General features: G+C 40.1%; 3 protein-coding genes across 5 annotated transcripts; 1 reads left to right on the forward strand and 2 right to left on the reverse strand.

Moving 5' to 3' along the window:
* Positions 1-10619: 10619 nt before the first annotated feature.
* ALKBH1 (alkB homolog 1, histone H2A dioxygenase) lies at positions 10620-43145 on the reverse strand. Of its 2 annotated transcripts, none has more exons than XM_082617660.1 (6): positions 42932-43145; positions 40593-40701; positions 36544-36673; positions 23755-23845; positions 13515-13708; positions 10620-12666 (listed from the first exon to the last, which is right to left on the reverse strand). In XM_082617660.1, the coding sequence occupies exons 1-6, from the start codon at positions 43121-43123 to the stop codon at positions 12237-12239; spliced, it is 1146 nt and encodes a 381-aa protein (XP_082473786.1). In that variant the 5' UTR covers positions 43124-43145; the 3' UTR covers positions 10620-12236. The 2 variants fall into 2 exon arrangements, with proteins under 2 accessions (XP_082473786.1, XP_082473785.1); XM_082617659.1 differs by having other exon boundaries at positions 36544-36706.
* Positions 43146-43202: 57 nt separating this feature from the next.
* SLIRP (SRA stem-loop interacting RNA binding protein) lies at positions 43203-52385 on the forward strand. Of its 2 annotated transcripts, none has more exons than XM_082617661.1 (4): positions 43203-43327; positions 48434-48510; positions 51732-51839; positions 52272-52385. In XM_082617661.1, exons 1-4 carry the CDS (start codon positions 43231-43233, stop codon positions 52344-52346), a joined length of 357 nt encoding a protein of 118 aa, XP_082473787.1. In that variant the 5' UTR covers positions 43203-43230; the 3' UTR covers positions 52347-52385. The 2 variants fall into 2 exon arrangements, with proteins under 2 accessions (XP_082473787.1, XP_082473788.1); XM_082617662.1 differs by having other exon boundaries at positions 43206-43327; positions 48452-48510.
* SNW1 (SNW domain containing 1) lies at positions 52383-87561 on the reverse strand. Its single transcript, XM_082617658.1, has 14 exons — positions 87465-87561; positions 83653-83806; positions 79409-79570; positions 71804-71899; positions 71605-71711; positions 70563-70667; positions 68684-68753; positions 67930-67995; positions 66221-66337; positions 59868-60009; positions 56724-56820; positions 53621-53738; positions 53122-53285; positions 52383-53045 (listed from the first exon to the last, which is right to left on the reverse strand). Exons 1-14 carry the CDS (start codon positions 87476-87478, stop codon positions 52847-52849), a joined length of 1611 nt encoding a protein of 536 aa, XP_082473784.1. The 5' UTR covers positions 87479-87561; the 3' UTR covers positions 52383-52846.
* Positions 87562-110662: the final 23101 nt, after the last annotated feature.

The raw sequence follows: 110662 nt of genomic DNA on the forward strand, positions 1-110662 counted from the left end.
TCTGTTGGGCCTTGAGGAGAGGATTGTGGCCAAAGCAGGGAGCAAAGGATGTGTCCTGTTTCACCCAGATCCTGAGTGAAGGATTTTGTGTTATTTCTGTCTTTCCACGTGATATCCAGCTTGAAGCCCAGAAGCTAGTGGGCAGTGAAAGCTGTTTGAACGAATTGCTTCTCCTTCTCCAGCTCTTGACTGGCCTCTTGTGTGAGAGAGCAGAGTCACTTTTCCGTTGTCGAGGACTCTGTGGTTTTAAGAAAGATCTCGAGTTCTTTGACACTCTTCTGGAGAAATGGAGCTCCATTCCCCTTCTGGGCTGGACTCTTTTCTGAAGAATACAGAGAAAGTGATGGTGTTCGACTTTGGAAACTAGGTTATAAAGGCACTGTGACCTCCTCCTCTGTGTCAGTTCCATCACTGCTCTGGTGAAGCCCTCAGCTGTGTCAAGGGGGCCCTCAGGCAGTCCCGTGGAGAGGCTGCGTAGGGTGGAGCTGAGGCCTCCTGCCAACAGCCGTGCTGGAAGCTGATGCTCTAGCTCTGAACAAGCTTCAGACGAAGGCAGCCCGGACCTGCAGCCTCGTGGCCATTCAGCTAAGGTGCCCCTGGGACACGGTGTGAGCTAATACACATTGGTCATTGTAAGTTGCTAAGTCTGGTGGTAGTTCGTTATGCAGCAACGGATAACTACTGCAGGCTTCAAGGGGTTCCCCAAAGTTAGCATTCTTATTTCCTGCCTGGGTTTTGCATAAGACATAAAACAAATGAAACGTGCAAGATGAAATACCACCTTTATTGGTAGTAAGAGACCAGTCTTTAGCCAACCGAGTCTGCTAATACTGAGACCCAGAATTTAAGCAGACGTACCCACCCAATCCCCACACTGAGTGGAGACAGTCCTTCCCCTCGCAGAGGGGTCCTGCCCTGTAAGAGTAAAAGCAAGAAGGTGGGAAGAATGTTTACTCAACAGGTGGGCTCACACCCAAGAGAGACAAGATGTGGGCTGAGTCAAGGATGCCCAAGTATTCTTTCCAAAATTAACAGGCAGTCACTACTCACTCTTCACCACTCACTCACCAGGGCAGGAGGAGCAGTGGGGCAGAGAGAGTTCCAGAAGTTCCACTAATTAAGCTTCCTTCACCGGGAGGAAATGTCAGGAGTGAGGAAGAAGTTCCCTCCCTCATATCCTTCCTTTCTATCTGTCTGTGGTCCTATCCCATGCACGTGACCTGTGACCTCTTTCTTCCCTCTAGGGTTGGCACCCCTGGCATCTTTCTAATAGTGTTATTCTTTTTTTTTTTCTTTTTGCGGTATGCAGGCCTCTCACTGTTGTGGCCTCTCCCTCCCGTTGCGGAGCACGGGCTCCGGACGCGCAGGCTCAGCAGCCATGGCTCACAGGCCCAGCCGCTCCGCGGCATGTGGGATCTTCCCGGACCGGGGCACGAACCCGTGTCCCCTGCATCGGCAGGCGGACTCTCAACCACTGCGCCACCAGGGAAGCCCCTAGTAGTGTTACTCTTATGCCTGTTGTGTCCTGGGAACTTGATGCTTTGCACAGTGCTCTGCATAAAACAGGCCCTCATTCAGGACATACAGGGAATCACGATGCTTCAAACTTGCCATTTTGAGACTGAGGTTTTCTATTTTCTCTTTAGCTTGCCTTCTTGTTCCTAGCCTTGGGGGCACTGTTTTATTAAATCATCAGTGCCGATGGACCAAACCATCTTTGCAGGAATATTGTATAAGTGTGAAATCATCAATCTTCTTTTTTTTTTTTTTTTTTTACAAAGACCTCATCAAGGAGAATCATTACATTTTATGGGTGAAAATGTGGTTCTGAAAATTACTTAATGATCAGCAAGCGGTGGCAGAGATCCAGAAGAGAACAGAAAATCCTGTCAGCCATGTTGATAGCTCAGTAATAATATGCACATCTATTTCACATATACAGCTATTTCAAAGTCTGATTACATTTATTTCTTATCATTGGGAATCTAGTGAAATAGCTAGATTTTCTTTGCTCTTTCTCTAAGTTTATTTACCTGTTCCTTACTAATGGACATTTAGGTTATTTCTGATTGTTCACCACCACAAATATCATTGCTACGAACATCCTTGTGCTTTCAGGTCTCCCTGCCCTGATCCATCCTGTCCACTGCTGCCTGAGTTAAGGGAGGGGCAGGAACAGAACCTCAGTAGGTGCTTAGGGGCCTCTGGGTAAATACCTGCAAGGTTTTGGCCTAACCCCTTTCCTCTCTAGAAAACAAAGAAGCATTTGTGCACCGGGCCACCACTGTTCCTCTCTCTCTTTCTTATCTTCTTGGGCATCATGAAAGGGTTGGAGATGACGCACAAAGATTTATAAAGGAAGATGGAGATACAGCTCTGTGTTAGGAACATAGGAAAGCATATGGACCCTGGCAGGCTTCCATGTGGACCTGTACCGGGGTCTGCACTCATGTAGCCCTTTAAATTCCCCGGAGGGCTCTGTGCTGTCTGGGGGTGCTTTTGGAGTCCACATGATTGGCCGAGGTGTTGCAGGAAAGGGTATGAGCTTGGGTGTCTATGATGGGGAGGCAGGCGCAGGAATGGGCTTTGCTTCTGCAGAGGCATTTCTGCCAGAGGTGTGTGTGTGTGTGTGTGTGTGTGTGTGTGTATGTGTGTGCATCGCGGGGGCTGCTGCCAGGGAGCTACATGTGCCTGAGTGTGGATGTGACCAAACTCAGGGATATGCTGCTGTTAAATGAAGCGAGGCATTGCCATGGCAACACAGCTCTCTGTTCCCAGCCAGATGCCAAGCCCTTAAATTATATTTTTCTGGCTGAAAGCGCCTCAATCACCTCTGGTCTCCCAAGCAATGGGGGTGTGGGGGCAGCAGATGCCTCACCCTCATCTCCAACCTTTTCACAAAGCCCAAGAGGTGATAAGCAGGGGAGGTGTCATGGGGGCACTGATGAATCTTGTCTGGGGAAGGACCTAGGAGTAGCCTCTGGTGAAGGGGCTTGGGGACAGCCACGGATAGGCCCCCCTTCTACTATCTCTGGGTCCCGTGATCTGGGGTTAACATTCTCCAGCACTTCATTCTAGAAGAAAATGTGTACAATGAATGTCAGTAGAGATGCCAATCATTTCTTCCGCTAATCATTTCCTTTCCTTCCACCCATTATCCTTCCTTTGATTTTGATGAGCAAAGTATCCCTGTGTCCCTGGCCACAGCTGACCGGACAGGGGGAACATGAAGAATACCAAGCAGATTCTCCTCCAGCAGTCTGGATGGGGGTTAATTATCTACTTGCAAACAGCCTGGAAGGTTTAAGGTGCAACTTGGGGGCAGCTTTGTGTAAGTAAAGTCAGCAAAGAGGGTCTGCAGTCCCAGGAAGCAGACACAGGTAGAGGGAAGCAAAGACCAGAGAGGGTGGTGGAGGGAGGGAAATGTGGCAGTTACTCTGGTCCAGGGGTCTTTCCTGCTTCTGGTTCTCAGGGAGGCTCTGTGCATTTCCTGCCCTCAGATGTTTTTTGTAATTTGGTAAGTTTGTGTCTTGCAGTGGAATGGTCCCTGATCAAGGCATGAGGAGCACTTGGATAGGGTTTGGTTGATGATGTTGGAAGTGCCTTTCCAGCCACATTCCCACTCAGGATAAGCAGTAAACTCCTCAAAAAAGGTTGCCTGGAAAATTTTCAATTGTCCAACAGTATTTTACTGAGCAGCTATGTACCAAGCAGTATTCTAGATGTTAGGGAAATATCAGTGAACGAAACAGAAGAGAGCCTGCCCTTAGGGAGCTTGCTCTTTGGAGGACACAGATAATAGAGTGAACAAAGGACATGACAGCAGACATTGCTAAGGGCTATGAACAAAACAAATGAATCATACAGAATCATAAACTATTAAGGTTTGAAAAAGTCCTCAGAAGTTTCCAGATGCTTTTTTTCCCACAAGACCAAAGAAACAATAGAGATAATAAATGGCCTTTAGCCACACAGGAGGGTAGTGAAGCTACGTCCAGCTCATTCTTTGCCAGCTTTTATCTTCCTTCCTGTAGGAAGCCCTTCCCTTCCAGCTCTCTGTTATATGCCCCCCCCCCAACAAGTTGCACCTTGCACTTGGCTCATCACAGCATTTTTTTTTTTTTTTGGCGCGGGCCTCTCACCGCTGTGGCCTCTCCCCTTGCGGAGCACAGGCTCCGGATGCGCAGGCTCAGCGGCCATGGCTCACGGGCCCAGCCGCTCCGCGGCACGTGGGATCTTCCTGGACCGGGGCACGAACCCGTGTCCCGAGTCGGCAGGCGGACTCTCAACCACTGTGCCACCAGGGAAGCCCATCACAGCATATTTTATTGCCTGTTTACGGAGGTATTTTTCCCACTTACTGTAGGACCTGAGGGCAGGAACAATGCCCATCACATTCACATAACACAGTGACTCACACTGCATAGATGCTTAATAAAGTTGCTGGATTAATAAATAACAAGGGCTGCTGCCTGACAGACAGCAGCAACACTGATGTTTCTTCAACTCCTGTAGGCAATTCTTATACCATGTGACCCCTCCAAAGGCAGGAGTAGTTGGATAATGACACAGACATGGCATGGTTGTCTTCAGAGATAGGAGAAGACTCTTCCATGGCCAGAACACAGGCAAGGTGGTTTGTTGACTCTTTTACAGCTGTTGAGATCGGAGCCTTTGTGTTGAGCACCTCTTAAAAACGAAGGCAAAACGCTTAGGGCCTCTATATGGTGGCTCTCAGGAAGTGCTTGATTCCTGTTGATGGGGGCAAATGGGAGCAGCCGGCCATCAGTTGGGCACATTTTCAGGCCTAATCTCACTTTAGAGACAGGACAGTTAACATCTAACAAAAGGGAACACACACTGAACCCAGGAAAGGTACACGTGCACGAACACCCACCAGTGTGCCCCGAACAGCAGATTTTACCTCTCCTCCCTCTTTCCCTCACCTAATAAATAATAAATAATAAATCTTAGGGCCCTGTGGACTTCAATGCTATCTAGCCAGCCATGTCCCTAGAATACAGTAATCTTTTTCAGGGGAGGACTGTGGCCCTCGCCAACTGGTTCAACCTTAAGGCTGTTTACTGCCCTAGCAACCAAAGCCCACGCTGGTGTTTCCATGGCGGAAGGAGAACAAGGTTTCCAGGCGCGGCAAGCTACCTGAGCTTAGGACAGACACAGACGTGATGGAGGTTGATTCTCTTGCCTGGATGGATAGGATCATACATTCCCTCGTCAGCCCATGGAGAATCCCAACCCAGAAACCAGAACTAAAGCCTTTGTGGGAGCAGCTGAAACTGGTTGCTTTCTGCATCACTTAACACAGTACCCGATCTTATTTATAATAGGAAACTTCCAGAGAGTTTGGAGATTTATTTCCTCCATTTTTCATTACTGCATATAATTCTTTATAGGGTTTGCTATGCATAATTTTAAAAAATTATGAGTAATACATAAATATGTTCTTATAAAGAAATCAGACCACGCAAAAGCATATAGAGTAAAAAGTCCCTTCTACCACCTCCCAACCCCTCTCCTTCCCACTGTTATGTCTGGATGTATCTTTTCCCCCATCTTTACACACGTGTACGTGCATATACAGATAATAGTCTTGTTTAGTTTTTACATTTTAATTCATACACTGTACATAGAATTTTGCTATTTCATGTTTTTCACTAACCAATGTGTCTTGGAGCACTTTTTTTTTTTTGGCCACACTGTGCGGCATGCGGGATCTTAGTTCCTGGACCAGAGCCCCCTGCAGTGGAAGCGTGGAGTCTTAACCACTGGACTGCCAGCCAAGTCCCTTGGAGCACTTTTCATGTCAGTACATTATTGTGAAGGGCTCCACAGTATTAATATTCCATAGTGTGTATGAACCATAATTCAAATAACTCTTTCCCTACTGATTAACATTTGGGTTGTTTCTTGTTTTCCACTATTTTGAACACTGTAATGAACATCTTTTTACACATATCACTGTGTCCCTGATAGGCATTTCTATAGGGAAGATACATAGAAGTAGAATTGCTGGGTCAAAATTTAGCTAAACACTGATAATATAACAGCTTTATCAATGTAAATTTCATTTTCACACATCCCACCAACACTGGGCATCCATTCATTCAACAAATATATAGTGAGAAACTACGATGTGCCAGGCACTGTTCTAGAAAACTAGGGCACACCTCTGCCTCAGGGCACTTAAGAGTCTAGTGGTGGGAAACAATATTATTTCCTTATTTCTTAAAAATAAGGAAAAAAGAAATTACTATTAAAAAGAAATTATTATTTCCTTATTTCCTATAATGAAGTTTTATGTCATAAATGCTATGGAAAATAGTGTGGTAAAGAAAAGGAGGAATGGCAGTGCGGTTGAGATTTTGAATAGGATACTGAAGGCAGGACTCACCCCGGTGATTCTGAGCCTTCCTTGAAGGAAGTGAGTACAAATCTCAGAGAAGAGTGTTCTAGGCAAAGGCAAGTCCAGTTCAAAGGTCAGGTATGTGCTTGGTCTGTTCAGAGGGGCAGCAAGGAGGCCAGTGTGGCTTGAACAGAGTGGGCAGGAGGACCAAGAGAAAATGGGGGGCCAGAATGGGGAGGGACTGGTAGTCAACTAAAAGGGCTTTGGCTTTTACTCAGCGCAACAAGTGACATTAGAAAGTTTTGAGCACCAGAGTGACATGAGCTGCCTTAGGTGTTAACAGCCTCTCTCTGGCCATAGTTAAGAATAAACTATGAATAAACTATAGGAGTAGAAGGTGGGGACAAGCATGGAAGAAGTCAGAAGGCTATTGCAATAATAATCCAGTTGACGGATGATAGTGCCTTGGGTCAGGGCGCTACAGGCAAAAAGAAGGGATTAGACTCTGGATACTTTGAGAGCAGAGCCATATTTACCATTAAGAAATAGGGTGGAAGTAAAAAGAACAGTCAAGAGGTTAAAATCTCCTTAAATTTTCCAAATAGATGGGTACAAACATCTCATTTACTTACATCTCATTGCTTTAATTTGCATTTCCCTAACCCCTCCTTACCCTCCTCTTTCTCTTGGTTAACACTTGATTTCCTTACCAACAATCCTGCTTACTGGGTAGCCTTGCTGTTTAGCCAAACTCTGAGATTAATTTCTCATTTCAGAAGAACAGCATTGCAGAGCTGGTAGGCAACACAGGATTACTTGGTCAAACCTCCTTAAAGGTGAGAAAACTGGGTTGCTCAGAAAGGTTAACTGAAGCTCAGTGGAGTGACTTATTCAAGGTCACCCAGCTAAGTGTTGGAGCTTTATTAAAATTTAGCTTTCCTGATGACCACTCTATTTCACTTTCCATCGTCTATACCATCTTCTTAGAAATCTGTTTTTCCAATAAAACTAATTGAGAACCAACAAACTCATTTCCATGAGGGCTCAAATTTGGATAGGATAGTTGATCAAAAGGATTGTCAATAAAACTTTACTATGCAGGCTAGGAAACTAGATTTGCATTGCTTTTTCCCTGTAATCTTGGAAGCAGAAAACAGGTGAGGTGTCTTTCCTGCCTAGCTCTGCCAGCCCCTCATTCACACTGAGATCAATAATCATTCCTCGGGCCCCTTTCTGCCTCATTACCATTCTAATTTGCCTTAGTATAATCTACCTAGGGTATTAGGGTTTTATTTTTTTCCCCTACTCTAATAAACCAACCTTTTAGATTAAGGGAAAACAGAAAAGGGGTAAGACCAGCTTATCTTAGTAAAAAAGGAATTGGGAAAATTAGAACGTGGCAAGCCAAGTCTTGCTGAGTTTGTCCTGTTCAGCACATCTCTGTCTCACTGCGGGCCTGGGATGCTTTAGGAAAAATCTGATGTAGGGTGCTGGAAACAGGCAAGAGTCTCTACTGAAATAATAAGCAAGCAGTAGTGAGAAGATCCATCTTAGCCAGATGAAAGGGCCTCAGACTGGAATGGAGCTGATGAGGGCAGTTAAAAAGGTGAGTGGACACTCTACAAAGCTGCTGCTGCTGAGTGCAGTGTGTGCCTTACTTGCCCCTTCCAAAAAAGCATCACAAAGGCCTTCTTCAAAAGAGCAATTTGTGCTGGCGATAGAAAATTTGGGAGATGTAAGATTATAACCCTCCAGCCTTTTCTGTGCATACAAATTGTGCGTACAAAAAAGCACTGGTAAAATGCTTGTGCATTCTGTTGTTAAGCTGTTTTTCTCAGTTAACATATTGAGCTTTCTTCTGATTACTGAATATGTCTCTAAAACGTGATTGATAGTGGTTATATAGTATCTTATTACATAAAATAGTTTCCTCCAACAAGCTCTTCTTGTTAGACAATGTTGATGTTCCTAGATTTGCATTCTAATATATTTCACGTAGAGGCAGAATTACAAGGTTTTTTTTAAATTTAAAAAATTACTATTATTTTTTAATTGGAAAAAAAATTCAAGCATGTATTCTTTATTTAAAAAATGACTCAGGGACTTCCCTGGTGGTGCAGTGGTTAAGAATCCGCCTGCCAATGCAGGGGACACGGGTTCGAGCCCTGGTCCAAGAAGATCCCACATGCTGCGGAGCAACTAAGCCCATGCGCCACAACTACTGAGCCTGCGCTCTAGAGCCCGGGAGCCACAGCTACTGAACCCCGCGTGCCACAACTACTGAAGCCCGCGCGCCTAGTGCCCGTGCTCCGCAACAAGAGAAGCCACCGCAACGAGAAGCCTGCGCATCACAACAAAGAGTAGCCCCCACTCGCCACAACCAGAGAAAGCCTGCAAGCAGCAACGAAGCCAACGCAGCCATAAATAAATAAATAAATAAATAAATAAATAAATAAATAAATAAAAATTTTTAAAAAGGCAAAAAAATTTCAATGTAAAAAAATAGAAATACAGAAAAGCACAAATAGAAGAAACATCAACTATAATCCCACTATCATTCACACTTTGGTATATCTATCCTTCCAGTTTAAAAAATATATTTAAACAATCTATACAGAATTAGGTTACTACGCATGGTTTCATAACTGGATTTTCTCATTAAACACAAGTATTTCCTCATATCTTTACTTGTCCTTCCAAAACATGAATTTTAATGGCTATAGTTTTCCTCTGTATGGTTATGTCATTTCCACTAGGATATAAGCGCCACAAAAGCAGGTACTTTGTGCAAATCAAAGAACAGTGCTCAATAACCATTTATTGAACACATACATGAATTTAATCAACCAACTCCTTGTTGCTGGATATTGAGCTTATTTCAAACTGACTATTACATTCTTATACAAAAATCTTGCAGACAGCTCTAATTACTTCCTTAGACTCAACCAGAAGTGAAATTTATTGGGTCAAATGGTACACATTTTAGAACATAATTAGGATGACCATATAATTTATCATCAAACCAGAACCCTTCTGAGAGGAAAAGGGAACATCATTCAGGACTGCCCTGGCCCAACTGGGATGTACAACAGAATTATAGGTTACATGATGCCAAACTGAGCCTTAGAGGTTATAGCAAGTTACGCTGCCACTTGCAGAGCATGAGTGCCCGTCTCCCCAGACCTAACACTTGTGACTCCACTCTTGATACCACATACATCCTAGAGCAGAGTATCTACCCTGGCATGTTTGATATAAAATAATAAAGAAAACAAAGTATCTTCCCCTTGATGTCTTCTCTTGGTTTCAGGTTCCTTTCTAGGGGTCTGGTTTCCTTTCTAGGTGTTGGCAAACGTTTGCTGTAGAGCCTGGATCGTATCTTTTAGACTTTGTTGCAATTATTCAACTCTGTCATTTTAGCATGAAAGCAACCACAGATAATCCAGAAATGAATCAGTGTGGCTGTGTTCCAATAAAACTATTTATGGACACAGAAATTTGAATTTCATATAATTTTCATGTGTCACTAATATTATTCTTCTGAGTTTTTCCCCCCCACCATTTAAGAATGTACAAATGATAGTTAGTCCACGGGCAGTACAAAAACAGAGGGTAGCTCATAGTTTGCTGACACCTGACTTAGAAAACATCTGGTAGACAACTAAAACAAACTTGGTGGTGGGGGGGGATCATCCTCATTTAAATGTAGAAAAATCACCAATTTTTCCTTTTTCCTTGAGCTGTATAATTTCTGCTGTCAAAGTATAGTTGCATTGTATACATCTTCAACTATATGTGCCTCACAGAAATATACATAAAAACGAGAGAGAAATGAAGTGTGCGAACAATTCTGCTCAGGCTTCTCCACCCCCCAAATGAGTCCAGCAGCACATGCCTAGAGGAAGCGTGGGCTAGGAGAGAGGAGTCTTCCATCCTCTTGGCTGGCCTCAGTTTCCACATGCTTCTCACAGCATACATATCTTGCTTGATGGAGTGTGAATTTACAGTTTGAACATGTATTTTTTGTAAAATATTGACCCTGAACACAAGGCAATACCTTCACCTGATAATCAACTGATTAAAGAGCAATCTTCTAATGCTGAAAGATAAGCTGACTGCTGGATTTACTAAATGACATGTGTTGGTGTTCAGTGGGTCACATATTATGTACACAGTGTTCATATAATGTACATTATGAAAAATTTATGGGTTTTTTCCAGTGGTAATTTTAATTATATAAAATTATCCTATCACAAATGAATTTTAGAACCTATGTATGTACACATAAAGGATGAACCTGTTAATTTTTATTCCTTCAAACAAAAAAACCCCAAGGATTACAATATAAACTCAATATTCAACACTCAGAAGAAACAAAGGCAGGACAGAGGAGAAATGCAAATTTGGCAAGTCATGTTGCAAGCAGCAGGTATCAAAGCAGCTTCTGGTCAGTCGTCCACACAAACAAATAAGCCGGGATGTTTCTAAGAGTCTAGATAGTAATAAAATATTGGCAATATTATGTTTCTAGAAAGGAGCACTAAATTTCCATTATTGTTTGAAATAGCAATATCCATCTAGGAAGATGGTAATAAATATTTTCATTTTATGAGTGAGGAAACTGAGGCCCACCGAGACATAAGGTAACTTAAAGGCTCAGGGTATACCGAGGTGAGCTGGTGGGGGTACACAGATTAAACTCAGTGCTTCGTGCATTTTCCATACTGTCTACAATACAAAAAACAGCAGTGACTAGAGTATCAAGGAATATTCTCTCCTGTGAGACAGCCACAAAGAATACTTAGGGCAGAAACAGCTAGAAGGCTTCAATAGCATGAACAATACAGCAAGTGAAAATAGGAAAAAAATGAATCCCAGATACACTTACCCTCAAACATAGATACAGATCTTTAATTTAAAACTGAGTAAGTTTATTCATGGGGAAAACAGTTACAGAATACCCTCAGGACTTTTTTAGTCCAACAATTAAAACTGCATTTAAAAGCCAACGGGAAGAGTTCAGACCTGAAAGACATCTGGAGAAACTGTCCCTCTTTCCTTGTTTTTTTTTTTTTTTTTTTTTTTTCCGGTATGCGGGCCTCTCACTGTTGTGGCCTCTCCCGTTGCGGAGCACAGGCTCCGGACGCGCAGGCCCAGCGGCCATGGCTCACGGGCCCAGCCGCTCCGCGGCATATGGGATCCTCCCAGACCGGGGCACGAACCCGTATCCCCTGCATCTGCAGGCGGACTCTCAACCACTGCGCCACCAGGGAGGCCCCTTTCCTTGGGTTTATATATATATTTACCTTTTAGGCAAGAGAGATAGCTGTGATTGTCTTTTCTAGGAGATGTGATTTCCAGTTCCACTGTCTTAAGTGTATAGGATTTTTCTGTGAAGGCTAGAGAACATCAAAGAATTTGGTGTTGATTGGAAGAATTAAGAAGGTAAGACTAATGGTTGGTTCATAGAACCACAAATCATTAGATGGGGTGGTGGAAGGTGAATTATGTTTCCCATCAATAAAACCTGAGGTATTTAAAGATTCCACAGACATGGAAACTCACGTCTACCTCGCTCAGAGATAACGGCGAGGCTGAGAGGCTGTGTTGGGAGCTCTTACCTCCTTGGACTTCGCACATACGTTAGTGCCAAAACCTAACTGGGACTGGATCATGTCAAGCACTTCTCTGACCAAAGTGGTTAATCAGTTTTCTCTTCAGGATGGGTTCCAAGGCAACAGTGTGATCAATGACGAGTTTTTCCCTGTCTCTGCTTTTGGTCTGTCTTTGTGCTCAAGTCTGCGGCAATACAAAACAGCATGGTCATTTACTGTAAGACCTGCCTGAGTAAAAGAATGGGGCTCTCCAAGTCTCAGCAGTCAGGGTTTAACCTAGCTCGTTTTACTTGGCTATTCTCATCATCCAGATGGCAGGAACCCTCTGTGGTGACGTCTCTTTTATTCTCCTCCATGAGTTCCAAAGGGAAGTCCTGACCTATGGCCAGCACCTGCCGGACAGTCATGTTAACACGAGCAGTTTTCAAGTAGCTGGCGCACACCTGCCAGTCCTCCACAGAACAGGGCTCCACCACTGAGTCTCTGGGGAGGTCAGCTGGGAGAGGCGTCTCTAGGCAGCAAGGCAAGCTTTCCCCTTCCGGACTGGGAAGGACCCTCGGGACTGCATGGTTCAACAGGCGGCTGAAACCTGACATTACCATGATGTCACCACTGTGCATAAACATGGGGGTGGGCGCTTCATCTCTTTTGAGGCCACCCAGGAGAAAGATGGCAGACTGTCCGAAGCTATAAAAAAAAAAAAGTAAAACAATACACATAGTAAGTTTCTGTTACTATCCATGATTGGGAAAGTTACCGCCCACTGCTTTTTTTTTTTTTTTTTTTGGTTGCACTGTGCAGCTTGTGGGATCTTAGTTCCCTGACCAGGGATTGAACCTGGGTCCACAGCAGTGAAAGCATTAAGTCCTAACCACTGGACCACCAGGGAAGTCCCAATCCTCCTTTTTAAACCATGCTAAGATCCTTCTTTTCCGGCTTGTGTCTATGAGCGACCAGCCCGTGATCTGCTACTTAAACTTATTATAGCCCACAGAACTGCTGCAAAATAAAATCTGAAGCAATTACATAAGCAAATTAAAATTTATTTGGGTCCTTTACTATATATTTATCATTCCTGTTCACTTTAAAGATAAGGCAATTAATAAAATTCATGCACTTTCCTCATGAGATACAGGTGCAGTACTTTGCAAAAATATAAACTTACATTTAGGGAGACAAGGAGAGTAAACTTTTCGGGCTTCTATGCTTTCTCTCCTCTATTCCAAAATGGTTGCTCACTTTGCCTTATGGCCTCTACCACTTATCTATTCCACAGACACTGACAATACCTCTCATTATAAAAGATAGACTCCATGCATCTTGAACAGAAATATTCATTGTAATTTGGTCATTACTCTAAAAGGACTTGGCTAATTTTACTTATGATACATGGCTAAGATGCCCAGAAGTGAAAGATTATAGAGTCCAACCATTTAAAAAATCTAATGTTTTATTTATTTATTTAAGCTTAAAATTGCTTTGGAAAAAGGAATGAACTGATAATAAGTAATTCAAAATCCCTAGACCCAGCTTACCTGAACGAAAGCAGGGGTTTGGAGTGATCTAGTTCAGATTTGTCTACGTGGATTCCTAGTGTGGAGTCTAATCGGTAGTAATTCAGGATACCTGCTTCGGCTCGGAAACCCTGAAATCCACAGGCAGCAGCTACTTGCTCTGAGAGGAAAGCCAGGTCAGAAGGGAAAGGTGTATAATGATCTGCTGAGTATTTCTTTGATAAAAGTAGGGAGAATAAGAAAAATAAACAATGATCTCAGGAAAATAGGAAACTGTGGCATAAGATTAATTACCACTTTAAAATCATCTAATTTACATGTAATATACTGATTGATTGATTTACAATGTTGTGTCAGTTTCTGCTGTACAGCAAAGTGATTCAGTTATACCTATGTATACATTCTTTTTTTTTTTCTTTTTGAGGTATGCGGGCCTCTCACTGTTGTGGCCTCTCCCGCTGCGGAGCACAGGCTCCGGACGCGCAAGCTCAGCGGCCATGGCTCACAGGCCCAGCCGCTCCGCGGCATGTGGGATCTTCCCGGACCAGGGCACGAACCCATGGTCCCCTGCATCGGCAGGCGGAGTCTCAACCACTGTGCCACCAGGGAAGCCCTACATTCTTTTTAATATTCTTTTCCACTATGGTTTATCACAGGATACTGAATATAGTTCCCGGTGCTATACAGTAGGACCTTGTTGTTTATCCATTCTCTATATAATAGTCTGCATCTGCTGACCCTAAACTTCCAATCCCTCCCTCCCCCATGGCAACCACAAGTCTGTTCTCTATTACATGTAATATTAACACAGCATGATTTACTCATCCCTTAAAATTTCTTTTATTGAGGTATAGCTGATTTACGATATTACATTAGTTTCAGGTATACTACATCAATATTCAAAGTTTTTATAGATTATACTCTATTTATAGTTATTATAAAGTACTGGCTATGTTCCCTGTGCTGTACAATATATCCTTGTAGCTTATTTATTTTATACACAGTAGTTTGTACTACTTAGTAGCCATCCATTTTTGAGGCAACCAGTAATCTAATAATGGGTCAATTCAAAATACTGAGCACCTATTATATGGTAGGCACTGTGCTATGCAGTGATACATCAGACACAGTCACGCTGTACAAAGTCAACGTATGAAGCAGTTACACCTCTCTCTGGTATACTCTACTCCCAAACAGGATAGTTCTCTTAGGGTAAAAGGCAACTCAAAACTATCACTACCAAGAGGTGCCTAAGGAAACACGCTGACTAAATGTTATGTAACCTGGATGGGATCCTGGAACAGAAAGTACATCAGTTAAAAATTAAGGAAATATAGATGAAGTATGGACTTCACTATTATGATAATGTATTACTGGGACTTCCCTGGTAGTCCAGCGGTTTAGACTCCACGCTCCCACTGCAGGGGGCCTGGGTTTGATCCCTGGTCAGGGAACTAGATGCCACATGCTGCAACTAACAGCCTGCATGTTACAACTAAAAGATGCTACATGCAGCAACGAAGATCCTATGTGCCCCAACTAAGACCCAGCACAGCCAAATAAATAAATAAATAAATATCAATATTAAAAAAAAAGTATGGGCCTCCCTGGTGGCGCAGTGGTTGAGAGTCCGCCTGCCGATGCAGGGGATACGGGTTCGTGCCCCGGTCTGGGAGGATCCCATATGCCGCGGAGCGGCTGGGCCCGTGAGCCATGGCCGCTGGGCCTGCGCATCCGGAGCCTGTGCTCCGCAACGGGAGAGGCCACAACAGTGAGAGGCCCGCATACCGCAAAAAGAAAAAAAAAAAAAAAAAAAAAAAAGTATTACTATCGGTTCACTAATTGAGAAAAAGGTACCATACTAATATGACGTTAATAAAAGGGAAAACTGGGTGTGGGGTATTTGGGAACTCTGTACTACCTTTTCAACCTTTCTGTAAACCTAAAACTATACTAAAATACAAAGTTTATTTAAAAAAAAAAAAAGGCAACGCGGGGCTTCCCTGGTGGCGCAGTGGTTGAGAGTCCGCCTGCCGATGCAGGGGACATGGGTTCGTGCCCCAGTCCGGGAAGATCCCACATGCCGCAGAGCAGCTGGGCCCGTGAGCCATGGCCGCTGAGCCTGCGCATCCGGAGCCTGTGCTCCACAACGGGAGAGGCCACAACAGTGAGAGGCCCACGTACCACAAAAAAAAAAAAAAAAAAAGGGCAACTCAAATACTATAGCTAGTTTGATTTTGGACCCCTCAGCCTGCAACGTAGTTTCATGTGATTTCACTAGTCAATCTGATGGGATGACATGCTCAAAACATCTGAATATAAACTGACTTACACTGTGGTCAAGGCACAACCTTAAAATGGAAGTAATTTTCAGCACTTTACCCCCGAACTGCCTCTATTTTTTGTACCTAAGGATCATAAATATCCTTTTTCTTTTAAAAAACAAAAAACAAAGGCCAGAACACACTCTCTACAAAACATATACAATTTCTGAGAATGACAAGGCAGCAGCCTCCTACGCAGAGGAGGCTGAGGGCTAGTCTGGCTATGTAAGCCAGCAGCATCCTGATACTCTTCCTTGGGCTGATGCTCCTCTCTCATTCCTCCCATTACTCAGTCAACCTCAAATCTGATTAGAAAATCCACTTTTGTCTCACATCCCCACTAGTGTTGACTAGCTGAAGCAATGGTCATAGCTCTGGAGAGAACTGAGCTTTTTTTTTTTTTTTTTTTTTTTTGTCTTCAGTAAGTGATTATTACTGGGACAAAAGACAATTGGTACACACCTGCTCCAAAGCACAGAGGATTCAATACAGCAGAAACAGGAATCCATTAACAGGAATGCGAACAGTAACAACAACTAGAAACCTATCACACACACACTAATCTTTCATCCACATTTAAAAAAATGGGCTTCAGTATATTTTTGTTATTTCAGTATGTTAACAACATACTTATTTCCTGTTTCTCTTCCTCATTTTTCTTTTATTAGTCATCAATTTTATACATATTAGTGTATACATGTCAATCCCAATCTCCCAATTCATCACACCCCCACCCCCACCGCTTTCCCCCCTTGGTGTCTATACGTTTGTTCTCTACAGCTGTGTGTCAATTTCTGCCCTGTAAACCAATTCATCTGTACCATTTTTCTAGGTTCCACATATATGCGTTAATATACGATACTGGTTTTTCTCTTTCTCACTTACTTCACTCTGTATGACAGTCTACAGATCCATCCACATCTCAACAAATGACCCAATTTCGTTCCTTTTTATGCCTGAGTAATATTCCATTGTATATATGTACCACAACTTCTTTATCCATTCGTTTGTCGATGGGCATTTAGGTTGCTTCGATGACCTGGCTATTGTAAATAATGCTGCAATGAACACTGGGGTGCATTGAGTTATGGTTTTCCCTGGGTATATGCCCAGTAGTGGGATTGCTGGGACATATGGTAATTCTGTTTTTAGTTTTTGAAGGAACCTCCTACTGTTCTCTGTAGTGGCTGTATCAATTTACATTCCCACCAACAGTGCAAGAGAGCTCCCTTTTCTCCACACCCTCTCCAGCATTTGTTGTTTGTAGATTTTCTCATGATGCCCATTCTAAATGGTGTGAGGTGATACCTCATTGTAGTTTTGATTTGCTTTTCTCTAAAAATTAGTGATGTTGAGCAGCTTTTCATGTGCTTCTTGGCCATCTGTCTTCTTTGGAGAATGTCTATTTAGGTCTTCTGCCCATTTTTGGATTGGGTTGTTTGTTTTTTTAATATTGAGCTGCATGAGCTGTTTATATATTTTGGAGATTAATCCTTTTTCTGTTGATTCGTTTGCGAATATTTTCTCCCATTCTGAGGGTTGTCTTTTCGTCTTGTTTATGGTTTCCTTTGCTGTGCAAAAGCTTTGAAATTTCATTAGGTCCCATTTGTTTATTTTTGTTTTTATTTCCATTACTCTAGGAGGTGGATCAAAAAAGACCTTGCTGTGATTTATGTCAAGGAGTGTTCTTCCTATGTTTTCCTATAAGAGTTTTACAGTGTCCGGTCTTACATTTAGGTCTCTAATCCATTTTGAGTTTATTTTTCTGCATGGTGTTAGGGAGTGTTCTAATTTCATTCTTTTACATGTAGCTGTCCAGTTTCCCAGCACCATTTATTGAAGAGACTGTCTTTTCTTCATTGTATATCCTTGCTTCCTTTGTCATAGACTAGTTGAACATAGGTGCATGGGTTTATCTCTGGGCTTTCTATCTTGTTCCATTGATCTATGCTTCTGTTTCTGTGCCAGTACCATATTTTCTTGATTACTGAAGCTTTGTAGTATAGTCTGAAGTTGGGGAGTCTGATTCCTCCAGCTCTGTTTTTTCCCTCAACACTGCTTTGGCTATTCGGGGTCTTTTGTGTCACTATACAAATTTTAAGATTTTTTGTTCTAGTTCTGTAAAAATGCCATCGGTAATTTGATAGGGATTACATTGAATCTGGAGATTGCTTTGGGTAGTACAGTCATTTTCACAATATTGTTTCTTCCAATCCAAGAACATGGTATATCTCTCCATCTGTTGTTATCATCTTTAATTTCTTTCATCAGTGTCTTATAGTTTTCTGCATATAGGTCTTTTGTCTCACTAGTTAGGTTTATTCCTAGGTATTTAATTCTTTTTGTTGAAATGGTAAATGGGAGTGTTTCCTTAATTTCTCTTTCAGATTTTTCATCATTAGCGTATAGGAATGCAAGAGATTTCTGTGCATTAATTCTGTATCCTGCAACTTTACCAAATTCATTGATTAGCTGTAGTAGTTTTCTGGTGGCATCTTTAGGATTCTCCATGTATAGTACGATGTCGTCTGCAAACAGTGACAGTTTTACTTCTTCTTTTCCAATTTGTATTCCTTTAATTGCTTTTTCTTCTGATTGCCGTGGCTAGGACTTCCAAAACTAGGTTGAATGATAGTGGTGAGAGTGGACATCCTTGTCTTGTTCCTGATCTTAGAGGAAATGCTTTCAGTTTTTCACCACCAAGAATGATGTTTGCTGTGGGTTTGTCATATATGGCCTTTATTATGTTGAGGTAGGTTCCCTCTATGCCCACTTTCTGGAGAGTTTTTATCATAAATGGGTGTATTTTGTCAAAAGCTTTTTTTGCATCTCCTGAGATTATCATGTTTTTTTTTCTTCAATTTGTTAATATGGTGTACCACACTGATTGATTTGCATATATTGAAGAATCCTTGCATTCCTGGGATAAATCCCACTTGATCATGGTGTATGATCCTTTTAACGTGTTGCTGGATTCCATTTGCTAGTACTTTGTTCAGGAGTTTCACATCTATATTCATCAGTGATATTGGTCTGTAATTTTCTTTTTTTGTAGTGTCTTTGTCTGGTTTTGGTATCAGGGTGACGGTGGCCCCATAGAATGAGTTTGGGAGTATTCCTTCCTCCGCCATTTTTTGGAAGAGTTTGAGAAGGATGGGTGTTAGCTCTTCTCTGTATGTTTGACAGAATTCACCTGTGAAGCCATCTGGTCCTGGACCTTTGTTTGTTGAGAGATTTTTAAGCACAGTTTCAATTTCATTACTTGTGACTGGTCTGTTCATATTTTCTATTCCTTTTTCCTGGTTCAGTCTTGGAAGATTATACTTTTTTAAAAATTTGTCCATTTCTTCCAGGTTGTCCATTTTATTGGCATAGAGTTGCTTGTAGTAGTCTCTTAGGATGCTTTGTATTTCTGTGGTGACTGTTGTAACTTCTCCTTTTTCATTTCTAATTTTATTGATTTGAGTCCTCTCCCTGTTTTTCGTGATGAGTCTGGCTAATGGTTTATCAATTTTGTTTATCTTCTCAAAGAACCAGCTTTTAGTTTTATTGATCTTTGCTATTGTTTTCTTTGTTTCTATTTATTTCTGCTCTGATCTTTATGATTTCGTTCCTTCTACTAACTTTGGGTTTTTTCTTCTTTCTCTAGTTCCTTTAGGTGTAAGGTTAGATTGTTTATTTGAGATTCTTCTTGTTTCTTGAGGTAGGCTTGTATAGCTATAAACTTCCCTCTTAGAACTGCTTTTGCTGCATCCCATAGGTTTTGGATCGTCGTGTTTTCATTGTCATCTGTCTCTAGGTATTTTCTGATTTCCTCTTTGATTACTTCAGTGATCTCTTGGTTATTTAATAACATATTGTTTAGCCTCCATGTGTTTGTGTTTTTTACGTTTTTTCCCTGTAATGGATTTCTAATCTCATAGCATTGTGATCAGAAAAGATGCTTGATATGATTTCAATTTTCTTAAATTTACTGAGGCTGGATTTGTGACCCAAGATGTGATCTATACTGGAGAATGTTGTGTGTGCACTTGAGAAGAAAGTGTAATCTGTTGTTTTTGGATGTAATGTCCTATAAATATAAGTTAAATCTATCTGGTCTATTGTCTCATTTAAAGCTTCTGTTTCCTTATTTATTTTCATTTTGGATGATCTGTCCATTGGTGTGAGGTGTTAAAGTCCCCCACTATTATTGTGTTACTGTCAGTTTCCTCTTTTATAGCTGTTAGCAGCTGCGTTATGTATTGAGGTGCTCCTATGTTGGGTGCATATACAATTATAATTGTTATATCTTCTTCTTGGATTGATCCCTTGATCATTATGCAGCTTCATTCCTTGTCTCTTTTAACATTCTTTAAAGTCTATTTTATCTGATATGAGTATTGCTACTCCAGCTTTCTTTTGATTTCCATTTGCATGGAGTATCTTTTTCCATCCCCTCACTTTCAGTCTGTATGTGTCCTTAGGTCTCTTGTAGACAGCATATAGATAGGTCTTGTTTTTGTATCCATTCAGTGAGCCTCTGTCTTTTGGTTGGAGCATTTAATTCATTCACGTTTAAGGTAATTATTGACATGTATGTTCCTATGACCATTTTCTTTATTGTTTTGGGTTTGTTTTTGTATGTCCTTTTCTTCTTTTGTGTTTCTCACTTAGAGAAGTTCCTTTAGCATTTGTTGTAGAGCTGGTTTGGTGGTGCTGAATTCTCTTAGCTTTTGCTTGTCTGTAAAGCTTTTGATTTCTCCATCGAATCTGAATGAGATCCTTGCTGGGTAGAGTAATCTTGGTTGTAGGTTCTTCCCTTTCATCACTTTAATTATATCATGCCATACCCCTCTGGCTTGTAGAGTTTCTGCTGAGAAATCAGCTGTTAACCTTATGGGAGTTCCCTTGTATGTTATTTGTCATTTTACCCTTGCTGCTTTCAATAATTTTTCTTTATCTTTAATTTTTGCCAATTTGATTATTATGTGTCTCGATGTGTTTCTCCTTGGGTTTCTCCTGTATGGGACACTTTATGCTTCCTGGACTTGGGTGGCTATTTCCTTTCCCATGTTAGGGAAGTTTTTGACTCTAATCTCTTTAAAAATTTTCTCAGGTCCTTCCTCTCTCTCTTTTCCTTTTGGGACCCCTATAATGCGAATGTTGTTGTGTTTAATGTTGTCCCAGAGGTCTCCTAGGCTGTCTTCATTTCTTTTCATTTTTTTTTCTTTATTCTGTTCTGCAGCAGTGCATTCCACCATTCTATCTTCCAGGTCACTTATCCGTTCTTCTGCCTCAGTTATTCTGCTATTGATTCCTTCTAGTGTAGTTTGCATTTCAGTTATTGTATTGTTCATCTCTGTTTGCTCTTCAATTCTTCCAGGTCTTCGTTAAACATTTCTTGCATCTTCTCGATCTTTGTCTCCATTCTTTTTCCGAGGTCCTGGATCATCTTCACTATCATTATTCTGAATTCTTTTTCTGGAAGGTTGCCTATCTCCACTTCATTTAGTTGTTTTTCTGGGGTTTTATCTTGTTCCTTCATCTGGTACATAGCCCTCTGCCTTTTCATCTTATCTATCTTTCTGTGAATGTGGTTTTTGTTCCCCAGGCTACAGGACTGTAGTTCTTCTTGCTTCTGGTGTCTGCCCTCTGGTGGATGTGGCTATCTAAGAGGCTTGTGCAAGTTTCCTGGTGGCGGGTAGAGCTGTTGCTCTGGTGGGCAGAGCTCAGTAAAACTTTAATCCACTTGACTGCTGGTGGGTGGAGCTGGGTTCCCCGCCCCCCACCCCACTGGTTGTCTGGCCTGAGACAACCGAACACTGGAGACTACCTGGGTTCTTTGTTGGGGCTAATGGCGGACTCTGGGAGGGCTCACACCAAGGAGTACTTCCCAGAACTTCTGCTGGCAGTGTCCTTGTCCCCACGGTGAGCCACAGCCACCGCCCGCCTCTGCAGGAGACCCTCCAACAGTAGCAGGTACGTCTGGTTCAGTCTCCCCTGGGGTCACTGATCCTTCCCCTGGGTCCCGATGCGCACACTACTTTGTGTATGCCCTGCAAAAGTGCAGTCTCTGTTTCCCGCAGTCCTGTCAAAGTCCTGCAATCAAATCCCACTAGCCTTCAAAGTCTGATTCTCTAGGAATTCCTCCTCCCGTTGCCGGACCCCCAGGTTGGGAAGCCTGACGTGGGGCTCAGAACCTTCACTCCAGTGGGTGGACTTCTGTGGTATAAGTGTTCTCCAGTCTGTGAGTCACCCACCCAGCAGTTATGGGATTTGATTTTACTGTGAGTACACCCCTCCTACCATCTCATTGTGGCTTCTCCTTTGTCTTTGGATGTGGGGTATCTTTTTTTGGTGAGTTCCAGTGTCTTCCTGTTGATGTTTGTCCAGCAGCTAGCTGTGATTCTGGTGTTCTCACAAGAGGGAGTGAGAGCACGTCCTTCTACTCCGCCATCTTGGTTCGGGGCTGAGAAGTGAGCTTTAATTTCACGTTAAGAAAGACTTTTCTGAAAAGTCTTTGATGGATGGCCAAGCCTCTTCAGTTGGAATCTGTTTTACTTTTTTCTTCTTTTCCTGAATTGCAAGTAAGAGCTCCTATTTAATTTCTCAAAACTAAGGGTGTAGTTAGAGAACTTTAAGGTTTCTTCTACCATTTTGTTTTAGTCCTTCAGAAGACCAGCCACTTAGAGCTCCTATTCTAGCACTAGACTGCCTCTGCTATAATGAAAGAATTACCTTTTTGGGCTTTCATCCCTATCCAAACTATCTATGTACTACTCTTCTTTCTTAATTCTCTTTCTCTTTTTCTGATTACCCTTTCAGTGTTTTTGATAATTTTCACTCCATGTTTTTCTTAGTAAATGGGGCTAACTTATTCCTTGGAGAATAACAATATCTACAGTAAAATTAATATCATAAAAAACAATAAGCTAACATTTAATACATTTAACTGCTTAGAATAGCCAGGCACTGTTGTTATTACTACAAAGGAATTAATCATTTAATCCTCACAACCACCTTATGAGGGAGGCACTACCCATATTGAAGGCAAGATTCAAATCCAGGCTGTCTAACCCAAAGAAAACCACACGGCCATTTCCCCAAATACAGATGTCTAGTTTTCCATTAAATCTATATCACTAAAAATAAGAATTTTATCATGAATAGTTCTGAGCAACATTTACCATTATTTTGAGTAGTTACCATATTTATTAATGAGCTGGGTTGACTGAAACTATGGAGCTCTTAAAACGTAACTGATTAGTAGGAAGATGGTCTATACCAATTTGCTTTATTCAGTTTACTCTCAGAATTAGTCTTTCCACTTGGTGGCAAACATCTCATTGTGAAAAGAGGCACTGAGATGCCAGCGATAAAGGCGCCATTTTCTGAATCATAGGGTCAGGAAAGAAGAAATTGTACCTCAAGAAAACATGGAACTTTGTTAACTGTAGGACATTCTTTCCCATCTCTCCTGCTCAGACCTTATATAGCAGTCAGAGGTGTCTAGATCTTGAAAGTTCTTTTGTGAGTTGATAGAAGAGAATACCAGAAGTACATGGAGCTTCTTTTACTCCAGGCACATATTATGTAGAAAATAAATGATCAACAAACACTAAATAATAACGGAAATAAAGATTGTAATTGAGAACTGCTCTTTAATATAGTAAAGAAAAATCTGTATCCCTGAAACCTCCCCAGAAGCAGCACCAATGACTTCTGATAAAATAATATAACCTGAGAGCATATGAAAAAGTAATTTTCTCTTGATAAATTATTCATTCCTCTTGAGATACCATATCAAGAGGATTTTAGGAGGGAATAAATGAAAGAAATCCTTCCACATATGTATAATCTGGTACTTTAAGCTTGGCCAGGAAAAAGTCAAACTATGCGGGCCCAAAAAGAATAAAAATGGAAAAACAATGGAATTAGCAAGAAAATTTTAATACCTTATTGTCCCAGTTATAATGGTAGCCTAGGGTCACCCAGCGCAGTTTCTCTAGTAAACTTCGGGGTCTCCGTTTATTCACTTCTTTATACCTGCAAAGATTGGAGACAAAAGATGATTTATTCACTTCAAATGGTAGCAATAACCTGCTGTATGGATCCTGGAGTCTAAATTTGGTATTCTATATAAGCTGTTAGCCAAGACCTCCACAGGGGAAATTAGAACAGAAATGAGTTGACCAAGAATACAATACTACGGGGGCTTTCCTGGTGGCACAGTGGTTGAGAATCTGCCTGCCAATGCAGGGGACACGGGTTCGAGCCCTGGTCTGGGAGGATCCCACATGCCGCGGAGCAACTGGGCCCGTGAGCCACAACTACTGAGCCTGTGCGTCTGGAGTCTGTGCTCCGCAACAAGAGAGGCCGCGAGAGCGAGAGGCCCGCACACCGCGATGAAGAGTGGCCCCTGCTCGCTGCAACTAGAGAAAGGCCTCGCACAGAAACGAAGACCCAACAGAGCCAAAAATAAATAAATAAATAAATTTATAAAAAAAAGAATACAATACTACTAAAACACGTTAGCATTTCTAATTTCTAATCGTTGGTTCTAAATCCTCTGCTGAATGGGATCAATCTTAAATGTCGAGTCTCCAGCATCTCAATAATAATTAAACAAAATGACAACAGAAATGCCTTTACCCGTCCATGGGAAATGGGACAAAGAGCCCTACAGATAACTGAAAATTTGGCTAACAGAACATGTTCAATTTGGTTTGCTAAAAGCAGGACGCAATTAATTACAGCTATCAACTATGAGTAGAATAATGGCGGCTTCCCAGAATTTCAGTTTCGGGGAAAAAAACATTTGGCAAAATACAGTATACAATCAAAAATTACTGGTTTAACATGACTTCTTTAACCCCATATAACAACTTAAGATAACTGAGGCCCAGCTAACAATTAAGGGCCACTGTAATTGATTTGGTTTCTGACATTCCCTTATTCAAACCACAGGAGGTTTCTGTAAAATGGAGGTATCCTTTCTGTAATTATATCTTGTTTAATCACATCTATGGGATTAACTACTCTTTTTCTTTTTTCTTTTTTGGCCGCGCTGCGTGGCTTGCGGGATCTTAGTTCCCCGACCAGGGACTGAACCCAGGGCATTTGTCAGTGAAAGCACAGAGTCCTAACCACTGGACCATTAGGGAATTCCCTAACTACTCTCCTTCTGAAGAGGAAGCTTGTTTGTTTGATTTACCTCTAAATATCTAAAAATACAAGAATGCTAGGTCTAATCATTTTATTTAGTTTGTTTTTTCTATGTAATTTACATCATTAATCAATCAAGAAAATTTTGGGGGGGTCTAAGAACCACTGCTCTTTAAAACAGAAAAGATCAGGCTGCTTTAAGGAGTTTATATTTTGACAGGAGACGACAGATAAGTATATGAAATGAGGGGAAAATTTAAGGCAGTCTAAAATCTAGCACTAAACTGAGTAGCACAAGAGTTGGTGGGCCACTAGAGTTAAGAAAAAGGAGAGCTCAAAGTCAAGTGTCTAATCAGTTAAGGCTTCATGGCAGAGTTGGGGAGTTGAGTATGGCACTGAAGAATGGCCAGCATTTAAACAAGGAGTGATGCAACAGGCAGTATAGGCACAAAGCATGAACAGAAGCAAAGGATTTATTATAGGCTCACACTGTAAGTGGCACTCATCTTGAGGTCTGACAAAGTTTACAGAATAGATGCTATCTGTCCTCAAAGAGTTTACATTCTAAGGAAATTGCCACACAGACATACATCAAGACCAGTAACTCAATAAAAAGAATGGATCAAACACTGATATATTTAGGACAGCTGTGAAGAAAAGAAGCATAGCAGGTCCGACTGCTATCCTTTGAAAGCACTGCATATTAGGTTGGCCCTTGGCAAGCATCTGGAACTTGGATTCTGGGGAGGTTCACACCATTGCCAGAACTGACTGTGCCTACATTGTCTGTATAAACAATACAGTTTATGCTGAACACCTGCCTTCCTTCTGGGAGTCTGAATTCTGGTACCTGTCAGGCAGAGACTGCCTATGTGCCATCCCCTAGTAAAAATCTGGGCACTGAGCTTCTTTAAATCATGCTGATGCTGCTGGTCCAGGAACCACACTTTGAGAAACACCATTCTAGCCAAAATTAAAAAACAAAACACCTTCTATCTCTTTCTAGCTCAATAAAAGATCATATTATTCTTGATAAAGAACCCCAAATCAGATTGATCTGTACAAATAAAGATAACAAGGCAGCCCTGAAAACTTGATGGCATTTTAGACATTTGATATGGCACCAATAAGCTGCTTTTCATCAAAAGACTGGGTCTAATGTTCTTTAAGAACAGGGTATACATTATTATAATTAACACAGGTTTATAGTGTTAATAAAATTATCAAAATTATAGTAACAACCAAACATGAACATATAGCCTATAACGTACCCTTTAAAATTTAGTTTCTTTTTTAGGAAACCAAAAGAACATGTCTTTTCTACCTTAACTGTATCACTATAAAAAACGCTTTGGGTTTTGCCTTCTATTATAGAGGGGGATAGGTCCAGGATGCAAAAGAAGTCAGAGAAGAGCCATACTTTCACAAGCATTAAGCCCAGTCCTCATAACAAAAAGGAAAAAAAAAAGCTTAAAGACGCTTAGTGAAAGAAGAGTTGTGATCACCGAGTGTGCCATTTTGAGGTGAAAGTGTGTGTGTGTGTGTGTGTGTGTGTGTGTGTGTGTGTGTGTGTGTGTGTGTGTGTGTGTGTTTTCTGTGTTAGACCCAGGTAGGTATGAGATTCTATCCCTTATTTCATATCCTCTTCTGAGAACTTGACTTCCATTCTTGCCTTTGTATAGAATTTCTGGAAGGAAAAGTAGCAACAATTGTTTTAACACTTGCCTTCAAGATGTGAGAGAAGGACTGGCCAGTGCTAGACATTTCTTGTCTTAGTACCACTTAGGGGCCTTTCTGGTCCCCACGGGCCTCGTGGGTAACAAAGATTCCAAAAAATTCACCTGAACATTGTGAATAGTGTAAGGCCCAAAACAAGTTTCACATGCTCCCAGATCTTTTTCAAACAGAAAATACTGAGGGATTAATGAAAGGATGGGTGGGCTGTTCTTTGTTTGTACCTGATTTGTCCAAAAAAAGAAGCCAAGGCGGCTCAGTGCCAGTAGAGCCACTTATCCACCCTAACGAATGCAGGGAACATGTTGGCACCTAACCTAACTTTAAATCTTCACCCAATTATCCAAAAGAATGTTTTCAAGCAGGTGTGACTATTGGTTCTCACTGCAAACAGAAACATGCTGCCCCTCCAGGCACCAGCTGGAGGATGATGGATGGGTGGGCTGGCACCTTCTCCCCCTGGTGAATGTGCCCACCCAGCACTTTGCTCACTTTCTGTCAGGGGTAAAATCTTAATGTAAGCGTTGGCATTTCTTTCAGCAACCTCATCCTATAGCACTGCTTTCAACTGAACCCTAACTGGGTGGAAACGAACTCCTGTCCTGCTTGTCCACTCTCTATGCAGTGGGTAAGCATTGGTATTTTCTTTTCTTTCTTGCCTCAAGGGACAGTAGTGAACCATTGTGAAAGCAAAACTACTCACTCAGGACAGAAGTCTGAAGGTTGTTTATGACAGAAAACCTTCAAAATCCTATTGCAGGTATTGCTTTTTCAATCATTTTTAAAGATTTAGGGATTGAGTCTTTCACAACTCTGAATATTTCCCTCCACGACTACAGCTTTCTGTCCTTCTTCCTCTCCTAGTCTCTCACTTCCATTAAACCTAAAGTTCCATCTCCTGTCCCTAGAACTCCATTTTTTCAGTCTTTGAGTGCTTCCAGTTTTGTTTCCCTTCTCAACCTGAATCTCTCAGTCAGTCAGCGCAAATGGACATCCAACTCTACCTTAACACTCTTTTGCTATCTTGCAAATGTTAGCCTTATCTAATCTTCTACCTTCTGTTCTAAACTTTCACCATTTACCCCAAGTCCTCAGTCCTGCTCTTACTCCCTTCCAGGACAAGGAGACTACAGAGGCCTGATCAAGTGATCCAGTTACTGATTTCAACTTTCCTCCCCTACACCTCTAAACTTTTTGAAATCCTTACTCTGTCCTTCCTTCCTGGTTTCAGCAGTGGTCTTACTTCTTTTCATTAAGGCCAATTCTCCACCTATACTATCTCCCACTTCCCTGATGTGGCCTCTGAGGCCCTTCTCCATTATCATCTTTCTTCTCATATTTTCAACTCTTCCTGTGTACTTGTTTCTTCCTCTTCATCTACAAAAATGTTCAACATTTCCACATACTTGAGAAAACATCTTTTCAACTTGACCTCTTACTCGGGTACCCTATATGTCCTGCCTCCCTCTGCTCCACATCACTTCTTCTCTTCACAATTAAACGTTCCTAAAAGGACTCAATATTTGCCGCCCCCCTCCCTCCTCTGAGATCTGACTTTTGCTTACACCGCTCCACCAAAACTAGTTTAGTTTCAATTATACCATTTAATTGTCAAATCCCAGGCCTACAGACATGGTTGGTCCTTCTCTTATTTTGGAAACACTTCCCTGCCTTGGCTTCTAGTAGTACTTTTTTTTCCCACCCAGAGCTGATGCTTCCTAGGGCCAATCGCCTTCTTTTCTCTGTATGTTTTCCATAAACAAACAAAAAACCACATTATTCCCACTGTTTGCTTCACTATGGCCTTCATGTGTAACTCCCACATCTATCTATCTATTTCTCTCCCTCTCTATCATTATGCTCCTAAGTTCAGTTCCATATTTCCAAAGGCATACTAGACATTTCCATGTGGATACTCCACAGGCATTTAAAAAACAATAAGCCCCAAACTACACTAAGGATCACCTCTGCTCATTCTCCTCTTCCTCCAAACCTTATTTCCATTAAATCTTAGTATATAATGTTCCACTGAGGAACACGGAGGTGTAGGTATGTTTTTGAGATAATGATTTTGTTTTCTTTGGATACAGACTGAGAAGTGGAATTGCTGGATCATATGGTAGTTCTATTTTTAATTTTCTGAGAAACTTCCATACTGTTTTGCATAAATAAATAATTACAGCATTATTTACAACAGCCAAGACATGGAAACAACCTAAGTATCCAACGACAGATGAATAAAGGAAATGTGATACACACACAGTAGAATATTATTCAGCCATAAAAAAGGGAAATCCTGCCATTTGTGACAACTTGGATGAAACTTGATGGCATTATGCTAAATGGAATAAATCAGAGAAAGACAAATGATCACACTTTTATGTGAACTCTAAAAAATCTGAAATAGAACAGACTCGTGGTTGCCAGAGGCGGGGGTGGTGTGTTTGTGTGTGTGTGTGAGAGAGAAAGTGAGAGAGAGAGAGAAATGGGTAAAGGTGGTCAACAGATAAAAACTTGTCATTGTAAGAGAAGTAAGTTTTGGGGGTGTAAAGTACAGCATGGTGACTATAGTTAACACTGTATACTAGAAAGTTGCTAAGAGAGTAGATCTTAAAAGTTCTTATCACAAGAAAAATAATTTGTAATGATGTGAGGTGACTGACGTGAATGAAATTTATTGTGATAACCATCTGGAATATATACACGTATGAAATCATGCCGTACACCCTGGACTAACACACTGTTATGTGTCAATTACCTCAATAAACCTGGGGGAACCCCCACAACTGAAGTGTAAACCTGCCTGTCACTTAGAAATCTGTGCATAATCCTTAACTACTTCTCTGTCACTTTTCATAATCTCTTGGTTCCCAAGCCCTATATACAATGTCTTTTCCAGGCCTTTTATCATCTTTTGCGTGGGTTATTAAGCTAAATTCTTTCTTTTTTTGGCCGCACGGCGCAGCATGCAGGATCTTAGCTCTCCGACCAGGGACTGAACCCGCACCCCCTGCAGTGGAAGCGTGGAGTCTTAACCACTGGACCGCCAGGGAAGTCCCTTAAGCTAAATTCTTTTTTTTTTTTTTTTTTTTTTGCGGTACGCGGGCCTCTCACTGCTGTGGCCTCTCCTGTTGCGGAGCACAGGCTCCAGACGCGCAGGCTCAGTGGCCATGGCTCACGGACCCAGCCGCTCCGTGGCATGTGGGATCTTCCCGGACCGGGGCACAAACCCGTGTCCCCTGCATTGGCAGGCGGACCCTCAACCACTGCGCCACCAGGGAAGCCCAAGCTAAATTCTTAATTGTGCTTTTTGCAATGACTAAATTTTCAATCCATTTTCCTCACTGCCACAAGAATTATCTCTCTAAAGTGAAAAATCTATTACTAATCTTGATGAATTCTTCCTGTTTATAAGGACAAAGTCCACATTTTCCTATTGTGAAATAAAATTTGTTTTATGGCAAGACGAGATAAATTCATTCATTCATTCATTCATTCATTCATTCACTGCACCGCGCTTTTTGTGAGATCTTAGTTCCTTGACCAGGGGCTGAACCCGGGCCCTTGGCAGTGACAGTATGGAGTCTTAACCATTGGCCTGCCAGGGAACTCCCAAGACAAGAAAAATTTAAACATAAAAAAATCTTCTCTGCCCTTTGGCTCCCTCTCTTCCCCTTACTGTGCATTGTGTATCTGCATTATGCATCGAGCAAACCTCCCCCCATTGGCAGAAATACCTGCTCATGTAAAGAGCAACATTCTCTTAGCAACAAGACAACTACTTAAAAGATAATGTTCCTTCTTGATCTTGTAAAGGGATGCTTAGATCTGGATTGTGTAAACTGTCAATAATCCATCACTTAATATACAACTCTCTGTGTCAAAAAAATTATATAACTGTGCCTTGACTTCTAATGGCTGAACAGTTCTTGGAGCTTTCTGACATGCTGTTCCCAGGTAATAATCCTCAAATTTGGCTCAAATAAAATTTTTCCGTTTCTTTCTTAGATCGATTAATTAATTTTTTGTCCACACGATATGGCATGCAAACCCCCTTATAATCCGGCACGAACCTTTCTACTTTCATCTTCAAAGATTTCCTACAAGGTATCCTACCCTCCTTCTTTCATGGCTGTGTTTTCAACCATACAATTTTCTACTGAAATGCTCTCTCCTCTCCTACTCTACTCTCTGCATAGCAGATTTTTCTAACTTGCTTTTCCACACAGTTTAAACTTAAGGGAAATCTTTATCCTCGACCCAGTCTCTCCCTCTACTGTGCCCATACAGCACCCTGCAACTTCCTCTATTAAAGAATACAGCTTTAGTGCTGTAAATACCTTACGAAAGCACCTGAATTCCTCCTTTAATAGTCCCTTCCTCAAAGACATGTAATGAGTTTTATATCATGTTAGCACCAAATATTTCCTAAAGCACGAATGTACATTATTTAATTAATGAAAATAAGATGGAAAGGTATTGTACTGTACAGTTTTTAATCGATGATTCTCAAGTTCAGCATTATGCTTTTATTGGGCTAATAGAGAAGATATCAATTTAGTTAAAATTAGTATTTACTGAACACCTTCTAATATATACTAAGAATTGTGGTTGGCGCCAAGGCTACAAGAATTTCAAGGTCTGGGGGCAGGGATGGGGCGGGGCAGGTAGTAGGAAGGAGAAGGGGGCAGATGACAGGATTCACTACAATAAATGCTGTAACAGCATCATAAACAAAGTCTTAAAGAAACAGAAAGGGGAAGGAATTAATTCTGCTTCCACATTGAAAATATCAATGGAAAAAAGCATACATACAAAAATGGATACAAAGCACTTCATAAGCTAACTTATGGAATAAATAAAGCCAAGTTGCTTTATTTAAATGTATATTTTCCCTTGCCTTATTCTTTAAAGTTATTTTTGAATAGATAATACATTCACACAATTCAAAAGGAATAAAAAGTATCCATTAACTAAGTAATTCTACAAATATTTATTTAGTAACTACCATGCACTGAAGAATAAAAACACACGGCGAAGGGATAAAGAGGACGGGAAACAGGGGCTATTTTTAAATGAATAAAGGAATCAGCTCATAAAATGACATCAGAACAGCTTGTACAAAGAATCTGAGCATGCCTGATGTGTTTAAGGAACAGAATGGAAGCCAGTACTGCAGGAGAATAAATGAAAAGGAATAGGAGATGAGGTGGGAGAGCCAGATCATCTAGGCCTCATGGCCTTGATAAAGACGTTTGATTTTATTCTAAGTGTGATGGGGCTGTAAACAAAGAATCTGACTGGCCTTTGTCCTTGGTTCTTCACAGCAACGTTTTAAACCCTTGGAACTTCTGGGAGGGATAGGAGTATCTGTTATTCACTGTGGACCCTAAGACCACACCTGAGTTTATGCTAAAAAGATGACTCAGGATGTGGGTTTGTTAAGCTAGAAAGACCAATGTCAACTTACAGGGTTTAGGCTTTAAGTGATATTAGCATGACCTACTGGATAGGGGGAGGGCTAGAGACTGAGTTCAAGCATGCAGCCAATGAGTCAATCAGTCATGTTCAAGTAGTGAAATCCCGATAAAGCTGTGAACACTAGGCCTTGGGAGACCTTCCTGGGAGGGCTACATGCCCTGATTCCATGGGAAGAGGACATGGAAGCTCTGTATTCAGGACCCTCCTAGACATCACCCTACAGATCTCTTCATTGGATGGCCCTGATCTGTATCCTTTATAGTGAAATTATAATCATAAGTATAATGCTTTCTTGAGTTTTATGAGTTGTTCTAGTGAGTTAATGAACCTGAGGAGGTCATGGGAATTCCCCTGAATTTGTAACCAGTTGTTAAGAAGTGTGTACAGCCTGGGGCCCTCCCAAACTTGTAGGTGGTGTCTGAAGTGAGGGTAATTTGGTTAAGGACCACGCCCTTAACTTGTGATGTCTGTGCTGACTCTGGATGGTTTGCATTAGAATTGAACTGCAGTATTGCACATTAGAAACTATAAAAGAAATGACACAATTTCTATACTCTGTATAAAACAGACTGAAGAGGCACAAGAGCAGACACAGAGGGACTCGTTAGGAGGCTACTGCAGTAGAAGATGGTGGCTTAGACTACAGTGGTTGTGATGGAGATGCTGAGGAATGATTTTGTTTATTACAACTGTAGACCCTACTGTATTTGCTGGAGGGTTGAAGTTAGGATTTTTTTAATGGCTGTATAGTGGCTGCATTCTACTGCTGGGGTCTGTCATGCTTGATTTATCTGATCTTCTTCTGACAGACACCTGTTTCTCATTTTCCCCCCATTACAAACAATGCTGCAATAAAGATGCTTACACCTAACTATAGTACGCTTGTGCGAGAATCTCTAGCTACACTATTCACTGACAATAGACTTTGAACAAAACATAGAATTGAGGTGCCCTAATATTGTGAACAAACTATTTTTGCTAATATGTTCCAAATATTCCTGCATTTCCTACTTAAAAGTTTCTTCCTCCCTGACCACAGAAACCTAGAAAGTTAAAATTGAAAGGATTCTTAGAGGTCCTCTAGTTCAGTGGTTCTCAATGTGGATGTCATGGTAGATAATCAGAATCTCTAGGGAAATCTTTTGAACCACAGACCCTCTCCCTTTCTGATATGGTCTGGGACAGTGGGAGAACGGGCACGTACTGTCTAGGTGACTCTGACCGTGACTCAGCCACCTCGAATGGCTTATGCAGCCCAATCCCTTTGTTTCCCAGATGAGGAAACTGAAACACACATTCTATACACTGACAGAAGGAGAACTAGTCCTTCATCGATTTTCAGTGCTGCCAGCAATGTCTGAGCATATCAATTTCTTCCAACCCTTGACAACAGAAGGTATGACCAAAGCATTTTTCATTTTTGCTAATTTATTAGACCAAAAAAAAGGTATCTCACCATTGTTTACAGGATGATTTTTTTTTTTTTTTTTTTTCCCGTACGCGGGCCTCTCACTGCTGTGGCCTCTCCCGTTGCGGAGCACAGGCTCTGGACGTGCCGGCTCAGCGGCCATGTCTCACGGGCCCAGCCACTCCGTGGCATGTGGGATCTTCCTGGACCGGGGCACGAACCCGTGTCCCCTGCATCGGCAGGCGGACTCTCCACCACTGCGCCACCAGGGAAGCCCTACAGGATGATTTATTAAAGAGATTCATCTGAGCTATTATAGAAGATGACAACTGGGATTTCTACAGAGTCATTGTCAGAAACAAAAAAATCAATTACTTGAAAACACAGGCTGGCTTAGTAACAAACTCTAACCTCTCTGACTAATTTCACTCAGCCATGATCTTCCTTTACTTTGCTCTCAATTCTACAGAAGACATACTTGAGAACAGGATTTTCCTTACTGCTCTTGTCTATAACATAACCTACAGACCAAGAGGGTTTTAAAGAAAAACCAATGCATTTAATTTTCATTTTCCTTTCAACTTAAGAAAATCGTCTATTTCCCTGCTAGAATTAACATGACATAGTTTCTGAAAACTATACCATTAGAGCCACTTAAGTTCAAACAGACCACACAAAGCTGGTATAATGGTTTTAACAGGATGTTCTAAGGATTTCTCACTATTATCTTGTTTAATCCTCACACTATTAAATGAGGAAAAGACTACTCTGAGGTACAGAAAGGTTAAGAAATTGCTTAAGTTAACAAAGCTAGTAAGTGGCAGAGCTGGGATTTGAACCCAGGCAATCTGACTCTAGAACTAGTACTTCACATCACTGAACTCTTTACAATCTGGCCCTAACATACCTTTCCGGTGTCATCTCTTGCCAATTCTATTCATGACTTCCAGGAGGCATCTCCCATCATCTATCTTCAATCTAACCACACTCATAACCTTATAAACGCTATCCCTGTACCTGCCAAATTGTATTTAATTATGTTTACACGTCTCTGTTCTCGACTAACCTACAAACTGCTTGAAGGCAGGAAGTGTGTCTTTTTGGTCTTGAATCTCTAACACACAAGCACAGTTATCTGACACAGCAGAAACTCAACAGATGTTTGTTGACTGAACACATGAATGTACGTATTCTGTGCTCCTAACTCACAGAACAAGTTACTCTGTCTTGGGCTTCCCTGGTGGAGCAGTGGTTGAGTCCGCCTGCTGATGCAGGGGACACGGGTTCGTGCCCCGGTCCGGGAAGATCCCACATGCCATGGAGAGGCTAGGCCCGTGAGCCATGGCCGCTGAGCCTGCGCATCTGGAGCCTGTGCTCCACAATGGGAGAGGCCACAACAGTGAGAGGCCCGCGTACCGCAAAAAAAAAAAAAAAAAAAAAAAAAAAAAGTTACTCTGTCTTTGCTCAGGCTGCTTTCTCTACCGACAACAGCCTTCTTGCTTTTCTGACTGGCAAACTCCTAATCATTTTTGAAGACTCATTTCAAATGGACAGAGAAAAAAAAGGATAATGGGCCCAATTAAAAAATCATTTTTCCTTGACACCTCCTTCTTGCCTGGAAGAATTATTTCTTCCTCTGGCCCCCACTGCATTTTCCTAAACACCTATCATAGCAGTTTCTGAGCTCTATTATTTTATTCCTTTTGATACTGAGTTCCTGCTGTAGACTATGCACTCCTGAGTGCATGGACAATGCCCTGTTTATCTTTTTATCTCCAGTGCTTAGCATCACACCTGGTACATAACTGACCCTCAAAAAATATTTGTAGGGGCTTCCCTGGTGGCACGGTGGTTAAGAATCTGCCTGCCAATGCAAGGGACACAGGTTCAAGCCCTGGTCCGAGAAGATCCCACAGGCCACAGAGCAACTAAGCCTGTGCACCACAACTACTGAGCCTGTGCTCTAGAGCCTGCAAGCCACAACTACTGAGCCCATATGCCACAACTACTGAAGCCTGTGCGCCTGGAGCCCGTGCTCTGCAACAAGAGAAGTCACTGCAATGAGAAGCCCACGCGCCTCAACGAAGAGAAGCCCCTGCTCGCGACAACTGGAGAAAGCCTGTGCGCAGCAATGAAGACCCAACGAAGACAAAAAATAACTAAATAAATACAAACAATAGTAAAATAAAAATAAATAAATAAAATATATCTGTAGAATGAATGAAATGCTGAAACAACATTAAGGTATAAGGACTAGTTTCCATGAACAACAGCTGACCTACCGTAAAACAGGGAGTAACACTGACTTCATCTAGGAGAGTAGTGCTTTCAGCGTTACTTTCTTCAGGATACCGTAAGTCTTCAAAAAAGACTTTTGAAGTCTTTTCTACTTTAGGTAGAAAAAAGGGCTGAAGCCCAATGAAAATGGATCATCTGGGCTTCCCTGGTGGCACAGTGGTTGAGAGTCCGCCTGCCAATGCAGGGGACACGGGTTCGTGCCCCGGTCTGGGAAGATCCCACATGCCGCGGAGTGGCTGGGCCCGTGAGCCATGGCCGCTGAGCCTGCGCGTCCGGAGCCTGTGCTCCGCAATGGGAGAGGCCACAGCAGTGAGAGACCCGCATACCACAAAAAAAAAAAAAAAGAAAATGGATCATCCGATGATTAATGAGAATGAACTTGATATCTAAGATATGATAAGCAAATCTTTAAAGTGGACCTCAATTTAATGTAACTGTGAAGGTGTCTGTCCAAATGTTCCTGGGGGAAAGAATATAACTGTGCTGTATTTGAGTGGAAATGAGGAAAAATAAATATGTTAGTAACTTTCACTGAACTATTATATAAAGGAACTACTGTTTAAAGGAACTACTGTTAAAGGAACTACTACTGTTCCTTTAAAGATCTGTGATGACGTGAGCTGAATACGAATGCTTTATTGTGACTGGTAAGACTTACCTTAGAAACTCTTTGCTCTGTTCCCACAAATCTTGGGTCTCTTCTTTAGTCATATGTTTGTCCAGGTTACAAACATTAGGTTTCTGAGAATATAACTTAAGGCACTGCTTCACCCAGTGCCACTGGTAACCTGGGAGGAAGGGGTTTGGGATAAAAATAAATCCTATACAAAAGACGGATGAGAAAAAAAGAAGAGGAGGAAATCCTCCATCAGTTAATCAGATCATGTATTTTTGTTGACATCCTTATACCCATTACATTATTATTTGTTCCGTGTCTCCTTTTGCTAATGCTTCCAGTGGCTTCCACACATAAGCATATATTCTCATTCCTATTCTCTAATTTCAGAGGAAGAGGAGTTCCTTCAAGTTAATAAAAAGCTGTTTTGATGATGAATGTTAGACATCTACCACTATGCAATTATCTCTAGTTTTTTTGGTTATCCTCAAGAGAAACAAATATTACACAATTATCAATTGTGTTATTCCAAAGCAAACTTCAGAACTGAAACTGACAAGTCACCTCTCAAATTTCACCAGGTATCATTTAGAGGTGGAAACTGCTTCCTGCAGTTACTACTTTTGTGATATCTCAGTGTTGCCTTTTTTGTTTTCTAATATCTGGCTAATGATTTTTTTATATAAAATCATTTGTTAAAATAATTGGTGTGATTTCTGCTTCCTTTGAACTTTGACTACTGTAACAGGGAAGAAAGGTGGTATAGACTTCTGCTCAGTATGCAAATACCTAACCATTTCTCCTCTGTAAAAGACAAATAACAATACTTAACTGGAATCCTATGCATGGTTAAGGATTCAGTCATCAAACATTCAACAAACAGGGCCTCCCTGGTGGCTCAGTGGTTGAGAGTCCGCCTGCCGATGCAGGGGACACGGGTTCGTGCCCCGGTCCAGGAAGATCCCACATGTCGCGGAGCGGCTGGGCCCGTGAGCCATGGCCACTGACCCTGTGCGTCCGGAGCCTGTGCTCCGCAACAGGAGAGACCACAACAGTGAGAGGCCCACGTACCACAAAAAAAAAAAAAAAAAAAAAAAATCAACAAACATACACTATATCTACTTTCTTAAGAATTAGAGATAAAGAGATGAAAAACTTTGTCCTAAGTACCTGGAGATAGAACAGTAGAGATGGTTATACAGATAATGCCTTTAGAAGTCTGGCTGTGAAAGGAAACAAAGGCTGAGGAGTAGTCACAGAAGAATAAGGGGGGAGTATCGTTTTTAGGGTTTGGAAAGACCTAAGCATGCTTACATGAGCAAACAGCCAGCAGAAAGGAACTGGTTGAAAACAGAAGAGAAAAAAGGAACACAGCAAGGTCTTGAAAGCTGGAAGGGGTAAAAGAAGGTGGGATTAAAGGGTGAAGGGAGTGGTTTTGAACAGAAGCAATCCCTTTTCCTCTAAAATTGGAGGACAGGAATGGACATTCACTTATAAGTGTGGAGGCCACTTCTGCATGTCATGTATTAGTCAAATTCTCCAAGTAATTTTAGGAGTAACAGGACTGTCAATATTTTTAAAGAAAAAAAATATGAAAAAAATTTCCAATAACCTACTGTCTGCTATTACCACTTTTTCACAAAATAAGAGTATTATAATACCCACAAAGATATCACACTAAAGGAAGAATACTTCTGATCTAATTCAAGTTTGAACAGTGACAGGAAACTGAATACTTTTATAGGCAGTCCATTCCAGACAACTGTTGTCTTCCTTTTATGGAGTTAAAATTTGCCTCTTTTTAATTTTTCATGCATTGGTCTCAGGTCCTGACCCATACAGCAACCCCAAATCAGTTGTCAATTCTTCTTGATAAATGCCTCTAACTCTGTAGCTAACATTTACTGAGCATTTACTATGTGCAAGGCACTGACCTAAGTACTTTACATGTACACTCACATTTAATCCTAACCTTATGAAGTGGGTACTATCTTTAGACACATTTTACATACGTGGAGACTGAGGCCAAGAGAGATTAAGAAACTTGCCCAAGACCATACAGTAGGAAGTGACAGAACCAGGACATGCAGCCACGTAGTCTGGTGTCAGACCTTAATCACTAGTATGCATTGCTTCCCACCCCTTCTCGTGTACAACACATGTTCAAATGTTTGGTGCTGTCATGTTCCCACTCAAGTCTACTCTTCCCCAGGCTCAGCTTCTGGTCTTCAGACCCATCACCTTCCTGCTCACTCTTGTAAGGACAGCTTGTGGTATACTCAGGTTCCTTCAGAATAAGCAGGATCCGGAAGTAAACATAATCCTTCTGATCAGGTCAGAGTAAGAGGAGACTCCCTTCCCATGTTCTGGACATTGTACTTCAATTAAATGCAGCTTACAATGGCAGGAAACATAACATAATGAGGTACCAACTCAAATGATGTGGCTTAAGTGTGACGTCCTAGGAAACCTCAAATAGCAAGTACAATCATACCTCAGAGATACTGCGACTCTGGCTCTAGACCACGGCAATAAAGCGAATATTGCAAGTCACATGCATTTTCTGTTTCCCAGTGCATATAAAACTTATACTTATGCTCTACTGTACTCTATTAACTGTGCAATAGCATTATGTCCAGAAAAACAATGAACACACTTTAATTTAAAAATTTAACTTATTTATTTTAATTATATAAAATAATGCTGAAAATGCTAACCATCAGCTGAGCCTTTACTGAGTTGTAACTTTTTTGCTGGTGGAGGGTTTGAAATATTACGAGAATTATCAAAATGTGACAGAGACACAAAGTGAGCAAATGCTATTGGAAAAATGGCACTGACAGACTTGCTTAATGCAGCGTTGCCAAAAACCTTCAGTTTGTAAAAAAGAAAAACAAACAAAAAACAGTATCTGTGAAGCACAATAAAATGAGGTATACTCCAATCTGGACAACAGAAAACTCAAGTGGGATTGATAACTTTGTAGTCTGAACAATCTGTTAAGGGAGGAAGGCACAGCAACAGAAACATGGCCATGAAAACAGGAGCAAGGCCTGAAAGGTAAAGGGCAGCATTCAAGAACAAAAGGTGCACAAAACACTACTGGTGATGTATGCTCCTCATTCACTCAGACTCGTGAAGAGCAATGCTTTCATATATACAAGTCACCATTCAACTGTTTTCTTTGTGACTTCAGACACAAAACTGGTCTTCAGTTCTTTAATATAGAACTAAAGTGCACAAGGCCTTTTATAACAGTTTTAAAGCTGTTACCCCTTCCAACGTTATCAACATATACTTCAGTGCTGATAATGTACTCGTAACTGTAACACAGACCTGGCCCTTGGTACAACGAAAATTAATTTTTTTAAAGGAATTTTTCTTGGTTTTGACCCATATTTGAAATCACAAGTGCAGTGTTAACTTTATGTCTTCTAGAAACAGGATGCAAATATAAAATCGTTTGGCCAAACAAGGCATTTACAAATTTTCTAAATCATTCATGATAATCTATCAACACAATGGTCCCATGAGCCTAGAAAAAAGGTTAATAGCATTACCCACTCTTCATCATTAATTTCTCTATTTGTAAAATGAACTACCTGATATCACTAAAATTCAAAATTCTAGATTATTTAGTCTTTTAGGACTTTTGATCTCATTAACTTTAATTCTCTTTTCAAAAATTCAGCCTTGATGATAGCAACAATTTTTAAGTTGTTATGCCATTCGTGAATGTAGGGATTTTGTGACTTGAATGAACATTATGAGTTACTCTATCAATTCAAAGTGCTTCTTTTGCCAGAGTAGATGTTCAGAGCTGCAGCAGGGAGCCCAGAGTCAGTGTCCTATTTTTGATTCGTACCTGGTTTGTCACTTTCTGCACTATAAGGCAGGCATTACTAACTCCTGTTCTATCCTTTGGGAATGCCAAATAAATGGAAATCTTAGGCATGGCAGAATTCAGGAGGGGTTTGGGAGTGGAACATTTGTGTGTTTAGTTTTCTTCTTTGTCTATTTACTTGATTATAACTCCTCCTCCAAAATTAGACAAATGATTGATTTTGCCTTCTGAGCTCAGGTGCACTCACCAGGATAGCCTTGGAGACCGTAGGCTCTCCACTTGCTTACGGGCTGAAGTCCAGCTCTGTGCGCATCATGGTCACTGACTGAGGACACATTTAGGTGAGATTTGACCACCTGGCAGGAAGGAAACACAAGTCAGTGGGTTAAAGCTATTTTACACATTAACTGTGAGAATCTCAAACCTCTAAAGGCATTTCTGATATGGGGCAGTTAGGAGTCGTAAGTTTGGGGTACTAAACTTAGCTCAATCACTAACTTAATGCATGACTTAGATAAGTCACTTAACTTCTCAGAACCTCATTTTCCTCAGCCATGTACTAATAAACACAACAGAGCTATACAAAATTGAAGTAGTGATGAGAAGCAGACTGGCCTTTAAGACTATCTTTTCCTATGATACCACACCTTTGTGATTTCTTATAGGACTCTGAATTATGAAAGGTGTTTGGTATATGGAATACCCTAAGTCACAATGCTATTTACTTCGGTTAGGGCTAACAATAATGCTCCTGAGGAACTTGTACACAGATGGTGTTTAAACAGAGCTATGAGGAACACCAGGCTGGGGAGGCTGAGTGCTCAAACCACTCAGAAAAAATGGTTCAGCAAAACATTGGGAATCCTGTTTGCTAGAAGTACAATATTTGCTCTCCTAGATGGAACTTCAAAATGAAACTTGTAACTCTTTGTCTTTGTTAGTTACTTAAAAATTAAGCTTTTAAGGGGCCTATGAAGGTTTCTTTGCATTTAAGAGTATCTTATGGATGGCTCATTAAACTAGTTGAGAAATCCAATATTCAGTCACTAAAGTAACTAAGGATATTAAAAAAAAAACTATTCTTACATTAATAATAAACTTAGGATCTGGCTTGCCTTAGAATACCTCCAATGTTCTCTCCCCCAAAAATATGATCTATTAACTTTGCCAAGAGTGTAGATTTCCAGACAAACTACCAACAAGTGGCCGCTGTATATCCAGTCGCTATAATGAAATGGCTATCTGAAACTCTGAGAGTCCTGACCACCTAACTCTTTCAAGTACCCAGAGAACAGAATGTTTTTATTTCAAACATTTCATAATGATTTCTTAAATAGATCATATTTAACACTGCACTGTAATTCAGCAACACCCTCAAACTGGAAAGAAGTTTGTGGACCTAACCTATCACATTCTAAGCTGAATCAAACCTCTCAGCCTTTTAAAGTTTGTCTGCTTCCTCCCTTGTCAGACTGTTAGCCATCACTTTCTCCTCCGCTCTCATCTGATGTCTTATTAATAGCAACTTTCTTCTTCTCTAATTTGCTACTTTCAATCTGTTTTGAGCTGGAGAATGAAATACTACCCATATTTTTATGTACTCAATAGATAGTGCATTTACTGTGTACTTACCGTTTTAGGTACTGTGCCAGATACAATGTCCCCTTCTCAGGTGGCTTACATTTTAAAATTATGTAAGCATTACGGTAAAATATGGGCAAAAGGAGCTGAATGAAAGTCTGAGGGGTTCTCCCACGAGCCAAGTACACTATTCCTGGACTTTCTGTATGTTATTTTGAGAACCCTAAGACCATCTCTGCTAACAAATGAAGTTTCTAAGAAACTGAGTTCTAGACAAATATGACGTTACTATAGCATTCCAATTTTATTGAGATCTATTACTAAGCTTGAAAAGAATGCCTCATCCAGCCATCTGTGGAAAACACCAACGGCAAATTAGGGATCTATCTTCAGTGTTAAAGCGACTGAAAAGAAACATACGTTATAGTTGTGATTCTCCCTGCGTCCCCTCCCCCTCCCCCCGTGTTTTCTTCAATTTCCACGAGAAATAATGCAGAAATAAGGTAGAAATAATGTATAGTGCTTGGATTCAGTTGCCCTTTACTTTCAACCTGGAGGGATTATCTCAGAATCTTTCAATGCCCTCTTTCTAAAAGTCCCAGAGAAGACAGGGCCTTTTATGGACAACGGCTTCTGGGAACACTCGGGTAACTGGTTTAAAGCTGTAGAACGCTACCGTAACGTCTGCGAACCCGGTTTACGGGTTTTCACACAAATCTAGGTGCAAATTCAAACGGACAGTTAATGGAAGGAATAAACACCAATTCCCAGGCATTTTTTTGACCGAGGCCGCAGCCAGGAATAGCTGCGTGGAGAAACGGTCAGTAGAGCCCTTCATCGCCAAAGTGTGATACTTTCTGGGCAGTTCAACTGTGCACCCATGGAAGGCGGGGGTCGCTCAATAACGATCAGTCTGGAAGCGAAAAGAAGTTAGGAGAACACTGAAACCTTTCCAAGAAGCGAGGCGTGGCGACGGGGAGGTGCGCGCCGCTCCTCTCTCCGTACCTTGTGGGCACCAGGCCCTGTGCCGCGGGCTGCGTGGGCTACCGAGAAGTCTATGACCCCTCCCAGGTCTACGGTCCCGGGGCGGCTCTGCCGGTAGAAGCGGAAAAGCTTCCGAAAGGCGTCCTCCCCAGGCTCCGCCGCCAGCGTTGCCACAGACCCCGCGGCCGCCGCCATCTTCCCCATCTCCCCCATCTCGCTGCCTGGCCTCCTTTGACCCGGAAGCTGATTTCCGTGCTCCGGATCAGGCAGGCTCTTCCGGGGTCGTGACCCCAGGTCACTGGAGGTCTCTCATTCTGAAGATGGCGGCTTCGGCAGCGAGAACAGCAATGGCAGTGCGTACGAATATCCGCCGGCCGGTTGCGTTTGTCAGAAAAATTCCGTGGACCGCGGCCTCGAGTGAGTTGGAGATGTAGTAAGGGCGGAAGTTTTAGGTCCAAGCAATCCTGAAAAACCTTGCTTTCTGCGGAGCACTTAAATCAGCGTGGTTGTTGGATTAAGGCGGCTGTGTATGCTCCTGAGCAAGCCACTGAGTAGAAAGAAATTTTGTTTGCAATTAGCCGTTTAGGGATGCCCCTTGAGCTTTTGGGGCACGTATTCACAGTCTCTAGCCTTTCGGAGTTTAAAGGTTTAACTACTCGGAAATTTAAGACTAACGATTTAGAAGGGGTTATTTTGACTGCAGGGTGTATTCAAAGTGGCAAAAGTAGTTTCAGTGATTTAGTTCAAAAGTGAGGATTTCAGGGTAGTGATAGAAGGAAGAGTCAGATTCACGTATGTTAACCAAACAAAATCGACAGATGGCTTGAATGGGGGAAGAGTACGGATGGGGGAAAGGGTGGAATGACTTCCAGGTTTTTAGCGTTCGTGAATTTCGTGATTAGAATGTAGGAGAAGCAGATCGAAAGAAGATGAGGAGTAAAGTTTAAATGTGTTTAGTTTGAAAAAACCTGTGAGGTCTCCGTTAGTTGGACAGAGGACGGTGTGTATCGATGGAGAAGTGCACTCTGAAGCCGTACTCCTTGCGTTAGAATTCCAGCTTGGCCATTTGGTAGTTGTGTAACCTGACTAACGGAAGTAACTGGGGAAAAGGGCTCACTACCGTGCCTCAGTTTCATCATCTACAAAATGGAGTCAATAATAACTCCCTCCTAGGATTGTTGATTGGATTAAATGAATTTATATGTAGACTGCGTAGACTTGTGCTCAATACAGAGTAAGTACTCAATAAATGATAGTTGTTTTCATGATTACAAAAATTGAAGCTCATGGGAGAGGCCTAGGCTGGAGATAGAGGGCTGGGAGTCATCAGTACTGAAATCTCTCACCAACACTGATTTTTGTCAGCTGCAGTTTTGAGTTAAGGTTTTTACATATGCTTACAAAAATTTAAAAATCCATGGTCACTTTTGCAGATATTCATATATCAGGTCAGCTCCCTTAAACAAGGAGTGGAATGAGTGTGGGTAGTAGAATGGGAAATAGATCAGTTTGTGCCCCACCTTCTCAGACCACACCCAGCAGAATGTCTTGCTTTAGGCCCTGTGAAACTGGAAAGGCCGAGGGGTTTCTGCAAGCATCTTGCAGATGCGTTTCCAGACCATAATGGACTTGCTCAAGATCCTTAAAGAGTGTATAAAATACGACTTTGACTACAGTCTCTCTCTCAGTTCATTCATTCAGCAGATGTTTAAGGAGTATCTGTTATGTGGTGGCATTGTTCTTGGTGCTTGCAGCTGTTTTTCCATAAGAGTTGTAGGTAATTTGGGAAAAGGGTTACTTTCTAGAGCTAGTTTGTTTTGGAAGTGAATGTTTTCCAGAACTTTTAATACCTGGTTTAAAACTATTTTGTTTATCCTCCAGTAATATGTTCTGTGTGAGAGCCTGATCTTGCCAACTGGTTTGATCAACTATTAGAGCACTTCAGAAATTTAGCCCCTGTGGCTGGTTGAAGGATTACTGGACATTTATTTATTCATTCAGCAAATATTGCCCTGTTGTGTATCAGTCACTGTGGACATAGTGGACTCAACACTTGGCAAGCTTATGGTATAGTGGTGGGGGTGAGGAGACTTACAAACAACAAATATAGGCAGTTTTTGAACCAGTGGGGTTTAGATGAACTAGGGTGGTGAAACAGGTAACATGAAATGTAAATCAGTGAAAGTACAAGCACTGTAGTACAGAAGAGAAAGCGATCATGTAGGGTTTTTTTTTTTTCAAATTTAATGTGTGATTTTTAATAGATTCTGTGTTGAAGGGGGAAATTTTAAAAACACATTTAGGAAACAATTTGGAAGTTTAAAATATATACTGGTGTTACCAAGTCCAAGCTTGTGCTGCTCACTGCACGACAGCCCAGTAAATTGAGAGATGAGTTGTTGGGTGGGGCAAAGAATAGCAGCTTTATTCGGAAAGCCAGCAGACCAAGAAGACAGTGGACTAGTGTTCCAAAGAAACACCTTCCCTGAGTTAAAATTCAGGCTTCTTTTATGCTGAAAGGGAAGCGGGTAAACCCCTGGTTCCAGCCAGACTCCGGAGGGGTGGGCCTGGTCCGGACATTTCCTATGAGCTAAACAAAGGTATTTTAGCTTAACACTCATTACCAGGGAGGCAGGGTTCCCAGAGATGGGCCATTATGTATAATTTTTTTTTTTTTAAAGAAGATGTTAGGGGTAGGAGTTTATTAATTAATTAATTAATTATTATTATTTTTTTATTTTTTTGCTGTGTTGGGTCTTTGTTTCTGTGCGAGGGCTATCTCTAGTTGTGGCAAGCGGGGGCCACTCTTCATAGCGGTGCGTGGGCCTCTCACGATCGCAGCCTCTCTTGTTGCGGAGCACAGGCTCCAGACGCACAGGCTCAGTAGTTGTGGCTCACGGGCCTAGTTGCTCCACAGCTTGTGGGATCCTCCCAGACCAGGGCTCGAACCCGTGTCCACTGCATTAGCAGGCAGATTCTCAACCACTGGGCCACCAGGGAAGCCCCATTATGTATAATTTAAGCTTTATAGGCAGCATCCCTTTAGTGATTAACTTGTAATAGAATACAAAAGTTCTTCCCTATTACACTGGGAGTTAGATGAAATTAGGAAATGATCATTGACTTGTAAGTGTGATAATGATATTGTGGCTATAAATTATGTCTTTATTCCTAGGACAGGAGTGCTGAAGTATTGAGAGACGTAATGGCACTGATGTGTGTATCTTACTTAAAAATGTTTTTGAAAAACTACATATATATGCATGCATATAGATATGTGTATATGACAAAATGTTAAGAATGACTGAATTTAGATGGTGGGTGGATTTGTACATCTCTGCTTGCAGCCAATATGTGTAGATGTCACTACCTAATTCAGGAAGCAATTTTTTGAAGACTCCTCACTGTTTAACTGTTACACCTCAGGGAAGAGGATCTATGTGCATTTTGTGTGGTCTCTCCTCTGGCCATGCCCAATGATCACATCAATCTCCAGAGAACGGTTCAGCTTCCTATCTATGCTTCCCAGAGCTGTTAATCTGTTCTTGGTAGAGATGGACAAATTAATGTATTGTTTCTTCTTTTACTTCCTGTTCTTAGAGAATGAATTTAAATAAGTGACTTTTTGTCCTATATTGAGGTTAACATCCAGTTTCTCTATGGATCCACTGGTGTGTTGTAACATAGTATTGTGGGTCATCACCTTTACTACTCCCAACTTTAGCACAACTACTCACACTCTACACACTCACATCCCTGAAGGTCTGTGTGTGCCTCAGTTTGACTCCACTAGGTGAATGATGCTTATTTTGAACTCTTCTGCCTGCTAGCTAAAAGGTCTGCAGTATTTTCAGTGTTTCAGTATTTTAAGGTTAGGCTGCTGATGTGCGTCGACAACAGAGAACAGTAGTTAGGAGAAGCAGCAGCTGATGGGCTCAGCCAGAGTCGCAGGCCAGTAAAGGCTGCAACAGGGGCCAGGGAAGGGTCTCTTCACAGCACAGGTGGTCAGTCGGGCTGATGCAGTGAGGCTGCTCAGGAACTTACTGGGAAACCAGCGGCGGTGGGCACACACTTGAAGGCTGCAGGCACTTTGGGCAGAGTGAGGAGCAGCGTAAACGTTCAGCTTCGGGGCCCAAAGGAAACCGAGGATCCTGCCGCCATCTGTGCAGCCATCCAGTCAGGGACACTCAGTACCCACTTATCCAAGTCTGGGTGGGGAGCCACGTGGCGGGGAGGAGGCCAGCGGCGGCCAGGTGGGATCTGGTAAGGATTCAGCAGAAGCTCTGGGGAAGGCGGGCTCCAGAGGTGTGCAGCAAGCCCCGAAGCTGCCGGCGCCCTCCGTGTCCGCCTCAGCGAGATACACCTGGGCAAGGTGTATCCAGAGCGCTGGAGACATTGGGGAAGCCGTGAGGCCTCAGCTGCACGCATACGGCCAAGTTTGTTGGACACCTTCGAGTCCCCAGGCCTGGTGAACTACACACTGGGAGTAAACCACTGCTGCACGGTTAAATTTGAGCCTGGGCCCCTGCAAACCTGTGAGTTCTGGTTTGCAGCTGCAGGCTGTGCAGGAAAAAGTAGCACCCATACTTCCTCGTCCCAGTCTCGCGCTACACGCTCTTCCTGGGCACCGAGAGTATCATGACGTACGGATCCCACACCCTCCTGGCCCTGCACAGCTTCTGCAGTAGGTGCAGGGTGCAGAGTTTCCACACGTTAGTCTCTCACCCCAGCGTTTACAGCGTCACCCCGCACTTCCTGGACGCAGGCATGCTGATCGTGTAGTTTTTGATCTTTAAAATAATCTACTATTCATCTTTGAGGCCTCACGGGGCTAGTATGTTGTCTTGTTTTGCAGTAGGAGCCCAATAAAATCTGTGAATGTTTTTGGCCTGGGTCTTGGAGGATAGATACAATTTAGGCAAAAGGAGATTGGATTGCTGACATGTTAAAGGGAAAGAACAGTAGGCAAAGACAGGAATCCACAGGACAGATACACAGAGTTTCATTTGTTGTACTAGAAAGTAACTATGGGCATGCAGTGGGAAGTAAGGCAGGAAGGATAGGTAGGGTCGACTCAACAAACTATTAAGAGTAACAACGATTTAACCTAATGTAAGCTGTAAATCATGAAAGGCAAGTACGTTGAGATTTTATTTGGAAATCTCTAATATAGCTAACAACATGCTGTACTGTAATTGTTTTTCTGTCTTCTGTGTAATCTTCTCAGGGATTATAATCCACGCATTTAGCACAGTACCTGGTATGGTGAAGACACTCAGTATTTGCTGGGGATGAAGATTACACTCAACTCAGCAATTTATCTGTCCATGTTCCCACCTCATCACCTTCCCAAATCTAGTACATTACAATTTTATAATCAGTACCATAGCTATTTCCTAGATCTTAAGGCTTCAAGGGAATACAAAGTAACTCCTGTTCACAAGAAGTTTGGGAGCTTTAGGGGCCCTTTTGGTTTCTGTATCAATCTAGGATGGAGGATACAAAATTAACAACTCTTAATAGTTTTCTCTTCTTATACAGGTGAACTGAGAGAACACTTTTCACAATTTGGCCATGTACGAAAGTGTACTGTTCCTTTTGTGAGTATTATCTTTAAAAAAAAAGTAATAATGTTATCCTCTAATTCTTGATTTTTTTGTGTGAAAGCATTATCAATTTATAGAATTTGTAATGAAGTGAAGCTGTTCAGTCTTTGTTGATTAAATTATGGGTGATACTGCTTTAAAAAAATAAACCGTATCCTAGGTATTTGAGGTATTTGTGTTTTTTATTGTTGCATAAAATGATCACAAACTTAATGGCTCAAAACAACACAAATACATTATCTCACAGTTTGTACAGATCAGGAGTCCAGGCATAGCTTTGCTGGGTCCTCTATTCAGAGTTTCACGTAGCTGCAATCCAGGTGTCAGCTGGAGCTGCAGTCTCATCAGAGGCTCAACGGGGAAAGATTGATTTCCAAGCTCCCTTAGGTTGTTGGTAGAATTAGTCTTTCAGCTGTAGGACTGGGGTGTCTGCTATCTTGCTGGCTCTCAGCTGGAGGCTGCTCTCAGCTCCTAGGAACTGCCTGCAGTTCCTTGTTACCCGGCTTCTCTCCCATGTGGCAGCTTGCTTCAAAGTCAGCAAGGGAGTTTCTCCGGTCTGGTAAAACAGTTTTATAATGTAGTCTTTGGAGTGACACCCCATTATCCTTGCTGTATAACCTGATCAAGGGAGCAATATCCCATCACTTTTGCTATATTCTTATGGTTAGAAGCGTGTCTTAGGCCTTGCCCACATTCAAGGGGAGAGATTATACAGGGTCAACATGGTGGGACACATGGAGATCTTGGGGCTGTTTTGGAATTTTGTCTATTACAGTGTTGTAATAAGGACTTCAGAGAGTAGAGGATAATTTTATCGTAAAACTAACTGGTGGAGAATATTTTAACCTTTATCCTCATTGAGTTGAGTGCTTTTTGTGTGTGTTTATATTTGTTACATTTTCTTTGCCTCCTCATGAGGGTTTAGAAATCAATCTATAGGGAATTCCCTGGCGGTCCAGTGGTAAGAACTCTGCTCTCACTGTGGAGGGCGTGGGTTCAATCCCTGGTGGGGGTACTAAGATCCAACAAGCCTCGGGGTATGGCATAAATAAGTAAATAAGTTTAAAAAAGTGTAATGGAGTCCTTTAATTCCAAAAAAAAGTCTTAAAAAAATCAATCTACAGATTTGTTCTACTTTATCCTGGGCTATATTTTTCTGTGGACTCTCTAGATTACTGTTTTTTGGGGTGTGTGACGTGAGTACACAGAGTTTACACATGCTTCACTAAAACTTTTTTCCTCGTGGCGCTGAAAGGCTGTGGTAAAGTATCAACTTAAAGCAACTTAAATTCTTAATGCTTGGTTAAACAGTTACTTGCCTTACAAAGATCTAACAGATTATGCATATCCAGTGCTAGTAAAGGTATAGGGAAACTGCTACTGTAATTGTTGAGAAGTTAACTGATACCTTCACTGAAGGGTAATTTGGCAAAATCTATTAACAATAAGAATTTGCCTTTGCTTTGATCTAGCAGTTCCATTTCTAGGAATTTATTCTACAGAAATGTGAGGTCAAGAATGTTCAAAACAGCATTAATATCATAATTGGAGAGAACCTAAGTGTTCATCAGTGGGGTTGGTTAAATAGATACTAATTCATTGATACAATGGGATTTATAGTTGCTTAAAAAAATGAGGCATGTGTATTACAGACATGAAAATCTATAAGCATAAAAAATAGTTTAAAAAATGTACGAAATTGGGCTTCCCTGGTGGCGCAGTGGTTGAGAGTCTGCCTGCCGATGCAGGGGACACGGGTTCGTGCCCTGGTCCGTGAAGATCCCACATGCCGCGGAGCGGCTGGGCCCGTGAGCCATGGCCACTGAGCCTGTGCGTCCGGAGCCTGTGCTCCGCAACGGGAGAGGCCACAGCAGTGAGAGGCCCGCGTACCGCAAAAAAAAAAAAAAAAAAAAGTATTTAATTTATATGTTTTGAAGAGCATTTAAAAAAATGTTTCTCGGGAATTCCCTGGCCGTCCAGTGGTTAGGACTCCGTGCTTCTACTGCAAGGGGCAAGGGTTCCATCCCTAGTTGGGGAACCAAGATCCCGCATGCCACGCAGCCAATAAACAAATAAATAAAAATATTAAAAAATAAAAAAAGTTTCTCCAAAAGGTAACATTTTTCTTGGTTGCCATTTCCCTCTTAAAAGAATTTAGGACCCAGAGTTAACAGATTTTAGATTTAAACATGAGGTTTTGATTCTTGGGAAAATTAAGTAATGTGTAACAGGAAGAAAATTAGTTTCTTGTAACAAGTTCATTGTACTCAAGTTACAAATGCAGGTTCCAATTTTAGATACATAGTATCTAAATTTTAGCACAAAAATGTTAATGCCTTTACAAATGGAAATGGCCACCTGGAGTAGAGACCTATCTCTCTGAGGTAAGGAGTGAATCACTGGGACATTAACAGGAACTTTTCCTGTGTTCTAGGTTAATACTTATAAACTTACCTTCCAGGTATATGGGGGCAATTCCCAAGAATGTGTTTTTGGGGGCAGAGCACAACATTACTTTGTAACAAGACTGATGATGTACATTGAGTGAATAGACATCTTGGCATTTTTTACATAGAAGGGCTAGAGGGCTGGGCAGGGTACATCTAAGCACACTAGAATCTCTGATGTATAAGACATATACATCAGAATCTGATGTATAGGTTGAATGATAAGCACTCTGTCTTTTGCACAAAGGGAAGTAGCAGAACTGCTTAAATTAACCAGAAGTCTAGAACTAGGTAAATAAGGGTAACTTTTTTTTCCTTTTTCATTAGGAGCATGTGATGATAATGGTGGTAGTTGTGATGAGGGTGGTTAGTCTCAGAAATTACTAGAAATGCACCTAGGTTTTAAGGGTTAATTTTCTAGTTTCTAGAAGTTTAGAAGTTAGAAACAGGAAGAGTACTTCTTTATGTGATCAAAATTTTGCTTGACTATTGCGGTTAATGGTTTATATCTAGAATGACACAGAAAGCTCTTTACTCATATTTTATTTCTCCAGTGGAAGTAGAAAAGCAGAGAGAGTGTTATGATTAACAGAGATTAAGCTTTGGGTAAATAGGAGAGTATTTGTATTAAAGCAGGGTTTTTGATATTTATTAAAATGCCTTTTACTCCATTTTGGCAGATGAAAATGTTGGTAGTTTGATTTGGAACTCCTGGAAACTTTCTCAAGTTCATGATTATTCACCTCTTCCTAAATTTTGAATTTTTAGGACAGAGAGACTGGCTTTCACAGAGGTATGGGTTGGGTTCAATTTTCTTCAGAAGAAGAACTTCACAATGCACTACAACAGGAAAATCATGTTATTGATGGAGTAAAGGTAAATATTTTTCTATATCATGTCATGAGCTTTCTGTATATCAGTTAAATAGGTCAGAAGTGTGAAATGACAGGGACTTTGGAAGATGTGTAACTTAATGTTTGTTAAAGAATGGTGGTGGTGGGAGAGTGCCCAGTTCTAAAAGGTCTGGAAAGGGAAGTACAAGAAGACACTTTAATGGTTAGCAAGGTATATGCAACACAGAACAGTAGAAACAGCAGGGAGACCCTGGCTGAAATCCTGGCTTTTCCACTTACTTTGTGACCTTGGGCCAGACTGATGATTTACAATTTTTAACTGAAGTTCAGAGAGTCTTAAGTACAAGGAACAAATAACATCCTTTGACTTCCTGCTGCTGACTCCCTAATAAAACAAGTTTTCAGTTTTAATGTTTTTGCAGACATTGCTTATGTGATTTCTTTTTTTCCCCAGCTCCATGTTCAAGCTCAAAAACCCAAAGCTTCTTTGCAAGGGGACCAAACATCTGATGAAGACAAAGATTTTTGAGACCATCACTGCCTATTAAATAAACAAAACTGGAAATTTTGTCTAAATGTTTTTATTGGAAACCGATAGTTGCACCAAGCAAGAGTTTACTTTCCCCACTCCAAATTAAAACAGAGCACAACAGGGGCAAACATCATTTGGCAGGACAGTTCCAATACGTGAACATCCTTCTTTCTACGCACTGTGGTTGGGGTAACTTTATTTGTAAGCAGTCATTCTTAGACAAAATATTAACCCCGAAGTACTAATGTCACTCGTGTGGGGCAGTATGTTCTGTAAATGCCAAAAGGTGGGAGAAGCACAAACACAACCCACTCTTTAAAAAAACTAAATAATTCAAAGTAGAATTTTTCCACCCCCCCTTTCTCCTATAATAAAAAGTAGTGCTGGGCTCTGACACCCAGATGTAATTTTTATCCTGGCCATTTACAAAGTGTTCCCCCATATGACTTGCATCATTAGGGTTATGAATAATAGTTCATTCACTCTGAAGAAAGTATCTACTCCTTTCTCCTCTTCTTGCCTTCATGCTCATGTTCCTTGGGGCGGCTGCTATCTGAGGGTCTTTTAGAGCCACCGTGCTGTTTGGCTTCTTCCAAAAATTTGTCCAAACCAAAAGGATCCTCCTCAAACTGAACTGGTCCTTCTCGGCCTCTTTGTCTACGGTCTGAACCAGAAAACTCCTTATCGGGAACAAATCTAGGGAAAAAGAAACGACCATGAACTACTTTGTTTTCACTGGTGCAGACACAAACTAAACTGTCTGCCTTGGTACCTGTTAGTCTTTATTCTGGCTTCTAGGTCATCACCATACATGTCCTTGTCCAGATTTTTACTGGGCCTGTAAATATTCTGGGCCATATCTTTACCACCTCTCCAGGCTTGATCATAAACATTGTAAATTTCATCTTCTCCACCTGCGAAACCACTGTCCATACCCTGTGGAAAAATAGAGGATGTTAAAAATGTACATGTTATTATTTATTAAAAGTTGAATCTGATTACATTCTTGTGAAGAGTAAAAACCCTTGCTCATTTATAGTTCACATTTTCAATAATCTGAACTGCAAATAAAAAGGTCATTAAAGAACAGTCACAAAGTCCATTAACTTTTCATACCACCTTTGGGTTCTTAGATTAAATATGGTACTCATTAACGGCTGACTGCTTTAGCATAGTGGTCTTTAAAATTGGAGGATACTAGTATGTTAATTTCCCTGAGGATTGGTATTCATATCAACACTTAATATATGCTATTTCTAGATTCTTTGTACCTTGGATTGGTTGAAGAGCCTTTGGTCATACTGAACTTCATTGGAAGCCCGAGGATTGGGCACACCCAGAGCAATGACTTCACTGATATCTCGATTTTCATTTCTCTGCAGTTTCGACCTGTTTTGAAATACCATGTCACAGACTGAAAATTCTTCACAAACAAGTTGAATTTCCACTTAAATACAACCGATATCAGAAGCAGAGTAAATATGTACATTCACATCTTGTGAATATATATATTCCTTGATAATGCATAATCAGGATGGCAGCTCTTAAAGCATTTCAGATACATGATTATAAGAGATAGGGTTTTACAGTTAAGCCTTCCTGATAGCAGAAAAGAACTGCTAAGAGACTCTTTTCTTTCCTTGAGATAAAATTGGTATATAACATTATATAAATTTCTGGACTACAACATAATTCGGCATCTGTGTACCCCACACAAAGTGATCACCGAAAGTCTAGTTACTGTCCATCACCATACAACTGACCTTCAGCCATTTCACCAATCCCTCAACCCCCTTCCCCTCTGGTAACCACCAATCTGTTTTCTGTATCTATGAGTTTGTTTTTGTTTTGTTTGTTCATTTTGTTCTGTTTTTGTAGACTTCACATGAGTGAAGTCACACAGTATTTTCTTTCTCTGACTTGTTTCACTTGGCATAATACCCTCAAGGTTCATCCATGTCATGAATGGCAAGATTTCATTTTTATGCCTGAGTTGTATTCTAGTGTACACCACATGCCCCAGATCATCTTTATCCATTCATCTGTTGATGAGCACTTAGGTTGCTTTCATATCTTGGCTATTATAAATAATGCTGCAGTGAACCCAGGGATGCATATACTTTTTTGAATTCGTGTTTTTGTATTCTTCAGAAAAATGCCCAGAAGTGGAATAGCTGGATCATATGGTAGTTCTATTCTTAATTTTTTAAGGAATCTCCATAGTATTTTCCATACTGACTGCACCAATTTATAATCCCACAAACAGTGCATGAGGGTTCTCTTTTCTCCACATCCTCCCCAATGCTTGCTATTTCTTGTCTTTCTGATAAGAGCCATTCTAACAGGTGTGTGGTTTTAATTTGCATTTCCCTAATAATTAGTGACGTTGATTATCTTTTCATGTGCCTGTTGACCATCTGCATGTCTTCTTTGCAAAAATGTCTATCCAGATCCTCTGCCCATTTAATTGGGTTTGTTTTTTTGTTGTTGAGTTGTATGAGTTCTTTATATATTTTGGATATTAATCCCTTGTTGGATATATGATTTGCAAGTATCTTCTCCCATTCAGTAGGTTGCCTTTTCGTTTTGATGATGGTTTCCTTCACCATGCAGAAGTTTTTAATTTAATATAGTCCCATTTATTTTTCCTTTTGTTTCCTTTGCCTTTGGAGTCAGATTCACAAAAAACATTGCTAAGACCAATGTCAAAGCTTATTACTACTTGTGTTTTCTTCTAGGAATTTTATGGTTTAAGGTCTTACATTCAAATCCTTAATTCATTTCGAGTTAATTTTTGTGCATGGTATAAGAGAGTGGTCTAGTTTCATTCTTTTGCCTGTAGCTGTCCAGTTTTTCCAGTATCATTTCTTGAAGAGACTGTCCTTTCTCAAAAGAATCATTCTTGATATGGAAGTCTTTAACACAAGCAATCACCTTGTAATGCATGCTGAGATAGGAAACTGCTATGGTCTATATCTGCTATTATAAAGGGGGGGTAGATGCAAATCAGATGGATCACACGAATCCTTTTCAATGAGCTAGAATCGGTTCTTTTACCGAACCACACTTAGTAAGTTTATTCTAGTAGAATTCTGAGGTAAACATGTCAATGACTGGATTACTCAGTAAAATTTTTGACATTCAGATTAACTTAATTCCCCTGCTGTTTCAGTATATATGCAATCTACATTGTGGTGATACCATGGTAACCATCATCATTTATTCTACTAGAGGCTCAGGTCTTAAAATGATTTCTATAGACAATCTAATTTTCATACAATCACAAGTTTAAAGCTTTTCTATGTTATCAATTCTCATAGTCATGTTACTGGTTTTAAGGGCTCAATTTATCCGCAGAGCCATTTTGATTTTTGCAGCTTAGGAATTTCAGACTAAGAGTGTCATTAACTGTGCACTTGCGTACTTCGTTCCTCTCTCCTACACTGTACATTTAAACACGACTCTAAATTCAGATTTTCTGCTTCTCCATGACTTCACTCATTCAGGGAGATGAAATATGCCATTAAACAACAAAGACCACCACCAGCAGGAATCTGTTTAAGATATGACTTGAAAAAATAGATTGTATCAGCTCAGAGGAGGATGAGAGCATGGAAAACTGCTTATTTGGAAAGAAAATGTTTTACATTTGCATTTAACCCTTACTCGGAATTCCACCTCTGTGTTACAGCATGTCTTCAACTTTTCAGCAATTTCAGTCCTCGGCCTTTGGTGAACCACAAACTTCACTAATCCCTACTTTATTCCCAGTCTCCATACATGTATTTCCTTTGTTTTGTACAAGTCTGTACTTACCAAGAGCGCTCTGTCAATTTTCCTAAGTAATTTCAAATGACATCTCTGTCTTTCTGAATTTTAAGTGAAACTGCTCATGAAAAGAGGCCGACGTTCACTTCTTACAAAACCTGCTCTGCTTCCCCACTGTACTTGGTACAGTGCTCTGCACGTGAAAGGATCTCAATAAAGGTACAGAAGTTTATTTCCTGTCTAGAGGAATAGGCACATGATAAATTTGTCTCACCATTTGAAACAGGAAAAGAACAGACCAGACCAGGCATATCCACAACTTTCTATTCACAAACATGATCTCAATTCCCTTTTCTATATCCCCATCATTCTCAATTCTAGCTGACTCTACAAGGTAATGGAAGAAAAGATAACTTCCATGGATAGTTAGTTCTTCTGCTAAGACAGAGTAAGCAGTTAAGTGCAAGAAAATAAGTGATTTATTAAGTTATCAACCTGAAGAGGAAAGAGAGAGAAGCAAACTGGTCTTAGTGCACTAAACCTCCTCTCAAAAAGGTTCACAGAGGCCACTCTTCATAATTCGTATTTATCTCAAATAGTACCTACCTCTTATCTGGAGCTGCCCTAGAAAGATTCCGGTCATGCTGTCTCTCTTTTCGCCTGTCATGCCGGATTTCATCCCTCTCACGTGCCTCCCCATCCTCTGTGGACACAGTTGAAAATTACTTTATCACTATATTACCCATTAATATATTGAACAAGAGAATATTCTTTAACCTTAGACTGAAAAATCCAAGAATTTCTTTGTTCTCACATTCAGCCCTTTTAAACTTACCTGCAAGTAATTTAAATCCAACAGTATTGGTTTAATTTTTGAATGTGAATTCCAGAATCATGCATGCAGCTAAAGTGTTTAGGCATAAAGTGTACTGATATCTTTATGAAACACATCAAAGTAGTATGGTGGATTGACAGACGGAGAGAGAGCTGGGTAGGTATGTGATAAAGCAAATTTAGCAATGCTAACTGTTTTTAAATAAATGATAACTAGAATCTAGGTGGTGGAGATATGGGTGTTCATTGTACAATTCTTTCAACTTTTCTGTTTTAAAATTTTCATAATAAAATGTCAGGAAAAAATAATTATGCAAAGTTTATCCTTATATTTTCAAAGACTGACTTTGAATAAAGAACTGTTTGCTCATGGTACATTGGGGCTGGCTGCACCTTGATCTGTATCTATTGTGTTTATGTCTATCTTCATTTCTCTGCTCTCTCCAGGCTGAAGGGATATAATGTAGATATAGAAGGAATACAGTGTAGAGCATGAGCTTTGGAGCCAGACTGTCTGGATTCAAATCCTGTTTCTACAACAGATTAGCAAATGTGAAATTGTGCCGATGACTTAACCCCTGTGAGCCTTTGTCTCCTCCTCTGTAAAACAGTGATAATAACAGAACCACTGCATAGGGTTGCTGTAGGGATTATATAAGGTAATATATGTAAAGTGCTCGGAGTGGTGCCTGCCATAATAAATACTCAATAAGCATTAGCTTTTATTAATATTTGGCAAGATATTTTTAAAATTTTTAACTAATTTCTCAAGAACCATTCTGTTTTTTTGTTTTTGTTTTTTAAATCAGTTTAGAGAACTTAGATACAGGGAAGTTTTACTGTGAATTACCTTCAGAGGCTAGGTTACAACAGGTAGCTTTTTATATCTTGCCTCATTAAGACATTTATATATGATTCAAGGAAGTGGATTACTACTTATAACCTTAGTTACTTCCCTATAGTTGAACTCGAGACTCCTATACCGATTGCCTGCTTGACCCCTCCATTTTAAACTTAACATGTCCACAACTAAACTCTCTCTCTTTTTTTTTTTTTTTTTGCGGTACCCGGGCCTCTCACTGTTGTGGCCTCTCCTGCTGTGGACCACAGGCTCTGGACTTGCAGGCTCAGCGGCCACGGCTCACGGGCCTAGCCGTTCCGTGGCATGTGGAATCTTCCCGGACCGGGGCATGAACCCGTGATCCCTGCATCGGCAGGCGGACTCTCAACCACTGCGCCACCAGGGAAGTCCCACAACTAAACTCTTAATATTTCCCTCGCAGTCTTCTCAATATTAGTAAATGGCAACTCAATCCTTCTCAAATATTTAGATCAAAAGTTCTAGAGTCATCCTTGACTCCCTTTCTGTCATTCCTCTACAAAATCCATAAGCAAATTTTGTCAGCTCTACTTCCAAAATACTTCCAGTAACTGACCATGTTTTCACTACCTCTCATTATTATCTCTCATCTGGATTATTGCAATAGCTTTCCAAATGGTTTCCCTGCTTCTCCAAATGACTATTCCATAGCCTTCTAACGTATGCAAAATCATGTCACTCTGCTCAAAACTCTTCAAATTGCTTCCCTTGTTACTTGAAGTAAAAGCTATGTTCTTACAATGACTAAAAGGCATACATGACCTGGCCACTTTGCCCTAACTACTCTGACACCTCATCTCCTACTGCTTAGCTTTCTCAGTCTAATCCACCCATTACTGGCCTCCTGCTTTTCCTTGAACACAACAGTTATACTCCCAACTCAGGGCCTTTGCACTTGCTGTTCCTTCTATCTGGGATGCTCTTCCCTCAGATATCCACATGCCTCACTTCCTTACTTCCTTCAAGTGTTTGTGCTAATGTTACTATCTCAGAAGTGAGGCCTATTCCAACCACTCTCTCCTTCTGGCACTTTTATACTCCTTCTCTGTTTTATTTTTCTCCATAGCTACTATCACCTTCTAATATACTATATGACTAACTTTTTTTGGTCCGTCTACATTCACTAAAATGCTCACTGCTATACCCCCTACCTGTCTAGTAGAAAACTCTGTGTCTAGAAGAGAGCCTTGCACACAGTAGGTGCTCAATATGAACTGAATGAATAATTACACTAGTCAAGGATTTATTAATGAAAGAAAAACCACCCTCATAATTTTCTTGAATTAGAATTAGTCTTCTCACTCTACCTGAATTAATATACCAATGGAGGGGCTTCCCTGGTGGCGCAGTGGTTGAGAGTCTGCCTGCCGATGCAGGGGACACGGGTTTGTGCCCCGGTCCGGGAGGATCCCACATGCTGCGGAGCAGCTGGGCCCGTGAGCCGTGGCCACTGAGCCTGTGCATCCGGAGCCTGTGCTCCGCAGCAGGAGAGGCCACGGCAGTGAGAGGCCCACGTACCACAAAAAAAAAAAAAAAAAAAAAAAAAAATATATATATATATACATATATATATACTAACATAGAACATTAGATAAAGCCAGAGAGAAAATACTGGCAGATTTAATGATCAAAGGCCTACAAGATAGAAAAACTCTGGATTAATTTACCATGTGGGGGACATGAATTATTCAGTTGGAGATCAGATTTCTCTAAGTTTCAAGAAAATTAAAATAAGAGAAAATTAAGCCTATCATGTGAGTAATATGTGATTTTTAAAAGTATACTGCTCAGAACTTTAAAAACTTCTAGTGTTCTTGCATATTAGAGGCCCACATTTAAATACACATTCTTTATTTTCTACTGCTTCAGCTTATTAATAAGGCAGAAATTACTGTTTCACTTCTAAATTATTTCCGAAATATTTTCTTTATATGTATGTAGTGCTTCTGTATGCAATAAAAAACAATAGAGATTTTCTAAAATGAGATAGATATTATTAACAATGCAAATTCAGTTTAGTAATGAGTATGTCATACCTTTTTCCACATGGGTTTTGATCCCAGCTCTTCTCTCCCTGGCTTTCTGGGCCATTTCTCTAAGTTTCTCTTCATGTTTCTCCTTTTCTTTTTGAGCCATCTTTCTCTCTACTTGAGCACGCATTTCCACAGCTTCACGAGCCTGTTAGTAAAGTCAGATGTTAATAAATAAGACACTATCGGGGATAAAGAATTACAGCTGTAATGTAACTCCCTGACTAAACTCTGGCTTGAAAGAACAGTTATAAAGAATTCAAATTTGTTATTGCTGATTAAAACAAAAATTCTTGTCTACAAAAAGATAACTTGCCTAGACGACATTACAAATTTAGCTTTTTCACTCAGAGAAATGTTTTAGTGGTGGAAACTATAGTGACCCCAATCAATCTTGTAAGTCAGTGTTTCACTAATGTTCTCTCAGAAACAATCTAAAAAATAAAATTAAAGAAGATTCCAGTAAAGCAATTTTCAATACCAATACAGGAACTGGTTATATTCTCAAAATCAATCAGACCAACTCAAGATAAAGCCTTAGAGGGCAGAGAGCAGAAGCAAGAAGAATTACAATCCTGCAGCCTGTGGAACAAAAACCACATTCACAGAAAGACAGACAAGATGAAAACGCAGGGGGCTATGTACCAGATGAGGAATAAGATAAAACCCCAGAAAAACAACTACATGAAGTGGAGATAGGCAACCTTCCAGAAAAAGAATTCAGAATAATGACAGTGAAGATGATCCAGGACCTCGGAAAAAAAATGGAGGCAAAGATCGAGAAGATGCAAGAAACGTTTAACAAAGACCTACAAGAATTAAAAAACAAACAAACAGAGATGAACAATACAATAACCAAAATGAAAACTACACTAGAAGGAATCAATAGCAGAATAACAGGAAAAAGAACGGATAAGTGACCTGGAAGACAGAATGGTGGAATTCACTGCTGCGGAACAGCATAAAGAAAAAAGAATGAAAAGAAATGAAGACAGCCTAAGAGACCTCTGGGACAACGTTAAATGCAACAACATTTGCATTATAGGGGTCCCAGAAGGAGAAGAGAGAGAGAAAGGACCCAAGAAAATATGTGAAGAGATTAGAGTCAAAAACTTCCCTAACCTGGGAAAGGAAATAGCCACCCAAGTCCAGGAAGTGCAAAGAGTCCCATACAGGATAAACACAAGGAGAAACATGCCGAGACACATAATAATCAAATTGGCAAAAATTAAAGACAAAGAAAAATTATTGAAAGCAGCAAGGGAAAAACAACAAATAACATACAAGGGAACTCCCATAAGGTTAACAGCTGATTTCTCAGCAGAAACTCTACAAGTCAGAAGGGAGGGGCATGATCATACTTAAAGTGATGAAAGGGAAGAACCTACAACCAAGATTACTCTACCCAGTAAGGATCTCATTCAGATTCGATAGAGAAATCAAAAGCTTTACAGACAAGCAAAAGCTAAGAGAATTCAGCACCACCAAACCAGCTCTACAACAAATGCCAAAGGAACTTCTCTAAGTGGGAAACACAAGAGAAGAAAAGGACCTACAAAAACAAACCCAAAACAATTAAGAAAATGGTCATAGGAACATACATATCGATAATTACCTTAAACGTGAATGGATTAAATGCTCCAATCAAAAGACACAGGCTTGCTGAATGGATACAAAAACAAGACCCATCTATATGCTGTCTACAAGAGACCCACTTCAGACCTATGGACACATACAGACTGAAAGTGAGGGGATGGAAAAAGATATTCCATGCAAATGGAAATCAAAAGAAAGCTGGAGTAGCAATACTCATATCAGATAAAATAGACTTGAAAATAAAGAATGTTACAAGAGACAAGGAAGGACACTACGTAATGATCAAGGAGTCAATCCAAGAAGAAGATATAACAATTATGAATATATATGCACCCAACATAGGAGCACCTCAATACATAAGGCAACTGCTAACAGCTATAAAAGAGGAAACCGACAGTAACACAAAAATAGTGGGGAACTTTAACACCTCACTTACACCAATGGACAGATCATCCAAACAGAAAACTAATAAGGAAACACAAGCTTTAAATGACACAATAGACCAGATACATTTAATTGACATTTATAGGACACTGCATCCAAAAGCAGCAGATTGCACTTTCTTCTCAAGTGTACACGGAACATTCTCCAGGACAGACCACATCCTGGGTCACAAATAAAGCCTCAGTAAATTTAAGAAAACTGAAATCATATCAAGCATCTTTTCTGACCACAACGCTGTGAGATTAGAAATGAATTACAGGGGAAAAAATGTAAAAAACACAAACACATGGAGGCTAAACAATACATTACTAAGTAACCAAGAGATCACTGAAGGAAGCAGAGGAAATTAAAAAATACCTAGAGACAAATGACAGTGAAAACACAATGATCCAAAACCTATGGGATGCAGCAAAAGCAGTTCTAAGAGGGAAATTTATAGCTATACAAGCCTACCTCGGGAAACAAGAAAAATCTTAAATAAACAATCTAACCTTACACCTAAAGGAACTAGAGAAAGAAGAACAAACAAAACCCAGAGTTAGCAGAAGGAAAGAAATCATAAAGATCAGAGCAGAAATAAATGAAATAGAAACAAAGAAAACAACAGCAAAGATCAATAAAACGAAAAGCTGGTTCTTTGAGAAGATAAACAAAATTGATAAACCATTAGCCAGACTCATCAAGAAAAAAAGGGAGAGGACTCAAATCAATAAAATTAGAAATGAAAAAGGAGAAGTTACAACAGACACCGCAGAAATACAAAGCATCCTAAGAGACTGCTACAAACAAATCTATGACAATAAAATGGACAACCTGGAAGAAATGGACAAATTCTTAGAAAGGTATAAGCTTCCAAGACGGAACCAGGAAGAAACAGAAAATATGAACAGACCAATCACAAGTAATGAAATTGAAACTGTGATTAGAAATCTTCCAACAAAGTCCAGGACCAGATGGTTTCACAGGTGAATTCTATCAAACATTTAGAGAAGAGCTAACACCCATCCTTCTCAAACTCTTCCAAAAAACTGCAGACGAAGGAACATTCCCAAACTCATTCGATGAGGCCACCGTCACTCTGATACCAAAACCAGAAACAGATACTACAAAAAAAGAAAATTACAGACCAATATCACTGATGAATATAGATGCAAAACTCCTCAACAAAATACTAGCAAACAGAATCCAACGACACATTATAAGGATCATACACCATGATCAAGTGGGATTTATCCCAGAGATGCAAGGATTCTTCAACATACACAAATCAATCAATGTGATACACTATATTAACAAATTGAAGAATAAAAACCTTTCGATCATCTCAATAGATGCAGAAAAAGCTTTTGACAAAATTCAGCACCCATTTATGAAAAAAACTCTCCAGAAAGTGGGCATAGAGGGAACCTACGTCAACATAATAAAGGCCACATGGACAAACCCACAGCAAACGTCATTCTCAATGGTGAAAAACTAAAAGCATTTCCTCTAATATCAGGAACAAGACAAGGATGTCCACTCTCACCACTATTATTCAACATGGTCTTGGAAGTCCTAGCCACGGCAATCAGAGAAGAAAAAGAAATAAAAGGAATACAAATTGGAAAAGAAGAGTAAAACTGTCACTGTTTGCAGATGACATGATACTATACATAGAGAATCTTAAAGATGCTACCAGAAAACTACTAGAGCTAATCAATGAATTTGGTAAAGTTGCAGGATACAAAATTAATGCACAGAAATCTCTTGCATTCCTATACACTAATGATGAAAAATCTGAAAGAGAAATTAAGGAAACACTCCCATTTACCACTGCAACAAAAAGAATAAAATACCTAGGAATAAACCTACCTAGGGAGACAAAAGACCTGCATGTAGAAAACTATAAGACACTGATGAAAGAAATTAAAGATGATACAAATAGATGGAGAGATATACCATGTTCTTGGATTGGAAGAATCAATATTGTGAAAACAACTGTACTACCCAAAGCAATCTACAGATTGAATGGAATCCCTATCAAATTACCAATGGCATTTTTTTACGGAACTAGAACAAAAAATCATAAAATTTGTATGGAGACAAAAAAGACCCCGAATACCCAAAGCAGTCTTGAGGGAAAAAAAAGGAGCTGGAGGAATCAGACTCCCTGACTTCAGACTATAGTACAAAGCTACAGTAATCAAGTCAATATGGTACTGGCACAGAAACAGAAGCATAGATCAATGGTACAAGATAGAAAGCCCAGACATAAACCCACGCACGCGCTTATGGTCAACTAATCTATGACAAATGAGGCAAGGATATACAATGGAGAAAAGACAGTGTCTTCAATAAGTGGTGCTGGGAAAACTGGACAGCTACATGTAAAAGAATGAAATTAGAACACTTCCTAACGCCATACACAAAAAGAAACTCAAAATGGATTAGAGACCTAAATGTAAGACCGGACACTATAAAATTCTTAGAGGAGGGCTTCCCTGGTGGCACAGTGGTTGAGAGTCCGCCTGCCGATGCAGGGGACACGGGTTTGTGCCCCGGTCCGGGAGGATCCCACATGCCACGGAGCAGCTGGGCCCGTGAGCCATGGCCGCTGAGCCTGCACGTCCAGAGCCTGTGCTCCGCAACGGGAGAGGCCACAACAGTGAGAGGCCTGCGTACCGCAGGAAAAAAAAAACTCTTAGAGGAAAACATAGGAAGAACACTCTTTGACATAAATAACAGTAAGATCTTTTTTGATCCACCTCCTAGAGTAATGGAAATAAAAACAAAAATAAACAAACGGGACCTAATGAAACTTAAAAGCTTTTGCACAGCAAAGGAAACCATAAACAAGACGAAAAGACAACCCTCAGAATGGGAGAAAATATTTGCAAACGAACCAACAGACAAAGGATTAATCTCCAAAATATATAAACAGCTCATGCAGCTCAATATTAAAAAAACAAACAACCCAGTCCAAAAATGGGCAGAAGACCTAAATAGACATTTCTCCAAAGAAGACATACAGATGGCCAAGAAGCACATGAAAAGCTACTCAACATCACTAACTATTAGAGAAATGCAAATCAAAACTACAATGAGGTATCACCTCACACCAGTTAGAAAATATACAAACAACAAATGCTGGAGAGGGTGTGGAGAAAAGGGAACCCTCTTGCACTGTTGGTGGGAATGTAAATTGATACAGCCACTATGGAGAACAGTATGGATGTTCATTAAAAAACTAAAAATAGAACTACCACGTGATCCAGCAATCCCACTACTGGGCATATACCCAGTGAAAACCATAATTCAAAAATACACGTGCACCTCAATGTTCACTGCAGCACTGTTTACAATAGCCAGGTCATGGAAGCAACCTAAGTGCCCATCGACAGATGAATAGATAAAGAAGATGCGGTAAATATATACAACGAAATATTACTCAGCCATAAAAAGGAATGAAATTGGGTCATTTGTAGAGACGTGGATGGATCTAGAGACTGTCATACAGAGTGAAGTCAGTCAGAAAGAGAAAAAGAAATATTGTATATTAACGCATATATGTGGAACCTAGAAAAATGGGACAGATGATCCGGTTTGCAGGGCAGAAGTTGACACACATGCAGAGAAGAAATGTATGGACACCAAGGGGGGAAAGTGGCGGGGGGGCAGTGTGTGAATTGGGAGATTGTGATTGACATGTATACACTGATGTGGATAAAATGGATGACTAATAAGAACCTGCTGTATAAAAAGATAAATAAAATAAAATTCAAAAAAAAAAAGAGATAAAGCCTTAGTGTAGATGTGCAAGAGATAATTTCCATAAGGGTGCTCACTGTGATACAGAAGGTGTACTCTTCTATGTTCTATACACACACCATGATGTATGTAAAGTTCAAAGACACATATTAATACCATGATATTAATAGACAGCCAATATTATGAATGTCATTTTCTATAGCATTCAACACATCAGAATGTTTATTTGCCCTTCCCTGATACCTTTTGCGAGACATTTAAAAGAGAGAAAAATGATGAAACCTAAAAAGAGCAGCTGGCAATCTTCCCAAAATGAGATCAGCCTAGTGAACCATTATTCTGGAATGTTGTGAGGAAGCCGAATCACCAGTGGTGAGGAAGGTGTACAAGTCTATGAATGCTGAGACCAGGTACAGAGCTGCAACCAGCACCTGTCATCTCTGGAACACATCCACAGGTGACAGCCTCTCCAGGTACTCAGCAATGTAGCTAAAATAACAGTATCTTAGGTAACTGAGAACGTATTTACAAATTATCAAGAGCATTAAACAACTTAATTATAACAGACCAACCTTCCGGTCAGCAATGTAGAGGGCTTCGGCCAGTTTTGCAAAATTTTCATTGATGTGAACTGTCTGCAGTCCTCTTCCATCAGCTGCCAGACGTTTATCTAATGGAATTGTATAACCCTAGCGTGAAGGCAGATAGAAAACACTGGTCACAAAGGAGCTACTGCAGAGTCTTTAAAACTAGATTTATATATGTCCGTTTTGACAACCATTTAAAGTCTTTTCCTTACGTCTTTCTTCACAATTCAGTAACAACAGCAGCAGCTACCAATGAGTGCTTTGTGTGGAGGACTGTTTAAGCACTTTATATCCAGGGCCTCATTTAACCTTCACAACAATTCTGTAAGACTGGTAACATTATTATTTCCATTTCACAAATAAGGATACTGAGGTAACGTCCCCAAGGTCATACAGTTAATAAACAGACAAACTAGGATTTAAACTTGGGCAGTATGATTTCAGCAAGCTCTGGGAAAACAGATTCTCCTGTTAAGATTGTGGGTTATAATAAAAGGAAATCACTATCAAATAGTTAATAGTTGTTCATCAAGTAAATGTAACAGCCATACAAAGGTAGAACAAATCACTAAAATCACAGTGTCTATAGGTTGCTTAATCTGCTGTACTGTTCTCATGACTTGTCAGATTCTCGGAACCCTGCAAGTTTTAGTAAATGGAAAAAAGATAAAATTTGTTAGACAACTAAGATTCTGTGTTTTGAAATTTTGCATCCTATTTCAACAACTCAAGGAATACGTTTGAACATTCATGTAACTTTCAGGCTTAGCTTTATTCTTCCAGATTTCTGACTAGACTCCCAAATACTGACCTCTAGTCCATGGTCTTTATTCCTAATATAAGGAAGTGTTACAGAGTCGGCTCAAGATACCTCATAGTTACATACATATTAATCAATCCAAACCAGACCACCCAACAATCTTTTTGTTTCAGGATGAGTGTATAACTTCTTTTTTTTTTTTTTTTGGACACGCTGCACAGCTTGTGGGATCTTACTTCCCCGACCAGGGATTGAACCCGGGCCCTTGGCAGTGAAAGCGTGGAGTCTTATCCACTGGACCACCAGGGAATTCCCTAACTTCCTTTAAGGAATAATTTATATTTAAACCACGGGTTAAAGTGGCCTTCCTCACTCATCAACATCAGAATCATGAAATATTATTTGAGAGAAAAGAGGAAACAGCGATTAGGAAATTTATTCTGCATTATTTTACAGATTCTTCATGACTCCTGGTAGCTTTGGTGATTAGTACATATAGTTTATACTTGCATTGTTATAAACAGAAACAAGTAATTTAAAAATTAAAGCACTGAATATATCCAAACATTTACTCTGTCTTGTCATATGATTATTTAAATTGGTTTAAATCCTTTCAGGAAGAATTTTAGATATAAATTTGAGTTTTCTAAAGAATACCATCTTTCATTGATATGTTACTTTATTCTACACTTTCCTTCTCTATATGCTTCTGGTAACTACAATTTACTAGGAGAGTCCACATGGTATTCATGTGCCTGGCATACTAACATTTCTATTACATTAAAATAAAAAGAGAAAAGTCACATAAGTTGAGTGTTCCTTCTTGAAAATCTTCAGCTAAATGAGATGCTGAGGTTTCAACTAAAGGTACCCTGGCTGAAGGTCCTTCTTGGGTGTTTTCCAGGAGGTTCTAAAACTGAGACAAGTTAATTACCTTTGCATTTTTCCAGTTTGAAATACAGGGAGGAATCTTCCACTCTTGTTGTTCCTTCACAGTCATCTGAATTGAGAAAAGAGAGGAAGAAGAGACATTTTTAGATTTATAGTCTAGCTAAAAACCTATGTGCAATCTTTCTCTTCAAAGACAGCTCAGTATACACTACGTATGGATGGATTTAGTCAAAGGTCCTAATTCCATTTGTTTGGTGGCACTATATACTATGTTCCCATATCATGGGTTCTAGTAATAACTTTAATATAAAAAATGGAAAATAATCTATAAATTATTTTTGACAGTTATAAATGCTGGTATTTTTACATATTTAAACTGATGTGACTTCTTTCAGATGAGAACTTGTTTTTTTAGTTGGGTAACAAAATATATCTAAAAAAAGCCACTTGGACTATCAAGCACAGACCTAATGATCCCAGGTACTTACTTCCTATAACTATGATAACATTCTTCTTGTCAAATACCAGACCCTTTTCATTCCATTAAATGCAGGGGTTAGGTTAATAATAATAAAACTAATAGCTAACATTTTACATACATTCTCACATAGGCACTCTGGAACTGCATGTTATAGTCTTGAGTGGGTCCCTATTTGATCTTGGAAAACAAATTAAAGAAACAATAAGTGTGGTGAAATGTAACTACATAGGCATCTAGACTTTATTCGATGTGAGGTTATTTATAAAATTAGTAATTGTGAGTACAAAAAGAAATTTTAAACTAGAGCAAAGATTACCTTTCGGCTAGGAGAATGCATGACAGGTGCAGGAGGAGAAGGTGGTCCCCGGGGAATTTTCTTATTAATCCTGAAGGATAAACCAAAGCACAACCACAGAGTGATACAGATTTTTCCTTTTTAGTTAATATGTCGTCTCCCCTCCTCATTTTTTATTATGTAAAGCGTCAAACAGATACAAAAACAGAGAGTGTATAAGTAACGTCCACCTATTATATAGCAATGCGTTGAGAAGCTAGAGCTGGTGTATTCAATTAAGAATGTGCAGATTATGACCTGCTGAATGAGGGGCACAAGACACCCACCCAGGGTCCGCAGATAGCTCTCTCAGCATCCAAGCTCCCACTTTGGGGAAGTGAAACCCATTGGGTTGTTTCAATTAAAGGTGCAGTTTTAATACACCCACCTGAAGAAGTAGAGTCACAAGGTTTATTATTACTTTCAGATCCCAGAAGTGAGGAGTGAGGAGCGGGGAAAGAACTGGAGGAAGGATAATCTTCTGTCCTAGGCCACAAGGGAGCAGGAGATAGAGAGCAGCGTAGCAATACCTATTACTTATAAGGTAGTTGGGACAGAGAATACTAACTCTTCCTGGAGCTTAACTCTAAGTGGTTATAGTCACCCTTTGGTATCTGAGGAGGACTGGTTCCTGGACGCCTGAGGATACCAAAAGCCATGAATGCTCAAGTCCTTTATTAAAGTGGCGTAGTATCTGCATATAACCTATACACATCCTCCCATATACTTTAAATCATTTCTAGATTACGTATAATAACTAATACAATGTAAATGTTATATAAATAGTTCTGGTAGGTGTGGCAAATTAAGTTTTGCTTTTGAGAACTTTCTGGACTTTTTTTTCCTGAATTTTTTTTTAAAAACTATTCTTTTGGCCATGCCACGCGGCATGTGGGATCTTAGCTCCCCGATCAGGGACTGAACCCGTGCCCCCTGCAGTGGAAGCACAGAGTACTAACCACTTGACCACCAGGGAAAACCCTCCCGAATATTTTTCATCTGTGGTTGGTTGGAACCACGGGTGCAGAACCTGCAGATACAAAGGGCCAACTATATTTTAAAAGGTTCCCTGGGAAAGGCAAAGTGGGAACTTATGACTGGCATCCTAAACACAAGTTCTAATCTAAATGTCCAGTCTCTAGGTGTGAGCAGGGTTATCATACTGTAAAATGCCTAGGCAGCAACTCAGGAAAAAAAAAGTTGTTTTCCTCAAAAGTTGTTTTTCTCATCACAACCACTCAGCTTCAACAATTATTAAAACACAGCCAACTCTGTCATCATCATTACCCACTTCACCTCCACACTATTAACATCATTTCATCGAGCAATATATTTTTGCCTTCTTAAGAAACAGCTTTATTGAGGTACAACTGATGTACAATTAACTATACATGAAGTGTACAGTCTGATTAACTTCTGACACAAGTAAATACCTGTGAAACCATCATCACAATCAAAATAGTGAAGATACCCATCACCTCCAAAAGTTTCCGCATGCCCCTTTGCCTATCCCTCTTTTTCCTCTCATCGCCTATCCATACTCCCTCCTTCCCAGCAGGCAACCACTGATCTACTTCCTGTCATTGTAGACTAGTTTGCATTTTCTAGAGTTTTATATGAAAAGAATCATACAGTATGTACTTGTTTGTGTCTCACTTCTTTTACTCAGCATAATTATTTTGAGATTCACCCATTTCACTTTACTGCACGTATTAAAGTTTATTCCTTTTTATTGCTCAACAGTATTCCACATATAAATGTCTCACAATCTGCTTATCCATTTACATGTTGATATACATTTTCCTCCTTTGATATCTCTTTTTAAGAATAGTGGTTCCTTCTCATGAAGCCACCTACTTACTTGAACCTTGGAGGTTCCATCGGATCTTTCTGCATTTCCACCATTCGAATAACTCTCTGTTTAGCTCCAGAGTTGAAAGCCACTCCTTGTTGAGATGGTGTGTATCTAAAGAATGTAGATGAAACTAAAGGTATAACCAGTTCAAGTTTTCAGTAGGCATTTTTCTTCTATTACAATCCTAAACTGGACTACATTGTCAATTTCTCTCACAAAGTATTAATCGAAAATTGCAACAATATTTAGGCAGAGCAGATAGCAATGGAAATAAGAGAACTAACAGCAATTCTGAATTATAAGCACAATGTAAACTATAGCTGTATTAATTTGCAAATAATCCATCACCGTCCATTTTGAACCATGGAAGCCACAGTGTTCAATTTCACAGATAAGAGGTCTAGAAAATAGCATCTATTTTGTAAGTCTGCACCTATTTGAGGAAAAAATGCCTCATAATATCCTCAGCAAGCAACTTATGGTTGGTAGTTTTTGACTAAGCATAGGCTGTAAAACAGAAAGAATAATGGCGGCAGTCCTACCAGCTCTAAATTTTCCATCAATATCTATATATGAATCATCTTTCCACATAAAGATTTAGTTGAGTGAAATCTCTCAAAATTTGGAAGTATTATAAGGATGCCTATTCTTATATAAATGATATTAATATATTATTCATATTTATAGTATACTATATTAAATAATTATAATAGTATTATACTATATAATATTTCCAATATACTAATGTTATATATTATATAAAAATGGAAAACTATAATCATTGTGGTTTGCATCATACTCTATGTAATTGTTAATTTCTAAAAACAAAAAATATGTTTTTAAAATAGCATAATAGCTAATATCTTAAAAGTGGATAGCTTAAAAAATTCTGCTTTCAACTAAATGCACAAAGAGTCAATAGGCTTCAAGTCATTATTCAAAAAACTGCATTTACAATTGTGACTAAAGATGGTGGAAGAATACCAGGACCCCCAACTCCAATCATCACTTCCAACATGAAACTAAAACCTCCAGGCATGATTCATACCGGATATACTGAGCAGGAGCCAGTTTATCAGCTGCTCGGACTGGCATGGCTGCAGCAACCTTCTGCGATACGGATTTTTCTAAGGCTACCCTTGTCTTTTCTGTTATCTGAAATAAGAAACAACACATTGAGTGGTTTGAAAGTTAATAAAGATGTAAAAAGTCATCTAAAATAATTATATATATCAATTCCCAGATACCTCTTTAATGGCTTCTTCATCAGGTCTTTGCAGGTCTGGGTCATCTGCATTCATGACTTCTTTGGGAACCAGGTCAGTGTACTTGCTATAAATGACCTAAAATGTTCAAACACAAGCAGCCTTAAGAAAAGCAAAGAATGAAGAGAAGCAACCTCATTAAGTCATTTCAGAAGTCAAAATGTCCTCTCAGCACACTTATAAATTTAGGACACAGATTTTGTCTTTTAGATTTTAAAACCAAGGAAGTTTAAAATATATATACACAAATTGCTGCCCTGGCTATAAAAGTTAATAATTTTCCTCTGACCTCATGCATTTAAATTATTTGAGATCTTCTAATCAAGTCAGTGTCCAAATAAATTGTGCCAACAATATCTTATGCATCAGTGATCCCTATTTTTGAGGCTCACTAGGACTTGAAATTAATGATGATATAAACTGCCTATAGCACCATTATCTTGGATTACAAGCTCACTGGAATTTAAGTCAGGTTACTGAATAATTTCCAAATTCAGGAGGCCAAAAAAATTTCATTGACCTCGCCCTACTTATAATGTTTGTCTTTTATGGCATCAACTCTATTCACAGACTAAGAAAATGAACATATGCCATGGTCAAAAAAACCCAGAACACTTTCTTCCATGAAAAAAAAATTCTATAGACATACCTTATTTTACACTCATTATCCAAGTTTAGGACTGTTATCTGATTGGGAGGCCTCTGCCGAATAGAATATTACTGACTTTCATGTCCATCTACCCTTTCGAATACTTCCATAATAACTTACATGGCAGATTTTATAGAAAAACAGTAGTACTGGAAATTTAACAAATAAGCAGCATTCTAGATTTTGCTGCTTGAGTTAGGAATTCTTTGACACATACAGATAAAGGACAACTTATAAATATGAAAGAAAACCAAATTCCTGGGCACTTGAGATCTTCAGAAATTTTCTGCAGAAGAAAATGTTTACTACTATAAGTCAAAGTCTTATATCAATAATTGCATTCTACCATGACATTCCTTAAAATAGCTTAAAGGAAATGCATGCTATTGCTAATTTCTCACTCCAAACAACAGAGCAAAAAAACTTAATGGCCTATACGACCTGACCTGGCTTTGCCTACAGCTTCAATCTTCCCCTGTACCTCTAGCTCCCTCATTCATTATGCTTCAGTCACATGGACTCTTCTGTTTTTCTAACACAACCTGCTTTTCCCCAATTCTGGGCCTTTACAGAGTATTGCTCCCGGTTCTTCAATTGGGTTCTCAACCTGAGTCTTGGTTCAAAGGTCAGGTATGCAAGGGTGAGGCCTCCTATGACTACCCTCACTAAAGGAGCAACCCCTCCCTACCCAATCATTCAGTGTCACAGAACTCTGTTTACTCTCTTCAAAGCACTGCTTACAGTATGAAATTATTACCTATTTTAAATCTTTACCTGTCTTCCCCATTAAAGTAATAACGATTATAATAGGTAACATTTATTAAGCACTTATTTTATGCCACTGTTCTTTTGCTTTATATATATAAACTAACCTAACTTTCGCATCAACCCTATGAGGTGTGCACAATGATTATACCTACACTGTTGATGAGGAATCTCTTATTCATTAAAGTATCTCCAATGCTTATAACAATGCCTGGTCCACAGGAGGCATTCAGTCAATAGTTTTTGTACAAATGATTGAATGTATGACTTTCAGAGATGCTCTATTCTATGCTAAAGGTACATATATTTTGGGCCTGCAGAATGTTCTATATAAGCTGTTGATTTCCTGGAAAAACTGTAACATGACTATAGACTGAAATCTCTAGCTTGTTTTTCTCAGGAATAAGAAAAGGGATCAGGTAAGAAATGTAGATAATTTACCACAAAACATGTCTATTGACATGGAAGCTACTAGTGTCACCATCCTCTCAGAGTGTTCATTTTGGAAGGGACCCTAAAGCTCACTCCAGTGAGAAAAGCAAGGCTCAGTGCGTTAAGATCACACAGCTCGTAGCTGACCTCAAAAGTCTTACTTCTTGGGCTTCCCTGGTGGCGCACTGGTTTAGAATCCGCCTGCCAATGCAGGGAACACAGGTTCGTGCTCTGGTCAGGGAAGATCCCACATGCCGCAGGGCAACTAAGCCCGTGCGCCACAACTACTGAGCCTGCGCTCTAGAGCATGCGAGCCACAACTACTGAGCCCGCGTGCTGCAACTACTGAAGCCCGCGTGCCTAGAGCCCGTGCTCCGCAACAAGAGGAGCCACTGCAGTGAGAAGCCCACGCACTGCAATGAAGAGCAGCCCTGGCTCGCCGCAACTAGAGAAAGCCTGCATGCAGCAATAAAGACCCAACGCAGCCAACAAAAAAAAAAAAAGAAAAGAAAAAAAAAGTCTTTCTTCTTTTCAGTATGGAAAAAATCTATATCATAAGAATTAAAAGTTATATAACAGTCTCTAGAAAATAATACCAAGACTATGAAGAGTTAATTACTTTTACACAGTAATTGCTACAGGAAGGGATTCTACTCCCTGGTAGTCGTATATGCTCAACATAAAGTCTCAATACTAATTTAGCATACAAGAGCCATTTGCTGCTTCTTATTTGGGTATTCCAAAGTTAATAACCCTTTAAATGAGCATCAATAAGATTCTAGCATTTCACAAAGCTGATGAAGGACATCTGAAGAGCAAGATTCCTCCATGGTATTAACTATAAAACCCCAAATTTTTATTGCCTGAGAACCAAATGTGCTGAAGAAACTCAGTATATCTCAGGGGGCAAAGGGACTGGGGAGGATTATCTGAAAAATTACAATATACTTTCCAAGGTATCAGGAGCACAAATGAGTTTTGTGAACAAGATAAAGTAATAACTCATCTATGAAACAGGAGTTTTTTATTTCTGAAAACTGGCAAAGGATTGGATTGAGTAAAAGGATAAGCTTGTCAGCATAGCTACCATTTCAGAGGTAGAAAGAAAACACTGTCTTTATAGACATAGTTTGTGAAATCCTATGAACAAGGTAATAACATACAATTTATCTTGGGGTTAAGGTTGTTTGGAGTTTTTGTTGGGGGGGGCTAAGGGGTTGAAGGCATTCTTTTAGGCAATATCATGTATGTACCATTTCCTATTTAACGATTTCAGAAGGAAAAATGTAAACACCAGGCTTTTTATTTCAAGATTTATGACTGAAGTCACAACTGGAAAAAAAAAAAAAAAAAAAGGATTTAGTTCTATTGAGATTTACTTAAAATTTTTTTCTCCTTCCCAATTTTGTATTACTATTAAGTCTTGTACACAGTATTTACTTTACATTTAGAGAGATCAATCGCCTTAGACTTGCCCTAGAATATTATCCCTTGGAACCTTGCCTTGTTCACCTCTTATACCTACAGCTAGCATTTTCCATTCTTGCTCTTTCACTATTAATATTTCAGTGAGAAGTTCCTGGTTTCTGAAGAATGCCAGATCCCTCTGATACAAATCAGAAACCACTGCAGTATAGCGCAAATTCAATAATCCAAAAAGCCATTTTCATCCTATGTCAAGGACCTTGCATATCAGCGTTCTGAATGACAATTAATTTTTTAAAAATCTCATTTTGTGCATTTAGTAGCCAATTCCTACTTCTAAAACAGGAAAACCAGTGGTTTTAACACAGGGCAATGCTAACGCCTCCAACTCCCCTCCCAGGGCCTATGAAAATACGTGAGATGTTTCTGTTTAAGACAATGGTGGGGGTGCAGGAGGGGGCACTACTGGCATTTAATAGGTAGTGCCAGTTATGTTAAACATAATACAATGCTCAAGACAGTCCCAAACAATCAAGAGTGTCCCTCTCCTCCAAATGCCAATGCATAGTTAATGTTGAATCATTACATGCAGTCTAGAACTTCATGCATTAATACATCCACTTTTAAAAATAACTTATTAATTAAATTTGTATAAAGAATTCAAATGTATATTCCAGGGTATAAAGTCCAGCAAGGAAATACATCCATCATAAACAATGTTAGAATACTCCAGGTAGTCACTCTCTTCAGTATCTTTCTTCTCAACTCATTGAGTGCCCTATTCTTTTTTTTAAAATCTTCATTGTGGTTATTTATTATGATTTTTTTTAAGCAGTCTTAGGAACAGTTTTCAGAGCAGTTTTCGGTTCACAGCAAAACTAACAGGATGTAGAGAGATTTCCTATATACCCCACACATGTACAGCCTCCCCATTACAGTCAGGGCTAGTATGAACCTGACAGTGGTACCCCTATAAACTACTAGTCTAGGGATCATTTCCAGTGGCTGATTTCTACACAAACATGTAAGGCTTTTACTGTGTAACGAACAATACTTTGGAGACCTTATTTGGCCAGAATACTGAAATCTAAAATTAAAACAGTTCAGTTTTAACATTTCTACTCTACTTTCAGTACAAAAGAATCACCAATATACATGTAAAATGGGTTAAAACTGTATTTCATTCAAAATTACACATCCTGTCAATGTCAAATTATTGTCCTAAAATGCTGCTTTTTCCTAATAAATAAGAGGAGAGGTGCACCAAAACAAAGGTGAATGAAGGCCTTCATGGCCCAGGGTAAATTTCCAGTATATGCCCTGCATGTATAGGGACTTATTTTTCCTATTGCAGGAGTGGACCATGCTTCCTTAGTGGCTTCAGGAAAAGTGGCTTTCTGTTATTCAATAAATATTGCTATAATACCTCCAACAAACACTTCTGAATGCCTGTGTGTCAAGCTGTCAGGCACTAAGTTAGGTGCCAAAGAGGAAAATGAAAAGATATCATCTCTGTACTCAAGGAGCTTTTAGTCAAATGACATAGAACATTATTAGTGAATGGATAACTACAACAAAAGGATAATTGCAACAAAATGGATAGTTACAACTGCTACTTTATAGTAAACACAGGGAATAGGGAGGAAGGACACCCAATCTAGCTAGGGAGGATCAGGGACAGTATCCTGGAATAGTGAAGAGAGAGTTGCGACTTGAAAGCAATAGAATTTAGCCAGAAAAGAGAATAGGGAGACGGCTTTCCCCAGCATCGGAGGGCACCCAGGGGAAGCTCCCAAGGTAAGAAAGAATGTGCCATAATAGGGGAGCTTCAAGAAGTTCCTCATAGCAGACATCCATAGCGAATGCCTGAAAGTTTCTTCTTCTTTATCAACTACCTGTTATGGTGATTATTTTGTATTGAAAATAAATAGAATGGCTAAAACTGGACTCTTTATTTTTGGATTTCAGTATTCTGGTCATGAAAGTTGATGCTAGGCTAGAAAGGTAAGCAAGGGGTCAAGTGTGCCATAAGGTGCTTGGCTGGTTCTTATCCTGAAGGCTATGGAAAGATTTTAAGTGTGCATGCTTGTATGTGTTTATGTGGGGGAGAGAGGGAGAGAAACAGAAAAACGTGAATGACTGTTTCTTCAGGCAGGCAAGACAAATGCCAAGGAGATGGGTTCAGACTCTGCTGCAGTAAATTAAGCAAGAAAAAATAAGGGTCTGAACTAAGTAGCAGAGAAGGGACAATACTAGAGAAATGTTAAGGAAATAAGATAAATCATGGTTACTAACAGATGGAGGGTCTGAGGGAAACACAAAAGAATGGAATGATTGTTAAGCAAAGGCTTTTTAGAGAACATACTGGCATTATGTGTCACATTTGAAATGGGAATATCCTTTGACCCAATGCATAGACTACTAAGAATTTATTTTACACAAATACTCATGTGCAAAAAGATGTTTATATATGGATCTTGAATACAGCACTGTGTGCAAAACTAAAAAATTGGAAACCACTAATGCTTAGAATATCTATATAGATTTTTCTTAATGAAAATCTTCAAAACATCTAAGTAAAAAAAAAAAAAAGTCTATGGGAGTCATGAGAATTAAAATCTCATTCATGTAAAAAAAGGATGTGTGGGCTTCCCTGGTGGCGCAGTGGTTGAGAGTCCACCTGCCGATGCAGGGGACATGGGTTCGTGCTCCGGTCTGGGAAGATCCCACATGCCGCAGAGCGGCTGGGCCCGTGAGCCATGGCCGCTGAGCCTGCGCGTTGGAGCCTGTGCTCTGCAACGGGAGAGGCCACAACAGTGAGAGGCCCGCCTACTGCAAAAAAAAAAAAAAAAAAAAAAAAGGATGTGTATGTTTGAGTGTGTATGTGTGTGTGCATATATGTAAAGTGGGAATACATGTAAAGTGAGGTTACAAGGGGAAGGGACGAGATCCAGGATACACTAGAATACACTTGGCAAGATTAGGTTTAGATAGAAGAGATTTGTTATAGAGACAAAAGGAATAGTCAAGACAAAAAGACACGTGCAGGATAAAGAAAGCCGACAATTTTCTTCCAATAGTCTTATCTGCAAACAGATGGGGAGTCGCCTGTTAAACTGAGAGGGGATGGAGAGGAGTAGGAGCTAAACTTGGAGGAACATCAAGGCAGCTCTGCTGAAACCTGAGATACAAATTTGCATGATTGCGTAATTGTTTTCCTCCAAAACTAGCAGCCATGATGGAGGAGCAAAGGATGGTCCATCATTAGTGCTGTCTTACAGGGTAAAATGAAAATGTCTGGGAGAGAGAGAAGCAAAGGACAGGTAGTGAAGGTTCTCAAGTACTTTCCCCAATATCTTCAATTCTAAAGAGCCCTTTTACCTCTACTTGGAGTATTTATTTATTAAAAAAAAACAAACTAGGTCTTAAAAACAGTTCCTTGGCTCTGAGTGTGGCTGCTCTGTGATGAGATTATTTAAAGTAAACTTCATTTTTGGTCTTTGGATTACTTTGTAAGCAGGGCCATCCTAATAGTAGCAAGTGTCAGTTTTGTACTTAATCAAGGGAGAAAGAAGTTTATGTGATTAATTCTATTCAAATAAACCATTAAAATAATTAAGTATCTATGTACTTTTTTTTTTTTTTTTTTGCAGTACGCGGGCCTCTCACGGTTGTGGCCTCTCCCATTGTGGAGCACAGGCTCCGGACGCACAGGCTCAGCGGCCATGGCTCACGGGCCCAGCCGCTCCGTGGCATGTGGGATCCCCCCGGACCAGGGCACGAACCCGTGTCCCCTGCATCAGCAGGCGGACTCTCAACCACTGCGCCACCAGGGAAGCCCAGTATCTATGTACTCTTTAAGTACATGGAAGAGAAATAGAAGACTATAGACAAAACTAAATTTAATTTTTTTAGGGCGCTAGGATTGTAGATTTTAAAAAATTTGCTAGCCTTTAAAAAAGTTAGTACTATAAAAGAATTGTTTTTAATATACAGTGCTGTATGTCAATTATATCTCAATAAAACTAGAAGGGAAAAAAAAGAACTGTTTTTAAAATGTAAAACAAATACATAAAAACCCTTAAGTATACATAACCTATCATCAATTTGGGGAATTTCAAAGGAAAAAGTCATTGCTGTTATGAAGTCATATTATATTGTTCATATTGTTATGAAGTCATCTTCAGTTAGCCTAAGTATACGTCACTGTTACTTTTAACATAAACTAAATGGCCAGATTTATCATTTTTCATACAATTAAAAAAACTCCTCACAAAATATTTATCAATGGGGAAAAAAATCAATGAGAAGGTTACCTTGTCTTTTGACTGTCCCTGTCGAGCAATTGCATCATACTTAATTTTTCCTTCAGCATCCACCTGAATGGCCAGTGCATTTGACATTTTTTTCTTTCGTCCCATATCCAGGGGATACTGGGCCACGTGGATCTCTGGAAAAGCACCTCCATCTCCAAAATCCTATATATTAAAAAGAAATAAAAAGAATATTTAATAGTAGTTTGAGATTTAGGATATATTCACTTATTCAACAAATAACCATTGAACCCTTATTATGCTAGATGCTACAGAAATGGCAGTAAACAAAACAGAGGTCTCTGACCTTGTGGAGTGTATACTTTAGTGGGCAAAGATATAAGAAGCATAATTTTTGGCTTGTGATAAATGCCTTGAAAGCAATAAAGGGACTGGGAAGAGGGGCTATTTTCTTTATTATTTTTAAAATTAATTAATTTATTAACTTATTTTAGGCTGCATTGGGTCTTTGTTGCTGCGTGCGGGCTTTCTCTAGTTGCGGTGAACAGGGGCTACTCTTCCTTGCGGTGCGCGGGCTTCTCATTGTGGTGGCTTCTCTTGCTGCTGAGCACAGGCTCTAGGTGCGCGGGCTTCAGTAGCTGTGGCTTGTGGGCTCTAGAGTGCAGGCTCAGTAGTTGTGGCACACAGGCTTAGTTGCTCTGTGGCATGTGGGATCTTCCCAGATCAGGGCTCGAACCCGTGTCCCCTGCATTGGCAGGCAGATTCTTAACCATTGCGCCACCAGGGAAGTCCCAAGAGGGACTATTTTTGATAGTGTGGTTGGGATAACCTTTGGGAAGAGGTAACATGAGCCAAAGCCTGAATGATGAGAAATCAGTCATGGGAAGATCTGAAGGAAGCATTTTCTAGGCAGATTATACAGCAAGTGTGAAGGCCGTGCTGCAAAAATGAGCTTGGCATGTTCTAGGAAATGAGTGTCCATTGGGGCAGTAGCTTATTGAGGGCAGAGGAGCAGACATATAGGTGATAAGTCTGCAGGGGTGGACAAACACCAGATCACGAAAGGGCTTCTAGACCATGGCAACGATGTGGATTTTATGTACATGACAGGAAGAAATTAAACAAAATGTTTAGCATAAGGAAAAGGTTTTTCATTTTAGCATACATAATTTTCTTAGTGAAGGACAGGTCATGCTATAGGTAGAGCAAAAATGTAAAGTATTAGGGAGTTCTCTGGTGGCCTAGTGGTTAGGATTCCGGGCTTTCACCACTGTGGCCCAGGTTCAATCCCTGGTCGGGGAACTGAAATCCCACAAGCTGAGCAGTACAGCCAAAAAAAAAAAAAAAAAGGACAGAATTATATTTCTTCTTCAGATTTTAACAACATCCTATTTATTCAGTGTTCCATGAGAAGCAAATACATAGGAAGGACCCAGAAATGAGTTTACCACATTTCTAACGATGATTATACAATTACTTAGAAGAGAATTAAGACTTCTAAAGTAGAACAAGCTAAGTCTGTCAATGAAGTTTAATATTACAAAAACGTATATCATCAAATTAACATATGAATATTAAATATAATTTAGTTTTGTTAAATTTAATAATACTTGCCCACACATATATATATTCTCATTTAATTCTTATAGTTCTTCAACACCTCATATTTTCATATGGAAAAAATTCAAGTTTAGAAAAGTTAAAAGTGATTTTTCCAAGGTCTCATGGATAGCTACAAGGACCTGAACCCAGATCTTTTGACCCCAAAAGTCTTTAAATTTTTTACTAAACTGAAATACCCTGGCTCCAAAAAAGGCAAATCATTTCACTAAGAAATGAGAGAAAAAATATATTAATATTAATCATTCAGAGGGGGTTTGATGGAAAAAAATTATGAAAATAGCCACTTTTATATGATCTCCTCCTTCAAGAAATATTCCATTAGATCCTGGATATATGATTTTCTAGGTACAACATGCTTACTTGCTAAAGAAAGGTTTGACATTTTTTAAAACAAACAATAAAGCTAAAGGAGATGTTTTCTTGTAAATTAGGCAGAAAATAGTTAAGGTATTCCCAAGAAAGGTCCTACCTGTAGCCAGGCCATCAATCTGACATGGGCTCAGATTTACTAGAGTTCTTCAACTGTAATAAGCACTTAAAGACTGTAGATGTGGCATTACATGGTCATAAAGCTTGCCAGAAAAATCATAGCTTTTACTTTACAAACTAGAACAAAATGCTTTCTTCCACAGAACTTTCACTCTCCTCAAGAAGCACTCACAGTATTTCTATTAGCTGGCCATTTTGGTTTGATTTTCAAATAAACTGTTCTGCTCCACCAGGAAATATGACACTTTTGACAGTCAAGTAAGATTTTAAAAGCTAATAGTACCTGAATGTCCTGATGCTGAAATGCAAGTAAGGATGAGATTTCTACTGTAGGTAAAATGATGCCTGCCACCCAACTCTAATCTATCAAGAGGCCAAAAGTAGAGCATCTGTAATCCCTAAAAAGAAACACTCAAGCCTTCTGTTAGATAATGACAAGTTCTTTCTTTTTTGCCACAGATAAGTCAGCATCACAGCTTCCTTGATATCTTTTATTTTGCTCTGCTTCTCACAAATTACATTATCGGTGAAAACAAAAGCAACAACAACAAAAATCCCATCATAAGTGTGGTAAGACTGGCTTTCACACACTAGAATTAATAAGGACCACAGGACAGCTGAACAAAAATCAACCAGAGAAACAAAAAAATCACCAGGGAATATGTTAGGAGAAGACATGATCTCTTTAGTTGAGTGTTCCTCTTCTAGGCTGTACAAAGAGTTTGGTAGGGCAGGGGTAATGACAAACATGAGAGAGGCCGAGGACACAGTTGCCTTTTTATAGGTGCTAAGCAACATATTTCAAACCACTGAATACTTAGTTCACTATGATCACCACTTGCAGGCATATGAAAAAAAGCTAAGGACACTGGGCCCTTCCCCTTTGTAAAGTAAAATTATAACCCTATAAAGACAGAACATGACAAAGTGATGAAATGAAAATAACTGGGTACAAACATGAATAGGCACAGAGGTTTTCAATAGGGCAGGTATATCCCTTGGGAATTGGATGAGGAAAATTTGCAGGAGTCAGAATGAATATAGGGAGATGGAGAACAGGAAGCGGCTTGGAGGAGGAAAGTCTCAAATGTCTGCGTTTCTCCCTAGATTAAAAAAAAGGTGATCAAGCATGGGCAGTATGCCCTGGAATTAGGGAAAGGAATACGCATTGAAGTGATGCACAAGATCCTGAGTAATTAGGAGAATAGGTGCTGCCAAAAAAGTTTGTTCTTTCGGAACGAGCTAGAGATATAAAAAGATCATTTCAGATTCCTCCTTCTCCCTCACTGCCTCTGAATCAACCAACAAATTCTGTCTCTTATACCTTCCCCCAAATTTATCTAATCTGTATGTTAGGATATATTAACATTCTCAAGTTGAAGATAGGAAAACAGATGAAGAGAGCTTAGGATCTGTCCAGGGTCACACAAAGAGTAAGGAACAGGGCTTCCCTGGTGGCGCAGTGGTTGAGAGTCCGCCTGCCGACGCAGGGGACACGGGTTCGTGACCTGGTCCGGGAAGATCCCACATGCCGCGGAGCGGCTGGGCCGGTGAGCCATGGCCGCTGAGCCTGTGTGTCCGGAGCCTGTGCTCCGCAACGGGAGAGGCCACAACAGTGAGAGGCCCGCGTACCGAAAAAAACAAAAAAAAAAAAGAGAGAGAGAGTAAGGAACCCAGCTATAATGCAAAACAATTAATTAAAAAAAACTTGTCAGTGTTCTAGCCACTATACCAACAGGAAAAAAATCAGAAAAGGAAATGCTGCTGGAGTTTTCCCTGGAGGAAAGTTGTTTCTTCAGGGTGATGCGGCATTGTGCATGAAGGGGAGAGGGAGGGAAAGGCACCTGAACATGAAACCATTCTTTCATCTTCTTCCTCTTACTTTCCCATTATTTTCCATATACTATAATCCCCCCCAAACATAAAGGTTTTGTTAGTTTCTTCTGTACATGAGTAACAGTCTGACATAAGAATAGACATAAATTGTACACTTCTTCAGTGATCATAAAGCAGTGAGAATAAGCAAGAAGAAAAAGCTCAATCTTCTGAGGGAAGCACATGTCTTGAGAGCTCACAACCAGAATTTCTATCATACTGACATTCATATGCAGAAGTTCTAGGGTTTACATTTATTTTACAAAGGTGCTATAATAATTTTCAGCACAATTATTTACCTCTAATAACCGAGGTATCCAGCCTTTCCGGTACCCGTACGGGGGAGGTTCTCTTCGGGAGGAGACCAGTGAGGTCTGCCGTGATCTCTGCGATCTTGCTTTTTCTTCAGCCTCAAGCTGGTCCTGAGATAGCTGAGTAGGTGCAGGTAAAAAGCTATAAGCAAAGATAATAAAAGTCAGAATTTTAAAAACTCTTATATTTGATTATTGCAATTTGGCCATGGCCGCTGAGCCTGCGCATTTGGAGCCTGTGCTCCGCAACGGGAGAGGCCACAACAGTGAGAGGCCCGTGTACCACAAAAAAAAAAAAAAAAAAAAAAAAGAATATGTGAATAAGCAGTAGAGCTTATTTATTCAAAAATATTTAGTGGTTGCTGGGGTGCAGGCACTGTGTTAGGTAGGCAATGAGATGATGAACAGAAAATGACAGCTGAGTCTTGCAGGGGAGAGAGACAATCAAAATCACACAAATCCACAGTAATCCACTTACTAAGTCATAAGAAAAAGTACAGAGTGTTATGACAGCGTATGTCAGAGGGCTCTAATTCAGTCTGGCGGGTCAGGTAATGTGATGGCTAAGAACTCAGAGTTCAAATCCTACCTATGCCACTCACTAACCTGGATTAGTTGTTTACCTCTCTGAACCTCAGTTTTCTCATCTGTAATGACAGACCATAAGATTACCTATCTCACAGAGCTGTAGTATTAAATGACAGTACCCATGAACCACTTGGCACGGTGTCTAAATACCATTCAATATGTGTTCCATAAATATTTGATTATTTGGAGCTGTTCCCCAATTCCCCCAGTTTGGGTTAGTTGCCCAAACTAATCACCCATGCTCTCACAAGACCCTCTATGTATCATTATTACAACATCTACCTTATTTATTGCTATCATCTATTTATTGACCTTTCTTTCTCTCATTAGACTGTAGGCAACTTGAGGGCAGGAATCACGCCTTCTGTTTCTTTTATTCCTAACTCTCCACGCATTGTCTAGCTAGCTCACAGCAGGGCCTACTTCAATGTTGGCAAAAGAAATATATTCACTCTTCCATTTGCACTCATTTTTATGTTACTTGTTCCTTTAAACAAGCCATCTCAGGATCTTTACATTTGCTTTCCCACTGCCATAAAGTATTCTATTTACTTATTAAGGATACTCTTCACCAGATTTTTTAGTGCTTGCTTCTTAGTATTCATGTCCCTGCTCAATTATACCTCCCAACAGCTGTTACATGATCAGCTGGTCCAAAACAGCATTCCACCCCACACTTTGAGTTACTCTCCATCCCTTTATTTGTATTTTATTCTTAGTACTTACTACCTGAACTTGCATTACTGATTTGTTTACTCCTGCAGTCTGTCTTCCCTAGAATGTAAGTTCTGTGAGGATAAGAGGTTTGCCTGACTGATTCAATACTGTAAAACCAACCCTAGCCTGATACATGGTAGACTTTCAACACATGCGATTTACTAACTGGATGAATGGAGTCAAACATTTTGGGCTTATACCACAGTTGTTTTCAGTAAACCATGTATACCCAATACATAGGAGGGATACAAAGACAGTAACAAAGAAGCCAAAATATTTACTTATGTTTCATTTCTCTTGTCTTTACCTTCTGTTGGAAGAACCAATCAGTTAAATGATCAAAAGGCAGAGTTTGGACAAACCAGTAAACAGGAAATCTGGTCTGGATTATGATTAGAACACACCCTAGCCTTCCAGGGGGTCTTAATTTTGTTGTTCCCTGTAAAGGATGATATTCCCATGAGGTACACTCCTATGGTCGGGTGGGCTGCATAAGCCAGCAGAAAGTCTACCTCAGTGTTTCTCAACTGGGAGCAAAATATCTACAATGTAGACATTTGACAATGTCTGGAGACATCTTGATTGTTAGAACTTGGGAGGCAGGGGGTAGAAAGGGGTTTGGAGGTTCCACTGGCATCTAGTGGGTAGAGGCCAAAGATGCTGCTAAACATCTTAATATGCGCAGGACAGTCCCATACAAGAATGAATTATCCAGTCCAAAACGTCAACAGTGCCACTGTGGAGACACCTTAGTCTATCCTTTCCCCTTTACTAAAGAAAGCATATTAAATGCAAGTGATATTATTAGATACATAACCTTAAATACACGAGTTTAGAAAGTTAAATCAGTATGACTTTAAATCTTTAGTTAGTAACACCAGAACTGTAACACATCAGCATGTCCAGTCCCTGCTGTTAAGAATCCCTGGTAGATTTCAGAGAAAACAGTTCACCTGGAAACTTGAGACCATAACTAGAAACCAAATCAGCTAAAACTCAACAAAATCAGAAAGCTATGTAAGTCAAGCTATTTAAAGATTGCACTCTGCCCCTGCAATTTTAAGGAAAAAAAAAATAATTTTTTGGCCACGCCACGCAGTTCCCCCAACCAGGGATTGAACCGGCGTCCCCTGCATTGGAAGTGCTGAGTGTTAACCACTGGACCACCAGGGAAGTCCCTGCCACTGCACTTCTAAGCACACAATACCCACAATATCTCTGATATTTTTCCTTTGTGTCCTTTTCAAATTCCATCTTTTCCACAAAGCCTCTCCTCATAACTCGACTAGTCTTTGTCACACTTCTCCCAGCTGGAGAACACTCAATCAAATGTTTGCTGCCTGCAACATTTACTAAGGAACACGCTCCATTTCATTAAGCTCATTCCATCTAATTCTTTTTGCACTTAAGGTCAGTACTACACAATAAGCATTCTGTGTTGTTCTTTGTTTCATATCTGTATGCCTTGTACCCCATCTTCCCTGCAGCCAAAGACTATCAGATTTCCTTCTGTATACACACAAGCCCTAGGATAGAGCAAGGCACCCAAAAGTAATTCCCAAAAGAATTTTCTGATTCTAATAGGTTTAGGATTCATAACTGTCATCAGCCAGGAAAAACGTATGTGAGGAGAATGGTGTTTAGGGAACTCAAGAGTACGTACTAACGTGATTACTTTCTTTACCCTCTGCGACACTCAACTTTTCCTGTTGCGTTCGTTCGCATGGAAAGTTTTTCTATTTAGATGGGGCAGCAAGGTCGACAACTAATAGGAGTTACGTAACTCCTTGGAATCGCCCCCTTAAGCATCTTTCTCTTAAAGGCGGGGACCACTTTACTTGCGGTTGCCAAGGCAACCGGGACAGCAAAAATCCGAAGTGGTTCCATCTACGGGAAGAAATTCTAAGGCCCACAGTTAAAGTGCGGAGCAGCGGCGCGAATTAGTAGACAGCGGCCAGTACTGTGGCTGATTTTAAATCTCCGTTCAGTGCTGCGCCCGCCCCCCCCCTTTTTTTTCCCAGGAATCCTTGTTTCGGGACAGAGGCAGGAGAGAGACTTCGGCAGGCGAACAGCAGTAAGCCAGGCGGTCGCCTCCCACCCGCTTCACTCTGCCAAGACAAATAAGCCACTGCCCTCCACACTCCCATCGCGCCCACCCGAGCCGCGGACCCAAGGGAGCTCTCTCCACACCCCCAAGATGCTTAAGCGAAAACACATGCGACTCCTCGGCATCTTAAGCCAGAGAACTATTCGCCACGCCGCGGCTTTCGGTCCTAGTGAGGGGGCGAACTCAACCCCAGAAGCAGCTCAGGAAAGACCCCAGCTTCGGCGAGGCCTAGTCGCCCCGGCGGCCGGCGAGAGGGCCTAGCCGTGGCCTCGGCCTATGTCGCTCTGTGGCTCGGGCTGGGTTACTGCCCGGAGAGTGTGGGCAGAGAAATGAAAATGGTGGGTGCTCCCAGACCCTTCCGTATAGAGGACCGAAATCAACAACTCACCTGGTGAGCGCCATGTTCTTCCGCTTCTTCCAGCGCGAGCGACAGCACCGCGGGGCGGGTCTTTCCCGGCAGAGAGTTGGGGAAAGGAAGGAGCGCGCGGTGCGCAGGCGCCCTAGCCGAATGGCCTTCTGGGATTTGTAGTTCTTTGAACAAGACTACAATTCGGTTCTCTTCTAACCGGAGTTATCACGGGATAAGCGCTTCCGTTAAGAAAAAGCAAATGCATCTCTTCCACTGTGACACGATAGAGCGTTCTCTAGGCAAAATACTAACGAAGTTGAGATGCCTTTTAAGTCTCTTTATTTTATTCTACACTTAATCTCATTTTCCTTGTTGGGGTCCCAAATACGAAAGCCTTCCGGGGGCGGCAACGTTAAATAAAAGAGTGGGAAAACGTGAGACTGGCGAATGGAGAATTACTGGACGCTGTGAAAACATTCACACTCAAAAATTTTTACACGCTGTCTTCTTTCTCCACACTCTACCTCCAAAACACTCTCCGGGGGGGAGGTATTGTGTGATCCTTAGTAAGTTACCTTTAGAACACTCCTTATGTGTATTACGTATGTATGTTTTTATATACGTAGATGTTTTAGATAGATTGTCTTTTACATAGATTATGGATTAAACACAGTCTTTGATGAAGTGATAGGATAAATGAAATCTGCTTCAAAATATTGGGGAGAGGGAGGTGGGTGGAATATACTGTAGATGAAACAAGAATAGCTATGAGTTTTGATCACTGTTGAGGCTAGATAATGGGGAAACTGATATTTATTATATTATTCTCTCTACTCTTGTATATGTTTGAAATCTTCCATTATGTAGAAACGAACTTTTTTTTTTTCGGGCCTCTCACTGTTGTGGCCTCTCCCGTTGCGGAGCACAGGCTCCGGACGCGCAGGCTCAGCGGCCATTGCTTACGGGCCCAGCCGCTCCGTGGCATGTTGGGATCTTCCCGGACCGGGGCACAAACCCGTGTCCCCTGCATCGGCAGGTGGACTCTCAACCACTGCGCCACCAGGGAAGCCCGAAACGAACTTTTAATAGCAGTATAGCACACATACAGAAAGGTGCATGCACTCAGTGTACAGTTCTTTGAATTTTTCCAAACCACACACACTAGTTTGAGCAGCAGCAGAAGCACCCCGCATCCAAGATCACTTGATTTCTGGTGTGACAAGATGTTCAAGGCTAATTTAGTACTTTTTCTGCCCCACACCTTGAATCAGTCCTTTTTCCAAGAAGGTTTTCTTTAAGTGGAAAATGATATTTAAAGAAAACAATCTGGATGCTACAAATGCTCATCGTTACTGGGCAATTATTGTTTGTAAGCCTTTTCAGTGGACAGAGCTAAAAAATTCACATATACACATAGTTTTTGAGAAAATGCATCATGCATTTATACTAATATTCCAATCCAAGTTTAGGATTATACAGATTTTACTTTGATTTTATATGTGTATCTCTTCTGAAAGTCTCAGTACCTAATGGTGTTAACATAATTACTCATTTGCCTTATCCTACTCTATATATAATGGTTTCAGAATAACATTTCTAATATGATTACTAAACATATGCCTAATGATAATAGTTTCTGAATTTTTTTTTCAAGTCTTTTTTGTCCTCAGGGTATATCTCTCTAGGCACGTACAGTCAAGTTGCATTGCTTTAAAGTAACTTGGAATAATTCCTCCGTGTGTCATTATGCCACTAACTTGATACCCAGTTAGGTCTGAATATTTCATTTTGCTTTGGATTTTTGGGAGCTGCTTTTTAAAAAAAAAATAGTTTTGTGAAACAGTTATATGGTTTCAAATCCAAAATTTACCAAGCAGGTAGTACATTTAGAGAAGTCTAGATTATTTCCCTGTCTCTTCCTTCTTTTTCCTTTCCTCACCCTGTAGATAAAGTTTAAAAATATTTTTATAGTTTATCCTTCCACTTAAAAGTATACACAAATAAGTATATATATATTTTAAATAAATTTATTTAATTAATTAATTAATTTATTTTTTGGCTGCGTTAGGTCGTCGTTGCTGCATGCGGGTCTCTCTAGTTGCGGCAAAAGGTGGCCACTCTTAGTTGTGGTGAGCGTGCCTCTCACTGCGGTGGCTTCTCTTGTTGCAGAGCACTGGCTCTAGGTGCACAGTCTTCAGTAGTTGTGACACGTGGGCTTCATAGTTGTGGCTTGCGGGCTCTAGAGTGCAGGCTCAGTAGTTGGGTATGGGCTTAGTTGCTCCACGCATATGGGATCTTCCCAGACCAGGGCTTGAACCCATGTCCCATGAATTGGCAGGCAGATTCTTAACCATTGCACCACTAGGGAAGTCCCCCTATATATTTTTTATAGTTCTTTTTCTTTCTTAGACAAGTAGCAGATACCATACACACTTTTCTTCACTTTGCTTTTTTCCACTTGTCAATATATCTTGGAGATCACTCCTTTGCAGTATATAGAGATTACATCGGAGATCCTGAACAGAGAAAAAACTTGATCTGATGTATGTTTTTAAGATGACCATTATGACTACTATGTTAAAAATGGATTCCAAGAAGCAAGGAAGGAAATGGGGAGACCAATGCGTAGCTTTTGAGATAATCTGGGGAGAGATGCTGATGGCTTAGGCAGGGAGTTAGTAGTAGATATGGTAAGAGGTTGGAATCTGGATCTATTTTGAAAGTATAAGCAACAAATTTTGATGATGGAATTGATGTGAGGTATTAAAGAGAGTAATCAAGGATGACTCCAACCAGGATAGAGTTGCCATTTACTGAGATGGGAAAACTGCAAGAGGGTCATGTTTGGGGTGGGGGGAGGAAGATCAGGAATTTGGTTTTGAACACGTTACATTTGAAATGCCTTGTTAGACAGCAAAGTAAATGTGTCAAGTAGGCAGTTTCTATACAGGTTTGAAGTATGGGGGAAATGATCTAGGTTGGAGACAGATAGTACTTACATTCATGATACCAGATGAGATTACCAATGGAGGGAGTGTGGGTACAGAAGAGAAATAGTCCAAGGACAGACTTCTGGAGTTTAGAAGTTGGGGAGATGGGAGGAACCAGTAAGGAGACTGAGAGAGAATTGCTAGAGGTTTGATCAATGGAATTAGGAGAGAAAGCATATGCCTTTCTTTTGGATCAGAAGCTATAAGGTTGTATGTGTGATTTACCAATATCTGTCTTTCCTGGCATAAATCAAGAGCCCGTGACAGGGAAGAATGAAGCCACCATGCAAAAAGGAGAGACCAGAGAGTAAAGGGAAGGAGAGTAAGAGATTGATAGAGGTTGAGACCTCTGAACAACATCATGGGAGTTCCTGGATCCAGCAGTGCCTAAAGACCACACCACCTTGAATTTTTTTAACCAAGTGAGCCAATAAATTATTTTGTTGCTTTAAACTAGTTTGAGTTTATTATCATTTACAACAAAAAGGTTATTTTCTTTGCTCCCATAATACTTGTTCTTCCCCCAGTCTTTTTTTTTAACATCTTTATTGGAGTATAATTGCTTTATAATAGTGTGTTAGTTTCTGCTTTATAACAAAGTGAATCAGCTATACATATACATATATCCCCATATCTCCTCCCTCTTGCATCTCCCTCCCACCCTCCCTATCCCACCCCTCGAGGTGGTCACAAAACACCGAGCTGATCTCCCTGTGGAGCTGATCTCCCTGTGCTATGCGGCTGCTTCCCACTAGCTATCTATTTTACATTTGGTAGTATTTATAACTCCATGCCACTCTCTAACTTCGTCCCAGCTTACCCTTCCCCCTCTCCGTGTCCTCAAGTCCATTCTCTACATCTGTGTCTTTATTCCTGTCCTGCCCCTAGGTTATTCAGAACCATTTTTTTTAGATTCTATATATATGTGTTAGCATACAATATTTGTTTTTCTCTTTCTGACTTACTTCACTCTGTATGACAGACTCTAGGTCCATCCACCTCACTACAAATAACTCAATTTCATTTCTTTTTATGGCTGAGTAATATTCCATTGTATATATGTCCCACATCTTCTTTATCCACTCATCTGTTGATGGATACTTAGGTTGCTTCCATGTCTTGGCTATTGTAAATAGAGTTGCAATGAACATTTTGGTACATGACTCGTTTTGAATTATGGTTTTCTCAGGGTATATGCCCAGTAGTGGGATTGCTGGGTCATATGGTAGTTCTATTTTTAGTTTTTTAAGGAACTCCATACTGTTCTCCATAGTGGCTGTACCAATTTACATTCCCACCAGCAGTGTATGAGGGTCCTCTTTTCTCCACACCCCCTCTAGCATTTATTGTTTGTAGATTTTTTGATGATGGTCATTCTGACTGGTATGAGGTGATACCTCATTGTAGTTTTGATTTGCATTGCTCTAATGATTAGTGATGTTGAGCATTCTTTCATGTGTTTGTTGGCAATCTGTATATCTTCTTTAGATAAATGTCTATTTAGGTCTTCTGACCATTTTTGGATTGGGTTGTTTGTTTTTTTGATATGGAGCTGCATGAGATGCTTGTATATTTAGGAGATTAATCCTTTGTCAGTTGCTTCATTTGAAAATATTTTCTCCCATTCTGAGGGTTGTCTTTTCGTCTTGTTTATGGTTTCCTTTGCTGTACAAAAGCTTTGAAGTTTCATTAGGTTCCATTAGTTTATCTTTGTTTTTATTTCCATTTCTCTAGGAGGTGGGTCAAAAAGGATCTTGCTGTGATTTATGTCATAGAGTGTTCTGCTTATGTTTTCCTCTAAGAGTTTGATAGTGTCTGGCCTTACATTTAGGTCTTTAATCCATTTTGAGTTTATTTTTGTGTATGGTGTTAGGGAGTGTTCTAATTTCATTCTTGTACATGTAGCAGTCCAGTTTTCCCAGCACCACTTATTGAAGAGGCTGTCTTTTCTCCATTGTATATTCTTGCCTTGTTTATCAAAAATAAGGTGACCATATGTGTGTGGGTTTATCTCTGGGCTTTCTATCCTGTTCCATTGATCTATATTTCTGTTTTTGCACCAGTACCATACTATCTTGATTATTGTAGCTTTGTAGTATAGTCTGAAGTCTGGGAGCCTGATTCCTCCAGCCCTGTTTTTTCTTCTCAAGATTGCTTTGGCTATTCAGGGTCTTTTGTGTTTCCAATATTCCACAAATTGTGAAATATTTTGTTGTAGTTCTGTGAAAAATGCCATTGGTAGTTTGATAGGGATTGCACTGAATCTGTAGATTGCTTTGGGTAGTATAGTCATTTTCACAGTATTGATTCTTCCAATCCAAGAACATGATATACCTCTCCATCTGTTCGTATCATCTTTAATTTCTTTCTTCAGTGTCTTATAGTTTTCTGCATATAGGTCTTTCGTCTCCTCAGGTAGGTTTATTCCTAGGTATTTTATTCTTTTTGTTGCATTGGTAAATGGGAGTGTTTCCTTAATTTCTCTTTCAGATTTTTCGTCATTAGTGTATAGGAATGCAAGAGATTTCTGTGCATTAATTTTGTATCCTGCTACTTTACCAAATTCGTTGATTAGCTCTAGTAGTCTCCTGGTAGCATCTTTAGGATTCTCTATGTATAATATCATGTCATCTGCAAACAGTGACAGCTTTACTTCTTCTTTTCTGCTTTGGATTCCTTTAATTTCTTTTTCTTCTCTGACTGCTGTGGCTAAAACTTCCAAAACTATGTTGAATAATAGTGGTGAGAGTGGACAACCTTGTCTTGTTCTGATCTTAATGGAAATGGTTTCAGTTTTTCACCATTTAGAACGATGTTGGCTGTGGGTTTGTCACATATGGCTTTTATTATGTTGAGGTAATTTCCCTCTATGCCTACTTTCTGGAGGGTTTTTATCATAAATGGGTGTTGAATTTTGTCGAAAGCTTTTTCTGCATCTATTGAGATGATCATATGGTTTTTCTCCTTCAATTTGTTAATATGGTGTATCACCTTGATTGATTTGCGTATATTGAAGAATCCTTGCATTTCTGGGATAAACCCCACTTGATCATGGTGTATGATCCTTTTTTTTTTTTTTTTTTTCTTTTTGCGATATGCGGGCCTCTCCCTGTTGTGGCCTCTCCCGTTGCGGAGCACAGGCTCCGGATGCGCAGGCCCAGCGGCCATGGCTCACGGGCCCAGCCGCTCCGCGGCATATGGGATCCTCCCAGACCGGGGCACGAACCCGTATCCCCTGCATTGGCAGGCGCACTCTCAACCACTGCGCCACCAGGGAGGCCCTATGATCCTTTTAATGTGCTGTGGGATTCTGTTTGCTAGTATTTTGTTTGAGGACTTTTGCATCTATGTTCATCAATGTTTTGGCCTGTAGTTTTCTTTTCTTGTGACATCTTTGTCTGGTTTTGGTATCACAGTGATGGTGGCCTTGTAGAATGAGTTTGGGAGTGTTCCTCCCTCTGCTATATTTTGGAGGTGTTTGAGAAGGATAGGTGTTAGCTCTTCTCTAAATGTTTGATAGAATTCGCCTGTGAAGCCATCTGGTCCCGGGCTTTTGTTTATTGGAAGATTTTTAATCACAGTCTCAATTTCAGTGCTTGCGATTGGTCTGCTTATATTTTCTATTTCTTCCTAGTTCAGTCTCAGAAGGTTGTGCTTTTCTAAGAAGTTGTCCATTTCTTGCAGGTTGTCCATTTTACTGGCATAGAATTGCTTGTGATAATCTCTCATGATCCTTTGTATTTCTGCAGTGTCAGTTATTACTTCTCCTTTTTCATTTCTAATTCTATTGATTTGAGTCTTCTCCCTTTTTTTCTTGATGAGGCTGGCTAGTGGTTTATTAATTTTGTTTATCTTCTCAGAGAACCAGCTTTTAGTTTCATTGATCTTTGCTATTGTTTTTTGTGGTTTTTTTTTTTTTTTTTTTTTTTTTTTTTTTGGTACGCAGCCCTCTCACTGTTGTGGCCTCTCCTGTTGTGGAGCACAGGCTCCAGACGTGCAGGCTCCAGATGTGCAGGCTCAGCGGCCATGGCTCACGGGCCCAGCCACTCCGCGGCCTGTGGGATCTTCCCGGACCAGGGCACAAACCCGTGTCCCCTGCATTGGCAGGCAGACTCTCAACCACTGCACCACCAGGGAAGCCTGATCTTTGCTATTGTTTCCCTCATTTCTATTTCATTTATTTCTTATCTGATCTTTATGATTTCTTTCCTTCTGCTAACTTTGGGTTTTTTTGTTCTTTTTTCTCTAATTGCTTTAGGTGTAAGGTTAGGTTGTTTATTTGAGATGTTTCTTGTTTCTTGAGGTAGGATTGTATTGCTATAAACTTCCCTCTTAGAACTGCTTTTGCTGCATCCCATAGGTTTTGGGTCATCATGTTTTCATTGTCATTTGTTTCTAGGTATTTTTTGATTTCCTCTTTTATTTCTTCAGTGATCTCTTGGTTATTAAGTAGTGTATTGTTTAGCCTCCATGTGTTTGATATTTTTTAAAGATTTTTTCCTGTAACTGATGTCTAGTGTCATAGTGTTGTGGTCAGAAAAGATACTTGATATGATTTCAATTTTCTTAAATTTACCAAGGCTTGATTTGTGACCCAAGATATGATCTATCCTGGAGAATGTTCCATGAGCACTTGAGAAGAAAGTGTATTCTGTTGTTTTTGGATGGAATGTCCTATAAATATCAATTAAGTCCATCTTGTTTAGTGTATCATTTAAAGCTTGTGTTTCCTTATTTATTTTCATTTTGGATGATCTGTCCATTGGTGAAAGTTAGGTGTTAAAGTCCCCAACTATAATTGTGTTACTGTCAATTTTCCCTTTTATGGCTGTTAGTATTTGCCTTATGTATTGAGGTGCTCCTATGTTGGGTGCATAAATATTTACAATTGTTATATCTTCTTGGATCGATCCCTTGATCATTATGTAGTGTCTTTCTTTGTCTCTTATAATAGTCTTTATTTTAAAGTCTATTTTGTCTGATATGAGTATTGCTACTCCAGCTTTCTTCTGATTTCCATTTGCATGGAATATCTTTTTCCATCCCCTCACTTTCAGTCTGTATGTGTCCCTAGGTCTGAAGTGGGTCTCTTGTAGACAGCATATATATGCGTCTTGTCTTTGTGTCCATTCTGCCAGTCTATGTCTTTTAGTTGGAGCATTGAATCCATTTACATTTAAGATAGTTATCGATATGTATGTTCCTATTACCATTTTCTTAATTGTTTTGGGTTTGTTATTGTAGTGCTTTTCCTTCTCTTGTGTTTCCTGCCTAGAGAAGTTCCTTTAGCATTTGTTGTAAAGCTGGTTTGGTGGTGCTGAATTCTCTTAGCTTTTGCTTGCCTGTAAAGGTTTTAATTTCTCTGTTGAACTTCCCCCAGTCTTAACATTTACCACACTTTATAGATTTTGATGGGTTATGTGACTGCAAGGGAGATTGAATCTCTCTCACCATTCACTTGTGGCCATACAATTTTGGGAAGTCCTCAACCCTCACTGGATTTCAGATTCCGCATCTGTAAAAGGACAGCATAGGCTCAGGTAATATCAAACATCCCTTCTAGTGTCAACATCCTTTGATTGTTGGTACTTTTCTCTAGTTTTTAAACTTCTACATAAAGAGGTTTAAAAATATGCCATTTTAGGGACTATTGATACATACAACAACTTAAATGAATCTCAAAGGCATCATGATGAGTGAAATAAGCCAGTCTCAAAAGATTACATGTTATGTGATTTTATTTATGACATTCTTGAAAAGATAAAACTATAGTGACAGGGAACAGATCAGTGGTTGCCAGGGATGAGGGGTAGGGGAAAGATGTGACCCTCTACAAGGCAATTTTGGGGGGTGATGGAATTGTTCTGTATCCTGACTGTGATGGTGGTTACATGCAACTATACATGTGCTAAAATTCATAGAAGTGTACACCCAAAAAGTCAGTTTTACTGTATGACAGTTTAAAAAAGTAAAAATTTTAAAATGTCTGGTCCAATTCTTATTACCATACTGTTAGAAGGGCCTACTTAGCCTCATTCTGCATCAGCAACGTTTACTCTACGCTTGCTGTGATTCAGAGCACACGTTGGGTTCTAGGCCCATAGAAGTGGTTTCAGAAAACGTGTTTTTGTTTTTTTTAAGAAGAGTAAGGGAATATTAGATGTATTTGTTTACTATTGCTGTAAAACAAATTATCACAAACTTAGTGGCTTGAAACAACACCCATTTATGAACTCACATTTCTGTAGGTCAGAAGACTGGCACAGCATGAATGGACACTCTGCTGAGGGTATCATAAAGCTGAAATCAAATGTTGACTGGACTGAATTCTCATCAGGCTGAGGCTCTGGTGAAAAATCCATTTCCAGGCTCGTTCTAGTTGTTGCAGTTGTAAGACTGAGCTCCCTGTCTTGTTGTGTGCCATTGGTGAGGATCACTCTCACCTCCTACACACCACTCTCAGGTCCTTCCCACATGACCCCTGTGGTTAGTTAACATCATGGCTGTTTGCTTTCTTCCAGTCCAGATGGAGCACATCTCTCTGACTTTCTCCTCTGCTATCAGCCAGAGAAAAGTCTTTGCTTTTACAGGACTCATAGATTAGGTCAGGCTCACCCAGATAATCTCCTTTTTTAAAAATCAACTTTGCCATATAAACATAACACAATCAGGGGACTGATATCTCATCATATTCACAGTCCCAGGGCATGTACACAGAGCTGGGTGTGGGGAGAGGATCATGGGAGAGATCTTAAAATTCTGCCTGCCACAGGATATAAGCCAAAAGACAAAAAATATTTTGGTAAATGCAGGATTATTGATTGTATTGTATGATGTACCAAGCATGACCTGGGAGTCTGAAGATATAAATTCAATCTATAGCTTCACTGCTAAGCTGTGTTATCATGGTCAAGACACTTAACTTCTTTTGCCCCCAATTTTATCAAACTTAAAATGCTGATCTTGTTACCTGCTTTATGTATATATCACAGAGTGATTGTGAGACTTAATTGAGGTAATGGTGAATATGTTTTACTCAAATCTAAAGTACTGTGTAAATATATTAGTTATTTCTGTTAATATTTTGGCTGACAGTGATCTGCTTTAACCTCTGCTCCAAGAATGTATTATTTCTAAAAAGAGAATAAAAGAGGGGCAAATTAGAGAAGGTCTCAAAGCCAAGATCAAGAAGCTTAGATTTAATTCAGCAGGTGACTTGGAGCTGAAGGAGGACATAAACAGAGGGCCTGGGTCAAAGAAACTGACAAGGAAGACAAGTCTTAAGGCAGAATGGGTTTCTATGGCGATGAGAGACAAAGGAGCCCGCTGAGGAAAAGGTTAAAATAATTAACATGGGAGATCAGTAAGATATAGACCAAGATCTGGGATGTAGGATTGAAAGAAAGGTGTGGAGAAGAGCTTTTACAATCCAGTCTCATTCTTCATAGAGGCATATCCATGTGAAGCATTTCTACCATTTGAGGTCCCTTGCTGTCCATGGGGTGTATAGAGAATAGCAACTGACTTTAATAGCAATGTTAGCAGAACATAATCAAGAAGGCAAATCTACTGAAAAAAATAACATGATATTATATCCCAAGGCCAAGTACTTTATTCAGTTTTGTGGGGAGGGGGCTTGTGTTCAGCTGTGCTGGATCATCCTTGTAGCATTCTTCCCTTATTATCACAGGTAAGAAGCAGCTGCCTGCTCATAATAGACTGCCCAGTGTAGCCTAGAATTGGTGATGCTCCAGATTACGAGGAACAATCAACAGACTCCACTCTTGGTATTCCAGATAGAGGGAGGAATTCATCCTCAGAGGACCTAATTGGATTCCTAACTAGCTGTGGCCCCATAGCCACAGTGACATAACTTGTGAGGTAGAAACATGGAGCTCTTAAACACACAGATTCTGGAGTCAGCTTTCCTGGGTTCCCATCCCAGCTCCCTAATTTACTAGGGAATTAGGGCAAGTCACTTAACTTCTGTCTAAATTTCTTGCTGGCCAAAAAAATGGGGAAAGTAATTATAATCTATTCTCATAAAGCTGTTGGGATAATTAAATGAACTCATTAATTAATTTAATCACATAAAGTGCTGGAATAATGTCCAGGATAGAGTAAGTACTCAAAAATTATTATTATTTTCTGGACTTAATTTAATTGGCATTAACAACATTTATTAAGCTTCTTGAGCTTCAGATTTTGCATTTGTAAAGTGAGGAAGTTAAACTCAATTTTATTTCTAGGGTACCTTCGAACTAACATTCTGTTCTCCTGTATGATGCATGTTTTTATTTATTGCAATACCAGTATATTATGCTCTGATGCCATTATGCTTTAGTTATTGCTGCTTTATTTATTTATATTCATTCCCTGGTGAAAAGTAGCACTGTCCTACCTTTTTAGAAGCCTTTCATATGCCTTCACAATCTTAAAAATTTTTTTTTAAATCAAAGTACTGATTTGTACTGAAGCACAGTTTAAAAGTCTAGACTCACAGATTACTTATTAACTGCAAAAGAAAAAAAACGTACCTTTATAGTGGAGAAATCTGGATCAAGGGACAATTTGATATTAGGTGCTTCTGACAGGATGTTCCTAAATTACCTGATCAAGCTAGACCTAACTTTGACCTCACAAGAAATTCAGGAGATAGAGGAATTGGTTAAATAGCATGAGGAAATGATCAGAAAAATCCAGAATATGAGACATTTTACAGGACAACTGGCCTGGAATCCATAAAATGTCATTGTCATATAGTGGCACACATTTCATTCCCAAACCCTTCAGCATGCATCTCCTAAAAATAAGGGCATTCTCTTTGTAACCACATTGTCATTAATACTCCTAAGAAAATTAGTAAAAATTCTATAATGTAGTCTACTATCAGCCGATAAACCTGAACAACAAAAGAAAATAATAGACAAATTGGGCTTCATGAAAATTAAAAACTTTTATGCTTCAAAGGACACCATCATGGGGCTTCCCTGGTGGCGCAGTGGTTGGGAGTCCGCCTGCCGAAGCAGGGGACACGGGTTCGTGCCCTGGTCTGGGAGGATCCCACATGCCGCGGAGCGGCTGGGCCCGTGAGCCATGGCTGCTGGGCCTGCGCGTCCGGAGCCTGTGCTCCGCAATGGGAGAGGCCACAGCAGTGAGAGGCCCGTGTACTGCAAAAAAAAAAAAAAAAAAAAAAAAAAGGACACCATCATGAAAGTAAAAAGACAACCTACAGAATGAGAGAAAATATTTGCAAATCATATATCTGATAAGGAACTTGTAGTCAGAGGAACTCTTACAAGTCAACAACAAAAAGACAAATAACCCAATTAAAAGAATGGGCAAAGGATTTAAGTAGACATTTCTTCAAAGTAAATATGTGAATGGCCAATAATCAAATGAAAATTTGCTCAATATCATTAGGAATCAGGGAAATGCCAATCAAAACTACAAAGAGATACCAATTCATTCTCATTAGGATGAGTAAAATGAAAAAGACTGACAATAACAGTTATTGATGTGGATATGGAGAAATTGGAACCTTCATACATCGCTGTTGGTATTAGAAAATAGTGCAGCCCCCTTGGAAAACAGTTTGGCAGTTCCTCAAAAAATTAAACATGGAGTTACCATATGACCCAGCAATTCTACTTCTAGGTATATACCTAAGAGAATTGAAAACATACATCCATACAAAAACTTGTGCACAAATGTTCATAGCAGCATTATTCATAAAAACCAAAAAGTACAAACAATACATATGTCCATCAACTGATGAAAAGATAAACAAAATGTGAAATATCCATATAATGGAATATTATTTGGCAATAAAAAGTAGTGTAATACTGGTACATGCTAAAATATGAACAAACCTTGAATGAGTTTAGCCAACTTGCAAAGTTAGAGGGAGCAGTCAGTAAGAGATTACCTTCACTTCTAACACCAACAGCAAAGTTGGGGATTCCTAAAGCCACTCTCAGTTTTGATAATTCATTAGAAGGACACATAGAATTTACTGAAAGGTGTTATATTCATTTTATGGTTTATTACAGGAAAAGGATCTAGATGAAAAGTAGCTAAGGGAAGGTGTATAGGGCAGAGTCCAGGAGGATTCCAAGCATGGAGAATCCAGTTGTCTTCTCCCTGTGTAACCCAACAGCATTTCTCTCCTGGCATCAATGTGTGACAATAAGCAGGGAAGCATACCTGAGCCTTGGTGTCCAGAGTTTTTATTGAGCCTCCATCATGTAGAGGTGATTGACTGCCTGTGTGGCTGATCTCAGTCTCCAGCCCCTCCAGACATTTACTGATACTGTGTGACCTAAAGCCCCCATGCTAAATCACATTGTTGGTCTTTCTGGCCAGCCCCCACTGTAAGACTATTTGATGTGACCAGCTTCCCCCCTAAATCGTATTATTAGACTATCTGGTGACTCAAGGCTACCAGGAAAATAAAGTCACTCGTATTAGGCATGACATTTCAAGAGCTTAGAGATTGCCTCCCCAAAGCTGAGGACAAAGGCCAGATCTCTGTTTGGGCAAGGTTAAATCCTTTAGTACAGAAGCCTTGAAAACATTGTGCTAAGTGAAAGAAAGGAGTCACAAAAGGCCAGATATTGTATAATTCTATTTACATAAAATTTCCAGAATAGACAAATGCATAGAGACAAAAGTAGATTAATAGTTACCTGGGGCTGACTTGTGTGGAAATGGGGGATGGGAAAGGTGAGTGATAGCTAATGGGTACAGGGTTTTTTTTTTTGAATATTGAAAAATTATAGGGAAATCCCTGGTGGTCTAGTGGTTAGGACTCTGTGCTTTCAATGCCAAGGGCCCAGGCCAAAAAAAAAAGAAAGAAAAACAAAAAAAAAATTATAGAGTGCTGATGTTGACACAACTCTATGAATATACTAAAAACCACTGATCTGTACACTTTGAAAAGGTGAATTTTTTGAAATGTGAAATATATCTCAATAAAGCTGTAAAAGCAAAGTCAAAATGCAAAATTAATAAAATGAATAAATAAGTGAATAAAAGTATGCTATCCCTCCATTCATTTTTTTTTCCAAATGAAATTTAGAATTATTTTGTTGAGTTCTTTTTAAAAAGTCTGTAGGAATATTGACTGTCATTGAGTTGACCATAAATTAACTTTGAGAGCTGATATCTTTACAATTTTATATCTCAGGAACACTGTTTAGACTTTGATGTATTAAAATCATCTTTCATCTCTTCCAATAACATATTGAAGTTTTCTTTACATAGATTGTACACATCTCTCAGGATATCAATTCTTAGGTACCTATTTCATTTCTTTGTTGTCATGAATACAATCTCTGTTTTTATATGATTACTAAATGTAACTGTAGTTTTTTTCTTAAGTAAGTCAAAAGTGTTCTGAGATGCATCAATTTATGAATAGATTCAATTTTTTGACTGTAGATGACAAAGTTAAGGTCAACTTGTATGTGGTGAGATGGGCTCCTATGTCTTCTTCCTGGGAATGAGCAGTTCTTTGGGTTGATATGGAGGAAAGCAGCTTTGCTGGCAGCTACTTCCCTCCTCCAGCTCTGAGACTTCCTGATTGAAAGCACTGCGAGACTTGCTGACCCTATTTCTTTCCAGATTTAATTATTCTTTTTGAAAGTTGGCTCTGACCTCAAGGGGATTTGAAACACAAGGCTCCAGTGGGGATGAAGCTTTAGACCCAAGATAACTATTCCTTTTGCTATTGAACAGCCTGGCATGGGAACAATTTGCCCCTTGCCCTGAGCACTGTCATTTATTTTGATCATTTTCATTCCTATCAAGTGTGCTGCTGACTCAGAAGGCAGCCATCTGATACCTGAAGTGACTCCTTATATTACTTCCTTGTTTTTTCTCTTGTCTTGTAACAAGATATCCCACTAAAATATGCCTGTTTGTGTACTAAGGAGCTGATGTGGGCGTGGATGGCTATGATTTAGTAACCCTAAGGGGGAAAATACGGGGGCAATAAGAATAGTTATTGTGTGTTGATGAGCTCCTCTGTACCTATTTATTTCATTTAACTCTTACAACAGCCCTATGAATAGTTAACTCTTATTTATCCCCATTTTACAGGTTGGGAAATGGAGGCTTAGAGATGTTACGTAAGTTGCCCAAGACGACAAATGGAAAGTGACAAGTCTGCAAAGTGACTTAAATCCCCCAAATATGGTCTTAACCACTGTTCCATACTGGCTCCCAAGTGGAAGAGGGGTACCTTTCTAAAAATTTGGAGTCACACAGACCTGAGTTTGGGTCCTGCCTCCCTTGCTTCCTAGTTCTATAAACTTTAGCAAGTCTACCTACCTCATAAAGCGTTGAGGATGCTATGAGATAATAAAGTGCGTAAGTGCTTGGTCCAGTGAGTACTAAATGAATATCAGGTGTTTTCCTTCAAAAACGTATCAAGTGCTTTCTCTGTACCAGACCCTGTGCTAATCTGGGGGGACTTGAAGTTAAATACTGCACAGTCTGAGTCCTAAAGACCAGGGGGTTAGTAGATCTGGGGCTTGTGGGCTGAATCTGGCCTTCAGAAGTGTTCTGTTGGTCCACACATGCTTCAAAACTTTTGAATTAGTTGCAGACATTTAAAAATTGGGAAATTTTAATAAAAACCTGTATTTCCAGCTTTGGAAAGCTAGTAGAGATGGCAATACTGGGCCAATATTCTCACATGGCAGCAATCATCTAGGAGGCAGTTTGCCAATGTGGGAATGTGGGCCACAGTCCCCACCACTCCCTATTGTGTCTGAGGGGGTCAGTGGCCATTCACGGTTGCAGTTGTGCACTGTTTTCTTTTCTTTTTTTTTTTTTGGCTGCACCATGTGCATTCAGGATCTTAGTTCCCTGACCAGGGATTGAACCTGTTCCCCCTGCGGTTGGAGCATGGAGTCTTAACCACTGGATCACCAGGGAAGTCCCTGCACTGTTTTCTTTAGTAAAGGAAGTGACATGCTTCATGTACCTATGATGCTCTTGACAGAAAATAAAAGGTAGATCAAGGGAACGGTGTGATTTAAGAAAAATAGATGAAATTTTTGTTTTCATTTAAAAGCTAGGATTATTATCATGTCTGACCTGCTTCACTTATTTTTCTTATCTTTCTGGCCTCTGTAGGCATTTGAGTTTGCAACCCCTAGTATAAAGAGGTAACCTCGTCACAGTGTGGTCTGGAGGTAAGCCCCAGATGCTTTGGAAGTACAAAGGAGAGGCACTTAGCAGAGCCTGGGGCTTCAGAGGATGCTTCCAAGATCATGTGCCATTAGTAGGTGAGACCCAGAAGGACAGTGTCAGAGGTTTGGGTGGGGAGTGGAGTCGGGGAGCTGTTTGAGCAGACGGAACAGCATGGGAAAGGGCTCAGAGGTAGCAGCAACAGCCTGTCTGCTCTTTGATCTATTCACCTGCCTTTAACTTTCTACCCAGACCCCGTCCCAGGGGCAAGTGGGGTCTCTGGCTCTCTCATCACTGGGAGAGAAAAGATGACAGAACCCAGCTGATGGCTGAGACTTCCTGGCTCCATATACTAGCTGCACGCATATCCCAAGGTTCTCCTTGACTCACCGGACACACATATACCCTTGGGGACCACCTGTCAAAATCCCATCAACAGAAGCTCCTAATAGAAGAAGTCTTTATACCCATCACCCAATTATACACCAGCAATAATATAGGGCTATTTCTTCAGATGAGGGGCTAATATTTTAGTGTTTAAATAATAGAAGTCAGAGTTTGTGTGGCAGGTAGAATTTATATCCCCTTACAAAATAACCACCGTAAATGCTGTTCCTGACAAAAGCAAGTTAAATTCCTCCCAGGGCAGTAAAGAGAAGCCTCCAGAGGTGAGGTGAGAGTATTCCTGGGAGAATCCAGAAAAATGGAGAGAGGAGGAATCTAGCTCCTTTCAACATGAGAATGGAAACCTGTCTGAATGGTCAGGGTCAGGGTCAGGCTCAGCCCATATGAAAAATAATGTTCTTCATAGTGGGTAGACTGAGAATTTTTTTTTTTTTGAGGGCATCGGGAGCCCAAGTCTGAGAGACTTGGCAAAGGCTGGGTGAAAGCTGAGGATGGAAGAGAATATTCAAGGTGAAGTTCAACCTATAGTCAAGAAATTTGCTCCAGGGAGTTCCCTGGTGGCCTAGTGGTTAGGATTCAGGGCTTTCACCACCATGGCCTGGGTTCAGTCCCTGGTCAGGAAACTGAGAACTGAGACCCTGTAAGCCGTGCAGTGTGGTCAAAAAAAAAAAAGATAAATTTGCTCCAAACCACAATAAGATACCACTCCACACCCATGAGGATGGCTATAATCAAAAAAGGCAGACAGCAAGTACCAGAAAGGATGTAGAGAAATTGAAACTCTCAAACATTGTTGGTGGGAATGTAAAATGATGCAGTCGCTTTGGAATACAGTCTGGCAGTTCCTCAATATGCTAAACATAGAGTTACCATATGACCCAGAAATTCCACTCCTAGGTGTATACCCAAGAGAAGTGAAAATATATGTTCACATTGAAACTTGTACAGTGTTCATAGCAGCATTATTCATAATAGCCCAAATGTGGAAACAACCCAAAAGTCCATCAACTGATGAGTGGGTAAACAAAATGTGTTACGTATATTCATACAATAGAATATTCTTCAGCAATAAGAAGGAATGAAGTACCCATAGGTGATACATCATACATGAATCTTGAAAACATTATGCTAAATGAAAGAAGCCAGCCACAAAAGACTGGATATTATATGATTCTACGTATATGAAATGTCCAGAATAGGTCTATCCGTATAGAATGTAGATTAGTGGTTGCCGGCGGCTTAGAGCCAGGGTGGGAGGACAGGAAGGGGAGACTGGGAAGGAGAAGTGACTGCTACTGGTACAGGTTTCTTTTTGGAGTCTTAAAAAAGTCCTAACATTAGATAGTGGTGATGGTTGTACAACTCTGTTAATATAATAAAGCCCACTGAATTGTACACTTCTTTTTAAATAGCTATATTAGTCTTACTTTATTTTGCTAGCAGATTTTTTATATTTTTATTTTTTGGTTGCGTCAGGCCTTAGTTGTGGCATGTGGGATGTATTTTTATTGTTGCGGCACATGGGTTCCTTGTTGTGGCGAGGGCTTCTCTGTAGTTGTGGCACGTGGGGTCCAGAGCGCCTGGGCTCTGTAGTTTGTGGCACACGGGCTCAGTTGCCCCACGCCACGTGGGATCTTAGTTGCCTGACCAGGGATCGAACCTGCGTCCCCTGCATTGGAAGGCAGATTCTTTACCACTGGACCACCAGGGAAGTCCCTGAATTGTACACTTTGAGAAGGTGAATTTTATGGTATGTGGAATTATATCTCAGTAAAGCTGATACTAAAACAAATCTCTGCTCCTAGTTTCCTCACACTGTTTCTGAGATAAATAGAAGCCACAAGGGACTTTTGTCTCTCTCCCCTTATCTTTTAAAAAGATTCCTTAGCCTCTCTTTACGCATTAACTCCTTATCTGCTGGTTTTTCTTAAGGTTCTGCTTTAGACCCTTTTCTAGTTATGCTCCATGAAGGCAGACTCCCAACTTTACCACTAACGGTTGTGTGATCTTGAGCAAGTTAGTTAACTTCTTGACCTCAGTTTCCTCATTTGAAAAATGAGGATAATAATTGCATTGTTACTGAATCAGGTCCAGCTGCTCGCCGCTGGAAAAATCAATACGAGAGAGAGAGAGAGAGAGAGAGAGAGACAAATGTTCGTAGAAAGGAAAGGTGCTTTTAATCAGAATGCCAGCAGTCTGTGGAAATGGTGGACTCAGTGTCCCACAAAACCACCTCCGAAGATTCTGCTCAGCCATGAAAGTTTTTAAAGGGAAAAGGGGAAGTAATCTCAGTTAATCACTGAGATAGGGGATTGGACTCATAGCCATCTCCCACTGTGTGCAGGCTTGTGCGCAGGCTTAACGACTCCTGGTAATCTTTCTTTAGATACTATCTTTTTTTTTTTTTTTCCTTTACGGTACGCAGGCCTCTCACTGCTGTGGCCTCTCCCGTTGCAGAGCACAGGCTCCGGACGCGCAGGCTCAACGGCCATGGCTCACGGGCCCAGCCGCTCCGCGGCACGTGGGATCCTCCCGGACCGGGGCATGAGCCCGCGTCCCCAGCATCGGCAGGCGGACTCTCAACCACTGCGCCACCAGGGAAGCCCTTTAGATACGATCTTGTTCACACAGTGTATTCGTGAGATTACTGAAGGGGAAGCTGGGGAAGAGCATCTGGTCATCTGTTAATTACTTATTCTTCATTTCTACTTCCTTGATCTACGGAAAGAACCGACAAGTTAGGCAAGGTATTGCGTGATTAGAAGATTTGAAAGGTGTGCTAGCGTCAGAGATGAGTAGAGCATGGGGGTGCCTGACTTAAGGTTAGTGACAAGACAAAAGGGTGCCTCCTGCAGAGAGCTCTTTCTTGCAAAGAGCTTTTTCCTGCCAAAAGCTGCTTACAGGGACTCCTTCATAGGCTAAGTGTGAAGAAAAAATAACTAAATATATGAAACCTATTTAGAACAGTACCTGGCACAGAGTAAATTCTGTATTAGTATTTTTAATGATTATTTATATATTAAAACCCTAGAACAGTATTTAGCACATGGTAAGTGCCCAATAAGATTAGCTATTATTCAACCATACCTCATAAAAAGATTAGCTATTATTAATTAATTAATTTTTATTAGAGAGGGTAATGGCAAGCTTGTCCAAGACTTTGCTCTCCTGTTGATGAACATTTGAGCTGTTTCCAATTTGGTGTAATTAATGAATAGTGCAACTTTGGGTATTTGCCCATCAGTTTCTTTGGGTACACACTTAGGAGTAGATTGCTGAGTCACAGGGTATGTGGATCTTCCTATTTCCAGATAATGCCAAACTCTTTCCCAAAGTTGGTGATTCAGTTTACATTCCCACCTCCAACACTTGATATACTCATCATGTAAAATTTCACATCTGGTATGTAACGATGGCATTGATTTTAATTTGCATTTCCATGATACTGATGAGGGAGTGTCTTTGATTTACTCTTTTATGAAGATCCTGCTCAAGTTTCTTGTCCATTTCTTACTGGTTGATACGTTTTTTTCTCGTCGATTTGTGAGAATTCTTCACGTGGTTTGGAAACTAGTGCTTTGTCTATTGCAAGTATTTTTTAAATATTTATTTTATTGAAGTATAGTTGATTTACAATGTTGTGTTAATTTTTGCTGTACAGCAAAGTGATTCAGTTATACATATATTTACATTCTTTTTCATATTCTTTTCCATTATGGTTTATAACAGGATACTGAATCTAGTTCCCAGTGCTATACAGTAGGACCTTGCTGTTTGTCCATTCTCTATATAATAGTTTGCATCTGCTGACCCCAAACTCTCAATCCCCTCACCCCTGCCACCTCCTTGGCAACAATAAGTCTGTGCTCTATGTTTGTGAGTCTGTTTTGTAGTATTGCAAGTATTTTCTATTACTCTGCTTGTATTTTTGCTCTAACAGTTGTATCTTTTGATGAATAGAAAATTTTAATTCTTAAGCACGCAAATTTATGAATCTTTTCTATAATGGTAGTGCTTTTCATGTCTTGTTTAAGAAATTCTTCCCTGTCTCAAGGTCTTCAATATGCTTTCCTGTACTATCTTCTAAAAGCTTTATAGTTTTCCCTTTTACACTTAGGTCAATTCCACCTGGAATTAACTGTTGTGTATGAGGTGAGATACAAGTGCAATTTCAATATTTTTCTACATGGATACTCAATTTTATCAGCACCATTTATTTAAAAATCTGTTCTTTTCTCACTGCTCTGCAGGCCGCCTCTGTCAGGTAGCAAGTAACCAAATGTGTAGGTCTGCTTAGGGGCTCCTTATTCTGTTCCTGTTTCAGCAAGTCCTCTCAGCTTGATCTCCTTATTCAATAATTCATTACATCTTGGCCCTTTACCTTGAGAATCTGCTTACCAAGTTACACACACACACACACACACACACACAAACTGAAAACTAAATAAAACAAAAACAGTTTTCTCAATCAGTATACATCTCAAGATCTAACTGGAGGGTAGGGGGCAGGGGTTTTTTCTTTTTCCAGCCGGCAGGGAACAAAGAAGCATGTAGATATAGTTGTGTCTCTTTTATTTGACAGCTGCCTTGTTCTAGTGACATCAGTATGGGGTTGAAAACAACAGTCAGAGATGGGCAGAACCAAGGGAATCATTGAGGACAGTCAGACCACGTCTTCTGAATCCTTCGTACCTCTGGGTAGCTCTATTGGCTTAACTTGGGCTTGTTTTTGGATGCAACCAAAGGCATCCTGACTTATCCGTAAGATATCTTAAATACAGACTTGAATGCAGGAACAAGTAAAAAGGCCTCTTCATGAAAAGGAAAACAGCTGTTACAAAAATATGAATTTTATTCTATAGGAAGGTAGTATGTAATAACAATAATAATGATAATGATGATAGTTATAGCTAACATCTGCCAAGCCAGGCATGGTGGCTAGGAATTTACAGATAATATACCATTACATTTATGACCTTGTTTAATGGTTATGACCTCCCAGTGCTGTTCTTTTCCCAGGACCACAGATGTTAAGTAACTCTCCCAATGTCACACAGTTAAGAGGATTCAAAGGTCTGGCTCCAATACACTTATCAATTGCTCTTTTGACTTAGAATTTTTTATTAAATAGGGAAAATTAAATTCTTCCAGAAGAGTAAGATCTGGGGCAAAGGGGAATTCTACCTCAGTATTGGTAGGACATTAAGTGGATAACCTTCCTAGAGAGTAGTTTGGTAGTATGTATTAAATACCTGAAAATGTTTATTGTCTCTTAAACACTAATTCTACTTTTTAAAAATAAGCGGTGCCCCCAAAGAAAGATTTTCAAGGATGTTTATAGCAGAATAATTTTTAGCAGTAAAAATAGAGCTTTCATTAAATAAATGTTAGGAACTAAAACACTATTGCAGCTATTAAGAATAAGGTTTTAGAATTTTTAATGGCAAGAAAAAATGCTATCTTAAGTGAAAGAAGCAGATCACAAAACAATATTCACAGCAGGATTTCTATTTTATATATTATTTAAAAGTCAAGAAGAATATACTGTAAAATGATAGTAGTGATTATCTCTGCAGGGGGAGATTATGGATAATATGTTTTCTTCTTTTACTTTTCTGAAAGTTTCAAGTTTCAGCTGTGAACTTCCAGAATATATTATTGAGGAAAATTTCAAAGATATTAAAAAATAGCACAGAAAAATGAAACTGATGAATACACCACCGACTTTAACAATTTTCAACACAGGGCCAATCTTGCCTATCTTACCATTTCCTATTCCCTCTCCCGGATTATTTTGATGCAAATCTCAAACATTATATTTCATTTGTAAAACTTTCATTATGTTTCTCTAAAAGATAGACTCCTGTTTAAAAACCACAACCACAGTACCATGGTCAGGCCTAAACTAAAAAAAATAATTCCTTGATATCATCAAATATCCAGTGTTTGAATTTCCCTGATTGTCTTAAAATTAGGCTTTACATGTTTTTTTAATGTGTTCTTGGTTTTGCTTTACACACACCCACACACAGTTTTGCTTACCTGAATTGAGATCCAAGTAAGTTTTATCCCTTGTAATTGGTTGATATATCTCATGGAACTGAGCAGAATCCTGCAGGGCCCCTCCAAGTACAAAGGCCCCTCCATGTCCCCTGCCTCTTGTTTGTAGAAAAACTGAAGTCTCCCAGGCCTCCCTGTGTCACAAAAGAGGAGGCTCAAGCAGTTAATGATCAGGACAATAGAGTCACAGAATCTTTCAGCATCTGAGTTGTTTTACAGCTACTATAACTGCCACCAGGGGGATGACCAGACTGAAGCCATGACATAAACTGCTCCATCTTAAGCCGTACTGAATCTATGACTAGCACAATTCCAAAAACTGGCCTTAAGAGAATGGGATTAACACTGTTGCTCATAATAATCTATATCTTTGTGGGCATCAAAATAATTGTAGCTTGTTCTGCCCATATATGTAAGCAGGCAACTAATATTGTCAGCCAAGAGAGGTTACAGACCCATGTCAACATCTTCCACTCTGAGAATATGGCGCCCTATGTTAACATGAAGAAGTAAAAGAAGACAGACCATCACCCATAATCCCATAGAAATGGAATGATGTTCTGACAAGTGGGGATTTACAAGCAG

The sequence above is a fragment of the Mesoplodon mirus genome (genome assembly GCF_964341445.2).
Source record: "Mesoplodon mirus genome assembly, chromosome: 4".
NCBI classification, from domain to species: Eukaryota; Metazoa; Chordata; class Mammalia; order Artiodactyla; family Ziphiidae; genus Mesoplodon; species Mesoplodon mirus.

Excerpts from the sequence above, each read along its gene's own strand:
- ALKBH1 (XM_082617659.1), bottom strand. The coding sequence starts at position 43,123 with ATGGGGGAGATGGGGAAGATGGCGGCGGCCGCGGGGTCTGTGGCAACG. Across the intron at positions 23,846-36,543 it reads CAGAGCAAAGAGTTTCTAAG|GTATAAAGAAGTGAATAAAC; the intron begins GTAAGTCTTACC and ends CAATCTTTGCAG. Across the intron at positions 12,667-13,514 it reads AAACCCCTGCTTTCGTTCAG|CTTCGGACAGTCTGCCATCT; the intron begins GTAAGCTGGGTC and ends TTTTTTTTATAG.
- SLIRP (XM_082617661.1), top strand. The coding sequence starts at position 43,231 with ATGGCGGCTTCGGCAGCGAGAACAGCAATGGCAGTGCGTACGAATATC. Across the intron at positions 43,328-48,433 it reads TCCGTGGACCGCGGCCTCGA|TTTTCTCTTCTTATACAGGT; the intron begins GTGAGTTGGAGA and ends AACTCTTAATAG. Across the intron at positions 48,511-51,731 it reads GAAAGTGTACTGTTCCTTTT|GACAGAGAGACTGGCTTTCA; the intron begins GTGAGTATTATC and ends TTGAATTTTTAG.
- SNW1 (XM_082617658.1), bottom strand. Across the intron at positions 71,900-79,408 it reads AGGGACAGTCAAAAGACAAG|GTCATTTATAGCAAGTACAC; the intron begins GTAACCTTCTCA and ends TGAACATTTTAG. Across the intron at positions 71,712-71,803 it reads ATGAAGAAGCCATTAAAGAG|ATAACAGAAAAGACAAGGGT; the intron begins GTATCTGGGAAT and ends TTCTTATTTCAG.